This window comes from Hevea brasiliensis, chromosome 6, assembly GCF_030052815.1.
Source record: "Hevea brasiliensis isolate MT/VB/25A 57/8 chromosome 6, ASM3005281v1, whole genome shotgun sequence".
NCBI classification, from domain to species: domain Eukaryota; kingdom Viridiplantae; phylum Streptophyta; class Magnoliopsida; order Malpighiales; family Euphorbiaceae; genus Hevea; species Hevea brasiliensis.
In genome coordinates this window covers 33,792,616-33,936,794 of record NC_079498.1, presented here as the reverse complement: position 1 = coordinate 33,936,794, position 144,179 = coordinate 33,792,616, and the positions used below count along the sequence as shown (strand labels likewise).

Below are 144,179 nucleotides of genomic sequence, written 5' to 3'. Positions count from 1 at the left end.
ACCCATATTTCCCTATAAAGAGTTAATTAATTAAAACATGAAGAACAAAAATTATCATAATCATGCCATAGAATTAGCCTTTGTTTCCACTTTAACTAAAAATTTATGAAAATGGTTATCTTAAACAAGATTCACATTCTACTTCCCAGCAAAATCATGAATAAAAAATTAATTAGATATTATCCCTAATACCTAACAGCATTAAGAGCAAAAAAAACCATTAATTGTAAAGACAGAGAAAATAGATCAAAATAATAAGATGAAATTAATATCAAGTTACATCAAATCCCTAGCTAAGCAACTTAGCCACTCATGATATTAAAACCAAAACAAAATCAATGAAATTAAAACCAAAAATCAAATATTAAATGACATCTAACAAAAGTTAAAGAAAAGAAAGAACTCTAATATTACTATGACTCCTAATCTCCTCAAATTTGTTCTAGTTTCAAGAGAGAATTTTTAGTGTGTTTTGAATCTTCCATGTCACTTTTGGATGGGAATGGAAAGATTTTATGCAATTTTGGCCAATTTGAGCACTCTCTTTCTCTTTTCTCATGTGTCAAGTTTGTTACAAGGAGAAAAGCTACATTTTTAAAAAGTAAAACCTTGGGCGTGCATATTTTGCTTTTCCACACCCTGTACATGAGTTCTTCGTCTGGTTCATTCCCTAGCAACTTTTTAATTTTTTTATCACCTCATCTGCAAATATGTATAAAACATGGCTCAAAATTATTTTCTCATGTAAGATACATGTGGGAAGATAAAATCATGGCCCATGCATGTGTCCTCATATTTGTAAATTCATGGCCAAGAATTTGTAAAGCAAGATTGACAAATGGCATGAAGAATCAACTAAGAAAAAATTAAAATAAGAAAAACTATGAAATGGTAATAAAACTATGCCAAATGGCCATGGTAATTGAAAAAAAAATGGTAATAAAATTTGGCATAAAAGGTAAATAAGAAAAACTCATTAAAATCAATAAGAACAATTAATTAAAATAAAAAACTATGAAATTTATAAAATTTTCTATAATATTCCTAAAATATTTATGAAATCTTATTAATATTTGATGTGATTTTCACTCCATTAAGAGCCATGAATGACTGGAAATTGTTGGAGGCTGTTAGCAACTTTCTGTTTTATATACAAATTTTTTTACCATGAAAATAAAATATTCAAAATGAAAAACCAAGATTTGTAGTTTTTAAAAATGAGTTTTTCGTTTTAAAATATATATTCAAAAGAAGCGTAAAAAAGGAAAATAGTAACAAGTACTCCAAACATGTTACACATTTTTTTCTAAAGGGAAAAATAGAAAACTAAAACCAACAATGTCTTTGAATACACCCTGAAATTTTATCCACTACAATTATGATAACTAAACACCTTAAATAGATTTTATACTTTGATAATTAAACTAATTGGTTATTTTAAAAATTATGACCACATCAATTAAAATAATAAAATTAACTCATTCAAAACATATATGGATGAATATTTATACATATAAAAAATATATAAATGAATTTTTATAGATTTGGATAATAAAATTTAAAGTTTAGGGTATTTAATTATCATAATTTCGAATTTAGTAGACAAAATTTAAATTTCTTTACATCGATTATGGGCTTTGGTTATAATTCTTGATGTTATTCATGGATTTTTCCTACGAGTCTAGATCTGCAAGACAAGAGAAAAAATACTAGGTGGGTTGGCTTGGGCAGCCTCTTCGATGCTTAAGTTAGTATGGGTACTGAGTACAGTAAAAAATTGACTAGAGATAACAACATTACTAACTGTGAAGGCTTGAACTCCTTATGTAATTATCGGATAGACTCCTATTTGGCATAGGATTTAGTATTTAAAATATGGCTCTTATTTCAGAGAAAGTACATTTTGAGTGGTATTCAAAATCCCTAATAAAGTGAAATACTATCTTTAGTGGATAGTGTTTATATTGGATTAAGATTCTATTATTTTTGGAGTGATACTGTATCATTAGTCCACTCACTTGTCCGAATCTTTAGGTTTAGTTCCTTGTCTAACATTCTTCTTTTACTTAGACTAATGTCCATCTTTGCCTAAAGTATTTGGAAGCATGCTCTTATTTGAGCAAATAGTCCCATCAATCTGGTGGATAAATGCCTTTGTTATGTATGGGTAAGTGCAAGCCCTTAGGTAAGTAGGAAAATGCATTAGCCAATTCAGGCGAATAAGTGGATTGCCCATCGGGCTGGTGGATAGATGCCTTAAGTCAATCAAACAAGCGATCAACCCAATAGGTAATCAAATATATGTCTTAGTCTTTTTGGCAAATGGATATACACCTTAGGTTGGATGCAAGTGATCAGCCCCGTAGATAAGCAGATAAACTCCTTAGGTTGGCCGAGCAAGTGATCAAAGCAGGAGACAAGCAGATATATGCCTTGGGTTGGTTTAGCAAGTGATCAAGCTTGGGAAGTAGTAGATAAATGCCTTAAAATCTTTTTGGCAGGCAGATATATACCTTAGGATGGACAGACACTTTAAGTTGGGTAAACGAGTGGTTTGCCTATCGAGTAAGTAGATAAACACTTTAAGTTGGGTAGGCGAGTGATTCACTCATCGTGTAAGTGGATAGATGCTTTAAGTTGGGCAAGTGAATGATTCACCCATTGGGCAAGTGGATGCATACCTTAAGTTTTCTTGGCAAACGAATATACACCTTAGGTTGAGCATATATGTAATCAACCCGGCAAATAGGCAGATAAACACCTTAGTCTTCTTGGTAAGCAAATATACACCTTAAGCTGAGTGGGCAAGTAATTCGCCCGATAGGTAGACAGATAAATGCCTTAGTTTTCTTGGTTGGCAGATATACACTTTAAGTTGAACAGGTGAGTAATCAGCCCAGTAGGCAAGTAGATAAATGCCTTAGTCTTCTTAGCAAGCGAATAAACTCCTTAGTATTCTTGGCAAGTGGATATACGACTTAGATTGAGCAGGCGAGTAATCACCCCAGTAGGTAGGTGGATAAATGCCTTAGAAGTCTTCTTAGTTGGTGGATATACATCTTAGATTGAGCGGGCAAGTAATCAGCCTGATAGGCTAGCAAATAACACCTTAGTCTTCTTGGCAAGCGAATATATACCTTAAATTGAAAAGGCGAGTAACCAGCCCAGTAGGCAGAGTATTCGTAGCAGGTGGATATATGCCTTAAATTGAGAGGGCGAATAATCAGCTCGGTAAGCAGGCACATAAATGCCTTAGGCTTCTTGGCAGATGGATATACACCTTAATTTGAGTGGGCAAGCAATCAGACTAGTAGGCAAGCGAATAAATACCTTAAGTTGAGTGGGCATGTAATCAACCTAGTAGGCAAGCGGTTAAATGCCTTAGTCTTTTCAGCAGGCGGATATATGCCTTAGGTTGAGTGGGCAAGTAATCAGCTTAGTAAATAGGCAAATAAATGCCTTAGTCTTCTTGGCAGGTGGATATATGCCTTAAATTTAGCGGGCAGGTCATCAACCCGATAGGGAGGTGAATAAATACCTTAATTTCTTAAGGTTGTTGGCTATTTGGTGAGTATTGTAGCCTTTGAAGTTTTCTAAAAAATAATGCTTATACAAATATTTTTATAAAGATAATTCCATATTACGAGTAATAATATAATACATCAAGTGTGCATTTCATATTTTAAATAAGTCAAAATAGTTATCTTAACTGAAAACAAGGGTTAGAAAGATTTGGAAGTAAAATATTTATGCATGCATATGCATATGCATATGTGTGAATAAATTTAGTTTAGGGACTAAAGCTTGTAACATCGGAAAAAGCCAAATGCAAGCTCAAAGACAAAATTGAGATATGAAAATTATAGAGGTAAAGTCTTGAAGCTATTTCAGATGGCCCCACAATAAGCTTTTTCTAAAAACTAATATTAATTAACTTTGTACAATTGTACTTAATTAATTCTAGAAAGAATTTACTAGAATCAACATTGAATTTGGACTCTTTGAACTTAGGCCCATTCAAAATTATAATTCATAGATTTATATGTGTGGCAGGATTGTAAAATTATCAAAGGGTCTTCCCTTCTATGAAAATTGATGAAATCGATGAAAATTTCATAAACAATCTAAGATGGCCAATGTGACAATTGAGTTGGTGGGTGGCAATTTTGTTATTAATCAAGCTCACAGCGACCATAAGTTATGGCAATTTGCAATTATCACAAAGAATATATCAAAGGCATCCCTTGTAAGCGAGGCTAAAATGGAGACTCTCATTGCATGGGACTGACGTCAAAATTTGTAAACAAGAGCAAGACTCAAATGTGATGGCATTTATTAAAAATGAAAGAAATTCAAAGCACTCATATAGCTTATTGTAAATTGGCTTTTTTTGTGGCTATTTTCATGGTAATATCCAAATCAAGCCTTCTCCAATGGCATGATTGAAATAATGTCCAAACTCCAAAGTTTTTCTCCAAGCCTTTTGATTATGAGACTACTATACTCTTTTCGTTACTTACAAGATTGTGGTGTCAATCATAACTCCAATAGCAATCTAAAATCATTATCCTAGTGCAGAGAAAGTATCTTAATAAGATATGATAATTTTAAATTCAATTTTACAAAGAATATAAAAAAGTCAAAAGCTCATCAAAGTTTCATCCAGGGAAGACTACAATTTGTGATTTAAGAATAATCGCAATAGTGTATTTTAAAGCAAAATAAGGCACAATACAAGTGAAGGAAAATTTTTAATCTAAAAAACAAGCCACATATTATGATGGCACATCTACAAATAGAAAAAAAGAAAAAACACCATGCCCTTTCAATCGTCTAAAAGGAAAGTCACATTCTCCGGCTCAAAACCCAATGGCATAATTTATAATTATGTGAAAAATAAAAAAAAATAAATGGTTATGGCAGTGTTGTAATTACGAGTAAAAATATGACACTTTTTAGTCATTAAATCTAGGTAGCAAATTGTGAATAAATCAAGGACAATGCTATATTGTATTACAATTTTGATTATAAATTGTAAATTACTTCTACCATTAAAAATTAGAATAGGGGCATTTGATGATTGAAAAAAGAGAGCATTGACTTAAATTAATAATTAATTTTTTTGATAGTGTAATTATGAGAAAAGACATGCTCATAGCTTGGTTCGACCACTACATAAAATTATCTCAGCTCGGATCTATCTTAAGGTCCATGTGAAGAAAAACATGTCACACAATGCAATTTAGAGACCCCTTTCATTGAATTTTAATCACTAGTCTCTAATCAATATATTTTAATATTTTGAAAATTATTATTTTTCACAGCTTCAAAATTTATAATTAAGGTAAATCACCCAAAAATTTTATTTAGATCTCAATCCAACGAAATATGACAGAAAAGAAAATAAATCGATGATCCTCATATACTTTCAAGGAATTCTAGAATAACAAAATGGAGCTATAATTGTAAATTGCCACAAACTTTTGACATTTATGTGTAATTGACCCCAATTTTAGAATTTTACTTTAAATTTGGGTTCTAACTACACACATGGTTGAAATACTTGATTCAAAATTGAAATTTTTGGATAAAATTGTAAAATCACATAAACATTTAGTATTTTATGTCCAATTGGTACAATAAATAATTATTAATTAAATACTTAAACTATTTAAACCTAACTTTCAAGTAATTTATCAAACACTAAACTTCTTATTTTTATAATTAAATCATAAATTAAAAATATATTTAAAATTAAAATTAAAAATAGATAGTCGAATCAAATATTCTCATGGCTTGAACGTGTTGAGCTAATCCAGAATGGGAGTATAGGGGATAATCCTGTCCACCATAACCGTACGATAATCCTGTATCCAAACAGAAGCACGCAAAAACCCTAGGTTGGTGGCTGGATCCTATAAATTTATTTTTTCAGTTCGATCTAGGGTTTCTTTGCGAGGCGAGTGACACATTTGGCTTTTGTGGATTCTCTCGTAGAAAGGACCAGACCGTAACCATGGTGGCCGCCAAGAAGACCGTAAGTCCATCTAAGTCCTTCCCTGATTTTCAAGTTCTTGATTTCCTTCGAATCAGATTCAGAAATGGAGGATTGAAATTTAATTTGACAATACTCTGTGTTGCAGAAGAAGACTCATGAGAGTATCAACAGCAGGCTGGCTCTGGTTATGAAGAGTGGGAGGTATACTTTGGGTTACAAGACTGTACTCAAATCTCTCAGGAACTCTAAAGGTAAATTTTGTTTTCCTTCTACAGGAACTGTACTCTATGTTTTGCTTCTTTCTGTGTTGTTCTGTCATCTGGGTCTTGATTGTCTGTATTTGTGAGATGGGCATCAATTGTTCGTTGGTTTATTAGTTGGAAATTTTTTTAGTTTGTTGAATCTGGGCCTGTTTGCTATTCCTTGTTGTTTGTTACTTGAAGAACGCATGCAATTGGTGATTTCCTTTGTTTTTGTGATCGTTTTTTGTCTCTTTTTAATCTGATTGCTTTGTATTATCTTGTGTGTAGTCTTTCTTAGTTTGGGGGGGGGAGGGGGGGGGGGGGGGTGGGTTGGGGGGAAGGTAGAGGGGAAGAAGAGAAAACATATTCATGTTAGGGACAATGAAATGTTTTGTCTTATTGAATATCATTTTCTTTTTAATTTTCTGTCCTGCTTGAGGATGTAGGTTTAGAGGAAATGAATTTGTTGGTAGTCTTGAACAGTTAACAAACTTTTAGGTAAAGTTAGGTTCGTTTGCTCCGTTATAAATTCATACTTTTTATACTGTGCAAACATTTTCTGAGTGTAACATGAGTTATTCTAGTGTTATGAACTAGGTTATGTCAGTTTCTTAACAACCCATCAATTAAATATCTATGTTGATTTCTACAGGGAAGCTGGTCATAATTGCTAACAACTGTCCTCCCCTTAGGAAGTCCGAGATAGAGTACTATGCAATGTTGGCAAAGGTTGGAGTTCACCACTACAATGGCAGTAAGTATATTGGCACAACCTCCTTATTTCTTTTATTTCATGTCATATTTCATGATATAGACAGCCCTTAAGAATTAAGATCGCTTTCCTAATAGCCATGGAAGCTTTTTGAGTCATAGCTGTGCAATATTGAGCTCATTTCACGGTTCTCTCTAGGAATGTCCTATTGAGCTATTTCTTGTCCCACATTATTTTGTCCCCAAGGCATCTCTTTTTCTTTGGATCCAACTCTCCCTGCTTTTTAGATCCTTAGATTAGATAAGCTATTTTCAAAAGATATTTTTATCTTGGATTCCACAAGAAATGGGTATGTTTTAAAACAGCAATGTGTAGCATGCACTTGATTTATCAGTGATGATATCGAACTTCATAGGTTGGTTTGCAGAATTGCATAAAATTTGCCAAAATTTTCTTGTGCATTCTGTAGTAGTTTGTGTCAAAATTTATGCACTTTTCTTACACAAGTTCCCTTGTTAAACATTTCTGTTGCGCACAACTCATGACACACTGTAAATGGTTATGAATTTGAAGCAGCTTCTGTTATAAATGCAAAGGTGTTCGTGTCTAATGGACGTTTGATGGGATAGACTGAACACAAACATAACCTTCAAACTTTTGTATCCAAGTGGTTATGCTGATTAAGTAGTGATGATTCTAGTTCTGCTTATGTATAATTCTCAAATGTGCAATTGATTGCTCTTACTTCTTTTTCTTCTTCCTACCAATATAACAACAACATCTACTGTTGCAACTAGTGCTTGCTCTGACTTGGAGTGAGGAGGATTGAAATTGTCCATGCTCGATATGATTACTAAGGTTATTTATTTATTTATTTTAAATTCTTACTGATCTAGTGTCATCATTATTTCAGACAATGTAGACCTGGGTACTGCCTGTGGCAAATATTTCAGAGTGTGCTGCCTGAGCATTATGGATCCAGGTACTCTGGGAGGCTGCCATTTTCTTTTCTTATTTTTGGATGTCATCTTTATAGTTTTTCTGATTGTGGTATTTATTGATTTATTTTTCAGGTGATTCTGATATCATTAAGAGCATGCCTGGTGACCACTGATTAGGCCACAAGGAATAGCATTTCTCCATAGGTTTTGGTCATTTTTTTTTCCTTGCTGGGGTTGGGTTGTGATATGGGTTTTCAATTGCAAACTATGATACTGTTTAACAAGAACAATTTTGTGTGGAACTTGTGAGCTTCTATTGGTAGCCCTTTCAGTGATTTTTAATTAATCTGAAATGAAGACCAAAAATGAATTTTCTGGTACTGGATGTTGAGGAAACGTAATTTATTTTGTTAGCTGGCGCAATTTTATTTTACGACTTTCCTATTAGCATCTTCTGCACTTAGTGAAATGATAGTTACCGTATTTCAGAGTTTTTTTTTTATATAATATAATAATATTTTTAAAGTTAGTTAATAAATTTTAAAATAATTTATTATTGTATAAACTTGGATCACCGATAGTAATTTGTTAAATTTTTTATTTAGTTAATTTGAGGTGGATAAAATTTTTTACATTATGGATGCATATAACATAACTTTGTGGCATTCTAAAATTACTACTACTACAACAATAATAATAATAATAATAATAATAATAATAATAATAATAATAATAATAAAATTAACCAATCCTGTGCAAATTTTTATATTTGAAGATATTAAACTTGATGACTTGTCTAGTTGCTTTAAAGTCATAAAAAAGTACTAAGCCTTACTTCTATTAAGAAGGAAACTATTGTACAATCTTTCTTTTCATAATAGCTTTGAGCAATTAGAAGTCTTTTGTTTGACAAAAAAAAAAAAAAAAAGAAGTCTTTTGTATATTTGTTGAATTTAGCTTTTACTTTTTGGGATGTGATATTGAATTCTCTAGCTCATCCAAAGTATTTTATTTCCTTCTTGCTCCATTGTTTACATCTTGAATTCTCTGCATTATCATCTAGTAGCTCTATAATTTTAGATAATATGGAAATCTCATTCTAATTTTCAATTGCTATCATTTCCATATTTTATATTAAACGTGTATCAAATATCAACTAACTTTATATAAAAAATTTATATAAAATCAATTAAAATGTGTATAATAAATATGTAAATTTAAATACAAATATTTAATGATCGTGAAACTCATTCTCATATAAAATTTTAACTGATGATATCCTTATCCTAATTTTTAGTTACTTTGTTTTGATAGTCAAGTGCTTCAAGAAAAACCTTGAAATAAATTAACTTTTATAAGTGCAATGCGCTGCACGTGCACTCCTTTCCATTCCTAAGAATTTTAGCATGGTCCATGCACCATCTTTAATTGAGGCTTTCATTCATTCATACTTTTTAGTCCTTGCCTTTCTTGGAAGATTTTGGTATTATATAACATTTATAGTTAGCAAGAATTGGGATAAATTTTACTTCCGGTTACTGAATTTTATTAATTATTTTTTTTGTTATTATATTTTAATTTATTTTAATAAAATTACTCATTTTTTATTTTTTTTCATAGTAATCATTTACACTTTAATTTATAATAAAATTTCCAATAAAATTTCAATGTGATGTATTTTATATGGTTTTAAATCATAAAAAAATTATATCTTTACTAGATTTGATTGAAATTTATTTTTCTTTGGTTTTAAAATGCTACGTGACAGAGAAAAAAACTTTTTAAATTATAAAGAGAAAAGAATATTTGTTATTTTTAAAATTTCATGTGGAAGGGATAAATTTTTTTTTTTTATTATTTTTTTATCGAAAAGTGGTTTGCACGACTTTAAGTAATGTTATATTGAAATTAAAATATTTTTGTAATACAAGTTGAAATTCAAGGACAAAATAATCCTTAAAATTCAAGAATGGTAGATGAAATTCAATCGATATTTTTATTCAAAGAAAATGAAAATTGAAAAATTTTTTAGTAAAAGTTGAGCAACTTATGGTAAATATAATTATTATTCTCACCCTTTCTCTATTACTACATTCAGGTGAATCCAATCAAATCATCAATTCAATTACAAAACAAATAATCAAGACAATTTACAAAACCATCTCCAGGTTTCAAATTTTTTCAAATAAACCAAGTAAGATTAGATTCATTTTCCGTACACTTGGGACAACATATGAAATGCCTTACTAGATTATTGACACACCATGATGGGTAAAATCAGCTTGCAATCTGTGAATGAAGACCACTCTTTCTTGTGATGTTGCAGAAGGTTCATATGATGCATCAAACATTTCATCATTTTTTTTAGTCAACATTCTCTTTAATTCAATCACTGAAGGCTGCTTCTTCTTCTTCTTCTTCTTCTTCTTCTTCTTCTTTATTTTTTATTTTTTTAACGATTGCAATCCTCGTACTCCCCCAACTGTAACCTCTGTCGATGGATTTAAAAATGGCAAAGGTTAAGGATTTCTAAGATGGGAATAGGCGATTCTTGTATTTATAATTAATTAACAAATGACAAAATTAAAAATAAAAATTTTATTTAAAAACCTTTAGAATTTATAAATTTTAAAATATTTAAATTTTATTTTAGTTTATTTTCTTTATATATTTAATTATCAATATTAAATAATACTTAATTTAATAATTTTATTTTAAAATAAATAATTATTTAAATTTTAAATATAATTAAGATAAAATGAAAGGGAATATATTTAATATAAATTTAATTTCAGTTTATTTCAATCACACATTTATAAATTTAAGAATTATATCTTTTTTAAAAGAAATTAATAATTTATCTTATAGATAGTGCGTATAATAAATAATTAATATGAATAAAAATTATGTTTATTACATATTTCAAAAGTTTTGAATTATGACATTTTTTAATATATACAAATACATATAAAATACATGTTAATATAATATCAAATAAATATTAAATAAAAATATCTAACACAAATACTTCACTAAAAATAAAATAAGAGTACTTTATAAATATATACTACATGTAGACTTCTAAATTTTAGTTTTCTTTTTTTAAAAAAAAGAAAAAAAAATATACATAGCTAAAGATAAAAAAAACTATTAATCAAAATTTTATACTTATATCTATCATTAATTGACACTTAGCGTAACTAAAAATAATAATTTTATTTAAAAATTTCTTTTTAGCTTGTCTTTTTCTAATCATAAATTTAATTATTAGTGTTAGATATTGCTTAACTTAATAATTTTATCTAACTAAGTTTGAAATTTTATTTTAACTTATCTTTTTTAATTAAATTTATTTATTAGTATTAGATAATGCTTAACTTAATAATTTTATCTGAACTAAGTTTGAAATTTTATTTTAACTTATTTTTTTAATTTCAATTTATTTATTAGTATTAGATAATGCTCAACTTAATAATTTTATCTTAACCAAGTTTGAAATTTTATTTTAATTTAATTATTTTTTAATTATGAATTTAATTTTTGTCAGGCCTATTACTATAATTAAGGATAAATTTTAACAACCGTCCTTGAACTTATTTAGTTATAATATTACAGTCCCTAAACTTGAAAATGTAACATAAAACCCCATCAACTTTCACATTTTACACGGTAAAATCCCTCTAATATCTAATTGTCGATTTTTTAGTTATACACTAACTTAGACAGTTCCAGCATGGAACTTAGTCAGTATTTCTCTTTTTTCTCTCAAGTCATGTGTAAATTAAATCATTCTTCTTTCTATAGATAGAATAATTTTTCACATGTAAAGAGAATAATTTTACACTTTGCATAAGAGAGGAGAGAGAAATGTTGACAAAATACTATGTGGGAGCTGTTCACATCAGTTTTTAACTGAAAAATCAATAATTAAAAGTCAGAAAAATTTTATTGTGCAAAATTTAAAAATTTAGAGAGTTTTATGTTATATTTTAAAGTTGAAGAACTGTAATGTTACAACCATATAAGTTCAGGGATAGTTGTTAAAATTTATCCCTATAATTAACAATTGAAATTTTGATATATTAAGAGCTCCTTTTAAAATATTAAATTCATGTGACATCTTTAATGTTATTTTCATATGACTATTAAAAATAATTTATCAGGTATATTAGTAAATTATATTTTTTTATGTTAAAAATATTCAATCTCTAATCATATTTTTTATTTAATACTTTAACATTATTTTATACTATTAGGTATGATAAAATATTTTTTACTAACTAGCTTTTAAGCCAAGAATTATAGTTCTATATTTTAAAAATCTTTGTTTATAGAATTTCTCCTACCTTTATTTTAATTTGTTCAATTGTTTTAGTTTAAACCAAATGCTACTAAATATATGATGATATGGTGATACTTGTGTATCATGGATGGGCGACATGTGGATAGTGTCGTGATTGTATAGTAATAGTGCAAGTGCAGAGTTACCAGTACAGATGAGAGTATTCTTATATGGATGGTTATATGGACAATCCGACCAAATATGGGTGGTTGTGAAAGCTTGGTAATTGCTTCAACTGCAAGGCAAAGAAAAGTTAGAAGTCCAAAGGGGGTGTCAACTACCCATTGACACTTTGATAATTAAGTTAGTGACCATTGAGAGAGTTGACAGCAGAAGGAATAAGAAATAAAGATGAGTTCGAATGTTTTACTTGTTAGAGGTGTGGCCATATATACTAACCGTTAAGTAATGGGGGAGTGCCAAATGTAAAGTTCTGGTGCTGACTTGGTGGTAGCTTTCAGTTTTAGTGGTGTATTGCATAGGGTTTGTCTATAGTAGTAGATGTCTCGTTTCTCCTACTATGGTGGTTATTATGTCAGTAATGATGACCTTTTCTATAAGCAAGGTACCACTACTATTCAACTAATTAATGTGCTTGTCTCCTCGTTAATAAATGGCTCTTCATCTATTAACAAGGTTGCATTCTCCCGAGAGTTAGTCCATATGGTGATGCTCCAAGGCTCGGGGCTTCATTAAGGAGGCCCTAATAGCTTACCATACAAGTTGAATCACGCGACCTCCTCAAGCAATCATATAGTCTATCATTTGTATATACGCGTATTATTTCCCTATATGTGCAAGTACCTTGGTTTGTTGAGTTCTACGTGTCATCAATCCATTGGTCAAATATTTTTAAGTACTATAAAAAAATAACAATAAAATTATTAATAAAATTTAGCTATATTTCATAGATAATATGGATTACTGATAAATTTATTGACATAATTTTTGTCCACCAATTCATATGTAGGTAAATTTTACCAATGAAAAAGTGACTTGTAACTAATGTTACCAATGACAAAATTTGTAGGTAAATTAGTTTTTTTCTTTTTTTTGTTGGTAATTTTCACAGGAAAACATTGGTTAGTAGAATTACTGATCAATTTACTAATGAAATGTTTCGTCGCTAATTACTTATGACAAAATTTTGATTGGTAAAATAAATTTAGGGATGGAAAATTTAACAATTACTAACGATTGTTGTGTTCGATAATTATTTTTAATAATTTTAAAAAATGTTTACTTACTACTTTCTTTCGTAGGTAATTAGTTTTAATAATTTTTGAAATGTTTACCTACCATTTTAATTTGTAGGTAATTTTTTTAATAATTTCTAAAATACTTACCTGCAAATTTATTTTGTCGGTAATTTTTTTTTAATTTTTTTAAAAGTATTTACTTATCAAATGATGTCATTGGTAATTATTTTTATGATTTTTTAAAAAGGTTTTCCTACCAAATAGTTTGGTTAGTAATTTGTTTTAATAATTTTTTGAAAATAATTCTATATTTGAAAATTTAATTATTAATGGCTTAAAAAAGAATAATAACAACAAATACAATAATAATAATAATAATAATAATAATAATAAAATCTAATAATATTATTAATAATAATACTCCATACATACGATAAAATAACTATGAACTCCAGTAAAATAAAAATACTAAAGTATAATAAGTTAAAATTAAAATTCAAAACCATCAATCCTGATCAGGTGGAGATGGAGGCGAAGTTAGACATGGACGCATTGGCAAGCTTCTGACTAATCTCATCATATCCTCCATCATTGAGTGTCTCATGTCTTCCAAATATGTCTCAAATAGCTTTGTGATAATTTGCTTCTCTGCTTGCCACTATGGCCTCTCTTCTTCAAGATGCTTCTTCAACTATTCTAATTCTTGTTGTAAAACAGCAGACCAAGAATTGTGTAATGAATACGCCCTAAAAGAAGATGCTCCACATGGAGGGTAAAAGGTAGATGATTCTAATTCAAACCCATACACCATCTGTTTCTTCTGGCTGACCTTAACAACATCCAAATAAATTTTATTCTCATTAATGGTGTTAGGTGTAATTTGTTGGAACTCCTATCTTCTAGCCACTACTACTTTCTATACTTAAAAAATAAAAAAAATTTTATTAATTCATGATATGATAAAATAAAAAAAATTAATTTATTTAAAATAAATAATAGGGGATACTGTACATTTATTTGCCTAAACTTTTTGTCCACAAATCTCTCTTTGTTATGATCATGAGTATGAGTTTAGACAAAAAACTCATACCAATTGGCCTTTCGACCCAATTGTTTTCTCCTGAAATATAATCAATAATTATTAGAAATAAACAATAACAAATTTAAGAAATTTATTTTGAAATAAAAAAAAGATAGAGTTTCTCCTATATTTTTGATATTTTCTCCAATTAGAAATCAACAAAAATATAACAACTCAATCTTACAACAATCCAAACAATATATTTGATGACAATTCCATTAACAATCATATTTGCTTATTATATAATAATTAATGAACTAAATATATATAGGCAAATAAAGTTTAAATTTAGATGTAAAAGTAAATATCTGATGTCTATTTATGAAAAACTCGCCATTCTATTAGACCATTCTGTTGGATTATTTATTTATATCTAGATGTGGATTAACATTAATCAATTGTTAGGCTCATTAACATATTAAATAATGATATCAAGTAACAAGTTTAGTAATTGGCAATATCTAAATGGATTGGGTCATATAATTGGGCAAACCTAAAATGGGTCAAGCTGTCCATAAGCCCACTAAGGAAGAGGTTCCAACTTTCAGTTATATATATATATATATATTATGATAACCCCATTTAATATCAAATAAAATTCATATTGAATTTGAAGGCTGTAGATATTGAGAGTTGTGAACCTACCATTTTGCTTCCGTTCTTCATTGTTCATAGAAAATCATGAATACAAGCGTATTTCCAGGTACACATATTCTCTAATCATATAATCTATAACGATCTAATTTATGTTTCTAACAATTGGTATCAGAGCCATGGTTAGGGATTAAATTTTTTTTTTTTTGTTAATTTCATTATTGTATGTTTGAATATTAATCTCTGCAAACAAATATTGAATTTAATTACATGGTTTGATAAACAGTTTTTCTTTTATGTTAAATACTTATATATATATATATATATATATATATATATATATATATATATATATATATATATATATATACATATATTGAATTTCAAAATCCACATAATATGATGATTATGGAAATTTTGATTATGGTAAACACTTTTGTGATTATGAGCTCACCTATCGTGGGACTAGTCATAAAATTATTCTTTTAATTTGGTTAAAATTTATTCCATGGATTCCAAGAGTTATTTGGATTATATTAATGGTGGATATATCCATCGGTATAGTACTATTAATATAATAAGTTACTGTTGATTGTAATATTATTTGTTAATTATCTTTAATATTTTTAATACCCTATCGGTATAAAAGTGTTAAAGATGTTGGTTTACATATATATATTGATGCGTTCAATGAGTTTTCTTGATTTATTGTAATTCGGGACCCTTAGGTGGAATTATAATAAAATAACAGTTTTGTTCATAATTGCTTACTTAGCTGGATCTGAAAGGAAACTTTAGTTTTGTGATTATGTTATATACATAATTCAGGTTTCCTCTATTGTTTTATTTCAGTTGCTGTTTCTATGCAATTATCTGCTGTGAAAACTCTGAATGGCTCTAATTTTGATGATTGGAAATAGTCTCTGAGAATGTACCTAGCAATAGCCCAACTGGATTTAGCCTTAAGGGTTGATGCACCTATTAAAGTTACTAATGAATCCACTATTGCTAAAAAGACTTATCATGAGAAGTGATGAAATTCGAATAGGGTTTGCTTAATGGTGATGAAGTATACTATAGATAAGTCGATAAGACAGGGTATTTCTGATAAGGAGACTGCTAAGGAATTTCTGCAGGCTGTTGCTGAAAAGTTTAAAAAGTTTGACAAGGCTCAAAAGAGTCATTATCTTTCTTAGTTGGAGCACACCTAATATGATGGTGTTAGTGGTGTACGGGAACACATCATGACACTTATAAGTTATTTCAACAAGCTCAAGTCTTTTGATCTTGATTTAGGAGAAAGTTTTCTAGTCTGGCGCATTCTTGAATCTCTTCCTCCCTAATTCAAAATTCTTAAGACTTCTTACAACCCCCAACAAGGGGAGTGGACAATTGATCAGTTGATAGCCATTGTGTACCAAGAAGAGGAATCTATGAGGAAAGGGAATACTCATTCTATTAATTATGTTTTTAAAGGGTCTAGTAGCAAGACTAATGAGAAATTTTAGAAGGACAAGAAACCTAAAGCTAAATTTGAGAACAAGAATGGTGGTAAGCATGATCATAATTTAACAGTTAAGAAGAAGCCCTTCAAAGGCAAATGCAACTATTACAAGAAGCTTGGCCATAAGTTAGAGGACTGTTTTAAGCTTAAGAAGAAGCATGAGAAGGAAGGTAATAGGCTAGAACTTGCCCCTCTAGCTTTAGTATGTTTTGAATCAAATGTTGTTGATATTCCTTCAAATTCTTGGTGATTGGATTCTAGTGCTACCATTCATGTTTCAAATTCCTTGTAGGGGTTTAAAAATGTGAGGAAGCCAAGTGAAAAGGAGAAGAATGTTTTAGAAGTAAATGGAGTTGCAGTACTAGAACTCATAGGGACTGTTTCTTTGAATTTATCTTTTGGACATGTGTTAAAATTAAAGGATACTGTTTATGTTCCTTCTTCAAGGAGAAATTTAATTTTCAGTTCTATTTTAGATAAGTGTGGTTATGTGTTTCTTTAGGGCAATGGAAAAATTGTTATTTATTTTAAATCTGACATTGTTGGTTCCGTTGTTTTATGCAATGGTTTATACATGTTGGATTTAAATTCAGTTCCTTTTCAATCTGTTGATGTTCCTATCAATGTTGTTATTGGGCACAAACGTCAAAGAGTTAATGAGAACTCTTCAATGTTGTGGCACAGACGTTTGGGTCATATTTCTAGGGAAAGATTAGAAAGGATGGTTAAACAAGGTGTTTTGTATAGTCTGGATTTCTTTGACTTTAATACATATGTTGATTGCATTAAGGGAAAATTTCCTATTAGAGCTAGAAACAAAGGGGCAATTAGGAGTGAAGATGTGTTAAATTTAATTCATACAAATATCTGTGGACCCATTTCTCCTATTGCTATGGGAGGTTTTAAATACTACATCACTTTTATTGATGATTATTCTAGATATGGTTGGATTGATCTTCTTTATGAAAAGTCTAATTCCTTGGATGCTTTTAAAGCATTTAAGCCTGCAGTTGAACTGAAAACTGGGAAGAAGATTAAATGTGTAAGGTCAGATAAGGGTGGTGAGTATTATGGCAGGTATACTGAGACTGGTAGAAATCCTGGTCCTTTTGCTTTGTATTTACAAGAATGTGGGATTGAGGCACAGTACACCATGCATGGGACTCCATAAAAAAATGGAGTTATAGAGAGGCAAAATTGTACTTTGATGGACATGGTGAGATGTATGCTCAGTCATTCTTCTTTACCAGAATTTTTATGGGGTGATGCTTTGAAAACTGCTGTGTACATTCTTAATCAAGTTCCTAGTAAATCAGTGCCTAAGACTCCCTATGAGTTAATGTTTGGTAAGAAGCCCAGTTTGAGACATTTTCATGTATGGGGTTGTAAGGCAGAGGTGAGGCCATATAACCCTCAGATCAGAAAGCTAGATGCTAAATCTGTTAGTGGTTTCTTTATTGGCTATTGTACAAGTTCTAGAGGTAGTAGATTTTACTGTCCAACTCATTCTACTAGAGTGATTGAATCAGATCGTGCTGTTTATTTTGAGGATGAGATGGATAATGGGAGTCAAATACCTCGTGTTGTCAATCTTAGAGATGAGACTGTTGTCTTTCCTGTGCCTTTGCTGCCTTCCTCAGTAGATTTTAATGCTCCTGAGGGCAATGATGAAGTTCAGAATCCTATTGATGTCAATTTAGAACCACCGATTGTAGATGCTGAGGGGCCTGATACAGTTGATGAAGTTGTACCTTTGAGGAGATCTCAAAGGATTCATAGACCTGTAATATCAAATGATTATATGGTCTATTTACAGGAACACGAGTTTGATGGTGCTGATATTTCTGATCCTATTTCTTATTAGGAGGCTATATGTGGTCCTAATTCTTCAGAATGGATGAGAGCCATGCAGGATGAACTATCTTCTATGTATCACAATCAAGTTTGGGATCTTGTTGAATTACTAGATGGTTGTAAAGCTGTGGGTTGTAAATGGGTCTTTAAGACCAAATGTGGAGTCAAAGGTGAAATAGAAAGGTATAAGGCCAGACTAGTAGCAAAAGGTTATAATCAGAGGAAAGGTATAGATTATACAGAAACTTTTTCCTCAATGTCCACTAAAGATGCCTTTCATGTGGTTATGGCTTTAGTTTCTCATTATGACTTAAAACTCCACCAGATGGATTTTAAAATAGCTTTCTTAAATGGAGACTTGTATGAAGATGTGTATATGGTTCAACCTAATAGTTTTATAGAAGCTGGTAAAGAACACTTAGTGTGCAAGTTAAAAAGATCCATTTATGGGTTGAAACAGACTTCTAAACAATAGTATCTGAAGTTTGATAAAGTTTTGACTTCTCTTGGTTTTGAGGAGAATGCTTCAGATTAATGCATCTTTCAGAAGGTGAGTGGGAGCCATTTCATTATTCTAGTGTTGTATGTTGATGACATTCTTCTTGTTAGTAATAGCATCAATCTCTTAAATGAGAGAAAATACATGCTTTCTAGTCACTTTGACATGAAAGATCTTGGTGAGGTCACATATGTTCTGGGTATTTAGATTCACTGTGATAGGTCTCAAGGTATATTGGGTTTATCTTAAGGAACTTATATTGATCGAGTTCTAAAAGAGATTTAACGTGCATAATTGCTCATTTTCTATTGCACGTGAAAAACTCTCTAAAGCTCAGTGTCCTCAGGATGACAAGGAAAGGACTGAAATGGAAAAGATTCCATATAGTTCTACAGTTGGGAGCTTGATGTATGCTCAAGCATGCACTCGTCCTGATATAGCATTTGCTATTAGTGTCGTTGGTAGATACTTGAGTAATCCTGGATGGAGTCTCTGGAAAGTTGCAAAGAAAGTTATGAGATATTTGCTGGATACTAAAAATTATATGTTGACTTATAAAAGATCTGGCAATCTAGAAGTCATTGGGTATTCTGATTCTGACTTTACAAGCTGTGTAGATGATAGAAAATCTACTTCTGGTTACATCTTCATGATGTTTGGAGGAGTTATTTCTTGGAAAAGTGCCAAACAAACACTTACCGCTACCTCCATTATGGAAGTAGAGTATGTTGCTTGTTATGAGGCCACTTGTCAAGCTATTTGGTTAAAGAAATTGATTTCTGGTATGCTTGTTATTAAGAGTATCTCAAAGTCCTTGACCATTTATTGCGACAATGCTCTTGCTGTTTACTTCTCTCAAAATCACAGGAATTCTAGTCGAACTAAACATTTTGATGTCAAATTCCTATTTGTTTGAGAGAAGATTCGTGAATCACAGACTCGGATTGAACATATTACTACGAACCGAATGATTGTGGATCCGTTAACCAAAGCTTTGCCCATTGGTATTTTTTAAAAGCATATTGCGCATATGGGTGTAGTGAAAACTTTTGATGATGCTTTAGTTTAGTGAGAGTCTGTTTTATGTTACATTTGGATTAGCATTTGTATGAAATGCTTAGACCATTGTTTTGGACATATCTTATCACATATTCCATTTAAATTCAGTTTTTTTTTTGAGATTTTGTTGGCACACATATATATAATATTATTTTTCCTATCGGATTCAATGTTATTTTGTTTTCCATTATGTTAACTGAATTTTATAGGTTAAATTGCTTACTTATTATTGGATATTATTTTGTATTTTATTAATTTGTACTTTTAGTTTAATAAATTGATTACTGCTATCCAAGTGGGAGATTGTTGGATTATTTATTTATATCTGGATGTGGATTAGCATTAATCAATTGTTAGGATCATTGACAGATTAAATAATGATATCAAATAATAAGTTTAGTAATTGACGATATCTAAATGGATTGGGTCATATGATTGGGCAAGCCTGTAATGAGTCAGGCTGTCCATAAGCCCACTAAGGAAGAGGCCCCAACTCTCAGTCCTATATATATATATTCTGATAACCCCATTTAATATCAGATAGAATTCATATTGAATTTGAAGGCTGTGGATATTGAGAGTTGTGAACCTACCCTTTCGCTTCCGTTCTTTATTGTTCATAGAAAATTATGAATATAAGCGTATTTCCAAGTACAAATATTCTCTAATCATGTAATCTATAACGATCTAATTTATGTTTCTAACACATTCTTGAAATGATATAGATCCACCTGTGTGGGTGGACAACCCTAGACCATCTGTAGCACCACGGTGGTTTCTCGAATTAGTCTTAGATCATCGAATGACAGAAGGGTTCTCACAATGCTGCTCAAATCTACCCCACGCTTCTTCACTGACATATTGGGGCCTTTTTCTCTTTGCCCTAAAATCAAATATCATGTCCCTATACTATTTAGAAGCCTTTGATTGCTAGCAAGCCTTTAACCTAGTTCCTCCGTAATAGTCCATTTGTATTTTTCTTGCAATATACAATAATACATATTTTAAGTGATTTCTATATTTCAAAATATTGAAAAAAAAAAAACCTTTAAGTGAACGTGGTGTAAAATTTTGTGAATAAAAACCCCATCTTTAATAAAATATAAATCGATAAATATCAAACACATAACCAACAATTGGAACAATCGGCAAAATAGCCAAAAGGAACATAAAAGGAGCCAGCTTACCCTTAGTGCAACAAGAAATTTGGGATAATAATAGAAGGACATCATTGACATTGCTGAGTAGGAAGGAATCCAAGAGAGAATGTTTCGAGCAAGCAAAAGAGTTACATTATGGCTCTCTGGAAGTGATGGGTCTGCAAGTAGTGGATGTGGCGGTGCTTGAATCGAGGAAATGAGCTTAATCAAAAATGGATTTTTGTGTTGATAAATTAAGGCTTGCAGAGAGAGGGAGATGATGGTGAAACGTATTTAATAAGATGAAATGGTTGTATGAGTTGGGTTGTGTAATTCAACGAGAGACTCCAATTGGAGATGGATTCCATCTGTCAAGAAGGCATTGAAGGAGTGGAATAGAGCTTTGTGACGAGGGAAGGTCAGCTGGGTCTTGTTTCATTGTAGTGTTTTTGATGGAACTCTTATAGAGGAAAAACTCTAAAATGTAAACTTATAGGAATGGGTCTTATTGCCTTTGGCCTAGTAGTACATGGGACCCTTTAAAAAGCTAAAATGAATAATTAATTTTAATTTTTTTTACAAGTTGGAGTTGGTCCATTTATCTTATAATTTATATATAGTATTATATTTTATAATTTATAATTATACACCCATATTGAAAAAAAATGATAGTGGGATTTCCTATAATGCCCTGCTCCAACCACTAAAGAAATTGTCCGCTTTAGCTATAAGCCTCACGGTTTTGTCCCATAGGTGGAATGGAGAACTTCTCAGGAGGTCACCCATCCTAGGATTTCTCTCAAGCGAGCACGCTTAACCCTGGAGTTCTTCCAACTCTCCAGGCCATTCCACCAAAAGGCGTCTCTAGTGATTAGTTTCCTCCATTTCAATGCATGATTCGGTTCATTCCTGCCCCCCCCCCCCCATTTGAACAAGGGGATCAGCGAGCCTTGCCCTCCCAGAGGACTGCTCCAGCCGAAACCTTCTCTTTTCTGCACGAGATGTTACATTTCCATTTAATTTATAAGCTAAATTTCTATTTTTACAACATCAAATTGGGTTTATAAATGTAGTGACAATGATTTAACTTTTCATCCACCAAAGTAAATGTAGTGTAAAAATCACAATGTCACGTGAAAAGAGAGGTGTGCTACAGTTTTTGTCAAGAAAGGGAGTTAGGGTTATGATTAATATGTCTTTGGAAGGAGAAGTAATAAACTGTGTCATTTTTCCTATTTGAAGATTTTTCATATCTTCTTTGGTCTGTCTAAAAGGTTTTGCATTTTTTGTTGTTTTAAGAATCTTATTTTCCCCTTTCTCGCATTTGAGATAGAAGTTATGAATTTAAATTTACCGATGCATCATTGTCATAAATAAAAGTTTTGAGCTTTTTATAATTTTATTATTTATTTATTTTTTAATAATACCAATGAAATATAATACTATTAGTAATTACCTATGAAACCGTTTCATAGGTAAAATTGTTTAAGTTTGTAATTTTTTTAATTTGATTTTAATTTTACCAACGACTTAACATATCGTTGGTAATTACCTACAAAATAACATTATTTAAGTTTGATAAAATTTTATTTTTGATTTTCTTTTTTAAAATTACCAACGAAATACAATGTTGTTACTACAATATATTTTGTAGATAAAATTGTTTAAGTTTTTAAAATTTTGGTTTTATTTTCTATTTACTATTACCAACAAAATAAAATATCATCGGTAATTACCAACAATCTATTCTCGTAGGTAAGATATCCAAAATTTGTTAAAATTTTATTATTTATTTTCTTTTTAATATTACCAATGAATTAACATATCATTGGTAATTACTTACAATAGGTTTTCGTAGGTAAAATTATTTAAGTTTGTTAGAATTTTATTTATTATTTATTTTCATTTTAATTTTATTGACAACATAACATATCGTTGGTAATTTTCTATGAAACATTTCATAGGTAACATTATTTAAGTTTGATAAAATTTTATTTTTGATTTTCTTTTTAATATCACCGACAAATACAATATTGTTGGTAATTACCTACCATACATTTTCGCAAGTAATATTGTTTAAATTTTTAAAAATTTTTATTTTTTATTTTCTTTTTAATATTATCGATAAAATATAATAACTTGGTAATTACCTACAATACAATTTGTAGGTAAAATTGTTTAACTTTTTAATTTTTTTTTTGCATTTTTTTAATATGACCAATGAAATATACTATCGTTGGTAATTATCTCTAATACAATTTCATAGGTAAAATTATTAAAGTTATTTTTTTAATTTTATTTTTTTTAATATTACTAACCAAATAAAAGTTAGTATGTAATTACTAACAATTTGTTTCTCCAGTATATTTTATATTTGGTTGATAATTTTGCCGTCAGTATTTAGAGCCACATTTACTTATGAATACCTATGAAAATTTTTTATCGATAAGTGGTCAATAATTTCATCAATATAAATTAGTTTAAATTTTAGTTATCCAGGCTTCCATTTTTTGTTGGTAAACGTCAGTAAAGTGTCGGTGTTTACCAATAAACTTTTTTTGTCAATAAATTTCATAGCTGTTTTTCTAAGTTTTTGTAGTGAAGTGTATCAGATGCCCTTTACCTAGAGTAATGGTTATTTATGACTATTACTTTAGGGTAATAGATACTTACCAAAAGAGGTATTATCATGACTCCTTGTATTTATCATTAATGATTTGACTTCTAGTAATGAAAGGCATCTGCCTCACTAGTTTTCTGCATGTGTCCACTGATGGAATGGAAGCGTGAAAAACACAAATTTATACCATTGAATTCAAAAATTTTCACCTAGGGCCACATGCATCATGCAAGATTTATTTTTATCTATTTGATTTCAATGATAAACAACATATTAAAACTCTTTTAATATGTTTTTGGATCTATATTTGCCATTTAAGATTTTAAAATTAATTAGATTAATTTTAGAACCCTAGATTAAATCAAGAACGATTACACTAATCTCTTGATGCACTGCAGCATGTCTGCGCCTTTGAGATTTGTCTTCAGGACACCAAATATTGTCCTTCTAGCTTGTCCACATTAAGAACACCTATGACAGCCCTTGAACAGCTTCTAAAGCTTTTTCTATTAATTAGAAATTCAAGTTCTGCCTTTTAAGAGATTAGAGATGTAAACAGGACACTAGAAATAATTTCTAGTGTTCTTAATTCAAGAGATTGATGGCTAATCTCTTTGAATTGATGAGAGATGAAGAAGAATAGATGGAGAGCCTCAAAATGGCGTGACAAAGGAGAGGAGTGGCTGCTGGTTGTTTTTGTTTTTCATAACAACACTTATATAGCTAGGTTAACATATTAAACCCTTGCCACATGTCACCCTTTGATTAGCTCTAGGTTTAAGTGACCAAATCACATTGTGCCAAGTGTCAAACCTATATTTAATCTTGATTTTAATCATCTTACATGATTAAAAAACATTTGGCAAGCTTATGTGTAATCCCATGTGTCACCATCTCATTGTGCCATGTGTCACACTGTGAAATGACCAAAATGCCCCTGTGTCTTAATTTTGAGTTCTTAACCCAAAATAATTATTTTTATTCTTCTAATTTATATCAAATATAAATTAATCAATTAATCTCTATTAATTAATTTCTCATTAATTAAATTCATATTTAAACACTTTAAATATAAATTTAACTTATACTATACATCCAATAATCTAGATTTGGTTTCAAGTCATGCTAAGAACTTTGCAATTTAATTGCAAACCAAACCTATTTAATTAATCAATTAAACTCTTTAATTAATTAATTAAATCATATTTAAATAGGTGATAACTTGTGTATGTGTGTGACTTACTAGGCTCATCACTAATTGGTAATGAGACATGATATCAACTCTTAATATCATCAGAACTCTTTTTTACCATAAATGATTTCTCTAAATCATTTCATGAACCTCATAGACCATGGTTAACACCTAGCATAGCATGCCATGGCCACCCAATTAGTAATAAGGTTTACCTTAAATGAACCTATAATCATATGTTACCATGCACTAGAATCTCTCTGTTACAAAATTCCAACTCAAGCTAGAGTCATGGTTTATGTCAAACTCCATTTGCTATGAATATTATGTTCTCTTTTAATTCCAGTTCTTGATTAAAAAGATTTTTTCATCAGAAACTCTTTTCTGAATAAATCTATCTGTCCTGGCCAGGAACTTGAAACATCAAGAACAATTAAATGAACATAGGATTTTATCTCTATTTATTTAGAGGAACATATTCCATCTTGATCAACACCTACCTCCATATATAACTAGTAGGAGCCAACAGATGCCCATATACCCATACACAGTACAAGTATGAAAGCAGTATCAAACTCAAACTACCTATATACAAGATAACTGTGCTATCTCAGGTATAAAGATTATATGCACTGATATGATTTATGACAAAACATTGACAAGAGTAAACTCCATGTGCTTGTCATAAGTGTCACTGATTCGGCCTACTTATCATTTATAAGTGCTTATCATGTTTGTCATATGGCATGAGACTCACCATTCCATCTTATTTATATCTCATATAAATAACTTGGTAACAAACATAAATACAATCTTTCTGGATAAGTCATGTCCTTATTATGAAGTATCCTCGATTGTGAACCTATTTATGATATTTTTTGCTAGAAATATTGTCACTCATATTCTTAATAACTTAAGAATAATATTTCTAACAAAATATCAATGGACCTTTTCTATTACACATAAATATATTATGTAAACGGAAAAGTGGAAATGCCTTTTATTAATAAAAATATGTACAAGATACATACTAAATGATATGTTCTAGGGCATACTACTAACAATCTCCCGCTAGCACTAGAGCCATTCATTACAATATCTTAGACCTATCTTCTCAAGATGTCGGTCTAACTGAGTCTGTGACATAGGCTTAGTGAATGGATCAGCTGGATTTTCAGCTGATGCTATTTTCTGCATGGCTACATCGCCGCCCAACTATGTCTCACGATAATGTGGTAGCGCCTTTCTATGTGTTTGGATTTACGGTGAGACCTTGGTTCCTTAGCACGTATGATTGCTTCATTGTTGTCACGGTGTAGTGGAGCTGGCGACTCAATGGAAGGAACTATTGTAAGTTACATCACGAACTTCTTTATCCAAGCGACTTCCTTTGCGACATCGATGCGACAATATACTCGACCTCTGTAGTGGAATCTGCGATCGTGCTCTGTTTGGAACTCTTCCAGTGATGCACCTCCATTACAAATGAACACATATCCAGAGATAGACTTTCTATCATCGATATCTGATTGGAAATCAGAATCAGTATAACCATCCAATTGCAAGTCTCCATCTCCATAAATCAAGAATAAATCCTTAGTTCTTCTCAAGTACTTAAGGATATTCTTATGACTATCGATGTTCCAAACCTGGATTGGATTGATACCTGCTAGTCAAACTAACAGCATATGCGATATCCGGCCTAGTACACAACATTGCATACAATAAACTTCCAATAGCCGAAGCATATGGAATCCTGGCCATCTTATCTCTTTCTTCAGGTGTCTTTGGAGACATCTCTTTAGAAAGGTGGATACCATGTCTCACTGGTAACAATCCTCTCTTGGAATCAAGTATGTTAAACTTCTTTAACACCTTTTCCAAGTATAGACTTTGGGATAAACCAATTATTCTTTTCGCTCTATCTCTATAGATGCGAATCCGAAGAATATAAGTTGCCTCCCCTAAGTCTTTCATGGAGAATGTATTTGACAACCATACCTTTATAGTTGTCAACATACCTGTGTCATTACCCATCAACAGTATGTCATCCACATATAAGACAAGGAAAGTGATAGCATTGTCACTAACCTTCTTATATACACATGGCTCATCCTCATTTTTGATAAAACCAAAGGATTTAATGGCTTCATCAAAACGGATGTTCCAACTCCTCGAAGCTTGTTTCAACCCATAAATGGATCGCTTTAGCTTGCATACCTTGGAACCATATTGGGATTCAAAACCCCTAGGTTGTTCCATGAAAATGTTTTCTTCAATGTATCCATTGAGAAAAGCTGTTTTGACATCCATCTGCCAAATCTCATAATCATAGTATGCAGCTATTACTAATAAAATCCTAATTAATTTAAGCATGGCAACAGGCGAGAAAGTCTCCTCATAGTCGACTCCTTGCCTTTGTCGAAACCCTTTCGCTACTAGCCTTGCCTTATAGGTCTCTACCTTTCCATCAGAACCAATTTTCTTCTTGAAAACCCATTTGTTCCCTATAGGTACAATACCTTCAGGTGGGTCAACAAGATCCCAAACTTGATTCTTATACATGGAATCAATCTCGGATTTTATAGCATCAATCCATTTTGAAGAGTCTATATCTGATATAGCTTCTTCATAGGTAAGTGGATCATCTCCATGATCTACTTCTTCATGAGTAGACAACTCTTGTTCTTCTTCATGAAGGAAACCATATCTTACTGGTGGGTGAGATACCCTAGTTGTTATACAAGGAACAGCTGTAGGTGTTTCATCAACGGACATAGGTTGACTAGATGGATCCATATCCATTTGATCTGTTGGTTGGTCAGAATTCTCCAATTCTAACTCTATTTGCCTTCCTTTGCCTCCTTCTTGAACAAACTGTTGTTCAAGAAATGTGGCATCTCTACTTATCACAACCTTTTGTGAAGTAGGCAAATAAAAATAATATCCAAAACTATCTTTTGGATATCCAACAAATCGACCTTTTTCTGATCTGGTCTCCAATTTATCAGTGTTCAGCTTTTTTATATAAGCTGGACAACCCCAAATCTTAACATGCTTAAGACTTGGTTTTCTTTCATGCCATATCTCATAAGGTGTGGAAGAAACTGATTTTGATGGAATCCTATTCAGAATATACAAAGCTGATTCTAATGCAAATCCCCAAAAGAAGATTGGCATATCAGTATAGCTCATCATACTACGTACCATATCCAATAGGGTACGATTTCTCCTCTCAGATACACCATTCAGCTATGGCGTTCCTGGAGGAGTCAGTTGAGAAACAATGCCATGCTCTCTCAAGCATTCATCAAATTCAGTACTCAAATATTCACCTCCATGATCTGATCAAAGAGCTTTAATACTCTTTCCTGTTTGATTTTCTACTTCAGATTTAAATTCTTTAAACTTTTCAAAGGATTTATGTTTGTATTTCATCAAATACAAATACCCAAATCTTGATTTATCATCAGTAAAGGTAATAAAATAATGAAAGCCCCCTCTAGCCATTTCTTTAAATGGACCACATACATCACTATGTATTAGCTCCAAAATATTTTCAGCTCTTTGCCCTTGTCCAACAAAGAGTGATCTAGTCATTTTGCCCTGAAGGCAAGATTCAAAGTTGGAATAGGCTCAAAGCCCAATGAGGATAGAATCCCCATTTTCTCCAGTTTTGCAATCCTATTTTCTGCAACATGACATAACCTTAAGTGCCAAATATATTTTGAACTTGAGTTGGTTTTCACCATGGCATTGCATTCTTTTAGATCACTTGCATTCAATTTGTGTTTGTTACTATTATCCAAATAATAAAGACCATCATTCATATAACCCGAACCAACATATTTATTTCCAAAATAAATATTGCAAACATCATCTGTGAATTGAAATTCATAGCCATTTCTAGTCAAACTAGATATAGAAATGATGTTCTTAAAAGCATCAGGTACATATAAAATATTATCCAAACACAAAACATGTCCAAACATGTAAAAAGATTTAGATCCTATGGCTAAAGCTTTAATAGTTGAGCCATTGCCAATCCAAACTCTAATATCTTAAGAACGCAAGCTGCTACTATTTGCTAGTTCCTACATATCATTAGAAATGTGAAAACTAGCACCAATATCTAAAATCCAGCTGTAGATGAACTATGAGTATCATCAGAATCTAAATAACAAGATATGGACATACCTTCCAAAGGTGTATCCTTTTTGTCCTTCAGAGAAGGAAGATACTCTGGGCAGTTCCTTTTCCAGTGCCCATCCTTTTGGCAGTGGAAACACTTTCCTTTGCCTCCATCAGCTTTAGTCTTCCTTTTTTGTTTAGCTATTTTCTTGGAAGGACCAGGAATCTGAGGTTTCTTTTTCTTATTGCCCTTTTTCTTGTTGGACTTTCCAGCAGAAGAAGATGCAATCAAAGCTACCTCTTTTCCTTTATTGCTTGGCATATTCTTTTGGGCAATAACCAGCATGTTAAGTAAACCAGCTAAGGTGCATTCCTATTTAGTCATATGGAAATTTGTCATAAAATTCCCAAAAGACTCAGGAAGGGACTGAAGGATCAAAATCCGTCTGTAGTTGAAAATCCATGTTGAAGTCAAGATGTTCCAACTGCTCAATCAGCCAAATCATCTTGTGGATATGATCCCCAACATTCTGTCCCTCAGACATCCTCATACGGAATAGCTGTCTAGATATCTCATACCTAGCATTCCTGCTGTGCTCACCATACAACTCCTATAGGTGAAGGAGGATCTCACTCGCACTCAACATGTTCTCATGCTACTTTTGTAACTCATTACCCATGGAAGCAAGCATGTAACACTTAGCTCTCATATCATGCTCCTTCCACTTATCCAAAGTTTCATGAGAGCATATCCTATATGTTCAAGGTTCAGGACAAGTTTCAAATTTCTTAGCCAATCAGACAGATTAGGTCCTGTCAACCTATTGCGATCAAGTATGCTTGCAAGGATATTGGATGGTGGTGGTTGTTCTGTGCTCATTTTTATCAGAAAATTAACTGTAGAAAATAACCAGATTAATTAGTAAATGTATCATGTAATTAACCAAAATGATTATGGTCTTTTAATCAAATTGGTCCTCCCACTAACTTAGCGAATCCTACACTTCCAAAGTAGAAAATGGAAATCCTAGTTGGATGGATTTCTAGTAGGTGATTGAATTCTTATAATTCTATTGATCATCCTCAGGTACATCCATTATTGGAATTATAATAAACTATAAGTGAGCAACTCCTTGCCCATCACATCTCATGTGAGGTTCAATCCTTTACCTAGCCCCTAATGCTCAAAATCTCAGGTACATCCATTATTGACTTATCTTGCATTAGTTAAGTTGATCCCATTGAGCCAGTAATTATGTAAATAATTTTAATGTCCTCAGGTACATCCAATATTGGCCACCAAACCATTTACATATTTACAACATCTCATGCTTAATAATTATTTTTAAGAAAATCTCTTAAATTAATTGCATCTTATGCAACTATTTAAAATTTCTTAAAATAATTGCCCCAATGGAGGGCCTATGTTATAATTACTTTAATTATAGCATTTCCAACTTAATTAATTGTTTGGAAGATTTTATGGTCATTCTAATTACTATTAAGGTCTCACTTTGCACATTATCCAATTAGCATGCATATATCATATAATAGCATACATTCCCATACATCTCATGCATTCATGGATAAGCAGTAAATATGGTATGATCATGGACTTTCTAAGGGATTCAATTCTGAGCCACCAAGAATTGAATCAGGGCATTCCTAGGTGTATTTCATTCATTCGTTTTACAAGAGTTGCTGAAGGAGTACATAATCAACACTTGATCTTGAATTCCTCCCACTGGTCCCACCAATGCTCTTGACCTCCTTGAACTTCTTGCAATCCAATATTTACAAGAACTTAAATAAATGAAATTACAACCCAAAACTTATTACAAACTTAATAATATATACCCAAAATAAATTAAAATAAATAAATTAATTTACAATCCCAAAGAAACATAAAAGAAATAAATCCAATCACATTGATCTTTTATAGTCCATGATCATCCATCATGCATATCACTATTTAACAATTAAATAAAACATACATACTTAAATTAAATTGAAGATCTCATATTCAACTTAAAAATTCAAATTTGAATATGATTCAAATAAATTTAAAAATTCAGATTTGAATCTCATTCAAACAAATTTAAAAATTTAGATTTGAATCACATTCAAACAACTTTAAAAATTCATATTTGAATCACATTCAAACATTTTTTAAAAAATCAGATATGAATCACATTCAAACATTTTTTAAAAAATCAGATCTGAATTTTATTCAATCAATTTTAAAAAATCAGATTTAAATATGATTCAAACAACTTTAAAAATTCAGATTTGAATCACATTCAAACAACTTTTAAAATTCAGGTTTGAATCATATTCAAACAATTTTTAAAATTCTGATTTGAATCATAATTTAATTGTGTGATAAAAATTCTAATTAAACAATTTAATTAGATATAAAATGGATCTTAGATCAAACAACAATTGCACATTCGCCATCCATTTACCTTTGCACACCATTATGGTGCATCAACGATGTGCACTATGGTGTTCATCATTTGTGCCGCCACCTTGGCTTTGCAACCAGCAATGAAATTTTGATCTCATGATCAAACACACAATTAAATCATATAAACATCAATCTAAATGGCAAATATAGTGGCTCTGATACCAATTGATGGAATGGAAGCGTGAAAAACAAAAGTTTATACCATTGAATTCAAAAATTTTCACCTAGGGCCACATGCATCATGCAAGATTTATTTTTATCTATTTGATTTCAATGATAAACAACATATTAAAACTCTTTTAATATGTTTTGGATCTGTATTTACCATTTAAGATTTTACAATTAATCAAATTAATTTTAAAACCCTAGACTAAATCAAGAACGGTTACACTAATCTCTTGATGCACTGCAGCATGTCTGCGCCTTTAAGATTTGTCTTCAGGACACCAAACATTGTCCCTCTAGCTTATCCACATTAAGAACACCTATGACAGCCCTTGAACAGCTTCTAAAGCTTTTTCTATTAATTAGAAATTCAAGTTCTGCCTTTTAAGAGATTAAAGATGTAAATAGGACACTAGAAACAATTTATAGTGTTCTTAATTTAAGAGATTGATGGCTAATCTCTTTGAATTGATGAGAGATGAAGAAGAATAGATGGAGAGCCTCAAAATGGCGTGACAAAGGAGAGGAGTGGCTGCTAGTTGTTTTTCTTTTTCATAACAACACTTATATAGCTAGGTTAACACATTAAACCCTTGCCACATGTCAACCTTTGATTAGCTCTAGGTTTAAGTGACCCAATCATATTGTGCCAAGTGTCAAACCTATATTTAATCTTGATTTTAATCATCTTACATGATTAAAAAATATTTGGCAAGCTTATGTGTAATCCCATGTGTCACCATCTCATAGTGCCACGTGTCACACTGTGAAATGACAAAAATGCCCATGTGTCTTAATTTTGAGTTCTTAACCCAAAATAATTATTTTTCTTCTACTAATTTATATCAAATATAAATTAATTAATCTCTATCAATTAATTTCTCATTAATTAAATTCATATTTAAACACTTTAAATATAAATTTAACTTATACTAAACATCCAATAATCTAGATTTGGTTTCAAGTCATGCTAGGGACTTTGCAATTTAATTGCAAACCAAATCTATTTAATTAATCAATTAAACTCTTTAATTAATTAATTAAATCATATTTAAATAGGTGATAACTTGTGTATGTGTGTGACTTACTATGCTCATCACTAATTGGTAATGAGACATGATATCAACTCTTAATATCATCAGAACTCTTTCTTACCATAAATGATTTCTCTAAATCATTTCATGAACCTCATAGACCATGGTTAACACCTAGCATAGCATGCCATGGCCACCCAATTAGTAATAAGGTTTACCTTAAATGAACTTATAATCATATGTTACCATGCACTAGAATCTCTCTGTTACAAAATCCCAACTCAAGCTAGAGTCATGGTTTATGTCAAACTCCATTTGCTATGAATATTATGTTCTCTTTTAATTCCAGTTCTTGATTAAAAAGATTTTCTCATCAGAAACTCTTTTCTGAATAAATCTATCTGTCCTGACCAGGAACTTGAAACATTAAGAACAATTAAATGAACATAGGATTTTATCTCTATTTACTTAGAGGAACAGATTCCATCTTGATCAATACCTACCTCCATATATAACTAGTAGGAGCCAACAGATGCCCATATACCCATACACAGTACAAGTATGAAAGCAGTATCAAACTCAAACTACCTATATACAAGATAATTGTGCTATCTCAGGTATAAAGATTATATGCACTGATATGATTTATGACAAAACATTGACAAGAGTAAACTCCATGTGCTTGTCATAAGTGTCACTGGTTTAGCCTACTTATCATTTATAAGTGTCTATCATGTTTGTCATATGGCATGAGACTCACCATTCCATCTTATTTATATCTCATATAAATAACTTGGTAACAAACATGAATACAATCTTTCTGGATAAGTCATGTCCTTATTATGAAGTATCCTCGATTGTGAACCTATTTATGATACTTTGTGCTAGAAATATTGTCACTCATATTCTTAACAACTTAAGAATAATATTTCTAATAAAATATCAATAGACCTTTTCTATTACACATAAATATATTATGTAAACGAAAAAGTGGAAATGCCTTTTATTAATAAAAATATGTACAAGATACATACTAAATAATATGCTTTAGGGCATACTACTAACATCCACAAGGTATAAAAGATGGATGTTCTGTGCTTTATTCATTTCCACAAGTCAGTTTTTGTTTTAATCGCTCCCATTTACTTTTGAATTTGGTCCTATGTCTTATTTAATTCCACCATGTCTCCCCAATCTATCTCAAGTTTACAGTCGGATGTCATTGAAGCAAAACTGAGGTCAGTATAAGGGACTCCATGGATGACGAAGTATTCAGTGCGAGGATCCCTAATAAGGATGAGCGAATTGCTTTGTTTCATGCACGCTCAGGTTACGAGATGCTCAATGTGAACCTTAGTCTATGGTGATTTATTTGGTGGACTTGGAGTATAACTTAGTGCTTCCTCCCTCAGATTTCCTCGTTGCCTTCTTTAATCATTATCATCTCGCGCTGCAGATGATGGTCCCCAATGCAATTTTGATCCTTATGTACTTCGAGAATATTTGCAGGAAATGGTTTTTTTTTAACCTTTGGTGCCTCTCTTTCATTAGTTATTCACAAGTGAATGCCTTCATAACAACTTTTATAGTTTCTCCTACCGAGAGAGGATGCATTTATTGGAGGTTTCCCAATGCCACCCCTAGGTTAGGTAAGGAAGTTCGTGGTGGTGCAATTAAAGAGGAATGCACTTATTTTCGACTAGGGTTTTGACTTGTCTTAGCAAAGCTTATTTCAGGCCTGCAGTGACCTTCCCAAATTGTCTCCTTTGGAAAGGTTATTTTTCATATGGTTAGTTTCGGTGAGGGCAAGGTACAATGTGAATGTTTAAATGTTCATGAGTTCGAACACTCAATTTAGGGATATCAGTAAGTAATTTCCTTTTCCCTTTTGGTTGACATAATTGTCTTGTGAAGGATTATTTCTTTATGATGATCATCCTTGTTCATGTTTTCAACTATACGAGACAATAGGTTTACTGAGATCCTGACAAGTCTTTTTCATGAAAGGAACAGATCGCAGGCCATCCTACAATCATTTCTTGAGGGGAGATCAATTATTGAGGTGGCTCGAGATGTTTTGGGGATTCCTTCCGATCCTTTATTGATTGCTAGGGCAACTTCTTCCCAGTTGTGAGCTTCTACTAGGAGCATGATAATTCGAGATAAACCTACCAGTGATTCTTCCAAATGATAAGAGAGACCTTCTCGAAATCTTAGAGATTCTAGGAAATAAGTCATTGGTTCTTCCTCTCCTTCAAGGATTAGGTCCTCTAAGGAGCAATTTTTTTGAGGAAAACGAAGATGAGGCTGTAGTTCATCGATTGAGAAAGAAGGGATTTTTACCAAAAAGGTGTAATAAAAAAAAATTATACCAAAAAAAGGTGAGTTTGAAAGTAATTACTAAAAAGGGGTGAATTATGCTGAGTTGGACAAAGTGAGTATGGGATGCTAACTATAATAGCGTTTTTAAGGTCCGAATATTATTTATAATAGCGTGCGTATATAAAAATTTTAAAGGAAAGCTAAACGCTATTCATAACAGCGTCCAGCTATCCTTTAAATAATAAATAATTAATTAAAAAAAAGTTTAAAAGTTGGACGCAACTTATAGTAGCGTCCAACTATTTTTTAATTTTTTAATTATTTTATTTTATATTTTAAATAAAATATAAATATTATTTTAATAAATAATATAAATATTATTTTAATAAATAATATAAATATTATTTTAATAAATAAAGTCATAATATTTAATATTATATATTATAATATTTTTATTATAAATATTATTTTTTAATTTAAAATTAAATTAAAATTTAATAAAATAAAAAATTAAATTAAAATTTAATAAAATAAAAAATTAAAATTAAAAAAATAAATAATTAAAAAAATTTAAAAAAGTAACATCCAACTTTTCTTTTTTTAATTATTTTATTTTATATTTTAAATAAATTAAAAATATTATTTTAATAAATAAAATTATAATAATTAATTTTATATAAAATTAATTATTATAACTTTATTTATTAAAATAATATTTATATTTTATTTAAAATATAAAATAAAATAATTAAAAAAAATTAAACGATATAAATAGCATTCAACTTTTCTTAAACTTTTTTAATTATTTATTTTTTTAATTTTAATAAAAATATTATAATATATGATATTAAAATTATAACTTTATTTATTAAAATAATATAAATATTTTATTTAAAATATAAAATAAAATAATTAAAAATTTAAAGAAAAATTAGAAGCTAAGTAGCGTCAAATTTTTTTTAAATTTTTTAATTATTAATTTTTTTATTTTTAATTTTTATTTTATTAAATTTTAATTTATTTTTAAATAAAAAATAATATTTATAATAAAAATATTATAATATATAATATTAATTATTATGATTTTATTTATTAAAATAATATTTATATTTTATTTAAAATATAAAATAAAATAATTAAAAATTTAAAAAAAAATTAGCATCTAACTTTTATTTTTTTTTAATTATTTATTATTTAAAAAAAAACTGAATATTATAAATAGCGTATAATTTTCTTTTAAAATTAATATATGTGTACGCTGTTATAAATAGCAATGTTACTCTTAAACTCACTGTTTTTAGTATAATTTTTTTTTATTACACTATTTTGGTAAAAGTCCCGAGAAAGAAAGTTAAAGGAGCGCCCTCAAAGGCTTTGGGGCGGCCCCCAAAGGTTCCTTTTTGATGACCGTGTCATTCCTACTCCTCCTTGCGTGGTGGCTACGAGGACTTACTGGACATCAGTAGGAGAAGTAACCATAGATTTGCTGGACACGGGGCTTCAATGCTCAAACTGCTCCTCTTATGATGGCTGAGTCCTTAATCAATCATGCTTTTTCTAATGGTGCCTCGATTGACAATGATCGCTTCCAGGAAACACTTTGCACTCTTTTACAGGGGTCAGAGGAGGCCACTGAAATTCATAGGGAAAGTCAGCTAACAGTCTGTAAATTCATCAACTGAGCTTTTCTTAAGGTAATTGTAATTCTTCATATGCACGTTGTTTTTGTGGAGCATTTCTAAGTTACGTCATGTTTCAAGCCCTTTTCGCATCTTAGACATTCAACCTCGTGATGGGCTATTGATTGCCAGAGCTATTGCAGAGACACATCGTATGGTCAAGGAGAGTATAAGGAGGGAAGCTATTAAACAACAAGCTACTTTACTAAGAGAGGTGGAAGACCTTGAAGCAAGAGATGCTCATTTTATTGAGAGCCTCCAGGATTGTGATGCTCAACTAACTCTCTTGTCCGAACGAATGAGAGAGCTGGAGGTGGAAGCTCGTTTGCATTAAATTTTAAGTTTTTTTTTTTATTTTTTTTATTTTAAAATCAAAGTGGCGAAGTGGTTTTGTGTTAGTGAAATTTATTTATTTATTTATTTATTTTCTAGATATACAAATTCTCTCTGTGCTTTGTCAATAATAGTCTTCATGTTAGTGACTTATATTGCTATATTGACAAGAAAGTAATCTAAGAAAATAATTACAAAGAATTGAATAGTTTAGATGTAACATTGTTGAAATTATGAGCATAGAGTACTATTTTAAATTTTTTTTTAAGTGCTTTAGTTCAAATGTTTTGAAAATTTTGCATAATTCAAATTTAGAAACAAAATCACTTTCACTAAACAAAAAATTTTAATAAGATTATGCACAAAAGATGACTTTAAAAAATAGTTTTTGATTATATATGTAAGGGACGGGGGAGTTGAACGTGGATTTCTTAATTACAATATATATGTAGCTACTACTGAGTTATGCACATCACTACACTTTAAAAAGGGTTTATGAAAATAAAAGGGAAAAGTATATAAAAAAAATATTGTGTGATTTAAGGGAATGTTTTTTAATTTTTATTAATTTGGTATTAGTAAATGTGATTTAAATCGTCAGTTATTATTAAATAATGTTGACATAGTAAAAACAAGTGACACAATAGCACCACATCATTAATTTTAATGTCATTATTTATTTTATCATTTAAGCGTAAAAGGTTCAAAGTAAAGATCATAAATTAAAAAAAAAAAAAAAACCCCAAGTTAAAACAAAAAGCTTAGATGTTAAATTGAAAAAAAAAATCTAAGCTAAAATGTTTTCAAAAATTTTACATAATTAAATTTTAAATTACAAAATTACTTTTATTACATTAAAATTTTAAAAAAAGTTATGCATAAAAGACATTAAAAATAGTTTTTGATTATATATATATAGGATGGAGCCACTATGGCCCCTTGAAATTTTGAAAAAATTACTAGGATAATAATCTTTTAAATAAAAATAAAAGCTACATTACCCTAAACTTTTCTAATTTTTGATAAAATTAATATTTATATTTTTTTTAAGAAATATAGTACTCAATTAAAATATAACAATTTACTTATACAATTAAAATATTATATCATTAATCTTTAAGATTTTTCTTTACATAACATTTTAGTCTTTAAATTTTTATGTAAAATTAATTTTTAATTTCTAAGAAAATAAAAATAAGAGATAAAAACATTATTTTATCTTAAAAAATAGGTAATAAAAGTTATTCAATCGTAGAAAGTGAGATTAAAATATAATAAAAAAATCAAAATTTATATTTTTTAAAATAAGAATAATTTAATTTAATTCTTAAAAATTGAGTATATAAGTTTAAATTTCACTGATTATTAATATGTTTAACAATTTCCTCCAATATAAGAAAATTCAATCCATTTCTCTTTAGGTAAATAATGTGTTTAGAGTTTTAGTAAGAATTTCTAATATTTAAGAATTTTAAAGCTATTATTTTACTAAATATGTTCTAGAATAATACAGTTAAAAAATTCAATCTAATGCTTAGATTTCTTAATAAATTAATAATGAAAAATAAATTTTAGAGTATTATCTCTCTTTCTCTTATTTAATTATTCTAATGTTGTATTAAGTTTGGTGAATTTTCTTTAATAATAAAATTTAATGAATTGGTAGAAAATTTAGAGACTATGTAAAATTCTCTTTAATTTTTTAATTTTTTTAAAAATATAATAATTGAAAGAAATAGTTAAAGCTCAAAATTTTGGGACAATAAAAAAATTTATTAATATAGAGATGAGACATTTTTATCAAATTTTAAAAAGATTGTAATTTCAATTCGTGGAAATATATTTATTTTTTAAACAAAATTTAATCAATTTTTATTATTTTTGTTTTAAGAGGAAATATGTTATTTATTTTTATATATTTTTTAAAAATAAATCTAATTAAAATTTCTTCACTGTTTGCAGATATAGATTTTAAATTAAAAAGAGTTTATGAAAATGGAATGTGTATTTCTTTTAGCAGCAAAAATTGAAATGTATAAATTACATAGCATAAATACTATACATTTTATGCCTAGGGACACCAACCGGTATATCCATACATCTGGTAAGGGGCATAATCACAAACACCTTTTGGGGATCCAGCGTCTCTGATTTCTCAGACCATTTAAGCGATTCAAATTTGGCAATTTCTCCTCCCACAGCAGCAGATGCCGTAAATTTGATATAGGACTTGTGACATTTTGCTATCGATGATCTCTGCACAATCGATCTGAATTTCTTTTTCTGGGATATTATTATAGATTATATTATATAGATAGATTTATCGAGTGTTATAGCATAATGGACAAGAATTTCAGCGCCGAAGATCTGTCTACTATCGGAGGAATCGCTACCGTTTCGCTTCTTCATTCCTTCATCCCAACGCATTGGCTTCCCTTCTCCATTGTTGGCCGCGCCCAGAAATGGACTCTCTCCAGAACTCTCCTCGTCAGTATGTACCCACCTTTTCCTCTCTCCTTACAATTGTGCACTCGGCACTTCAGATCTGATTTGAAAAGATATAGTTAGTTTTGGGTTTTGTAGAATTTAAAAGTTAAGAGGAACTTGAAGCTTGTTTTGTTTAGCATGGTTGCGTTTAGGGGATAATAGTTTGCAAGTAATAGTGGAAAATTTGTTTTTGAGTCATTTTGTTCAATGCTTATTGTAATGGGTTCAATTGGTTTGCTAGTTTTTTTTTTTTTTTTTAATTTGATGGGTATTTCAGCCTTCATTATAGGCATTGCTTATGGTAAGTGGAATGCCATTAGTATTAAACCTTAGGATGCAATTTTAACTACTGAAAGAAACTTTGATGGTTGTGGGTTTTGGCCAGTTTTTGCTGTGGCATATGAGGAGAGGTATTAGCTTATGCCTTAGATATGGATGGCTCTGTGATGGATTGTAACACTAGGAAACTTGATTCACTGTGTCAAAACGTAGCATTTTCAACATTGATTAGTCTGGAAAAGTATATCCCTGCTCCGATTATGTGATATGTATATTCTATTTTTCTTCCACAATCTGGCGTGAAATGGAATTCGATCAGCATGTCTGAGTGTGTTTTGTATATGTATGTGGCAGATGCATGGAGTATAAATTTACTCGTTTATGAGAATGGAGTTAATATGGCTTGTTTAATTTTTCTAAGTTGATTGAATAGCTTGATCCCTAATATCTAAATTCAAATTGATGCTTCCAGTTGTGACTATAGGCAGATGCTCTTTGTTTTGAGTTCATTCAATTCTGATTGGATTGACACTAATCTGATCTAATAGTGCTGAAGTCAAACCATTAGGTCATGCTGTTGTTGGTGGATTAGCTCACCAGGTGAAAACTAGAACAGGAAGCTGAATTTTGATTTGCATTCTCTCTCTCAAATATTCATACTTAATGGGTAACGAATGTATCCTTCAGTCTTTTTTCTTTCCTTCATGCAGCGGCATTTGGGGCAGTTTTGCATGTAATATCCACTTCACTTCTTGGTATAACAGCAATAACCATGGCAAACACAATTGCTGGAGAAGAAACTGTGCACAAACTTGCTTCACTTTTGCTCGTAATTCTCGGTGGTAGTTATGTGTTACTGTTTTTCTCTGGAAAGGGTGGGCACAGTCATTCTCACAACCAACCCATGGAGAAAATGGCTGTTGCAGGACTGGTTCTTGTACCTGCATTATCCCCTTGTGCAACTACACTTCCAGTTTTTCTTGCTGTTGGGAATTCATCCTCCATGATGGTGCTTGCTATCATAGTGCTGCTATTTAGGTATAAATGATGCCATTTTGAATTTTGATTGTTATTTTTCTTTTTTATATAGTCATTTGTTCTTTTTTTTAAAATAAATAAATAAAACATTGCATTTGGAAGCAGAGCCACTCTGCATTTATTTGTGGGTGCCTCCTACAAAGCTTATCTTGGTAGGCCAATGAAAAGATGATGAGCTAAGTCTTTCTATCAGTCAGCATGTTCATATTATTATTATTATTATTTTTTTTTTTTTACTTTTGAGTGTGAACCTTAGTGCAAAGTAAGATTTTTGGTTCTGGAGTTAAAATAATGGAAACAACCTTCTTGTAATAAAAGGGAAGACTGCACTCATCTAATCCTCTCTGGAGTCAGCAGTGCAGGAAGCTACATGCACTAAGACACCCTTTTCACTTTTGCTTTTCTTGGTTGCCTATTGCAAATCATATCCAAGTGGCTTCTCAAGATTGCATCTATCTTATAAGAGCAGGGTTGGTTAAGTTAATGTTAGTCTAGTTCTGGATTTTTTTCAATTTGGTAAACCTTTTCTTGATTGTGTGGAAAACCTCAAATCAGCCTACATTTATTATGATATCAAAATGGCTTCTAAGGAAAAAAAAAAAAAAAAAAAAAAGGCTTCTCAATATCATCTCGTTTCTAAAATCCGGTTATTCTAGATCAATCAGTTGGCTATTTTCACTTTTCTTTGATTAGAAGAAGGTGCCTACCCTCATCATAGCAGGCTGGATTTTCCAGTTTACCAGACAACTTGTAGGGCTCACCATTTTGATAGTTCTTTACTTGATTCTGTTGTTAAAAGAAAAAATGTCAGTTCACTGTATGAAATTTGCTGTGTAAACAAGGTATGCTGCATAGATTTATTAATTTTCTTTTTCAGCAAATCACTATCTAATCTTACACAGATGTCAATCATGGGCATGGAATTTTAGGTTTTGGTGTTCTTTTACCTTTTTTTTTTCTGACATTACATTTTATTTGTTTTGCAGCACTATTACTGTAATGACCTCACTGGTGGCTCTATCATTCTATGGTGCCAGCCAGCTCAAGTTTCACTGGGTGGAGCGGTATGACAAACTTCTTGTGGGTTCTGTTTTATGTTTGGTAGGAGTCTTGACACTAATTTTCCATGATCATGATCATGATGGAGATGGAGGTTTCTCTGGAGAACATTTGCATAGAAAAATCATTGTTCTTTAAGTGCTCTTATTATCTTACAGTGTATTTTGATAACTTGGAGTTTGTAGAATACCTCTTCTGGTTCAACAAGGCATTGGCTGTAAGTGACTGTTGATTGTGCCCAAACGAGTATTAATATTGTTTTGTTGATCTTCATTCTTATCCATATAGTCCTTGTGTTAGCGAATGTCATTGCTTTCTTTGTAAATGAATAGTTTTTAATTTTGTGTCTTGAGTTCATTCATTCAGATACCAGTCCAAGGCGTTCTTTTCCAAAAGCAACTGGGTTGAGCCATTTAGGGGGCAGAGCAAATATTTTAATTTTGCTCTTTTGCTTGCACTTTGATCTTCCAAGTTGTCTGTATCACTTTAGGCTTCATTATTACAGCCATTATTTTACAGTTGTGAAATTGAATCATCTTATATGAGAATAAGCTTTAAGATATGATATCCATATTTCAGAAAAATAGCAATCCTGTATATTCACCGAGTTATTTACTGATTTTGAAGAGTGAGGTCTGGGTTCTCAATTGGAGAGTAGCAATGCAAGGAAATGTTATGTCAAATCCATTATTTAATAGTTGCAAGACAAAACCCTTCTAAGTGCTCCTTTGGCATTATTTTTGGAAGGCCAAATTTTTTTTTTAAAAAAAAAAAAAAAATCATTTTATTACTGTTGAAAAAAAAAGTTTTTTGGTAGCTTAAAATTTTGTTTAAAATTTTGTTTTTATTATTTTAATATTTTTATAATTAAAATTTATTAAATTTAATTTTAAATTATTTTTTAATATTTTTTAATTATTATATTTAAAAAATTAATTTTCTTAATAACAATTCAAACAATAATACAAAACAGTTCCGATAGTTTGAAAGCAATAAAGTGATTCAAGTACATAATGTAATCCACCTATAAAAGCGAACCAATAAAAGCGAACAAACTAAACTGTGAAACACCACACTGCAACACCAAAATGATTGCTTCTTTCGATAAAAAAAAGCTGTCAAAATTTTCATAAAATAAAGTATAAAATTTGGATGTTTTCCAACGGCGGATGCTGATTGTTTGTGATTGGCCCAATAAGAGATGATAAATTAGTGAATATTTCTGATAATTGGTGAATCCTTGAATGACCTCTGCGTGGATTGAACGATTACTTTATGGGCCCGCTGGCTTGGACTATCACTTAAGAAGTTGGGATGATCACTTGTTGGATTTGAGTGGCCGTTTGGTGGACTAGGACGATCACTGAGTGAGACTCGATGAATTTGCAAGACAACATTAAGGGGTCAAAGGGTCAAGGTTAATTTCCATTGTTCAAGTTAGTGGATAAAAGGGAGTGAATGATAGAAGTATGAAACATGAATAAGCTAAGACGTCTAAGATTGGTTGATAGTTGATACCACAAGGTATTATATGCCTGCATCCATTTAATGGGAAATTGTTAATTGGCTTCTCAATGCATGGGACTGATATATGTACTTGCGGATTGATGCATGTACTAAATACATGTTTTGTCTTCTGTCACACCTACTTTGCAGCTAAGCATTTACTGTCTCTCTTAACAGATTGTTTAGATGAAGGGATTTTGAGGGTAAAGGAAAGTAAGGTTTTAAGAGATTTTTAAGTTGTTTGGAATGAGGGTATATAAGAGGGATGGTTTTTTTGTCATTAACCTTCCAAATCCTTCTATTTTTTAACACACCGATTTGGTGGGTTGAGGGGGGTTAAAATTTTTATATTTCTATATTATCCTTCTTTAATTTTTGAAAATCCAAAATTACTCCTTCCTTGTTTTTATGTTTTTTTTTTCCCTTGACCATCTCATATCTCTGCTCAAACTACTAACTTAACCAAATTTGCTCTGCACCTACTGAAAACTACCTGCTCAGTTCAAAGCTCAAATCTTTTGCTGTAATGCTTTTTTTTTTCCTCTTATTTTATGTTATTGTATTTTATATGGGATGAGTTTTTGTTGTTATCTTGATTTACTTTAGGAATTTAATATGTTTATGCATGACGGCTTTACTTCAAAAGGGAAACCCAAAATCATTTTGTTTTTTTTGTTTGGTTTTAGTTGAAATCCTGATATCTAAAGACAATATTAGAAGACTAGTTGATATAATATAATATAATTATTGTCTGCATTGAAAAAAGTTGAATGCTTGCATAAAACCAATAGTTTAGAACATAAAATTACCGACATTTGGCATATAAACCAGATCTCTATTTAAGAAATGTCTCATGTTTTAGACAACATTTTTTCTTGGTGTGTGTGTTTTTGTTAGTTCTTAGATTGAAGCTTAAAGTTGAATTTTTCTACTATTCTGGCAAAATTATAAAAAGAGAGATGATATTTTCTTTAGTTTCTGATGATCTGGAAAAGTTGAGTACACCATATAATTGAATGATTTTACAGCATTTTTTTAGACAATATTTTGATCAATTGTATATATAATTATCAGCCATGATCTGCAATACCCCTTTTGAGCTCCCTAGACCCTCACCAGAAAGTCACATATCCACATCAACAAGTTTGATTCGAAACATATATATATATATATATATATATATATATATATATATGTATGGTTCTTGCCTATATCATATATGTTATCACATCCACTGCTTGATTTTTGTTTGATCCTGATAATTTTTTTTTCAGTCCTTTCATTTTCAATTTATTACATCATTAAAGATGTGTATAGGACTCACTTGTTGGGATTCTTTATACTTTGTGACTTTTTTTTCATTGAATATGCATTGATTAAAACTAAATTTCATCTTAGATGAGTGATCAATATACTGGAGTTAATGCTATCATGAAATTGCAAAAAATTCGAGATAATGCTATTGTGAATTTGCGATTCATGCATCGCTCAAAAATAGCACAAGCTGGTTGTATCACACTATGTTGGTATGCAAGACATAGGCATCAACTTAAACGTGTTAAGAGTCAGATCACACATGAAATAAGGCTTGAAGGAGAACAAGTAGGAGAAAAAATGATGATGCAACTGCTTTCAAGTGATCTTTGACAAAGTATAATAAGAATGCATCCTATAGCTTTCATGGAGTTATGTGATTTACTAGTTAGAGAGGGTGGTCTTAGACCAATAATGCGAGTAATAGTTGAAAAACAAGTTGCAAAATCACTTGGCTTGTTAGGACACAATGTTACCAATCGTGTCCTTTCTTTTTTTTTTTTTTTTTTCCTTTTTTCCATCATTCTGGTGAGACAACAAGTCGGCATTTTCACAATGTCTTACAAGCTATAGATTCCTTTAGAAATAGAAAGCGGCAATAGATTCTACCTGTATTTTAAGGGGACTAAATACCTATTTAATCAAACATTTAATATTAATGCTTGTTATTTGAGTATTACTTATATAACTTAATGTTAGGATTGTGTTGGTACTATTGATGGAACACATATTCGTGTAAAAGTGTCTAATAATGATGCTCCAAAGTACCATGAGAGGAAAGACACTATCCAACACAAAATGTGCTAGCTGCATGCACATTTGATTTGAAATTCACTTATGCATTACCTAGGTGAGAAGGGATGACATCTAATTCAAGAATTATTAAAGATGCATTAAGTAAATAATGTCCTCTCAAAATTCCAGAAGGTAATTTTAAAAAATCATAAATTTACTTAGGCATTGTGTATATTATGAACAGAGAATATGACAAAATTATTTATTTATAGGAAAATACTACCTTGTTGATGCTGGCTTCATATTGAGAAGTGAACTTATTACACCTTATAAGGGAGAACGATATCATTTGAAAAAGTATTTAAGAAATCCACCACAAAATGCACATGAATTATTTAATATTCAACATACATCTTTGCATAATGCAATTGAACGAGCCTTCGGAGTACTTAAGAAGCGATTCCCTATGATAGGAAGCTCAACTACTATGATATTGAAACTCAAGTTGATTTTAATTTCCTGTCATCAACCTCTGGTTCCTTGATCCAAGTTGATTTTAATTTCAGCATTTAAATTTTCTGTCATCAACCTCTGGTTCCTTGATCCAAGTTGATTTTAATTTTCAGCATTTAAATTTCTTATCATCAACCTCTGGTTCCTTGATCCAAGTTGCTTTTAATTTTCAGCATTTAAATTTCCTATCATCAACCTCTGGTTCCTTGATCCAAGTTGATTTTAATTTCTTGCTATCAACCTCTAGTTCCTTGATCCAAGTTGATTTTAATTTCAGCATTTAAATTTCCTGTCATCAACCTCTGGTTCCTTGATCTAAGTTGATTTTAATTTTTAGCATTTAAATTTCTTGCTATCAACCTCTGGTTCCTTGATCCAAGTTGATTTTAATTTTCGCATTTAAATTCCTGTCATCAACCTCTGGTTCCTTGATCCAAGTTGATTTTAATTTTCAGCATTTAAATTTCTTGCTATCAACCTGGTTCCTTATTTAAGGTGATCTTTTTTGGCATAGGAGGGACCAAGTGTTGCCAACTCTGTGGGATGCCCTCAAAGCCATTCCGAATCTTGCTCCTCAAAATGAAAAATCGATTCTTCCAATTTTCAATGAAGAAGGGAAATCGGTAAAGAAAGAACAATGGGGCTTAGCTTGGAAGAACCAGAACTCATCATCCTTTCTTCGGGCGAGCCTATGCAGCTCGGCAAAGACTTTGGCCGTGGGTTCCAGTCCCTTAGCTCGACAGAGGCCCCGGAAGGCTATTAGAGTCCGCCAGGAGTTCGGATGCGCTTGGGCTACCGAGACATGGTGGAATTTTAGGACGGCCTTGTAAAATTCGTCCAAGGGAAAACGGAGCCTAGCCTTCAGTTGCTCTTCATACACCATGATGAAATTGCCCTCATCAAAGAAATGGTCAGCCCGATGATCGCCATGGCATTTGATCAGTTCAAAGGAGTCGATCCGCAGATTGTATTCCTGGCTTATAGATTGGAGATCGATTTCTCTCAAGACTGAAGGCAACTCATCAATTGGCAAGTTGTCTCTCCTTAAATATGCCCCTCGCCTCGGTCTGGCAGCCGAACCAGTTACCGGGACGAGGGCTCTGCTGGCTTGACCACCCGATCTAATCACGTCGCCCTCTTCCGAGGTCCACGAAACGTGGACAGAAGATGGGCTCGCAGCTCTCTGACCCTCGGCATCGCTCATTTTCAAAGAAACCAAAGAAGTTTAGCTAAGAGAAGGATTAAAACCCTTACCGGAGTGTGATCGATGCCGGAAAAACTTGAAGAAACGAGAGAATTTTGAAGTCACTTGCAAAGTGCTGAAAATGACATAAGGGAGCAACTGACTGACCCTCCCCCTATTTATACTCGTCTGAGCATTCAATGCTCACGAAGTCCTAAGCGGCGCTTCGGTTAGCGGAATCAACCCGCTTTCTTGACACATCACTGGAAGGTTCCAGAAACGCAATAATAAAATCGAATAAAATGAGATCGGATAGCAGGGGTTATCAGATTGTGAGAATTTTTAGAGCCATAGATCGGCTAATAATGATTTAGTTAGAGATCAGATCGGATATGCACATCAGAGATCGAAAATTAACCAATGCAATAATTAAATAATGACCTTCAAATAAAATTTCATTTCATTTCCAAAAGGTCAGATTACATCATTTGGGCGATCTCAAGAGATCGGATTACATCATTAAGAGAACCTTTAAAAGGTCAGATTACATCATTTGGGCGATCTCTAAAGATCGGCACTGCATCCTACCTAGTAAAGACCTATGTCAAAGCCTAGTCTTGTGGCTGAATCAAAAGATGTGTTTGATCAGAAAGCCAGCCACAGGCATTGGATAGATGTGCAGCTCAGATGGAGTGACTATGACTCTCATGATGGTGAGTGGAGTCATCGTCAATGTCATCGACCAGAACCGAGCTGCAGTCGGGATGCCTGATGTTATGAGGAGCCAAATGAACTTCAAGAGGCGGTCACCGACATTAAGATGGAAATTAGCAGTACTGTTGCTCGAGATCAGCACACTAATTATACTGCTAGACCGATTCGAGATCGGCATGATCGCCATTTTCGATCTTGATTGGTAAATTAGTCTGGTTCCTTCACTATCATCAGGTATTGTTTTCATGTTTCTCCGATCGCCGGGATCGTAAATTTTTAGTTGAGGAGCAAAGAAAACAGTCGGAAAAAAAAATCAAAAGCAGTCACCATAATCGAAATTGTCACCGGAGAAGCTAGAACAGGAGAAATGGAGAAATGGAAGGAGGAGAAATGAAGTGTGGAGGAGTTTGCGTACAGAAACCAAAGCAGATGCATCGGTAACTAAAGAATTAATTGCTTTGACTAAGGCTGATCGGATAAAGAGGAAGGTTCTGGACTGGGAGAGATCGGGAAGCGATGAGGGGCCCGATATGAGGCAGATCAAAAAAGAAGAGGGTCATAATAGAGAGAGCAGAAGGAATAGAGATCAGAAAGCATGGAGAGGATGAGATGACTTCCAATAACTCTTTACATAATCAGAGCCGAGGTAGTTAAAGCATTGCAGGCGTGAGCAAATCTTCACCGCACGCCTCATTTGCAAAATCACCCACATTGCTGACAGACGCCAAAAACAGTTATGGCAATTCTATACATCACAATCTCCACCGTTGACCATACTTGTAAGGATGAACCCGGAGCCCTTGGATCATAAGGCAGATGACAGGTCCAGCGTCTTTTATTCCCAGCCTTTGGATCTGTCCTAACAGGCAAGATTCTGAGCCGTTGGATTGAGAAGAGAAAGGACAGATATTCTGAATAGGATCCCAGCCGTCCGTTTTGATTCCCTTTAATTTTCAAACGTCGGATTATGTCCTTTTAAATCTAAACCTTCCGTCTCCCTAAGGGGAGATCCTGACCCTTCATTAGTAGCACCCATTCCCTATAAATACCTGCATGCAATACTATAGAAGGGACGAAAAAAAAGGTGGTGGTGATTATAGTTGAAAGGCTCTGAAATTTAATTCAGTCTTGCTGCTTTGCCATTCTAAGCTTGCATAAAAATTGAGAAACTTCAGAAACTAGTTTTCTCGAGTATCTCCATTAATAGAGTTTTTGAACCCTGAAATCCTTCATTTTCAGTTTGTTCATCACTCTACCACACCATTTCCGTTCAGTCTCGTCTTCATCACCCCAACATCAACACATTATTCTCTCAGCTTGATTTCATTCTGACCCGGTTTCCGTCGCTTTGGCTAAACGGCACTTTAACCTGGTTTTTGGCAATCTCGAAGTAAGTACTGGTCCTTGTATCACCAGCTTTCAACTCCACAATACTTGTGATCTCCAGAGTCAGTTTGGTAGCCTCGACCTCACACAGGTAAGTGCCTAGACTTTCATTTTGCCGAACGCTCGCGTTTTACTTTCTTTGCTTTTATTCTCGAAATTTTCATTAAATCCAGTCATACTAAAGATCCCACGTAGATCCTTCAGGCCGATATTTATTCTCTTGAGTTTACTTTTTCCATTCATAAGTTCAAGCCATTTATTTGTTCTTAGTTTTATTTCCTTCGAATATAGGTGTTCCAGTTGCGGGTAACTTATAGGTAATTTAGTAGCAATATCCTAACGTGATAGTTTCTTTTGGATAAGTAAAAATAATCAAAGAATGAATAGGGAATCAGGAGAAAAGTCATGAGGTCGGGCTACTAAGCGAGTCTAGGAAATAGCATAATAGAGCGGGAATCGAGATAAGACCCCAGACTAGTAACCGAGAGAGATCGGATGTAGCCAGCCAAAGAGTTCGGACAAGGTAGTCATATACGAGATCGGTGAAAAGTTCGGTCTTATGTCACGAACACTTTAAGAGGTCGAGGGGAGGTGGGGGGGGGGGGGGGGGGGGGGGGTTGGTTGTTACATGATCCTCATTTAAACAAAAACACAGAGATCGGAGGAGAGATCTTATCAGAGATCCTTTATCAAATTTTTAACCGAACACTTTAAGAGGTCGGGGGAGAGTTCTTACCTGATCCTCATTCAAATAAAAACGCAGAGATCGGAGGAGAGTTCTTATCCGAGATCCTTCATTAAAACTTTAAGCCGAACACTTTAAGAGGTTAGGGGAGAGTTCTTACCTGATCCTCATTCAAACAAAATACGGAGATCATAGGAGAGTTCTTATCTGAGATCCTTCATTTAAAATTTTGAACCAAAAAGGTCGGGGGAGAGTTCTTACCTGATCCTCATTCAAATAAAAAACGCGGAGATCGGAGGAGAGTCCTTATCCGAGATCCTTCATCAAATTTTTAACCAAACACCCTAAGAGATCGGGGGAGAGTTCTTACCCGTTTCTCAACCAAAACCTCTATAAAATATGTGGAGATCGGAGGAGAGTTCTTATCCGAAATCTCTCGCCTAAAACTCTTGATAAAATATATCTAGAGATCGGTAGAAACTTCTTATCCGAGCTCTCTTAACGAAATCAAAATTAAAATAACACAACTCCAATATGCAAGATAACTTTATTTAACACCTATTCACTAAAGGGCCCTCTCACGAACTTGTGTTCCTGGGCACCCAAAATAAGTGAAATATCAAACATTCCTTTGTTTTGCATAAAGGATTAACATCATCACTATCCCAACCCCCTAATTATCCTTTTAATTTATGAAAGAGCATAACATTAAATCTGTTTACCTTCATTGAGGGACGAGGCGGGGTGCCTAACACCTTCCCCGCCCGTATATGGACCCCGAACCTAGAATCTCTGTTTTCGAAGTGGTTTCTTTTAAATTTATTTTCACAAATGATTTTCTTTAATTTCTCTCAAAATTAAAGTGGCGACTCCTCACTTTTCCCACTTCAGTGAAGAGCTTTCGTCCAGACGATCGCAAAATACCTTGCGACAAAGATCTGCTGCTAGAATCCAAATATGCTTTCAAGATGTTCAATCTTGCAAAACAAGAAGCAAGATTATATGAGTACCTCAAAAGATGTCATTGTATTTTAAGGAGTCTTCCTGAGCCTAGGTAATAGCACAACACTATGTATGCTCTATGAATAATAGAATCGTATTTTGGGACCTTAAAATTTATGAATGAATAGTGTAACTTTCGTGGAATTTATCCTCGTTAGAGCTATGCGAAAAGACGTATACGCCATATGAACAAGTATCATAGCCATGCATACGTCCCATCATTCACGGTTGGACTATCGAATGATACCATTATAAAGATTGACTCGATTCACCCTCGGCAGACGCCATTTTGGCAATTACTTACCGCAGTATCCTTTAATCAGTCAGGAAGTTAGTCTATTTTAAGAAATAAAACTGATAATACATTTTCTCTACAGGAAACCAATATTGGTCCCAACAAAGCAAATCCGATTGAGCAACCAGTTGTACCAAGAAGAGTTTACTTAACAAGATCTCAAATGAAGAAGATAATGGAAGAGCAAGAACAAGTACAAAACTTGCAAGGGCAGATCTCAAAATTAAAGGAATAAGTTTCAGAACCAATGAAAATGATGAGAGAAGCGTTCCAAAAAAAAAAAGCCATCAGACCCTCACAAGAACTAATTCTACCAATTATCACTCCACCAACAACAATAACTGACTCTCATGCCCAAAGGCTTCTTGATCAAGCCTTAACTTCCTTCACCTTCCAACCTGCTATTTCTAATCCAGCAATTACTTTCAGTCCAACTTTTCCAGTTAATGAGCCACCTGTCTCCTACCATCAGACTATCCTAAATGCAGAATTTCACCCATCAGTGCCAGTCCCTTCAGTTTACCCTACAGTTAATCTCTTGACTGGAGGAATAGTATATGCAGTAGGGGGAGAAAATAGAGAGAAAGAGAATGAGAAATTGTCTGCTCTAGAAGAAGACTAAGAGCCATCGAGGGACTAAACATGTATAGCTCAGTAGATGTGTCTTCGCTGAGACTGGTGCCAGATGTGGTGGTACCGCCAAAATTCAAAGTCCCAGAATTTGACAAGTACAGCAGCAATTCAGATCCCCGTATCCACTTGGCTACTTATATAGCCAAGATGTCCACTCTTACGAAAGACGACAGACTCTTAGTACATTTCTTTCATGAAAGCCTCTCAGAGGCAGCATTACGATGGTGCATACAGTTGGATAGGAGTAAATTGTGCTCCTGGAAAGATTTGTCGGATGCTTTCCTTAAGTAGTACAAATTTAACTATGATATCGCCCCTACACGGAGAGATCTCCAAAATCTAGTGCAAAAAGAAGGGGAGAGTTTCAAGGAATATGCACAGAGATGGAGAGAAAAAGCGGCTGAGGTTTATCCTCTGGTAACAGATGGGGAACTATGCTCCTTGTTTATTAAAACATTAAAAGCCCCGTATTTCAACTTGATGATTGGGAACACTTCTAATAGCTTCTCTGATATCATCCAGATGGGGGAAAGGATTAAAGCAAATCTCAGGTTGGGGAGGTTACAGGAAGTGGCAGGGGAAAGCTCTTTGAAAAAGACAACTAACTTTGGGAAAAAGAGAGAAGGGGATGTACACTCCTTTTCCAAGAAAACTCACTCATCACCCCAAAACAATTTTCACCCATACCCTCTGGTCCAAAGCCTAGTGGTGGCAAACATTCCTCCTCCATTCCCAAATTATCCTTGTCCTCTCCCACAATATCCACCCTAAGTTGCTTATAATCCTAAACCACCTGCCTAACTTGCTCCATTTAGACCACCTACTCCTAAACCTGGTCCAAGACCATCAAGGAATCCTAACTTGCCATTACCTCTCCTACTCGGTGAAATCTACCGTTACTTGTTGGGCATCAATCAAATTGTACCCATCCCACTAGACCTCATTCAACCACCATATCCAAGGTGGTATGATGCTAATACCAGATGTGAATATCATGGTGGGGCTGTGGGACATTCAACTGATAACTGTGGAGCACTTCGGGGAAGGGTGCAGTCCCTAATCAGGAATGGGTGGTTAAAAATTAAAGGAAATGGTTCTGCTCCTAATGTGACTTCAAACCCATTGCCCAACCATGACACCAGAAAGGAAAATGGCATAAATATGGTGGAACCTCTGGAAGGGAACCTGATTTTGGAAATGAATCAGTTGATCCCATATTTTAACGAAATTTTCATCATGGCAGTACTATAAGGGTATATAAGCCCACAAGGATCCAACTCTGAAACTGGCCGGCCCAGTCCAAGATGTCGACCATGAGCTAAAAAACTATAATGAATTCAAGAAAGAAATTCTGAGAATGCTATCACTCAGAATCTTGAGGTGTCAGGAAAAGTCAAAAATGGAAGATGAAGTAAATGCAGCCAGATTTGGTGAAAACACCTCAAGTTCTGCCCCAAGAATAGTTTTTTCTACAACTACCACACCAATACCGCCAGTACCACCCCTAACAGTCATATAAACCCCACCACAACTGCTCGTTACCAATACTCATACTGTACCTTGGAATTATAATTTCTAAATTTTCATATGAAGTGTGTTTGGCAACACTTCTACTCCTACCCCCAAACATACCTACACTCAACCCATCACAACCCCTAAACCATGTTTTCACCCCCCGTGCTCACTTCAAAATGACCTATACAGGTCCCTCTAATGATACTGCCCTCTAATTCACACCAAAACCTGTCCTAACAAATGACTCACCCCTACCAGATCAAGAAGTAGAATTTATCACTAGAAGTGGGAGGTGTTATGGCACTGATGAAAAGAAAAATTAAGGGAAAGTAGAGGCAGGAGAGTTGCCCGTGAATGAAGAAAAAAGGGGAAAAGTGGTAGAGAAAGGAGAGTCCAGTGAAAAGAAAGAGGAAGATGAACTGTTGTTACAAATCATGAAGCAGAGTGAGTATGATGTGATTGAATAGTTGAAAAAGATGCATGCTCGAATCTCCTTGCTGTCATTAATATTGAGCTCATAAGTGCATTGCCATACCTTACAGAGGGTTATAGATCAGGTCTTTGTAACCCTTGACATCACATCGGGGCAAATTGAAAAGATACTTGGACAAATCCAGGCATCCAATTTCATCACTCTCTCAGAAAAAAAAATAGACCCAGCCAGCTTAAAGCATACCAAAGCTCTGCACGTGACAGTCAAGTGTAAAGGATGTATGGTTGCTAAAGTCTTGATTGACAATGGCTCAGCACTCAATGTTTTGCCTAATGCAACCCTGGCAAGACTCCTAGTAGACCCATCTAGGGTGCGCCAAAGTGCCATGATTATGAGGGCATTTGATGGCACAAAGAGAGATGTACTGGGAGACATTGACTTGGCACTTCAAATTGGGGCATGTACTTTTAATGTTACATTCCAGGTAATAGATATTGAACCAGCATACACTATGCTGTTAGGAAGACCCTAGATCCATTCGGCAAATGTGGTGCTCTCAACTCTGCAACAGAGAATCAAATACGTCATGGATGGCAAAATCATCATGGTGAGAGGAGAAAAAGCTATTCTAGTCACTAAGCCCCAGTCAGTTCCTTATGTGGAAGCAACTGAACGATCCTTAGAGAGTTCATTCCAAGCATTAGAATTATAAGGAATGACCCTGGGAGATGGGGGAGCTGCAGCCATGGTTGCAAAGTTGATGCTGAGAAATGGCTATGAAGAGGGCAAGGGATTAGGCGCTACATTGTAAGGAATTGTCGAACCCGTATCAGCTACTCAGAAAAATGGTCGCTCTGGGTTGGGATATGAGGAGGATGCCTTGACTGACGGAAGGTTCTGTATAAGGAACATGCTCAGGAATCGGAGATTTGACAAATCACTCGAAATGATGAAAAACGTTCCAAAAATTGCAGATGTTTTTACCAGGCCAATCATTGAAAACATAGAAGAAGAAAATGGAGAATCTCCCTCAGAGCTATCTATCAATGTCCTACAACTAGATCCCACGTCCGAAATGCTGATCTCACCAACCGTTGAGGGGCAAGAACTAGATAATTGGGAGGCCGAGGATATCCCTATGCTTTATTTTGAGTAAAGTATATTTTATTACCAACACTTGATTACTCCATCCATGGTGACAAGTGTGATTCTGTAAATGGACCTTTTCTTATGATAAAATGATTAACAAATTAATAACACACTTTCCCAAGTTCTGTGTTTTCTTTTAAAAGTTCACTGTTAAAATCTATTCTTTAATACACTCCATTTTTTATTTCTCTAGAACCATTGACCAACCCAGTCATAATAATCCAATCAACTCAGAAATTCCTTATGGTAACTTTGAGAGTCCCATAATCGCCATTGACACGAGTGATTCCAAAAAAGAGTCTGTGAAAGAGCAGGTGGAAGCAAATGAACCCACTCTGGTACCCAGTGGAGATGAAATGAGTACCTTAAATTCTTTTCGTCAACCTCTGGGTTCAAGATCCAAGATAATTTTAATTTTCAGCATTTTAATTTCATGTCATCAACCTTTGGATTCAATATCCAAGTTGATTTTAATTCTCATATTCTAATTTCCTGTCATCAACCTCTAGGTTCAAGATCCAAGTTGATTTTAATTTCTTGCCATCAACCTTTGGATTCAAGATCCAAGTTAATTTTAATTTCTTGCCATCAACCTCTGGGTTCAAGATCCAAGTTGATTTTAATTTCCTGTTATCAACCTTTGGGTTTAAGACCCAAGTTGATTTTAATTTCCCAGCATTTTAATTTCCTGTCATCAACCTCTGGATTCAAAATCTAAGTTGATTTTAATTTTTAGTATTTTAATTTCCTCCCATCAACCTCTGGATTCAAGATCCAAGTTGATTTTAATTTTCAGCATTTTAATTTTTGTTACCAACCTCTAAATCCGAGATTCAAGTTGATTTTAATTTTTAACATTTTAATTTTCGTTATCAACCTCTGGATTCAAGATCCAAGTTGATTTTAATTTTTAGATTTAATTTCTTATCGTAAACATCCGGATTCAAGATCCAAGTTGATTTTAATTTTTAGCATTTTAATTTGTATTATCAACCTCTGGATTCAAGACCCAAGTTAATTTTAATTTGTAGCATTTAATTTCTTGTCATCAACCTCTAGATTCAAAATCCAAGTTGATTTTAATTTGCAGCATTTAATTTGAGATCCAAGTTGATTTTAATTTTCAGCATTTTAATTTCCTCCCATCAACCTCTGGATTCAAGATCCAAGTTGATTTTAATTTTCAGTATTTTAATTTTCGTTACCAACCTCTGGATCCAAGTTGATTTTAATTTTCAGGTTTAATTTCTTATCGTCAACCTCTGGATCCAAGATTCAAGTTGATTTTAATTTTCAGCATTTTAATTTTCGTTATCAACCTCAGGATTCGAGATCCAAGTTGATTTTAATTTGCAGCATTTAATTTCCTATTATCAACCTCTAGATTCAAAATCCAAGTTGATTTTAATTTGCAGCATTTAAATCCATACCGATAAGCCGATTGGAGACTGGCACGGTAGTCGTTTTGGACCCTGATCGGTAAATTAATCCGGTTCTCTCGCCATCATTGGATGACACTCTCATAATTCTCTGATCGCCGGAGTCGTCCATTTTCAGGTGATGGGGCAAAGAAAATGATCGAAAAAAGATCGAAGAGGTCGTCATGGTGAGAATTCTTGCCAAAAAAGTTAGAATCGGAGAAGCAGCGCATAGGGAAATTAGCCAGAGAGAGAAGAGTGTAAGTGTGAAAATGACAGGCTTCTCTCCCGCATATATATAGGGCCTTGACATTTAATGCCTACAGAACTCGAAGTGGCACATCGATAATTGAAGAATTTATTGCTTTGACCAATACAGGTCGGATGCAGAGGAGAGATGAGAAAGAATTGGGGAATAGGAGGTGATAGGGAAGCAAAAAAAGTTTGAATGCAAAAAAGTGGATAGAGATCGGAATAACAAGCCTCATATCAGTCAATCACAATGAGAGGTCGGGTAGATCGAGGAACGACTTATAGAGATCGGAGGGCTCGGGGAGTTGAATCACTTTTAATCATAACCCTTAATTCATAAGAATAATTCTCCTACCGTCAGATCCGAGTCAGTTAAAGCATTTTGGGTATGATTTAGTCCTCACCACCCATTTCATTTGTAAGAATGTACTCTTCGCCATCGGATTTCAAATGATTAAAGCAGCCCAGTACATCTCAACTTACACCGTTAATCATAATTGTAAGGATGGATTTGAGGCCCTTAGATCAAAAGTAAATAACAGATTCGGTACTTTTTGTTTTCAGCCCTTAGATCTATTTTGTAAGGCAAGACCCCTAATCGTTGGATTAAAGAATGAAAGGACAGAGATTCTGAACCAAATCTTGACCCTCAATCTTGATTCTCTTTAATTCTAAGACGTCGGATTACGTCCTTTTAAATCTGAGCCCTCCATCTCTTCCTGCTGGAATCCTGACCCTCTATTTTGAGTACCCATTTTCTATAAATACCTGCAAGCAATACTGTAGTGGGGGATAGCGATTATCGTCAGGAAACCTCTGAATTTCGATGTAGTTTTATTGCTCTACATTCTGAAGCTCTTGAAATTCCTAGAGACTTTAGAAACAAGTTTTCAAAAGGATCTTGTCACTAAAGCTATCGGTCTTGCAATCCATACCCTTAGCAATCATGCACCATCTTGAAAGCCTAATCGCAGTTCGTCATTAAGACCACATTGTCATCTCCTTTGGTAGCTTAAAGTCACCCTGTCATCTCAACTATAGCAGCTCTAGAGTTCACAGAGCATCGGTATTGATTCATCCATTGTTTTAGCTCTCTACAGGTAAGCGTTTAACTTATCACTCTCTAAATATCGCTAGTTTGTGTTCATGACGTAAGTATTTTTAAGGTGCCTTGCCACACCGAGTTTTCAGAATAGGGTCGTATCAAGTTTGACTTATATCATAAATGTTATCTTTGGCCTCCTATCATTCGCAAGTCTTATAGTTATCATTACTTTTAATTCTTTTTATTTCATATGAGAGTGAAAGTTCAGGTTGCTAACACTCCGTAAATACCGTAAGGAGTATGGAAAAAAGTGATGACTTGGAAATTTTCGATCCGAATAAATAAGGAAAATAATTAGGAAAATAGATGTATTCTAGATTGATGTAAAAGGTTCGGATGAGTTGTGAGGTCAGAAACCGAGATTAGCCCGGATAAGTAAATTATGAGATCAAAAATTGAAACAAGCTCAGACGATTAGCTATAAGATCGAAAAATCAAGACAAACTTGGATCATAAGACACGAAACTCGGAATAGAAAAGTTCAGACAATAAGCTATAGGGGTGGAAACAAAGGAGTTTAGATAGCATAGAGATCGAGGAATTACGAGGAAGATCGACGAAGAGTTCGAATCAACATTCGCAACTTTTAAATTCACTTTTCAAAATAAGGAGTTCAGGAGAGAGTCCTTTCCTGAAACCTCTATAGTTTTATATTTTACAAAGTGTTCGATGTCAAATCAGGGAATCGGGAGAGAGTCCTTTCCTATAATTCCTATTGTTTTATATTTTGCGAAGTGTTTAAATGGGGGAGATCGAGATAGACTTCTTTCTTGAAGTTTCCTGTGATTTTAAAAATTTTCTTTGATGTCAAATTAGAGGGATCGGAAGAGTCATTTCCTTAAACCCCGCAATCTAGAATTGTAACACCCCTCACCCGTCTACAGTGTAGCTGAGTAAGGCGTGCTACATTCGGTGCCGGAACACCCTATCCTGTCGTATCGTTTACAATATTAATTTAATATCCATTTAATTTTATTATCTCACTTGTAGAAAAAAAATTTTTTATCCCATTTCATTTTTATGGAGATCTAGACAGAGTCTCCTCTGTTCTATTAGTGCATGGTGGGTTTCATGTCACCTGTTAAAACAATTTATATCCATTTCATCTATTCATTCATCATATCACTTCTCATGCTCATATCAATTTTAAGAAAATAAATTACATTTCATTCATATAAAGTTTACATATACAATAATTTATAATTTATATACAATCCAAAATTATTTACATCATTTAATTACATACAATACCAAAACGCAAAATCTAATATGTACATGAGCCCTACCAAAATGACTGATGAGGTGACAACCCACACTGTAGCAGATCTGGTCCAAGTCCGGTCTAGGCCCTACTGCTGCTACTACTGCTGCTCTCCAGTACCTACGCGTGGAAAGAACCAACGTGCTAAGCATAACGCTTAGTTGTGCATAAATAAAGAAAAATAACTAAATAATTTAAAATAATTATTTCACGTATAACCTTATAAATAAATATCAATTTTCATGTATTTAAAATCTTTTACATGTTTTCTAGAACTTTGGAAGTAAATAAGCTAATAGGGATCTTTTCTGTGCATATACCTTATATTCAGTCTTATAAAATTCATATTAATGATTTTCTCATATACTTATTTATATTTAAGGCTTATTACTTTTATCTGTGCCCAAGTAGCCTATGACAGACTATAAAGGCTAGATACACGGGAGTATACTAGTCAGACATCCATATGTCTACCTAGTATACAACGGTCATGTCAGGCACTAGGCTAGCGAGCAAGCATAAGCCAGTAATAATGAAAATTGGCATTATGGCCATCGGGCTGGCATAAAGCCAGTAGAACAATCATCTTAGACATATGTTGTCTGTCAATGATTATTTCATACCTATAGTTTCATTAATTCATGTCATTTTTATGCTTAACAAAGTGTTCTATTTTATTTCATACCATATGCTAAGTTATTTTATGAACCTTTCTCAAGGTCCAGAATTTGGCAATTTCTAGAGTCTTTCTTTATCTAATTAATTGGTCATGTTATAGTCATTTTTAAGCCTAAGGTTCTTCATAGAAGTTATTACCCTATGTCTTATAGTCACTCAAAAATTTTTATTACAATTTTTCAAGTTTTGTAGAATTAATTATGGCCAAATCACTGTCCTGGACTCATGTACCCTGTTCTACCAGGATTCATGTTCAGGTCAGAAACTTTGACTCCCATTTTAGGGTTCTTATGTTCATAATTTGAGGACCAAGTCTAGAACAAAGTTGGAGCCCTGACTCTTAGGGTTCCAGATTAGTATGGCTTATCCTAATTAGAGCTTCCTAGTGGGAGATATGACTAAATGAGTGTTCTAGGGTCAAATGATCACTTAGGAAATTTCTAGAATTCATATACTGACTTAACCTAATAAATTGGCCTAGTTTCCTTAATATTTGGATTTTGGTCAAAATACCAATTTTGTAGATATATGTCTTATAGAAGTTTTGCCACTAGTTTTATTGAATTTAGATTTTTGTACACCAAGTTATGGCCATTGTGCCAAAACTGGTCAGGTGAGCTTTAGTCCAGGAAATTCTGGGCAGAATGGTGCAAGTCAGTTTGGTATCCTAACTTGAGTCAACAATTTCATTTGGTTAGATACATTCTTGGGCTTGGTGTTCTCAATGAAAGTTGTATTCCTATGTCTAATCTTTCCAATGGTATAAAATTCAGGTTATTTGGACCTGTCTAGAGAGAGTTATGGCCAAATGAACATGTACTGTTCATTTGGTCATTTTTCTGGGTTCAGTGTTTGAATACCCGAATTGGGACAATAAATTGACCAAGAATTGACAGAATTTGGGCAGGGGTTATTCATGAAAAGTGGGGTATTTTGAGTCTAGTTTCAACTCCAATTGGCCTCACACCAATTAGAGTCACACAACTTCAATTATAACTCAAACAAAACACTGGACTCATAGGTCCGAATTTTCTGCATAAGAGAAGCACTCCCAATATTCCATCCTCCTTACTCCCAACTACAATTTATCATTCATAACACTTCAAATGATCAACAAACAGTCTCAACAAGATCAATCTCAAGCCATATCACCAAGGTACCAAAATTAATTCAAACCCTAACTCAAAATTTCTCAAATATTCAAATCCTACTTCACACACATCAATTTATGTTCAAAGTCTCATAATCACCATCAAAGCCACCTATAAACATCTTTAATTACATCAAAACTCATCAAACACTTTCTTAATTCATGGCTTCCAAAAATGGAAGTGGCTCATACATGGATATTTTCTTTCAATTCTTTCAAATTCTAAGTCAATTCATGCTTCCAACATTACATCTAAAGAGAAATTAAAGAATAGTAGCACTAACCTTAGTGGCCAAAATTTTCTCTTTGCCAATCTTAAATTTTCCTTCACTTTATAACTCTTTCTTGGCTGCCAAACACTTCTCCTTGGTGTGGGTTCAAGTTTTAGTGAAGCTAACTAGGGATTTTGGTGTGAGATGAGGGAGAATTTCAAGCTAAAAAGCTTAAAAATTTCATGGGAGAGTCATCCATGGTGGATCGGCTGGTGAGAAAGGAATAGGCAGATTGCTTTTTCATTTTCCCTCATTTTATCTCTTTTTAATTAGTTTAAAAATGGCTTGTTGCAATTTGATTGGTTGAGGACTTTTTAATTGCTTCATGCTTACTCAAGCATGATGTAATAATTAAGCTTTTCTTCATTTTTCTTTTTCTTTCATTTCTACTCATTTTTAATTAAATTTTTAACAATATTTATTCATATTTTATGTCATTTAATTCACTTACTTAAATGGACAAGTTGGTCAAAAATCGTCTCTGAGGGCAAAATTACCAAAATGCCCTCCGTTTAGCTTAACGAGCTAAAATTATCTGTACTGATTGATAAAATTTTCTAAGCATTTTCTTGGCATTCTAATGCCATCGAAACCTCAATGACTCTTCTATGGAGTCTCAAAAATTATTTCTTAGGGCTTCTCATGGATCTGCGATTGGCAACTATCTTCACAATCGCTTCTTGTTAGGTCACCCATCGCTGTAACCCCGACTCCTTTAACTCATTTGAAATTCATTTCTTTTATTTTTCTTTTATTTTTCTTAGTCTTTACTTACCCTTCTTATGACTCCTCACTCTAGTTTAAGTGTAGTTCCAGTCATCCTAGCTGTCCGGACAGACATTAGTCGTCGGAACAGTAGAATGTACAGACTACCTAAAGTGAGGGCATTACAATTCTCCCCCTCTAATAAAAATTTCGTCCTCGAAATTTACTTGGTGTAAATAGTCGAGGAACTACTATCTCATTATTTCTCAACTTTTCTGTCTTATAATACTTTACTTTCTCCTTAGTCTATCTTACTTAATCTAGCTCCACGTATTTACCTTTAACCTTTTTCCTTTGCTCCCTTTGTCGTATGGTTTTTCCATAGTATTTTCAAACTCATTTCTAGTAATAGAACTCTGTTCTGGCATAGCTATACCAAAGCAGAGACCACATGCAAATATCCTCATCTCGATGTACTATCAGAAATATGTAGCTCTACACAATAGTCTCATGTTAGTACTGTAATCTGCAGCTTACAGCACAAACATCGAGAACAATGTGTAGTTACTATGGTATATCTCAATAGATCATATTTTTCCTATACTTATCCTTTTCGAATCTATGACTTCCTGTGGACTGGGATCCATACCTTAACTTAATATAACCAGAGAAAACAGATCTGCATTAGTGTCACCTCGACTCCTAAATAAGGGCTCATGCATGTTATGCACACTATATGTTTCTGTCTACCTATACCTAGGAATGCCTAAACCTTTGCTCTGATACCAATAAATGTAACACCCCCACCCGTCTACAGTGTAGCCGAGTAAGGCGTACTACATTCGGTACCGGAGCACCCTATCCTGTCTTATCGTTTACAATATTAATTTAATATCCATTTAATTTTATTATCTCACTTGTAGAAATTTTTTTTTATCCCATTTCATTTTTATGGAGATCCCGACAGAGTCCCCTCTGTTCTATTAGTGCATGGTGGGTTTCATGTTACCTGTTAAAACAATTTATATCCATTTCATCTATTCATTCTTCATATCACTTCTCATGCTCATATCAATTTCAAGAAAATAAATTACATTTCATTCATATAAAGTTTACATTTACAATAATTTACAATTTATATACAATCTAAAATTATTTACATCATTTAATTACATACAATACCAAAATGCAAAATTTAATATGTACATGAGCCCTACCAAAATGACTGATGAGGTGACAACCCACACTGTAGCAGATCTGGTCCAAGTCCAGTCTAGGCCCTACTGCTACTGCTGCTCTCCAGTACCTACGCGTGGTAAGAACCAACGCGCTAAGTATAACGCTTAGTGGTGCATAAATAAAGAAAAATAACTAAATAATTTAAAATAATTATTTCACGTATAACCTTATAAATAAATATCAATTTTCATGTATTTAAAGTCTTTTACATGTTTTCTAGAACTTTGGAAGTAAATAAGCTAATAGGGATCTTTTCTGTGCATATACCTTATATTCAGTCTTATAAAATTCATATTAATGATTTTCTCATGTACTTATTTATATTTAAGGCTTATTGCTTTTATCTGTGCCCAAGTAACCTATGACAGACTATAAAGACTGGATACATGGGAGTATACTAGTCAGACATCTGTATGTCTACCTAGTATACAATGATCATGTCAGGCACTAGGCCAATGGGCAGGCATAAGCCAGTAATAATGAAAATTAGCACTATGGCCATCGGGCAGGTATAAAGCCAGAAGAACAATCATCTTAGACATATATTGTCTGTCAATGATTATCCCTGTGAGCAATACTGCAATATGTAGTCTCTAGTTGGTATACCAATTGATCCAAGCTATATAAATGAGTCTAGGTGCACTTTGGGCAAAATAATGTTATTTCATACCTATGGTTTCATTAATTCAAGTCATTTTTATGCTTAACAAAGTATTCTATTTTATTTCATATCATATGCTAAGTTATTTCATGAACCTTTCTCAAGGTCCAGAATTTGGCCGTTTCTAGAGTCTTTCTTTGTCTAAATAATTGGTTATGTTATAGTCATTTTTAGGCCTAAGGTTCTTCATAGAAGTTGTTACCCTATATCTTATAATCACTAAAAAAATTTTATTATAATTTTTCAAGTTTTGTAGAATTAATTATGGCAAAATCACTGGCCTGGACTCATGTACCCTGTTCTACCAGGATTCATGTTCAGGTCAGAAATTTTGACTCCTATTTTAGGGTTCTTATGTTCATAATTTGAGAACCAAGTCTAAAACAAAGTTGGAGCCCTGACTCTTAGGGTTCTAGATTAGTATGGCTTTTCCTAATTAGAGCTTCCTAGTGGGAGATATGACTAAATGAGTGTTTTGGGGGTCAAATGATCACTTAGGAAATTTCCAAAATTCATATACTAAATTAACCTAATAAATTGGCCTAGTTCCCTTAATATCTGGATTCTGGTCAAAAGACCAATTTTGTAGATCTACGTTTTATAGAAGCTTTGCCACTGATTTTTATTGAATTTGGGTTTTTTTAGTCCAAGTTATGGCCATTTTGCCAAAACTGGTCAGGTGAGCTTTAGTCTAGGAAATTCTAGGCAGAATGGTGCAGGTCAGTTTGGTATCCTAACTTGAGTTAACAATTTCATTTGGTTAGAGACATTTCTGGGCTTGGTGTTCAATGAAAGTTGTAGTCCTATGTCTAATCTTTCCAATGGTATAAAATTCAGGTCATTTGGACCTGTCTAGAGAGAGTTATGGCCAAATGAACATGTACTGTTTATTTAGTCATTTTTCTGGGTTCAGTGTTTGAATACCTGGATTGAGACAGTAAATTGACCAAGATTTTGACTGAATTTAGGCAGGGTTTCTTCATGAAAAATGGGGTATTTTGAGTTTAGCTTCAACTCCAATTAGCCTCACACTAATTGGAGTCACACAACTTCAGTTATAACTTAAACAAGACACTTGACTCATAGGTCTGAATTTCCTGCATAAGAGAAGCATTCCAATATTCCATCCTCCTTACTCCCAACTACAATTTATCATTCAAAACACTTTAAATGATCAACAAACAGTCTCAACAAGATCAATCTCAAGCCATATCACTAAGGTACCAAAATTAATTCAAACCCTAACTCAAAATTTCTCAAATATTAAAATCTTACTTCACACACATCAATTTATGTTCAAAGTCTCATAATCACCATCAAAGCCACCCATAAACATCTTTAATTACATCAAAACTCATCAAACACTTTCCTAATTCATGGCTGCCAAAAATGGAAGTGGCTTATACATGGATATTTTCTTTCAATTCTTTCAAATTCTAAGTCAATTCATGCTTCCAACATGAAATCCAAAGAGAAATTAAAGAATGGTAGCACTAACCTTAGTGGGCAGAATTTTCTCTTTGCCAATTTTAAATTTTCCTTCACTTTCTAACTCTTTCTTGGCTGCCAAACACTTCTCCTTGGTGTGGGTTCAAGTTTTAGTGAAGCTAACTAGGGATTTTGGTGTGAGATGAGGGAGAATTTCAAGCTAAAAAGCTTGAAATTTCATGGGAGAGTCATCCATGGTGGATCGGCTGGTGAGGAAGGAATAGGCAGATTACTTTTTCATTTTCCCTCATTTTATCTCTTTTTAATTGGTTTAAAAATGGCTTGTTGCAATTTGATTGGTTGAGGACTTTTTAATTGCATCATGCTTACTCAAGCATGATGTAAGCCTTGTTTTGTATTGAGTTTCAGAGCCTTAAACTGCTTTTCTGAATAAAAGTACCATTTTAGATGTTGTTGAGAAAAGCAGTTTGAAAAAAGCTGTTTGTTATGTTAGTGTTCTTTTGACTAAAACTGATCAAATTTAATTTTTAATTATTTTTTAACACTCTCTAACTAATATATTTAAAAAAGTGATCTTCTCAATAGCATTTTCAACAGCAATGCCAAACAGGCCCGTAATAATTAAGTTTTTCTTCATTTTTCTTTTTCTTTCATTTCTACTCATTTTTTAATTAAATTTTTAGCAATATTTATTCATATTTTATGTCATTTAATTCACTTACTTAAATGGACAAGTTGGTCAAAAATTATCTCTGAAGGCGAAATGACCAAAATGCCCTTCGTTTAGTTTAATGAGCTAAAATTGTTTGTACCGATTGACAAAATTTTCTAAGTATTTTCTTGGCATTCTAATGCCATCGAAACCTCAATGACTATTTTCTGGAGGCCCAAAAATTATTTTTTAGGGCTTCTCACGGATCTGGAGCCGGCAACTGTCTTCACAGCCGCTTCCCGTTAGGTCACCCATCGCTGTGACCCCGGCTCATTTAACTCATTTAAAATTTATTTCTTTTATTTTTCCTTTATTTTTCTTAGTCTTTACTTACCCTTCTTATGACTCCTCACTCTAGTTTAAGTGTAGTTCCAGTCATCCTGGCTGTCCGGACAGACATTAGTCTTCGAAACAGTATAATATACGGACTACCTAAAGTGAGGGCGTTACAAGAATTCTAATAAAATCATTTTGTATGAAATTGGGGAGATCGGGAGAGAGTCCTTTCCTCATCAGCCCTTGTAAATTTTCACATGTTTTAATAAATAATTCACAGGAGAGCCCCTCTAAGAACCCCGAATCTTATATTAAGCCTCGGTGGAGAGTCCTTCTCGAGGTCCTCATACTTATATTATTAAAAGGGAACCATCCCTTCAATTCCGCTTAGTTAAATAAAATATCAAAAAATTTAATAGGAAATGATATAAGTAGAGATTTTATGGATAATTATTGCCGATGATGGGACCTTCCTCTATTAACTGAGAGTCCTCATTAATAAAGGGAATTCTCTAGGTTTTAATTAATACATCCCTTTTGAATTAGTGTCCTAATCAAAAGGAATGAAAATCTATACCCATATCAGTTCTCAAAGTATCCATTACACACACCGCACCCCCAGTTATTTGAATGCCAATGATAAGGTACATAATGTATGAGCCGAGAGTCCTCCTCACTCGTTATGAATCTTTAGGGACCAAATAACACCTCTTCAGAATTAGAGTGCTAATTCGACGAGGGAGGAACTTAACAAATACATAACAAATTAAACAAATATAATATCAATTAATTGTAGGGTCATCCCATATACTAGTGTTCTTGGTTAACCCAAAATAGTGAAATATCAAATGTTCCTTTTATCAATAATAGGGACCAACATCATAATACTAACCCCAAAATTATCGATCTTAAATTATAAAGAGCATATCGTTAAATCTGCTTGCCCTCATTAAGGGACGAGGTAGGGTGCCTAACACCTTTCCCACACGTACATGGATCCCGAGCCTAGAATCTCTGTTTTAGAAGTGGTTTTATAAATTTTTATTTTTACAAATAGTTTTATTTAATTTTTCTCAAAATTAAAGTGGCGACTCCTCACTTTTTCTACTTCAGTGAGAATCATCTGACAATCACAAAACCCTTACGACAGATGTAACAAGAGAGAAATTTGAATAACAGTGGAAGTGCTAATTAGAGTGGTCGAAAGACCAATTTTGAGTAGTACAAAGGTGAAGATGACTTAGCAGAGACACTGAAAAGTATAGTTATCTAACATAGCTATCAGGTCAAGAAGAAGAGTGAAGCTAAGGAATAAAGTAATCAAGGTTCTATTTTGGGTAAGATAAAAAGAGATGAATTAAATAGCGAATCGAATAGCCAAAAATAGGACAAAATTAGGAAGATCAAAGTGAAATATAAAGTACATGAAGTGCCATCCTGGGCAAGATAGATAGGATGAACTGAAAAGCAATATTAGAAAGCCCTCAATGAGATTACATGAGTGAGGCTAGTTGTTAAGATATAGGATCCAGAAGTGTAGGACTTAGAGCAGGTCATATTTCGGGCAGTGTCAGGAGCCAAAACATGGAGTTCAGAGTTGCAGGATATGGATCAAACTCTGTCTATTCTTACTCCCAAGATGGAGTAGGTAGCACTAGAATAAGATCCATTTAAACTTCTAACAGTGTGAGGAAAGTTAGTTGAGGAATGCAACCAAAGCAAGCAAAAACTATAGGATGTGCAATGGTGTCTTGAATTGTCCTATCAGGCAAAAAAGTGAATTAAAAAGTAGTAAGTTAAATAAATGTAAACCTAATGATTCAAATTGGCATGATGAGCAAAAGGTGTAGTGGAAAATGGCCCATAGGCTTAGGTCATGAGTAGAGATGGTGAGATAGCAGTTATAGGTCAACGATCAAGGGTTAGGTAAGCATTTTCAGTATGACCAATATGGTCACTTTATAAGAAAACATGAATAAAAATGAGGGATAAAACGACAGTAGGAGATAGAGCACGAAGAGATATGCATGAATGGACGTCACGAGTCACTGAGAAGTACAAAGACAAGAATTATAGCAGTAAGTATGATTGGAATCAATTCTAGAAGAGTCTATTAAGGAGAGGTATCTTCTAGAATACAGTAAGATATAAGGATTCAAAGGAGAAAGGATAGGCATAAAAGATGGAGTATAAGTGGAGATAGAAAATCTTAAGGTAATAGGTCAGGCAAATCAGTGGTACAACAAAAGGATTGTTGGATCTGAGATTTCATAGAAAGGGATGATGAAATTTCAAGGAAAAGATCAAGAGACATTGGTAAATTTGAGGCTAAAGTTTGGAGAGCCGTAGAGAGTATATGTGGTTATATTAAGGAGAATGAACACGTGAAGCATATTATCTAGAATCATAACATAACACACATTTTTCATAGCCATGTTAGTTCAAATGGAACTAATAGTTTCCAGGGTTCCTATCTAACCATGATGAGTAATTTTCTACAAAGTGTAGTAAGGAATGATGGTGCTCTGATGGTCAAGTTGGGAAAGGAGATAAAAGAAGAATTTTCTAAGGTCAATTACACATGTTACATAGGGTGAAAGATGTGCTGGTAAGAGCCAATCGTAAGATTAGAATTCCAGAAGTAATGGAACTAGTAATCAAGATAGGACTAGGAAATAAAAAGGAAGGTTAAAGAATATGTATAGTAGGTTGGAGGAATATCAACAATAGCAAAAACAGGAAAAAGAAAGTGGATAAGATCCAAAAGACAAGAGAAAAGCTCAGTAGAGTTCATTACAATGATAAGAATAAGAAGGAATAAATATGCTAGGGACATACTAAGGGATGTTTAAAACAAGTTATGGTGAGATGATAGATTAAAGGAGTAGTGGAGTCTTGATCTAAATGCCAATGTGTCAAAAATTACGTCACGTAGTAAGAAGCTTTAAGAAGAAATCAAGATACTTCCATTCCAGAGAAGGAGTGGAAATGATAAAGTCACATTAACTAGGTTGTCAGGGAGTACAAACACTTCAGTCATATAGGAGAAGAGACCCAGTTCACTTTCTAATGTTGATAGATAGTGTAAGGTACACTTGGCACTTGGATGGAGCTCTACATGACTAGTTACATAAGATAGATAGGAGTTAGTCTAAAGACCTTAGTAATGACACAACATAGATTGGAAATTCAAAGTATCATGGGAGTGAGAAGATGCATGGGTGTTGGCCATTGAGGTCATAGAACAAGTAAAGATTTTGAATAAAATGCCAATGATAGGTGCTACAGGAAAGCATTTCATAGGATACTATAGGATAAGGAATATAAGTCATGTCTATGGGGATTTAAATCACTAAGAGACACGTTAGGGCGCAAAAAAAGAGAGGTAAGCACTAAGTTATTAGAGTTATGAGATATCAAGTTAAGCACAGTGGAGGTATAGTAACGACTTGAGATGTCAAAAAGAAAAAAATGATCAATGAATAGTTAAGAGGGAAGAGTCTCTCTGGGAAAGAATGATAGTGGCTAGGACACTATAGAAGAGTCAGAGAGCAATAGAATATGATCGATAGTATGCGAAGAATTTGAAGAATAAAATGTTTTAACCATCTTTGCATAGCTGGAGGAGTAAATGCTTGCACCTATTCCAATAATCTTTTTTTCCATATCCCCTGTTCGTTTAAAAATTCGAGGATGAATTTTTCTTAAGGGGGAAGAATGCAATAGCCTTGTAACACCCCTATGTTCGGTAGTGCGTTCTACTATTCCGGTGACCAGTGTTGTCCAGACAGCTAGAATGCCTAGAACTAAACTTAGATATGGGTGAGGAGACATAAAATAATGAAATACAAGAAAATAAAATACAAGAAAAATAAAGGAAAAATAATTGCAATGAAATGTAACCAAGTTAAACGAGCCGAGAACCCTATCGATGGGTGACCGCACCGGGAAGTTGCGGCGTGGACCGTTGACTAGCCCTGGACCGCGAGAAACCCTGGAAAATATTTTTAAGACATAATTAAATACTTATTGAAGTATAAATATTATTAAAAATATCAAAGAAAAATTAATTAATTAGTACAAAGAAAAACGAGAAATCAAGAAAACTACAAAACTCGGTATTACCGAAAAATCGGGAATGCAACCCGAATAGGGGTATTGTGGTCATTTGACATCCCGAGTTTCCTTTTGACCTAAATGTCCATTAAAAATAAATGATATTACACTTTGAAAATGTCATGAAAAATTAGAAGGAGATACATTATGTAAATAGTAAAAGATTAGTGGCAAATGAGCAAAATTAAGGAAATTAAGATTAATGAATTATTTAACCAAGTTAGTGCTCCACTAGTGACATCTTAAGGGACCCATATTAAGCATTAGTGGACTGAAACTACCATCTTCAACCTCAAAGATAAGAACTAGCCAAATCCTTTTCTTCTCTCAAATTCATCCATGGCCGTCCATGGCCAAGCTCTCTCTCACCATGATCCAAGCCAATTTTCTTCCATTATCCTTCACTAAAGTTGGTCCATACACCTTGGGCAGCATACTAGGAGCAAGAAAGTTAAGTTTTGGTGAGGTTTTGAAGAACTTCAAAAGTGGTAAGTGAGTGTTTTCAATTCTTGTTTCATTAAAAGTGTAACCAAGGTTGTGGGTAGTTGATTTATGGAAGAATTTTTGAAGTTTGATGTTTTAATGGAGATGTGCATTTTGGTAGCCATGGAAATTCAGTATATGTAGCTTGTTGTTACTTGTTTATGGTTGTTTAAGATGTTGTTATTGATGGCAACATGGATATGTGTATAATGGTTTGGAATTGGGTATGTAAATGGTGTATGTACATGTGGTTAAATGTTGTAATTGGACTTGAAAAATTCTGTATTATAGTGTGTATATTGAGAGTTGTTACAAGCTGCCAAAATGACCAAAAATGTGTTGCTAAATGTGTTAATGTTATGGTACAAACCAGAATTGGCATGGAAGAGTGAACTTGGTAAGAATAGAATGTGTAATTGGTAAAGGATGAACAAATTGTAATAGGACAGTGTATATTTTGGCTTAGAACCTTAAGTGTGTGGCTCCAATTGATATGAGACCAATTGGAGATGAAACTAGGCACAAAATGTGCCAACTTTCATGAAGGAAGCTTACCAAAATTCTGCCTAGAAGGTGACTTGAAAAATGACCAAATCCGAATTAGTGCTTTGAAAGCCTGAAAATTAACCATTTGGGCAGTAGTTAGTATTTTGACCATAACTCACTCAAAACAGGTCCAATTGACCTGAAATTTTTACCATGAATAGTTAAGACATATATCTATAATTCTTATGAATACACCAAAACCCAAAAATGGCCAGAACCAAGCCAAATAGCTTGCACAAGTTCAGGTCCAAAAACTGGCCAAACCAAAAGTGACCTAAAAATGACCTAAAGTTACCATTTTGGTATATTCTGTCCAGCATTGGTAAATTAACCATAACTTGGTCTACACAACTCAGAATGACCTGAAATTTTGCCCCGCGTGCAATAAGACATAGACCTACAAGTTCGTAGTTTGGACCGAAATCCAAAAACCGAGGGAACTAGGTCATCCGGTTAGGTCAAATTAGTATACCGAAATTCAGCAAATTGCAATAAAATGCAACATACTTGGAAATGAATTTAGTAACATGTACCAACACTAAAAGGCTATAAATGTGACATATTGGTAACATTAAAACCTAATTCACCTAGAGTGCATCGAGGGTCAACATCTTAGGTTGACTAAGGAAATAATAGAATTCAATAAGTTAATTATTAAGCTTTATTCTTAGAGACAGTTTAAATGAGTACTGAAATACTTCAAATTGTGCATTTCAGTTAGCAAAGACTCAGAGAAAGAGAAGGAAACACTGAGTCAGGGCCAAGAGACATTTATCAGAGGTTTGTGCACAACAGTTATTTCTTTTGACTTTTCAATTGAAATAAATTATGAGAATTTTGTATGTTATTATTTTGAATTGTGAAAATTTGTTTGAATGGAAATTTGATGGATACTTATTGTTTGAAAATATTGCAATTGGTTTGAAACCACAACTATCATGTATATTGATTGAATTCCTCGCTAGCTTGTCTAGTGAGACGAATTGACTTTGAATTCCCTCTCTAGCTAAAGTGTTGAGGTGTGTGCATGTTGAGGACGAATAGAATGAGTACTCATATTATTGCTAGCTAGCTATATTATTCCTCACTAGCCATCGGCTCTTGGGACGAATTGACTTTGAATTCCCTCTCTGGCTAAAGTGTTGAGGTGTGTGCCTGTTGAGGACAAATAGAATGAGTACTCGTATTATTGCTAGCTAGCTATATTATTCCTCATTAGCCATCGGCATTTGGGATGAATTGAATTCCTCACTAGCCATCGGCTTTTGGGATGAATTGAACTTTGGAACATGATTAAGCTGTGTGTGTGATTTATTGATATTTATTGTGATATTATGAAATGGAGTTTAAATTCTTTATGACATTCACTGTCTTTGAATTTAACTATGATTTTAAGTATCCACTATTTATATGACTTATGATTTGTGATTTAAAATTGCATTGTGTTAATGTTGTGCACCACTGAGACATTGGCTCGTGATAGCTTTCATTCTTGTCATTTGGTAGATCGATCGATGAGCAGACTAGGCTGCTAGTGCTTCATTGAGAGTTCATCGGGTATATTGAGTATACCATATTTTGCATTTTGTATTGTAATGTATGTTCACTGTATGTATATAGTGTTCTTAGTTTTTAGCAGTTATAAATTAAAATTGTACATTGAAGTTGTAAAATAAATTGTAAACTATTTTGGCTTGTAAAATTTATGATATATTTCTTTTATCTTAGCTTTTGAAAATACTGAAAAATTATTATGGATTTGAGTTGGCAAATGTTGAGAAACATATTGTGTTGATTGAATATTGGAGTTTGGGGATTGAACAAAATATAGGAAGTGCTTTTTTACAGGTTTTTGAAGAATTGCTTTATTCAAAATACAAATGGCACTATGCCAAAATTTTTACAGAAATTATTATTTCTTCAAATGTGTTATTTGGTTTCACTTTAATTAAAAAAATTTTTAACACCTGTAAATAGTGCTCACCACTATAAAAAAAAGTAAGAAAAGTTTTAAAATCCCTTATAGTGTATTTAATGGGTTATCAGTAGACGAAGTTGGTAATTCATTAGATATACTACGGGATCATATTATGCCTTACGGAGGGGTAGGGTGTGACAAAACTTATATATATATATATATATATATATATATATATATATATATATATATTTGATTATAAGTTTATTCCTATTTTATTCAATGTAATAAACTAGTACTTTTATAATAATGATATTTTACTTTATGAATGTTATTTCTACGTGCATTATTATTACTATTATTTTAAATTGTCATTTGTAATATTGTCATAATCAAAAATAAACTAAAGTTAATTAAGATTAAATTAAAATATAAATTTTATATTTTTATATAGCATTTAAATATTATTTAGTTATTTTAATATGTTTTATAAAATTTTTATGAAGTTTTGGATTTAATCTTTTGGATTATGGAGTTTAGATCTATAGTTTTATGTTTTAATATTTTTAAATTTAGTATAACTACTACTATTATGATTAATAATATTATTATGTTTAATTAATTTATTAAGTAAGAGTTTATTTTAAATATTAATAATAGTTAAATGTAATTTTAAATTGGTGTTTAATAAAGTTATTTTAATAAAATATTATATTTTTTAAAAAGTTATATATATATATATATATATATAAAAGAGAAATTGATGGAAGTGACTTTTGCTACAGAGCAGCATGACTTTTGCAGGAAATTTGAAAAAAGAAAAAGAAAAAGAAGGAAACGTAGCAAACCATGTAAAAACCCTCCCTCCCTTTTACTTTCCTTTTCTCTTCCGTTCCCCATTTTTCCTCCCTATTTTTACTCCGGCCAACCACTATCATCGTCAGCCAAGGCTCCAGCCGCCTTCCCCAGCATGGGTTTCATCTGTTTTTCTGGCCAATTTTCTGGCAATCCGACCATTGGATCAGAAATCCGAGACCACCGATGGATTCAGAGTGACAAAACCTTCAAGATGGGACCAGCCCTACTCCGATCAGACGCCATTTGAAAAAGGCGATCATCAAGTGGTTCAGATTATTTGGCGAGAATTTTTTGAACTTTTTCAATTCTCAAAAATTAAAAATAATTTTATGATAATTATTAACAAATTTTGGGCTTAATTTAGGTGTGATCAGATTAATGATTGCTCACTGGCACCGAAACCGCATTTTTGGCCAAATCCAACTGCCCAGTGGCCTATCCTGGAACGTGGCAAATATTATAATCGATCCTAGTATTTTCAAATGCCCCAGATGAGTTCCAAGCATCGGAATCAGCATAGGTAAACTCGAACCCTAAGTTTCATTAATTACCTAGTATTGGATTTAGAATAAAAATTTATAAAACATTTATGGGTGATTAGAAAATTATACTTCTTTTTGCAATAACCTTATAATATTGTTAAGGACCGTGAGATAAGTTTATAGAATTTTTAAACTTAGTTTGGATGCTTTTTGGAAAATATTAGTTTGAAGCTTTATACTTGACCTGTCTGATTGAGCAAGTTTGGTCTAGTTTGGAGGGCCCAAGAGGGGCCACGTGATGTTGATGAGATGTGAATATGGAACTTGTGATTTTAGAAGTGTTATTTGAACTACTTTGTAAGTTGGGTAGGTGCTAGGTACAGAAAAAACTCTGTTGGATTTTCTGCATAAATTAGAGTGTCTTTGCCTCTTTAAAACTCTATATTTGAATTAGTATTGATAAATTTATAATATAATTATTTAGGTAATCAGGGTCAGCCCTCCTTCCCACTCAGCCGCCTCAGTAGCCTCCAATAATCTGTGTGTAAATATTGATTTTATTTATAATTTCAATATTATTATATATATTCAAGGTATGCTCATGCATCACTTATACATATATGTATGTAGTAAATATTAGGCACGCCTTATATTACATTTGTTCTTGATGATAATACTGTGATTATTGTTTTATGGCGATATGGAGCTGTGTGTGTGAGTTGGTGTGTATATGGATATGAGTAGGATGGGTAGACGCAGCTAGAGCTTGACTCACTGGGACTCGATCCATTATTATGGATAAGTTGGGGTAGGCACGGCTTTGAGTTGACCTCACTGGCCCCCACATTTAGATATTAAGAGAAAGTCCAGTTTTGAGTTGATCTCACTAGCAGAGGTTGAAATTAAAAGAGTTGTATAGGGGATCAACTCTCATATATGCATGTGTGGGTATGGATTTGATACACGGGTGCATGAGTGCTCCAAATTGCCTTTGGTGTGATTATAACTTGTTGAAATTTTGTGGAGATATTGCATTTCATTCTTAGGGATGCACTAGACTTAGATAGTTATAGAAATTGTAAAATCAATAACTTACTCTATGAGTAGAACGTTCACTCCTGCTCATCCTATTTTTTTAGGGTACAAGAGGAGTTCTATTTCAGAATAACCTGCTTTCTTCCTCACAGGTTTATTAGCAGTTAATTATTTATTATTATTATTTTCTAAAATTATAATTTAGAACTCCGCATGTGTTAACAATAGTAATAATCTTGTCAGGTGCTATGTAAATTTAAGTTTTGGTGTTTTTAATAAATTCAAAATTTTTATAATATTTAAATTGTTTGCAAATGACGGTATCAGAGTTGAGCTGAGCTCCCCTAACTTTAGTATCTGATAGTTATTATGTTGGTTTAGCCTCAACAAAAGTATAATATTTTAATTTTATTTTATTTGCATGTTAGGCATCAGATTTTGGCCCTGATTATGGACTTGGGGAACAGTGAGGCTTACTACGGGCCTCGGAGGTTTTATGCTAGCCCAGGTCCTAGTGTCGATCCGGCTCATGGGATCGAGTCGTGACAATTACCATTTGAAGGTTGGCTTCTGTGATTTAATATAGTTGGCTTCTATGATTTAAATTTTTCCAATTTTTTTCTTAAGTATACGCATGATAGTTGTGGGAGGAAAAGGGAGAAAATTATTTAAATTAAAACAAGATGTCTTTTATAAGGATATGGTTATTTAAAATTATTTAAAAAATGATAACGATGAATGGATGTGGTTATTAAAAAAAATTGATGAATGGATGTGTTGATCAAATTATACTTTATGATTTCTTTTTATGCTCATTTTTTTTTCTTAATGGCACCAGTACACATCACATTTACACATCTAATTTCAAAGCAAACTGTAACACCCTCATTGTAGTCATTTCGTACATTCTACTATTTCGGTGACCGATGTTGGTCCGGATAGCCAGAATGTTTGGAACTATATCTAGACTAGAGTGAGGAGTCATAAATAACTCAAATAATGGTAAGAAAAATATAGAAAAAAATTTTAGAAATAAATTATAATGAAGTTAAATGAGCCGGTACCCTAGTGATGGGTAATCTAGTGGGAAGTTGCTGTCCTCGCAGCTAGAAGCCCTAAACCCAGGGGAAAATTCATGAAATAATTCTTGGAACTCCAGAGAAGAGTCATTGAGGTTTCGATGGCACTAGAATGCCAAGAAAATGTTTAAAAAAATTTTTCAATAAGTACAGACGATTTTGGCTCAATAAGCCAAACGGAGGGCATTTTGATCATTTCGTCTTCGGAGATGATTTTTGACCGACTTGTCCAGTTAAGTAAGTAATTATTATGACATAAAATATGAATAAATATTGCTAAAAATTTAATTGAAAATGAGTAGAAAAGAAAAGGAAAGAAAATGAAGGAAATTTGGAATTATGACATCACATGATGTCATTAAAATGCCCCCACCCTATTATATTGTGACACCTATCTATAAATTTAATTAAAAGCATAAAATGGGTAGAAAAATTGAAGAAAACAATTTGCTTCTTCTCTTTCCCATTTCCAGCCGAACCCATCTCTCTCTTTCCCTCCATGGATGCTTATTCTTGTCACTAGATTTTTCTTGTAAATACACCATAAAACTTCTACCTTCCTTCATAAAAGCTTGATATTACATCTTGAGTAAGTGTTTTGCTGCCAAGAAAAGCCAAGAAAGTGAAGGAATTTAGAGTGGAAAAATTCTGCTCACAAGGTTAGTGACCAATCTCTCTTCTTTTTTTTCAATACATGTTTAAGGACTTGATTTATAATAGGAATTGCAAGAAATTGAAAAGGAAATCATAAGTTATGTACCCCTCTAATTTCGGCAGCCTTATGGTACCTTAGGGTATCAAGGATAAAATTGAATTATAGTTGTAAATGGAAGCAATTGAACATGAATTTGATGGACTAATGCATTGATTATGTGTGTATGAAGAATTGTAGTTGTTGGAGTTAGGGTTTGGGGCACAAAATTTGGATTTTTCTCATGTGTTGGTGAATGGAAGTTCAAATGGTCAATTAGTGACCATTTGGTTGAGTATAATGAGGAATTGAAGTGAATTGTATCTTTGGATTTGAGGTTGGGTGTGCTGCCTTGGGTGACTTGCAGGTCTGGATGGGAGTCCAGTAAGTTTGGGCAGCTATAACTTGAGTTGTGTAGGTTCAATTAGTACAAGGCCAGTTGAAAATGAAATTAGACACATAATGGCACAACTTTGATGAAGGAACTCTGTCCAGAAAACAAACTTATGATGCCCTAAAAATTGACCAAATCCGGGTAGCACCAATTCTGCCTGTGCAAAATGACCAAATGAGCAGTGTTCATTCATTTGGTCATAACTCAGTGTAGAAACTTCCAATTGACTTGAAATTTATATCAGTGGAAAGCTTAGGCAAATTAGAACAACTTTCATGTAGAACACAAACTCAAATTCTAGACTTAACTAAATGAAATTGCTAGCCAAAGTTGAACTACCAAATCTGGTAGAACCAAAAATTACTCAGAAATTTTGGGTAAAGGTAATCCGACCAGTTATGGTGAAATAGCCATAACTTGAGCTAGAAAACTCCAAATAGGGTGATTCAAAAAGTGAAATGTAACTAGATACAATAAGGAACAACTTTGATGAAGAACATTTGGCCAAATTCTCACTGTAGAATGGCCTAATGGAACAATGAACTCTAGCACCCAAAACTGAAAATTTTGATTTATTATCTATTGGTCAAAAGCAATGATTAGCAACTAATGCCAATACTTTTGGGAACCAAAATGTGGTAAATCTATGTGATTAGAACTCATGTAACTATTATGCATTGGATAGTTAATAATTTGGCTTAAATGACCAAATGAATAGTAACCTTACATGTTAAGTACAAATATTCAAGAAAAAACTTTGTAATGTGCCCTAGTACACCTAGTAAGATTAGTTTGGATAGGTTGGCATGTCAATAGGGTTCAGTTAGCAGTACTGCACATGGCATTATGTCATTCTGTGATTTTATGGCTTTTAGCCATTCTGATATCAGTGTGATACTTGGCCTTGTGCTCAATATTTATGACAGCTTATTAGCTGTTCTGTTGTACACCAGGAGGCACATTGTGACCGATGATGTGACGGCCCGAGGTACTTGGTACCCAGTGCCAGTTTACCCGTTTATCCAGTCCAGTCATCCAGTATAGGTTACTTGGGCAACCAAAATGGAAATGGATAAATTTAAGTAAATAACTAATATAAACAATGCCATATGAATAATATTACAAATAAATTGTCTGTATGAGAAATCAGCATATACACTGCATAGTTATTTTCTTTTTAGTTCTTTTTATTTTATTATTGGTACCACTAAGCTGTATTGCTTAGCGCATTGCTTTTTGCCACACATAGGTTCTGGAGAGACTAACAGAGAGCCCAGTGGATCACAGACTAGATGAGACTTGTACACAGATCTACATAGTATCCGTGTCACCTCATAGACTACAGTGCATTGGTAGGACTCTAGGTCCCATTTTGGTATTTTGTACTGTTTGTATTTTGTAATTAAACTTTTATTTTCTCATGTATAGTTGAAACTCATGTAATATGTTTTTGTATTAATGCAAATATTTGTAAATTGTGTTTATAAATGAAAATTTAGTATTTATTTATGATTTATACATGATTATCATGTGAAATGAATGAATGACAAATAAAAAAATTTTAAAAAAAATGGTTGAGAAATATTGAAATTATGTTGATATAATGGAGTTTGAGAATGATGGAAATGTATTAGAAGTGTTTTTCACAGGTTCCGAAGAACTGTTTTATCTATTTTTAGCCGGTACTCTGTCAGATTTTCTATAAAATTTTCGGAACCTCAAATGAATCTATAATTTCAATAAATGACTTAAATGAGTCAAATTTCACAAATTGCACTTCATAACCATAAAGAAATAAATTAAAGAAGAATAAAAATAATTGATAAAAAAATATAGTATTTCGGTACACTGTGTAGCATATCTTGATCAGCTATACTGTAGATGGGTAAGGGGTGTCACACAAACTCCACAGGTCAAGCTATTGTTGAAAAGAGCAATACTTAATGCAATTTGTGTTTGCTCCATAAATTGACTATAGAGATTCCCATACCCACAAGCTCTTCCTACAAATAAATAAAAGAATCCAATATTATTAAGTATAAGAAAATTTAAGTAGAATTATAGATAGAGATTTCTTTGTGGGTTTTTCTTAGCCATTGTGCCAGATGCATCACTCCCTCCATAGAAGGCACTGGCATCAGTCCATCCACTTCCTTAGCCCTTAACTGTTAAAATTATGAGAAGAGCTAGTAAGGCATATATAAGCAATTCCATGTCCTGCTAGCAAATTACAGAAGATCTATACTGATTAAATGACATATTATCAACTATCAACATATTTAACTTAAAAAAAAATGCATAGATATAGCTAAGAAGAGAGAGAGAGAGAGAGAGAGAGAGAGATTATTATGTGAGAGTTTGGGCTTACGGTGAGATTATTAGAGCAATTATATATTATAGTATTAGTAATGCAGAGTCAACTAATAAGAAACTTTTTTTACTTGCATCTTTTCGAAAACCAAACAAACCTTGGCAATCCTCCAATAGTATATGTTGTTTAGATTGTAAAGAGTGCTCACTATCTCACACTAGTAAAATTAGATGCAACCTTTAAAAATTATATAATTTTATTGGACATTATTTACTTTAATCAAATAATATATTATTTATTCAACTATAATGAAAAAATGGAAGCTAATAATTTTGATGTTCTTAACTCACATCAATATTAAAATAAAAGCAAGAAAAATGAATAAATTTAAAGAAATGAATTTAATTGTTTTATAAAAAAGGTATATTTGTGATATTCATAATTAACCTTACTTTCCAATACCTTCCCTTCAAACAAACAATGTTATTAAACCTTTTGTAACGACCCAAGCTAAGAGCTGTTATCGACACTAGGGATCGGGTCAGCTTAAGGTTGCCAGAACTCGTAGCAAGCCTAAACCCTGCAAACATATCTTTAACACCTATGCTATTAACACTCAAATATGTAACAAACTATTACACTTTAGTCTTTTTATCCATACATAAATATCTTTAATATAAAAGTGGTTCATAATTTGAACCTTAACATACATAAGCTCTAAAGTGTAATGGTTCAATATATATATATATATATATATATATATATATATATATATATATATATATATATATATATATATATACTCCCAAAAAAGTTAACATAATCATAAACATCATCATTCATACTTAAAATGTTACATAACTCCAATTTTCTATAATTACTAGCATAGTACTATCCATTCATGTTTTACATATCCATCTACCCATACATCATATATAAAGAAAAGCGTTAAAGCTACCTATGAGGCTCTCTCTCCAAAGAACTCTTCTAATTTTACAAACCTACACCTGAGGATGAGGGCAAAGGGTTAAGCTTACACAAGCTCAGTGAGTGAACTAACCAACATTAATTTATCTTTTTCATTTCATACATATGCTATGCATCATCTAAAATGGGTTTTCAAATCATAAACATTTTACATAGGATGGACTTATCATTAATGACTCTCTAAATCCAATGTACCTAGGCTCCTCAAGACTTTCACTTAATATATATATCCAATGTACCCAGCTCACACAAAGGCTCCTTAGAACTTTCGCTTAAAACATGATTTGTGTCATGCACTAAAGGCATTATAAAGATCTCCCCTTGGATTTTTATGGATCCATAACATACATAACATAACATAGTCATAACATGGGGGGAGTCAGTGGGTCATCCATAGTCTATCAAATGCACCAATAATAATTATGCAATTATGCAACCTATTCGTACTTTAGATGCATACATCCTAAATAAATATGACATGATATATGAAGATGATCATAAATTAAATTTAAGTAGTTTCCATTTTATTAAGGTTAGAGTTACTTACCTATTTTAGCCTGTCAAATTCCTATCTCGAATGGTAGCTATCCTCAGATTTTTAACTTTCTGAGTCCCTCAAGCCCAATCCTATAAAATCGAACCCTAAAGAATTATACAAGATTCTAAAACTCTATACACATATTTAACATCTCATTCTAGGCTCCTGGGAACTATAAAATCATGTTTTGGAACCTTAGAAAAGAATGGAGAAAAAGTTAGATAGAACTTACTTCGGCTGTCCAAGTCTCAGGCTTTGGATGGCCTTTTAGTTTAGTGCTGATTGCAACTGCCGAACCTAGAAATTTTTTAAGAAATTGCATACTTTGGCTATCAAAACTATGGTTTTTGATAGTCAAACTTGGGAATTTTCAAAATTCCCAAATCAAAAAGTTGCAGATTCAACTCCCCAAAAGCCCTAAACTCATTCCAAAGTTTCAAAACATAAGCCAAACACATATACACATTTCTAAGGCCTAAAACAACTTGGAATCATGCTTACTACCCACATATATTAACCAAAAACTCAAATCCTAGGTTTTCCTCAAAACTAATATAACATAAACAAGGATTCACTCAAATCCATTAATGGATTCTAGCCATTTAAGGCCCATAATACTTAAACATGACTAAACTAATAATAAACATGCAATTTCAATATAAAATCATAAAACCCTAGCCTTAACATGCATAAGCTACGCAAAACTCATCTTAAACACAACTTCACATGAAATTGAAGTTGTAAAATCTAATTTCTCATCAACATGCTTGGATCTACCTATTACATCAAGAAGAAAAGAAAGTTACCTCTTTTCTTGGAGCTTAGAGGTGAGAGAACTAAAGGTCCAAAACTTGAATCTATTCTCCCAAGCTTCCATATAAAGGAATTGACCTCCAGATCTTGAAAAAAACCCAAGGAAATCTCTTCAAAGAGCTCCTTCTATGCTTCAGTAATTGAGAGAGAGAGAGAAGAAGAGAAAAACCCAAGTGTTTTGACAAAAATACAAACTTTGCTCCCTTTTATACCCTCAATGTCGAGGGACTTTCGACTGTCAAAAGTTTAACTTTTGGCTGTCAGAGGCCACTCTATCCAAAAAGAGTATTTAAACAAGAAAAGGAACTTCGAATACCGAAAGTCCATCCTTCGGCTGTCGAAGTTCCTTTTGCCCAAAACACACGCTTAAAAACTTTTAGGAAAGAAAATTTTTAAAATATTTTTAATTTTAAATACATTTTGAATACATTATACATACATATACATAAACATATACTCCTTCCACCACCCTTCCCTTCATTCGCAAAATCTTCAAATTCGCCAGAATATTCTATTGATGACAAAAATTTTGACATTGAGAAATGGTGGGTGTTACACCTTCATTTAACTTACTTTACTTTACCTTCCTCCCAAATATAAAATAAACTATTACCTTATTTTATCATACTTTACCTTACCATTCCTTACTTTACTAAACCTTCCTTCACCCCATCAAAACAAAGTGTAAGGGGAGTCAATAACGATTTCTTGTCAAATTAAAGCCATGTCTTCTCAAACTCCCATTTACTTGATGTGACTAGATGATCTATAATTACTTTATATGCACGACACTTTAAGTTAGGAGTTCCTTGGCTTTCACAGAAATTGGTAGGTCTTATGATGGGGCTTGTTTGTACACATAGGGATGACTGGGTCTACCATGTGTGATCATGGTCTCGTGCAAGTGACTTCGGTCCCCTTGCAAGTATTTATCTTTCACGATCTTTGATCCTCTTAAATCCACTAATCATTCTCCATAAATCATAAAAGTAGACACATATTGTGATGTGTAGAAGGTTTATATTCTCTTCTTAAATCAATATTTTTATAACTTCCTCAAAAATAAATTATTTATAAGAAAAAAATTCAATTAAATTCTCATACAATTATATTTAATTTTTACTTTTTTAAATTATTTTTTAAATTAAAAAAATAAAATTTTTCATTCCAAATATTAAAAATTAAAAAAATAAATTAAAATTTTATAAAATTTTAGTTTTCAAGAGAGGTATATAATTTCCTTGCTGATTCATTGATTCTCCTCATTTCTATAAGTTTGTAAAAGGGAAACAATGATTTATAATTGCTTCAAAATTTTGTGTGTGTACGGGTGTATATATATAAAAAACATTTACTTAAAATAAATAAAATAGGAATAAGCAAAGAAAAAAAGATCATAACGTATAGGATTAGTTCTAATTAAGATTATGTAGTTAAAATTTTTATAATTTAAAGCCCAAAAATTTTTAATTTTTAAATTCAAGGCCTAATTTTTTTGTGACATCAAAGTAATAGTGAATTAGATTTTATGATTAATAATATGAAAATTTTCTAAAAATTTAAAATTCATTCTCAAACAAAATATTTAAATTAGAATTTCTTAAATTCCATTTTAAAAAAAATGGTGTAGAAATGTCTCTGCTGTATGTAAAAAAGCAATATTTTCCCGCCCTGCTCGCCAAGAAACCCTTCTCCGCCGAAAATATCCTCACTTTGCCCACCAAAATTCATACTTCCGATCAAATCTAGGGTTTTAAAGTCGAATACATGGCCGTGCTCAATTGGAAGCACCACACTCTTATTCAAGCGTTAATGACGCGCGGCCCACTCAAGGAGAACGAATTCCACAAGATCTTCGCTGCCGTCACCGGAAAAAACCCACGTATTTTGCCTCTCTTCTTCCTTCTTTTTTTTTTTTTTTCACTTTTTTGAATTATAGAAAAAATGGTCTGTTTGCTTGGTGAGAATCCGATAAAATTGAAGTAATTTATTGAAATTTTGAGCTCTTTTGCTACTGTAGATATTTTGAAGTGTTATATTGACGGTTCATTGAGGTTTTAGTGGTGCATATTGCGTTTTGATACAGGTTCTCATGAGCGGGATTTCAATGATTTCCTTCTGAAGATAAACAAGGAACTTTCATATGTTCAGATGGAGTTGCGTCGCTGCAGAAACCAGAATGATGGTCAAGTTTGCTATGGACTTGTCAATAATGTTTCTGATGAGCAATCCAAGTTTGGAACTAAATACTCTGTTCCGCAGATTACTTTTTATAAGGGTGTTGTAAGTGTTGCTACGAAATTATATTTATTGAAGTGAAACATGTTATATTTGTTAGCCTTCAGTATTGATTATCCATGTAGAGTTGAGAAAGCTCTGTTCTTTTTATTAGTGATAATTGGGAAGATGTGTTAAATACTAATATTGTTGTATGGATTAATTCTTTTAAGAACTATGTAATGGAGGCTTTGCAATTTGAATGCAAGTGTGGAAAAATGTAGAATATACTTATGACCATAGTGTTCAGAAGGAATCGAGAATTGGGCATGCTGCTTTCTTTGAAATGTGTTAAGCAGGCAATTTGAATTAACTTTGCCATGTACCAATAATTATATTTTTATAAGAGATCAATTTCCTCAAATACACCTTCAACAATTGAGGTAGCAACTGTGTGTGTTATCATGTTGCTATGAATTTAACTAGAATGTTTGAAGTAGCCCAGCATTAAATTTCTTTTTCTAGCAATGAAGAGAATATACAAATACCTCTGTTTATATCTTTTACATCATGACCCCACGACAGCAGAAATATTTGCCATGATGTTTGTTTGTAAATGTACAAGGCATCAATTTGTGTCCATCTTTTACAGTTCTTTGATTTCTTGAAAACTAGAAGCTATTGTTGGTTTTTCAACTTTTGGTGTGTGTTGATGTAATCTAATGTTAGCATTAGTATATGTTATAGATATTATTGACCATTGTATATAATTGTATAGATTTAGATTCTTAATTAGTTAGGGTAGCATAGTTATAGGAATTACATTCCTAAATAGGTAGATAGAATTGTATATATTTGTGACATTAATTCCTAATGAATAAAAGAAGAAAAAAATAGTTCATGTAACATCACATCAGAGCATTGCTGAATTTTTTTTTCCTTCTTTGCTTTGTTTTTTTGGGTGCTGAAGTTAATGCTACTTAGGTGACTCATCTCTAGTGGTCAGTTTGTCTCACCACCCGCCCAGGGAGGAAACCCAACTACTGGTGAGCCTCCCTCTAGAATCCAATCACCAGGAGACCAGTTCGTAGGCCTCATGTGTTGGAGATAAGTTCTAACAATGATCCCACGCATCGGCGCATGTGTTGTTTTCTGACATCGTCCAGCACCTGTTCTTCTCCGGGGTCACTTTGGTGTTTTTGTTGCAGTCCTGTGGTTTGTTTTGGGATCCAGTGCTTCTCTCTGTGTTGCCCTTTGTTTTGGGGTTCGACTTCTCTGTTTTTTGGGTTTAGCTATTCTTAAAACTTGTTACTCTGATATATTTGCTTTTCAGTACTTGAAAACGTTCTTTTGTTGATTGTAAGCTCTGACTTTTGGTGACTCTTTTGAGATTTTGGGTCAATTTTCTCTTGAGACTTTTGGTTGTTTCCGCTGCTGTTGCTGCATTACCTATTTCGTTGCATTCTTGTGAGCAGCTGGGTGGTTTGGGTCTTCCTTCTTTAGTGATTGAGAAGATTTAGTTACCGAGAATTTGTTTTTTGGAAAGGCTCTTCTTTTCTTTTTAAAAGCTCTTGGCATAAGGTAAGCTCTTATATGCCATTTAGTGACTAAGAATTGTGATCTTTTTTTTATTTGCCTCTAAAAGAGAATACTTGAGAATTAGTCTTGGTTAGTTTCTTAAGATGGCATAAAGTAAGACCATCCTAGTATCTACAGATGAATATGCCCAATTCTATCAGTATCGAACATCATTGAAGTTTGCTACTTCCTCTATTACTGCTATCACCAATTTGTCAAGTAAATCCTCTAAATGTCTTGTTTCCGCATCTTCTCATTGGATCATTGATTTTGGTGCTACAACATATGAAGGATAATTCGAGTCTATTTTCTACTTTCAATCCCATACAACGTCTTCTAATGTAACTTTAGAAGATGGGTCTACCTCTTGTGTTCGTGGTTTTGGAATTGTTGATCTATCTTCATCAATCTCTTTGTTGTTTGTGTTAAGCCTACCTAAGTTTTTTTTTTTCAATTTAATTTCCGTGAGTAAAATTATTCGAGCATTAAATTGTTCTGCTCATTCTTTTTTGATTATTGTCTATTTCAGGATCTTATGACAAAGCAGATTATTGATAGAGGACTTGAGTCTGGAGGTCTCTATATCCTTGACACATAGGTACCTAGGTCTCTTGTATGCTCCCCAGCCTCAACTCCTTTTGAAATTCATTGTAGATTAGGATACCCTTCCTTATCTACCTTAAAGAAATTATGTCCTTAGTTCCAGTCATTATCCATTTTAGAATGTGAGTCATGTCAATTTGCCAAATATCACCTGTTACCTTTAGTCCCCTAGGTCAATAAACGGGCTTTGTCCCTTGGGTTAATCATTTTGATATTTGGGGTCCATTTTCTATTGTTTCAAAATTTGGGTTACATTTTGTTATTTTTGTTGATGACTACTCTCATGTTACTTGGCACTATTTAATGAAAAATTGCTCATTGTTATTTTCTATCTTTTTTGCCTTTTGTACTGAAATAAAAACTCAGTTTTATGTCTCTATATGTATATTGTGAAGTGATAATTCCAAAGACTATTTTTTAGAAAGTTTTCACAATTATATGGCATAGAATTGTGTCCTTCATCAATCCTCATGTGTTAATACAACATCTCAAAATGGCGGTGTTGAAAGAAAAAACTGTCATCTTCTTAAAGTTTCTCAAGCACTTTTTTTTCAAATGAAGGTACCCAAAGAATTTTGGGCTGATGTAGTCTCTACGTCCTATTTTTTAATTAGTTGCGTGCCTTCTTCTGTTGTTTGTGATGATATTCCTTATACTTCTTTTGTTGTTTCCATCCAAATCCTTGTTCCTATTGAACAACATATATTTGGTAGTACTTGTTTTATGCGAGATGTCCGTCTATTTGTAACTAAATTGGATCCAAAGTCTCTTAAATATTTCTTTCTAGGGTATCTTGTCTTCAGAAAGGGTACTGGTGCTTTTCTCCAACTCTTAATTGTTACCTTGTGTTTACTAATGTTACATTCTTTGAGTCTACTCCTTTCTTTCCTTCCTTGTCTATTTATGAGAGGTAGAGAGAGGAGGATGATCTTTTAGTGTATACTGTTAAAATGTCCGGTCCTCAAAGTTCTCCCACTTCATCAGCCCCGACAAATGTTTGTCCTCCAATTGTTCATGTATATTCTCGAAGATCGGAGGATCTTGATTCATGTTCGTTATCAGTTTCTTCATTGCAAGATCCAATTACCACCACCATTGCATCTGATTCCAACCTGGACCTTCCCATTACCCTTCGCGAAGCAAACGTACATGTACTTATCTTATATCATCTTTTGTTTCTCATAACCATTTATCATCTTCATCTTCGTCTTACTATTTAATCACATCTTTAGATTTTACATTTGTTCCTAAAAATGTTGTTGAAGCCTTGTCACATCCTGATTGGCATGCTGCTATTATAAAGGAAGTGGAGGCTTTAGATGCTAATGGTACATACGATTTGGTGCCTTTTCCCACCTATAAAAAAACTATTGGTTGTAAGTGGATTTTTGCATTGAAAGTGAATCCAGATGATTCTATAGCTTGGTTAATGGCCTGCTTTATTACCAAAGGGTATGTTCAAACTTATGGAGTTGATTATTTTGATATATTCTCTCCTGTGGCCAAGCTTTCTTTTGTTCGTTTGTTTTTCTCTCTGTGAACCACACATGACTGGCCTCTTCATCAATATCAAGAATGTATTTCTTCATGGTGACCTTTAAGAAGTTTATATGGAGCAACCACTTGGATTTGTTGCTCATGGAGAGTTGGGTAAGGTTTGCAGACTTTGAAAGTCTCTTTATTGCTTGAAACAAAGTCTTCGGGCTTTGTTTAAGAGATTCAGTGAGGCAATATAACAGTTTAGTATGCAAAGAGCAAGTGTAATCTTTTAGTGTTGTATAAGTAATCAAAGTCTAGCCTAATTTTGCTAGTAGTTTATGTGGTGATTTTGTTATTACTAAAAGTGATTCAACAAGTATTTCATCTCTTAAATCTTTTTTACAAACACAATTTCAGACAAAAGACTTGGGCTTATTAAAGTATTTCTTGGAAATTGAAATTATGAGGAGTAAGAAAGACATTTTCATATCTCAAAGAAAGTATTTCCTTGATCTATTGATAGAAACAGGGAAATTAGGTTCTAAGTTTTGCAGTGCACAAATGACTCTGAATTTACAACTTATAGCTGGGGATGGTGAGTTGTTTGAAGATCCTAATATGTACAAGACACCGGTGGATAAATTGAATTATCTTACAGTAACTTGTCCTGACATTGTATATTTTGTCAGTGTAGCGAGTCAGTTTATGTCTTCCTAACTGTTGCTCATTGGGAAGCCTTGGGGTAAATTTTGTGTTATTTGAAAGGAACTCCAGGACGAGGCTTACTATAAAGTCATAATGGACATTTGAATGTTGAATTTTTTCAGATGCCAATTTGGTAGGATCTAAGGCTGACAAGAGGTCACCTACAAGATATTGTGTCTTTGTTAGAGGTAATTTGGTATCTTGGAGGAGTGAGAAGGAAAATGTTGTCTTTAATCTAGTGTTGAATCGGAATACAGAGCAATGTTACAATCAACTTATGAAATAACGTGAATACTTCAATAATTGGATGAGGCTAGTCTTAAGACATCTCTACTTGCTCAATTGTGGTGTGATAATCAAGTTGCTCTCCAGATTGCTTCTAATCTAGGATTTCATAAGCGAACTAAATACATAGAGATTGACTGTTATTTCGTTCGTAAAAAGATTCAGTAGAAGATTATCTAAACGATACATGTCAAGGCTAGGGAGTATTTAAGAGATATTTTTACAAAAGTTCTGAATGGAGCTCGGGTTTACTACATTTATAATAAGTGGACATGATTAATATCTTTGCTCCAACTTAAATGGGGAGTTTTATGGATATTGTTGATTTTTGTATATAATTGTATATATTTAGATTCCTAATTAGTTAGGAATTCCTAACCATTCCTATTTCCTAAACAAGTAGATAGATAGATAGATAGAATTGTATATATTTGGAACAATAATTCCTAATGAATTAAAAAAGAAAAAAAATCAGGTGACAGTATAGATACATTTCTTTATGTGCATTGATGTTCTGATTTCAATCACTATGGGATATAGTTTGTTTTGTTTACAATGTCCCTTTTTGTTTGTCTCATTTCTTCAATTTTATATGTCAGATAGAAGCAATAATGCAGGATGCCACAGCCCAGGGTAGCATTTCTACAATTGATGCTCTCAATATACGGCTAGAGAATCAGGTTTGGACTTTTGCACTGAATTTCATTCATTATTAATCTAATCCAGCAATTGGTGATGATAAATGATACTGCTGTTTGCACTGTGTTCAGTTGCAACTAATATGACCCAATTACATTTTTAGAAAAATTTTCTAAATCCCAACAAGCTTGTTCTTTGACTAAGTGGATGGGGAAAAGTCCTAGCAAATATGTAATTGGCAATCACAAGTTTCTTCTGTGATTTGATTTCATTAGTAGTAAATATGTAATTGGCAATCAAATGTTTCTTTTGGCAATCACAAGTAAATATGACGACAAAAGTAAACTTTGATGTTATATGTTTTTCAAGCTAGGGTTAAAGTAATCTTGTATTTATAATATTACATTGACAAAAGGATAAAGGCCCCACATATAAGTGCAATTCTATTGGTGACAGGATTATAATGAGGTTAATTAGCCGGGGACTTCAGCAATTGGGCTAATAGATGCTTTTAGTTACTGACTTACTACTGATTCTTCAACTTAACTCAACTCAACTAAACTTTTATCCTAAAAATTTGGGATCGGTTATATTAATTCTTTTTCTCCACTCTAAACGATTTTGGGTTAAATTCTTTGAAATGTGTAATGCTTTTAGGTCATGTTGTACTACTCTCCTCTGAGTCAGTTTAGGTCCACCCCTTCTTTTCTTTCTATCATCTAACCTAATGTGCTCTACTTGTCTGACTGGAGCCTCTGTATGTCTGCACTTCACATGACCAAACCACCTCAATCTCCCTTTTCTCAACTTATCCTCAATTGGCACCACTCCTACCTTTTCTCTAATACTCTCATTATGGACTTTATCTAATCTATTATGGCCATTTATCCACCTTAACATTCTTATTTCTGCAACTCTTATCTTAGACACATACGATTCTTTCAGTGCCCAACACTCACTATCATATAACATAGCCGGTTGTATGGCTATACGGTAAAATTTTCCTTTCAACTTATTGAGAATCTTGCGATCACATAAAATTTCCGTGGCACGTTTTCACTTCAACCATCCGGTTTTAATCCTATGACTAACATCCTCCTTACATCCCCTATCTACTTGAAAGATTGAGCCGAGTTATTTAAAGTGATTACTGCTGATTCTTCACTAAATATAAATTCCTTTGGAAGGCTAAATCTAGGGGTGAGCAAATTCGGTTTAAACCGAAAAATCAAACCGAACCGAGTTAATTCGGTTCAATCGGTTCGGTTCGGTTCGGTTTTATATTATAAAAATTTCAATTATTTCGGTTCGATTCGGTTTTGAAGAGAAAAAAATCAGTTAAACTGAACCGAACCAAATAGTAATTTTATATATTCAAATCGAACTGAATCGATTTTTGAATGGATTTATTTTTATGGGGAAGTTATGCATTATATTTAATTTTATATATATATAAATTGTTTAATTTCATTGATTAATGGTTATTAGGTTCAAATCAAAGTCAAAATTAGATTAAATAAATTAAGTCTAAATTAAAAAATCAATCAAAAATAAAAATCGATCGGTTTGAACCGAACCGAACTGAGCCAAAATAGAGCGGTTAAGTTCGATTCGGTTTTTCATCAATTTGGTTCGGTTCGGTTTCTAAAATATGTAATTCAGTTAGGTTCGGTTCGTTTCGAACTGAATGTTCACCCCTAGCTGAATCTGTCTAAGGAAGATGAAATCCTTGTTTAGTGTTTTAGGCTTGTCCGTTTTATGATTTCTGCCTCTAGATACCTGGATATAATGAATTTTTAAAATATTTTGATCTTTTCATGATTTGCATTGAGTTTGACAAATAGTAATTTTCATGTCTAGCTCGTCATTATTTCTGTGTTATTAAAAAAATAAATGTATCTATACCTAGCATGCATCTGTTCTTTCTGATTATTGGCGTTATACTTTCATTTACTTGGCAAGTAGCATCAGCTTTTAAATTGTGCACTGCACATCATTGTGGCTTGGTTTACAAATTAGCAACATGTTCTTCAAATGACTGTCATGTTGCGAATTGAATAAATTATCACAATAAATTGCTGAATAGGTAGACAAGTTTATGCTGATTTAGAAAAATTGTTTTCATAGGGCTAGAAACTTCCTTGAACATTGCTCTATTTTTCTTATATTAATTTTTTTTTCTCTCTAATTATATGCATGCACCCAGTGCTTAAGAAGTACTGTTCTGCTTTCAGGTTCATAGAGGGATGGGATCACAATCTCAAGGTGGTTTGTCTCAAGTCCCTCCTGCATTAAGGAATTTCTCTATGTCCCAGAAGGAAAAAACTCTTGATGAACTCGTGCATGACCAGTGGCTTTGTCACACCCCTGATGGTGACATTGGACTTGGTGTCAAATCGTACCTTGATTTGCGAAGTTGGTTTCATAATTCTGGCATTCCAACATGTGAAGTATGCAATGAAGCTGCAATAAAGGTTTTTTTGATTTGATACCCGTCCCTACATTGAAGCAAATTCAGGGACATTTAGTTGATTGTGCATGTAGTTATTCAGAATTTCAGCTCAGTTGAATGACATGAATTAGCCCATTAATTGGAATATTTTTGTGCATTGCTCCTTATGTTTTATGAGAAACCACAACTATTTTCAAATGGTGATTCTTAACAATATTCAGTTAGTACAGCTGTTAGAGGGGCTTGCTGAAACTTAAATACGCTTAAACATTCATATAGCTTCAAAGCAGGATATGTATGCGGACATGCATAGTTTTAGAAGTTGAATATCATTTTGCTTTCACTAGTAACCTCGAGGATTGAGATAATTTCAGTAGTGCTATCTTTATTAAACAGCCCACAACTGCCACATCAATTTGCAGTAATTAGGTCTGAATGATGGACCATTGTTTGTATTTCTAGCAAACCAGTGATTTGTTCTGTTTATTTCTGACAGGCAAAAGTATGCCAAAATGAAGGTTGTATGCTGCGAATTCATCATTACTGCCTGAAGAAAAAACTTTCCCAAAGCAGGGTACAAGTTTTGAATCTTTTGGTGAATTTATTTTATCTGGTATCAACCGTCAGATTTTCTTGCATCATAAATAACTGACACAAGGACATTGCAGGGTAAAATAGTTTGTCCAACTTGTGGCGTTCAGTGGGAATTTCAGATTCCCAAACCTGAAGCAATTGAGGTAGAGGACGAGCTGAATGAACCTACTGTGAGCCAGCCACCTGCAGGATCCAAAAGGAGAAAGCTTAAAGCCAACAGAAATGCTGATGCAGATATTGGTGCATGTGGCTCATCTCAAGTTTCATCTGCTACTAATCTGAAAAGAGTGACGCGATCATATACTCGAATGACGTAAAGCGTGTCTGTTAGTCATTGAATATTCCTGTATAGTTTGATACAGACTAACCCTTTTGGATGGATGTTAATATATTATCATGCAGTGCTGTGTAACTTAGAATGTTAATCACCAGAATTGTTATTACATTAACGTGTTGATTAAAGTTACTCTTGTTTTTCTGGGGACTTGGGTTTTTTTTTGTTGGAATTGGAATTTGCCAAAGTAAATATTAGCAAAAATAAGGGCAAATTAGGAAAGTCGTTTTTAAACCTTGGCAAAAACCTTTTTCCACTGTCGCAATAGAACCTTGGCATAGACCCGCCCAAAGGGCCGGTTTAGAACCTGAATTGGCTAAATCCGTCATTGACTTGAACTTAAATGAATTTTACTAAAATTAAATCAAGACTCGAACTGGATGGTTCTCGTTGAATTGCCTTTTTTTCATTTAAAAAAAATTTAAAAAAAATTAGATAATTGAATTTGAACCAGATTGAGCTAGAACCAAAATTTTGGAGGTTCATACTAGAACCAGCCTGGTGGCCAGGTTTTAAACTTAAAACTGTAAACGAATCGGATCAGAATTGAACTGAAATTCAAATTGGATGATTAGTAGTTGAATTGCTTTTTTTTATTTAAAAAATAAAAAAAAAATCTGAAAAAAATTAGACTGTTGAATTTAGACCACATCAAATTGAAATCGAAACTTCTGGGATTCATGATTCCGGTTCTTGTTAACAGGCCTGGAGGCCGAGTCTAGCTGTAGCATAATGCAGAAGTCAAAAAAGATATCGTGCACGATCAGTATTGCTCTTCGGCCTATAGAGCCGTAGGCCTTAACAATCTTTATTTTCACCTATGATAATCTGTATCGTGGATTGGCATTGTTGATTTAATTCTTGTCTCTAATTATTGAGCCCCTCACGGCTTTTTGTTTTTTTTTTTTTTTGTCACCCATTCAATGATTGCGAATTGATTTTTCTTTGCATAACTTCCATCACAAACTGACTTAATTACACGCATTTCTTCTCCCCAATAAATAATTTTTATTCAACTTTTCTTGAGCATTTTTCTTTTAGTTTAAAATTTTAAAAAATATATATTTTGAAAAACAATAACTCACTTTTTTTTTAGAACGAACAATAACTCACTTTTGTGATTATCATTCATTTTAGTAATATTTCTTCTATATTAAAAAAAAAGTAAAAAACTACATGTATGTCAATTGTGCCCATAATGTCAAATATAAGCTTTGGGGAAATCTTAAAAGAAGAAAAAAAAAAAAAGAAAAGAAAAACACAGCATTTATGAACAATCTTCTCTGCATCTGCTTTCTCATTAGCAGGCTACCCTTAATCTTGCAGCTGCCCAAGTTCAAGAATTTAATCAGAAAATTAGTTCAGATTTGAAAGTGACCATTGTTTTCTTGTTTAGCAAGCAATTTTGTTAAGTGTCACCTGCATTCATTTCATTCATGGCTCGTTTCACATGCTCATCCATCTATATCAACCATGATTGTCTGGACGATTTCATATCCATATGCAGACATTGCCTATAAAAAAATCATTAAAATTGCTGAATTTTAATCTGAAGTTGTATAAAAAAAACTCCAAAAGATCCTACTGTTTATTCTGTCACATTCTTACCTGCTGAAGCTCCTGTGCAACAGCTTTTGCTATAGTGCATTGCTGCTTCACCAATAAAAAGTGAAAACTTAGAAAATTTTGAAGAGCCGAAACTGTAACCAAGTTTGATATTTGGAACCTTACTTCTCCCAAAATATTCCTTCATCAGAAATGATATTTGGAAGATTTTATATTAATTCTCTCATAAATAGAAGAAATTTCTAGAAGAAAATGGGGGGAGATTGACCCACACCATTCCCACCTCTTCAAGGCTACTTTTGCCATTAAATTTGGTGGTCGCTGTGACTAAGAAGGTGTGTCTTAATTTATAAGCTAATCAAATTAGTGTATAAGCTCTAAAAATATATTGAATTTTTTTATTTATAATAATTTTTTAACTTATAAATTTATAAGCTAAAAATAACAAGTTGGAAATTAACTTTTCATTTTATTGTTGTAAACTAGTTTTATTTTCATTTAATTTTTTAAAATTTTATTATAAATCTCATTTAATATTATTTTTAGTCATTTTATTAATAAATGTACTTCTAAACTATTTTTATTAAATATATTAATTATTCATCAATCACTTATAAATATTTTAACAAAATAAATAATTACTTAAAATTTAAAATACTTATAAACTTAAATTAAATGATAATTACCAAATATTTATAAATTAATTTTTATAAATTGAATTAAACATCCTCTAAATTATTTTAATGCAACAAGCAAATTAAAGGTAAATTTTCTTGTCAATGTGCATTACTACACCTTTAGCAAATTAAAAATTTAGGAATTAAATTATTTATTTTAAAAATTTATCTAATTTTAAGGATTATATCATAAATTAACCTATCAAAAAATTATTTTAATAAATCGGAATGGTGGAAGAGGGTAATATAACAATCGAAAAAGTTATTTTTTATTTTTTATTTTTTTATTGAAGACAATGAAAAAGGTTGGCTAGTAGTAATTGTGTGGTAGCAATGTTTATATTCAGGCATGTTGGAGAAAATTGTCAAAATGGAATAATATTTAAAAAAAAAACAATTGACACGTATGAAAGTATGCCGGACACGTATCGGAGATGTGTGCATGTGTTGGACACCAGCAACCAACATTTCAATCGAAGTGCGTGTACTTTCTAGATCCTAATTTAAAGCAAATATGTAAACGTTTGAATGGATCTTAATTGACAGCAACAAGCCTTAAAGGAAAGGATAAGCATATCTCTAAATCATTATTATTATTATTATTATTATTATTATTATTATTATTGTTCAAGGAATGTTTAAGCACTATTCTCTTGAAAATTAATTATGGAGTTGTGCATTCATGGAAAATTAGAATAGTATTTTGAAAAATTATTTAAAAATTAAAAAAATAAAATTTTATATTCACATGTGCCAATTTTTTAAATGATATATAATGGTATTTTTTTTATAATTAAAATTATATTATAATTTTTTTATAATAATTATTTAAAATAATATTTATTTATAATGATAAAAATTAATTATATTATTATAAAATAAATAAATAATATATATTAAAATTTTAAAATAAACTATTTTTTAGATATATTTATTTATTTTTATTAGAAAATTATTTTTTTATTATTTACAGATGAATATATTTTCAAATTTTTTTATAAAAAGTAAAATTAAAAGACAAAAATTTGTTTGCCACAAGTAGATTCTAGTGCTTTGAGACAAAATTTTCACTAGTTTTAGAATTAGAGGAAGAAAAGAAAAGTGGGGAGAAGGATAGAAACCAAAAGAAGCTTAAAAAATAATAAAAATGTCACTTATTTATTAATAAATACTGATTGAATAATAATAAGAGAAAAAATATATATTTATTTATATATGAAAAATTGACCATACCATATGGGTCACCAAAATTTTAATTGACATAAAAGAAATCAAAGTTAGGCAATGTCACCACTCACCAGAATGACTGGGCTTTTAGATGTTGATCAATCAAAATAAGGTAGGCAACCTTTTTTTCTCAATCTTTTTGCCAACCCCCCAAGTAGTGTAAATCGTCAACATCCCATGCGTAAAGGCAACCGTAGATTCCTTACTTGTCGCCCACAAATCTATACTCTCTGTAGCCACTGAAATGGGGCCAAAATCTTTCTTGGCTGGATCCTCTGTCAAAAGATGAAAATCATAACCTCAGCTCTTTAGCAAAATTCTCTCTATTTCTTTCTAATTAATTTTATAGAAATTTAAATTCACCATTTCACAGTGAAAACGATTCAAGCATCACTAAATTAGTAAACTAATTGATTGATTTTCTCCTTCTTATTCTCTCTTATTTATGATTTTTATCAATTATGTATATATCAAAATCTAAGTCAATCTTATGTTTCTAAGAGAAGTCTAAATCGATAGTTTCTTTTTCCTCTAATTTTTATTTTACACCTTCATAGATTTATTTGGAGTAAATTATTTATAAAAAAAAATTAATTAAATTTTCACATAATTATTTTTTTAAAATAATTTAAAAATAAATATTTTATTTTGAATATAAAATTAAAAAACTAATTAAATTAAATTATTATAAAATTCTAAATCCTTAAAACAAAAATTAAATGAATTGATTGACGCTTCAATTCCTAACTCAAAACATCAATAAGTCGCGGGTCATATGGAGCGAAAGAATGTATTCAAAGCAATGAGAGCGGCTGCTGGCAGCTGTCCATGCTGATTGATTGAAGGATAAAAATTAATATATAATTATAATATTAAATGATTAACTTTTAAAAGTTAATTAAAATATTTTTTTTATCAAATATTTAGTCGAAATTTATTTTATTATGTGGACTCGTTTAATTTGTAAATTAAAAAAATGTATTCTTATTTTAAATTTCCAATCAACAATAATATTTGAAAATTATTAAAAGTGAAAGATAATTAATTTTATAAGACCTTGGTCGGAATAACTATATTAACTAGAGTGAATGTTGGGAATTTAAAATATAACATTTAAAATAAAACATATTTACAAGATGAGTATAATAAAAATATAAATATTAAAATAGATATCTAATAATATGATAATGGATAAAATTAAAAATTATCATATCAGTCAAAGTGCACATAGCACATATTGGAGATAAAATGGAAGAGAGCCTATTAATATGGTTTGATCATATCCAACATAGAATATTAAATGTCCTAGTATAAAAGTGTGTTAAATTAGTAGAAAAATAAATGAAAAGAAAAATGGGAGATCTAAGATAACAAGAGGAGAGTGATAGCAAAAGATTTATAAGTTTTGGATATCGATGTGTACTTAGTGTCTAATAGAGCTGAATAACGAAAATAGGGGCATATAGTTTACACTAAGGCTATGCATGATTCTCAAAGGTCTCAAATTGTACTAAACCGATAAGAACTGTACTGAATTAAAATTATTTTGATACTTTATTTCAGTTCTGATTTTTCACTAAAAACTATACCAGAACTGTATCAAAATTAAATTGAAAGCAAATCGAAAATCGAATTTATATATATTTATCTATATTTTTTTATATGCATTATATACTTTCAACATATATACGTGTGAACTAAATACAATCTAATATTATATTTTATTTATCTATACTTTTTTTATAATTTTAGTTATAAATATATTAAATTACCTTATAATTTTTAATTATAAATATACTATTATACTATATATATATATATATATATATTAATTTATAATTATATTTGTATCTTATAGTTAAATATTATATAATTAATAAATAGTTAAAATATATTTTATAATATACTTATATTATTATATTATTTAATACATTTAATCATAAATTACATATTCATGTTATAGATAAAGATTATATAATTTAGAAATAGCTAAAAGATATATTTAGATATGATTTTTTAAAGAAATAATTATATAAAATTATTTTAGGAAATGAGAACCGAACTGAAATCATACAGAACTGAACTGAAACAAAAAAATTGAGAATCATACCGAATCAAAATCAAAACAATATTGAACAAAATTAAAACCATACTGAAATTTTGATTCGATTTCAATTTTTAGGCAGACCTCAAATTGAACCGAAATCACACACTCTTAATTAGCACTAATTAGTTTGATATTAAGATTTATTTTTTGTTATTATTAACATATGAAAATTATTAAAGCTTTTAAGTCATAAGTATCAATGATGTGATCTCAAATAAATAGTAAATCTATTTTTTTTTTTTTGCAATTGCTTTTAATTGGAATTTATATTTGAGATCTCATATATTGGACACGATTCCAATACTATTAAATTAATGCTTATTGTTGTAAATCCATCTTTATTAGTACTACTTCTTGGACACAACCCCACTTCTTTAAGGATAGACATAAACAAGTTGTCATAGCAAGTAATGTGCTATGGAGTTTATTGATCTTCGTGCAAAACCATTGAGCATTGATGAAGCTCGTGCAAAAGAGATCGGAAAACAAAGACAACCGCCCCAAAATGGGAAGCATCCTCAATATTCCTTGTCAAACGCCTGAATTAAGATTAATGAGTCGGACTCAAAAATGATATTTTGGTACTTCCGAGCCTTAACCCAACTTCACTCAAACTCAATGCTTCTTCAACCTTTGGATCTATGAGAGTATAAGGACAATATAAAAAATTAAGCTTAAGATTAATTAAATTGATTTTTTTGTAAAAATAGTTTAATTAATTTTATTTTATTAATTTAATTAATTAAAAACCTCAAGATAAATTAATAAAAATCATATAAATATCATGAGAAGTTATCAAGTGTTAGTAGTTATCTAGATTTGTTAACGAAAGTTATGAGGAGTTTAAAAAAGTTACAAATAATGGACAAATAACTTTCATCAACTGCAAAATCTGAAGGTGAATCTCTCATACTCTTTTAAATACCTGCAATGAAAGCTTTATTTATCAGATAAACAGAAACGTAAAAAACCCTAATAACATAATTAAACTCTTTAAGTCCATTTATCATTCATTTTATCAATTTTTAATTTTTTAATTTACTTTTCAAGCCTTATTGAAGTTTATTTTTTTTAATTTTTAGTTCACTTGTTTTAATTCAAAATGAAATTAATGAAACTGCATTTAATTTAGTTTTTACAATTGTTTAATTTAAAAAGTTAGCCATAATTTAAGTGGTATATTTTATATTTAGAAACTCACAATTATAGGCTGTGAAGCAATCGAAATTATTTCTCGAAGGGAGCATGTACATTCCCAAACCATTAGTGGGTCTAAGCATATTCTCACGACAATCTTCCACAAAAAAAAAAAAATCCCTAACCAAGAATGGCAATAATATCTTCTCACGGCCAGTAAGTGTGAGTCCTATGTGAGGGAGCAACTTAAAAATATCTTTAATAAAATAAAGTGAAATCGAAGATAAAAATTAATAAAGAATATTTTATTTTAGAATTAATATAAATCGTTATTGATAAATACTTTGCAACTGCTTTTTAGAATCAACTTAATTTATCAAATATTTTAATTTAATTATTTAAATATATATCAATCTGCATCTAACAACTGAATTAAACATCTCCTCATTGCATCAGTGGACAATTAAAAAATGGCAGTTCTGCGCATATAATTAGGCAAATTAGCAGAACTTATCAGAAGCTGGTTGCAAGTTTGTCACCATCCATTCTCGAGCAGAGCCGGATTTAAATAAATTTACTTTGATGAAAATACTAAAAAATAAAATTTAAATTTGATAAATTATAAATTATAATAATTAATTAAAGTTATAATTTTATATTAGATTCATAAAACGGAGAACCTCTTACTTGAATATGGATTTAAATTGAAATTCACTTTAAAAGTGTTCTTAATAGATAAAATTGTGCTATTTAAAATTCATAATTACTAATAAATTATATATAAATCTAATATGTATTTACAGTGGTGAAATCAAATGCCTTGTACTCTAGAAAATGAGAAATGGACGAAATATATTAATAATTTACAATATGAAATAATCATAAATACAATTTTAAATAAATTTTAAAATTTATTAAATTAATATATTCACATACTCTTTAGTGTATCCATTCACAAACTATTATTTCATTATGAGTCTTATAGTCACATATATAATTAATTTAAGAAAAATTACCAAAAAAATAACACTTCTTAATTAGGATTATGCGATTTAGTTTATAATAAAAATTACTTGTGATTTAGCTCCATTTGTTTTATAAAAAATAAATTTTTAAAAATTATTTTTTTTACTTTTTTGGTATTTGAAGCACTCAAAAAAATTAATCTACCTGGGGCAATGACCAGACTATAACTATAAAAGCTTTAAAGAAAATAGCTCAGAATCCCCCTCCTCTAAAAATTCCAAGCACAAGGAAAAGGATTCTGCAGACTGACGCCACCCCCTCTTATGGCTGCGATAATTATCATTATCATCGTCATTATCATTATCCCATTGTAGATGACAATCACACCTTTAATCGCATATTTCTGATCTTGGAGCATCCCAAAATGAAATATCCATAGTTATAAAGTTTTAAAGAAAATAGTACAAAATCCGTCTCCTCTAATAATTCCAAGCACAAAAAAAGGATTTTTCAGACTGACGCCAATAATGAATATTGGGGTGCTATTTTACTTAAAGAACTCGATGGAAAATAACAAATTTATGGTCATACAAGTGGACAATATAAAGAAAAATAAAATCATTTTTAAGGGAAATGACTTTCATTTTTCAAAAGAGAAAGTCATTTTCTATTTTTTAAATTTTGATAATCTTATTAAAATGTGAATAAACTTATATATACATAAAATAAATACATATTATTAATTTAACATTACAATCAAACAATGAAAAATATTTTAATGAAAAATACTTTTTTTAAAAGTATTTTTTATATACAAGTTATTTTCTATAAAAAAAAAATGAAGGCTTAACACATTACCAAATTAAACTTTTTCACTAATATCATTTAATATTGTTGATGTGACATTAAATATTTAATTAAAAATATTTTTAATTATAATGACTAGTTCCACTTAAAATAAAATAAATCTAATTTTATTCTTCTCCATCATTTCTTCCCTTATTTTTCTCTCTCATAAATTCTATGAAAACTAAATGTTTATGTCTCACTACTATTTCACCATATCCATCTCATAACTCAATAACCATATTTAAATGTTGACAAATATTTTTAAATATAAAAAATATTTAATTATGATGATGGAGGTGCTCCACCATTACTAAGCTACTAAGGAACAATCACAAAAGCCAAAGCAAGAGAGCTTCAAAACCTGATCATGGACGCCTTGCATACATTCGGCCAAGGAGAGAACAATGGGCTGCCATGTGATTTGGAGAAGTCCAAGTGTGTGGTGATTTGCCAAGTGGACATGCCAAGTAGATGCCATGTGGAAGATTACCAAGCTGCCACATAGATGCTACATGGAAGACAACAAGCTGCCATATAAATGCCACATGGAAGATTACCCAGCTGCCACGTGGAAGACAACCATTCGGCCAAGTGTAAAAGAGGACACATGGGTGCAATCTGATTGGTGCATTTAAATTGGAGATATTCTGACATGTTTTGTAGTGCCATTAAATGCATGTGGTCCTTGTGGTCCCAAAGTATTGGCAGATTATATTTTATTCTGTATTGGTTTTGCCACATAAGTTTTGTCCTATCTATTTTAGGGTTTTTAGGGTTTTGAACACTTGTATATAAGGTTGAAGAGCCATATTTTTCCCTAATTTTTGTGTTGGCTGAAACCTCCTTCAAAGAGAGAGTCTGAAATTTTCTTCCATTGTTTCTTTGAAAGAACATGGATTTAGACAAACTAGCTACCTGTTTATTTTATCTTTGATAATCAAGTTGCCTTAGAGCAAGTTTCTATTATGATTTGATTCCTTGGCTTCCTTTTCATTTCTGGTTGATGCCTTTTCACTTGTTGGGATTGTATTAGCTTGAATGGAAAGATGACCTTGATGATGTATGATCCTTGGATGGCATTGTTGATGTTGTGTTCTAGTACATATCATTAGGGTGCCTCATCATATTTGGTATCAGAGCATTGGACATCATTCAAGGTATTTATCCTTAGTTTAAACTTTAACATTCTGTTTAGATCTTTTTCTTTCAAGTCATTGCATTTATTTTTGTTCACTAGGGCATTCGGCCATAGTGAATATTTCTAGGGTTTTTGGGTTAACTTCATCTAGCTTAGTTCCCTTGGGTTACTAAACAATATATTGCTTCTTAGAAATCATCTGTTTTTTATTATATTAGGTTTTCATATAGCTGAAATACATTTAGAGTCTTACTTTCAAAATCTATCTTTGATTTCTTGTTTTGTCAGCTTAAGTATCCTCTAATCAAGCTTAGCCTATTTCCTTTCTTCTAGCTTAAAAAAAAAAAAAAATCTCTTGCATGATATCAAGTTTTTACTCTGCCGCTGTTGCATCGAAGTGATTTTGTGTGCTGGAATTGTGAAGTTGCATTTGTTGTGCTATTGAAACCAAATCTGGAACATATAGTTAGAGTTGGAATTTTGACCTCAAACTTTTTAGATCTCACTTTGGGATATTCAGAACCTCTCACAAAAAATTTGGGGGGGTTAAATTCCATCTTTTGACTATTGAACCAAAATTGGAGTTAGAAATAGGTAAATTCAATTACCCTATCAAAAGCACCCAGAAAATTTTGAAATTTTATCACAAATCAGTCCTCATATAGAATAGTTTGACCCAAAAATTTTAGCCCAAAATTCATCCATTTGATAGGTGAACCAAAGGGGGGGGGGTATGTGACTGCTTAAATTTTATTAGACGAGCTTAACCCACCCAGAAATTGCTCAAATTTTACCCTCATTTCATTCATCATATAGTGCACTTTTCCATCAATTTTTAGGTTAAAATTCATTGATTAATTTGGTGATCCAAAATTTAAGTATATTGTGCTTATATTTGTTGTCAGGGTGCAATCTGTGCTATATGGTTGTGAATTGTGATTTTTAAGCTTGATATCATCATATTAGAGAGTCCTTAAATCAGTTTCCAAGAATTATTCCATTTATAATTTATTTGCCTCAAACTTGGAGTCATCATTTTATTGGTTTTAGAGTCTCCTTGAATATTTCTTGCAAACTCGTGTCTTCCTAGTCGTTATTGATTATCATTGATATCTTTTAAGTGTTTGGAGAGTTGTCACTTGACCTTGTTCTCAAAAAAGCATAGTGAAGAAAATTTTAAGAGGTAAAAGTCAAGGGGTTGAGGACAAAAGAGCGAAAAGCCATTTGTGTACTAGCATCTTTTCTTGCAGCTTGAAAAATGTCTAATGAACAAAAAACCTATATAAGTAATGTGGTAAAAGATGGAAGTAGTGGGGAAGGAAGGAATGTGGATAACCGTATGTTGCTTGAGGCATTGAGGCGAAAAGTGGAAAGAAATAATTTTGTGATGACAACTGTGTTGGACAGAATTGAAAGGTTGGAGGCAAGGGATAGAGAAGAAGTTAGGAATAGACCTAATGGGGAAAATAATGAGAGGATGAATGTGGGAGAAGTAAATAGAGGGGGAGTAAAGGTTGAGAACTTTGGTGGTGAAGATCATAATGAGGAAGATTGGGAAGATGATGATGTTGATGATAAGTTTGATTATGGCTACCACAACCAGGGTGGTAGAGGAAATCGTCCGCTAAGGGGTAGAGGAGCTAGGGCAAGAAGGAGTGGTAGAAATTATAAGAATTGGGATTATGGAGTGAGAGATGGAAATGAGGAGAGAGTGGATGCGAATGCAAGTAGCATTAAAATGAAGATTCCATCTTTTCATGGGAAGGAAAATCTAGATTTTTATATGGAATAGGAAAGGTAAGTGGAGCTTATTTTTGAGTGCCATAATTACTTCGAAGAGAAAAAAGTGAAGCTAGTAGCCATTGAATTCAAAGAATATGCCATAGTGTGGTAGGATCAGTTGATGGTTAGGAGGAGAACTCTTAGCCTTAGACCTATTGCTACATGGGAGGCCATGAAAGAAGCTATGAGGGAAAGATTTGTGCCTCAACACTATTTTAGGGAGCTGCATCAAAGGCTTTAAAGAATGACACAAGGGGGTAAAAGTGTGAAAGAATATTATAAGGCCATGGAGATTGCCTTAGCTAGAGCACAATTATAGGAACCTATGGGAGCTGCAATGGCAAGGTTTTTTGCTGGTTTAAACATGGAGATATTTCATGTAGTAGAGTTGGATTCTTACAACAATCTAATTGAATTGGTACACATTGCCATCAAGGTAGAGAAGTAATTAAAAATGAAGAAGACCTTGAACTATGGTAGTGGAGCATATTCGGCCACCACAAAACCAGCTTGGAAGCTGCTAGGGCTAGGAGGTGAAATGTTTCAAATGTTTAAGGCATGGACATTATGCAAATCAATGTCCAAATCAAAGGGCAATGTATATAAGATGGAGGTTTAGAAAGTGGAGATGAAGTGGAGGAAGAGGAAGAGCATCAACTGGCCGAATTGGATGATGAAGAAGATTTAGATGGGGGTGAGCAAGATCCCATGGTGGGGTTGTCCTATATAATGTTTACCATGAGGGCTTTGAGTGCACAAGTAAGTGTGGAAGATAGTGATGCAATTCAAATAGAAAACATATTCCATACAAGGTATGCCGTGAATGATACATTATGTAGCATGATAATTGATAGTGGAAGCTATTGTAATATGGTAAGTTCATATCTTGTGGAAAAATTAGGGCTGAATTGTATGAAGCATCCAAAACCTTATAGACTTCAATGGTTGAATGAATGCTACACATTGAATGTGACCAAATAGGTTGTAGTTCCATTCACCATAGGGAAATATAATGATGAGGTGTCATGTGATGTTGTTCCTATGGTTGTTATACATATCCTTTTAGGCCACCCATGATAATATGATAGGAGTGTCACTCATGATGGAAGGAAGAATAAGTACACTTTGATGAAGGATGGACGTACATACACATTGAATCCTTTGAGTCCTTCACAAGCTTGTGAAGATCAAGTGAGGATCATGAGAGCAATTGACAAGATAAAAAAAAGAGAGAAATGAGGCTGAATGTGAGATGAGGAAAAAGAATGAAGAGCAAGAGAGGAAAAACAAGAGAGAAGAGAGAAAAAGGGAAGAAGAAGGGAAAAAATGAGAGAGTGAAAAAAAAGAGAGCAATCTGGTTCAAAAGAAAAAGAGAAAAAAAGAATAACATTGTTCGTGGGAGAAAAAGAAATGAGAGGGGCATTGCATGACATGAGACCTTTATACCTTCTTATGTATAAAGAGTCTTTATTTTTAGATTCGGACCTTGATTCTAACCTCCTTACTTTTGCCATTTCTCTTTTGCAGGAACACAATGATGTTTTTTCGAAGGAAATGCCACTCGACTTATCACCATTTAGGGGAATTGAGCACTAAATTGATTTCGTTCTCGGGGCTCAAATTCCTAATAGACCAGCGTATAGGAGCAATCCTGAAGAGACCAAGGAGCTTCAAAAAGAACTGGAGGAATTGATGGAAAAGGGGTATGTGAGGGAGAGCATGAGTCCTTGTGCCGTGCTTGTACTTTTGCTGCCAAAGAAGGATGGGACATTTAGAATGTGTGTTGATTGTCATGCCATTAATAAGATTACGGTAAAATATTGATGCCCCATACCTCGACTTGATGACATGTTAAATGAGCTTCATGGTACATGCATATTTTTCAAAATTGATCTTAAGAGTAGTTATCACTAAATTAGATTGAAAATAGGGGATAAGTGGAAAATAACATTTAAGACTAAATATGGTCTTTATGAGTGGTTAGTGATGCCATTCGGGCTCACAAACACCCCTAGCACATTCATGCGATTGATGAACCATGTGTTGAGATCATTCATTGGGAAGTTTGTAGTTGTGTATTTTGATGATATTTTGGTTTATAGCAGAAGCATGCATGATCATTTGGAGAAATTAAGGCTTGTCTTTGATGTGTTGCAAAATGAGAAATTGTATGTTAATTTTAAAAAATGCTATTTTTGCATGGAAAAACTTGTGTTTCTTGGGTTTGTGGTGAGTGGCAACCGTATTGAGGTGGAAGAGGACAAGGTGAAAGCCATTAGGGAATGGCCGAAACCTACTAACGCGTCAGAGGTGCGGAGTTTTCATGGGCTAGCTAGTTTTTATCATAGGTTTGCTCTTAATTTTAGTAGCATAGCTGCACCTGTGAATGAATTAGTAAAGAAAAATGTTCCTTTTGTTTGGAGTGATGAGCATGAGCATGCATTTAATATGTTGAAAGATAAATTATATTCAGCACCTTTGCATGTGTTGCCTAATTTTTTAAAAGCATTTGAAATAGAATGTGATGCTTCTGGGAAAGGAACTGGTGTTGTTTTGATGCAGGAAAGGAAGCCCATTGCATATTTCAGTGAGAAATTAAATGGGGCATCCTTGAATTACTCCACATATGACAAGGAGTTATATGCATTGGTGAGGACTTTGGAAACATGGCAGCGCTACCTTTGGTCAAGAGAGTTCATCATACATACAGACCACCAATCCTTAAGGTATCTTAAGGGCCAAGGGAAGTTGAATAAAAGGCATGCAAGGTGGATTGAGTTCATTGAGTCCTTCACATATGTAGTGCAATACAAGCAAGGTAAAGAGAATGTTGTGGCTGATACATTATCACGAAGGTATAACTTCTTAAAACACTTGATTCTAAATTACTTGGTTTTGAGTATGTTAAGGAATTGTATAAACATGATTCTGATGATTGCACAAGTGTATGAATTATATGAACATGATTCTGATTTTGCATAAGTGTATACGGTATGTGAGCAAATTGCATTTCAAAAGTACTTTAGGCATAATAGATATTTATTTAGAGAAAATAAATTGTGTGTGCCCAAAAGTTCTTTACATGAATTGCTTGTGCAAGAAAGTCATTATGGAGGTCTTATGAGGCATTTCAGTGCTGCCAAGACTTTAGATATTCTTAAGGAGTATTTCTTTTGGTTGCATATGAAAAAGGATGTTGAGAAATTTTGTGCAAAGTGTGAGACTTGCAAAAGAGCTAAGTCTAAGGTGTTACCTCATGGGTTATATACACCATTACCCGTGCCTAAGCACCCTTGGGTTGATTTGTCCATGGACTTTGTTTTAGGATTGCCTAGGTTACAAAGGGGTTATGATTCTATATTGGTTGTTGTTGACAGGTTTTCTAAAATGGCTCATTTCATCCCATGTAGGAAAACTGATGATGCTACTTATATAGCCAATCTATTCTTTAGGGAGATTGTTAGATTGCATGGCATTCCTATAACTATTGTTACTGATAGGGATGTGAAATTTTTGAGTCATTTTTAGAGAGTACTTTGGGGAAAATTGGGAACAAAGTTGTTATTCTCTACTACTTGTCATTCCCAAACGGATGGACAAACTAAAGTGGTGAATAGAACTTTATCAACTCTTTTAAGGGCTTTTGTAAAGAAGAATTTGAAATCTTGAGAGGAATGCATACCATACATAGAGTTTGCATATAATAGGATTGTGTATTCATCTAGTGGATATTCACCTTTTGAGCTTGTATATGGTTTTAATCCACTTACTCCTTTAGATTTGTCACCATTACCTACTGAGCATATTGCATCTCTTGATGGAAAAAGCAAGGCCGAATTGGTGAAAAGAATATCATGAACAAGCTAGGTTGCATATTGAGAAGAAAAATGAGTCACATGCTAAGAAAGGCCAAAAGGCAATTATTTTTGAACCAGGTGATTTAGTTTGGGTTCATCTAAGGAAGGATAGGTTTCCTACACAAAGGGAATCTAAGTTGCAACCTAGAGGGGATGGACCATTCAATGTCTTGGAGTGCATTAATGACAATGCCTACAAGATCAAATTGCCAAGTGAGTATGGTGCGAGTAATACTTTTAATGTTGTTGATCTTTCTCCCTATTTTGGTGCAGGTTCGAATTCGAGGTCGAATTCTTTTCAAGAGGGAGGGGATGATGGAGGTGCTCCACCATTACCAAGCTACCAAGGACCAATCACAAGAGCCAAAGCAAGAGAGCTTTAAAACCTGATCATGGACGCCTTCCATACATTCGGCCAAGGAGAGAACAATGGGCTGCCATGTGATTTGGAGAAGTCCAAGTGTGTAGTGATTTGCCAAGTGGACATACTAAGTAGATGTCACGTGGAAGATTACCAAACTGCCACATAGATGCCACGTGGAAGACAACAAGCTACCACATAGAAGCCACGTGAAAGATTACCAAGCTATCACATTGATGCCACATGGAAGACAACCATTCGGCCAAGTGTAAAAGAGGACACATGGGTGCAATCTAAAAGGTGCATTTGAATTGGAGATATTTTGACTTGTTTTGTAGTGCCATTAAATGCATGTGGTCCTAGTGGTCCCAAGATATTCTGAATTGTTTTGTAGTGCTATTAAATGCATGTGGTCCTTGTGGTCCCAAAGTATTGGTAGATTATATTTTATTCTGTATTGGTTCTGCCACATGTTTTGTCCTATCTATTTTAGGGTTTTTAGGGTTTTGAACACTTGTATATAAGTTTGAAGAGCCATCTTCTTCCCTAATTTTTGGTATTGGCTGAAACCTCCTTCAAAGAGAGAGTTTGAAATTTTCTTCTATTGTTTCGTTGAAAGAACATGGACTTAGACAGACCAGCCACTTGTTTATTTTATCTTTGATAATCAAGTTGCCTTATAGCAAGTTTCTATTGTGATTTGATTCATTGGCTTCTATTGTGACTTGATTCCTTGGCTTCCTTTTCATTTCTGGTTGATGCCTTTTCACTTGTTGGGATTGTATTAGCTTGAATGGAAAGATGACCTTGATGATGTATGATCATTGGATGGCATTGTTGATGTTGTGTCCTAGTGCATATCATTAGGGTGCCTCATCATATGACTTAAATATGTTAAATTTAATATAAAAATAATTTTAATATTCAGGTTCTATTTGTTTTGTGAAAAATATTTTCCCTATCATCTGGGGCATTAAGCAAATAGGCTAACGGAAAACATTTTCCTAGTCAAATGGAAAACTATATCATTTTTAAGGAAAATGACTTATTCTTAAAAAAAAAAAGTTATTTTCTAAACTTTCACAATTTTATTAAATTATGAAAATATTTATATATTATACATGTATGACATAAAATACTTATTATTAATTTAATATTAAAATAATCAATCAAAAAATTGATCCAAGAATAATTTCCATGCAAAATATTTTTTATATATAAATTATTTTTTACAAAATAAATAGTCTTCAAATATTAATTTTCTCAACATGAATATAGACATAATTCCCTCTTGCATATATAGTATAATGTCATTAATTATGTGAATGAAAAAGAATATATTCCTGTACTATCTAATAAATTTTAAATTCTTACAATTTAGAATATATATATATTCCAAATAAAGGTGTGCAAAATTTGATGTAAGAGCTTCCTTAATCGTGCTTTTTGAAAGCTGGTGCAATAAAAATTGAAAAATGTAAAACAAGCAAGCTACACAGGCAGAAAATATACAAATAAGACCAACTCCATTTATTGAAAGGACCACGCAATTATATACAAGAAAGGAATGGAAGGCCACTCAAATGGAAACTTATTGTTAAGTCCTTAAATTTTTTATAACTTTTCTATGTAACCCTCCAATTTTTTTTTAATTTTTATACATTAAATATTTTTTTAGCATCTAGGTCAAAAAATTAATAAGTTGATTATAAGCAGTGTTAACTTTATTAAAATTTCATTTTTAAACTCTTCAATTTTTTTTTGCTTTTGCACATAAATTATTATTTCAAATTAAGTTCTTAAATTTTTATTTTTTAATAAATTAAATTTTTTATTAGACTTAAATAATAATAATAATAATAATAATAATAATAATAATAATAATAATAATAATAATAATAATAAATTCATTAGTAGTGCTAACTTAATTATAACAACTATTGTTAGTTAAACACTAACATATATATATATATATATATTGAAATGCAAGTGACAGTTGAACAGCATAATTAAGATTTAATGTGAAAATTTATTAAATATATTAAAATTTATTTTTAATTTTATTTTTACAAATTTAAATTTTAGGGAGTTGTTATGGTAAATAGTTATTTTATTGTTGGTCATCTTAATTAAATTCCCATGATGTCTTTTTTTTTTTTTTTTTTTTCTCTTTAATAGCAATTCCCATGGGACTCACCAATAATATCTTGATTTAGTGATAAAAGATTTAAAATTAGAGTTTTAATTTTTTTTTTAAATAAATACACACACATAACTCAAAAAAAAGATGTGCTTCGTAATAGATAAAAAAAAAAAATCCAAGGGATGAGCCGGTGTGCATATGTTAGTGGCAAAAAATCCGAGACAAAATCCATCTTTTAGTGTACTGGTCTTTAAATAATTATTTTTATCTAAATTTAATTAAAATATATATGTCAAATAAATATAATTATTATAAATAGTTATTTTATTCCTAACTTATTTTATTTCAGAAATCTAAATTTTATTCACATAATTCTTAAGCTATACCATTCACCCAGTGATTTTAAATTTACTATTCATTTAAATTTAATTTAATTAAAAAAAAAAAAACAATCAGTTCAAAACATCAATTAAGTTATTTAATAAAAAAAAAAAAAATAAATATACCTTATGAAACACAATGTCAGACCTTTATGAGTTGGTACGCATGATTTAAATTTACTATTCATTTAGAAATATTAAATTATTTCCAAAATTACAAAATTATGAGTTCAAACATCAATTGAATTTATTATATTTAAAAAAAAAATCTCATAATACCTTATGAAACACAATGTCAGACCTTTATGAGTTGGTACGCATGAGAGATTCTACTAATAGAAAATGGTTAGTACTAAAGGATGAAAAAAAACAAAGTAAAAAGGATCACATGCATGCAAAGTAATTCAATATTTAAGTCAGTTAATGGAACATATCACTGACATTCCCCTTTTGAGATTCTTTACTTTTTCTTATCAGTAATTTTGTTTGGGGAAGTTTTGAAAAGCATCATGCTGTTTTAATTATTTTTAAATAAAATTTAAAAATTTATAATTTAATTTTTAAATTTTATCTTATATTATACTTTAATCTTTAATTTTTTAAAAATTAATTTTTTTTTATCATTAAGGTACAGAGAAAGAGAGAGGGGAGCCTCGAACCTAGTTTGGCCAGATTTCGAGAAGTACCTTATGCCACCAAGTTATACGGAGCTAGATAAAAAAATTAATTATTTAATTACCATATTTTACATTATAGTATATTTTAGTTCCTGAATTATTATAAATTAATTATTTAATTTTTATATTTTACACTACATCACACTTTAATCCTTATAATATTAATACATACAACAATTTAATCATTTTATTAATCCATAAAATTATTGTAAATATTGAAATTATAGTTACTAAATTTTTTTATATATAAAAATTATAAGGGTTAGGTAATTCATTTTTTAAAATATATGAATTAAAGTGTAATATAGTATAAAATTTAGATATTAAATAATTAATTTTTTAAAATTTAAAATTTAAAATATAATATAGAATAAAATTTAATAGCCAAAATATAAATTTTCCTTTAAAGTTTTGATAAAATTAATAATTTATAGTTAAATATTAATAAAAAAAGTTTAAATACTATTTTAATTAAAAAAAAAAGTTTTAAATACTATTTTAATAATATTAATGACTGTTAATGTGGCGGACAGAAAAAATAAGACTATATTATATAGTTATTGACGGTATTATAATATTTGATTTTTTTTAATAAATTTATCATTGAATATTGATTTACTAAAATTTAAATTACAAAAATGATATAAATCATAGGATCCATACTTTGCCTTCCTTCAACGTCAAAGTGAAATTAAAGTTTAGGCTCTTAAAAGTCAAAAGGTCTTCTTTTCCCCTCACATGAGTTGCAACTTTCAAGAACAATTGTGAGATTTTCTTATACTTAATTATTAGTGAAACAGATTTAACAAAATTTACTTATTAGTGAAATCTATAAATTAATTTTTATATTTTTAAAGTCATAGAATTAATGGTGAATTAATCGTAATTTTAACGATAAAGAGTGATATGTAGGTTTCTTAAAATCTCAAAAACTAAATAGGTGAGTTTTAAAAATATAAAACTTATAGAACTTATTTATAAATTTTATCAAATTTTAGGGATTAAATTATAATTTATATAAAATAATTTGATGTATAAAATTATATTTATATTATATAATGTGAAAGTAATTTAAAAAAAAAAAGGAATAAATTTCACTTTAAAAAATTGACATATATAATTAAAAAACACATGATATTGTAATTTCAATTAAAAAAACCAATCAAAATTGACATATATAATCATTGCTTTTTATAATTGATAATTTAATTATTATTTTTGTTTTATTTAATTAAAATATAAATTTGCATTTTAAATTTTATTTTTTAAAAAATTAATAATATTAAATTAATTTTTTTACTAACTTAATTATTGCTATTGCATTAGTTGAGTAATTAAAAAAAAGTAATGTATGGTTTGTTATAAAAATGGAAATTGGAATATAATACTTAAAATATATGCAACTCCTTTGTCCATTGAGGTAAAATAATTATAAAAAGCTGTCACAATCTCAAAGCTAAACTATTTATTTATTTTTAATCCTCATGCAACCAACCAACCCTTTAATTAATTTTCAGAATTCATTACTTTATTATAATGGATGCTTTCAATATTCACCATCTCTTTACTTACACAGTGTATAAGTACTAACATTGAAATAGACAATGATGGAAGAACAACTATAGAAATGTGATTTCCAAGACTCAAGAGTCAATAATAATAATTTATATACAGGAGACAAAGCTTGATTTGGAAATTTTTAATTATTATTTATTTTATTAGATAAAATATGGCAGGTATTCCATTTGGTGAATAAAGCTAATATATATATTAACATCATGCATGAAAAGCCAATTTTTTATACTCATTTCTATTATAATATCATTAGCAATGTTTGGAATAAGTATTATATTCTTACACCATGTTTGGATGGCGGAAAAGGGAAAGGAAGAAAAACAAGTGGGAAAAAATAACTTTGAAAATATATTTTTTTTTATTGGTTTGGATAAAAAAAGGAAAATAAAGGGGGGAGAAAAATAAATTTTATTTTTCTTTAAATATTTTTTTCTAAAATTGAGACAAAATAAGAAATCAAAGAAAAAAAAATTAGACTTTAGTGTCAACTTTTACTTTCTCTCATTTATTTTCTACTCATCCAAATACAAAGAGAGAAAATAAAAAATATTTTTCTTCTTTTATTTTTCTTCATCTCCTAAAATTTATCTAAACATAGTGTTAAGAAAAAATTATTAATTTAACAAAATTAATTATTAGTCTATTTATTTAATAAAATATATTATTTACTTTTTTTAATATGTAAACTGTTTAATTCTTTTTATTATTTTAAAATAAAATTTTCTCAACTCAAATATTCAATTCCTATAATTTGAATAATATAATTCTTTTAGTCTCTGTCATTTTAAATTTATCAACTATTCAGTGTCTATAATTATTTTCTTTCCTTTAATTAACTTGATTAACAAAAAAATTAATTAAAAAAACTTAACAATTTACATACTAATAATAAAGAAACTAAATAATTTACTTTTTAAAATAATAATATTAAATAATTAATTTTATTAAAATATAGAACTAAATAATAATTTTTCATATTGTAAAGTATTCATGTGTGCCTATGCCAATTTTCCTACATGAATTTTGGGCATGTTTAATATTTTTTATTATTCTTTTCACATAAAAAAAAAATTCATTTTTTAAAGATAGTTATTTGAAAAATAATAGGGCTAAAGAAAGAAATAGCTAAAAACTTAGGTGGAAAAGTGGGCGTTCTTACAGTTAAGACCAGAAAAAGAGATGCTTTACACATCTTTGTCCCTTCGATTGTGTGTTGGGTTGTTTAGCAATTTGCTTTATTGCCTTTTAGCTAAGCCCACTTATTATTATTAAAAAAAAAAAAATTAAAAACCCACTTGGTGTTTCCTTTTCATTGACACTTTATCATTATACATAAAATTATAAGTTTTAATATTAATTTTAATAAAATTATAATAATTGAATAAATACATAAATATAAATAAAATCATACAAATCCAGTAATTATTTTCATATTTTTTTAAACTGAAACTTTTAATTATATAATATATATATTTTAGTTAATGTGCATTTAGTGATGTATTTAAATAATCAAAATTTAAACTTTGGCTTGATTATCATTTCAAAAACCTTATATTTTCAAACGAAGTTATTATGGGTTTTTTTAAGGGAAGATAGAAAAAAATCCCAACCTTTCATAATTTTTACAATTTTATACTGTCTATCTTTTTTTAATAATTTCATCACAACCTATGAAGAGTGATTTAATTACACCCTACTGAACTTAACAACGCTGCCAGCTCAGCACACTTAATTCCTTAATTAAACATAAATTAGAAAAATTTAACATAATTAAAAATTAATTAATCAAAAGTTCTAGTTGGCATTTCATCAAACACTTGTTATGCACGAGGAGTTAAGATTGAGAAGCAATTCTGTCAATGGGTGGTTCCCTTTTTTATTCAAACTGAGATTGGGAAGCAATTCTCTCAATAGAAGAGACTTTCAGATTGAGACTAATTAACCGACAATAACCAACTCTACCTGCAACTGGGTAATGCGTATCGATGGAAAACTTAGCTTCCATAGGTTGTTAAATTGTTGCATGGTATGTCTAGCCGAACCACCGCAAAGGTGCAGTGAATATTAGGTTGCTTGCACAGTTGGTGAATCGTCCGTAATTGCAGATAATGAGAGCCTTCATTGTCATGCTGATTCTTGAAAGGTTAAGAAACCATGACCTGCTGCACTAGCCATTTGCCTTTGGTTCATTTCAAATATATTTTCCTTGTTATCGCTGTTGATCAGCTTTATATATGTTCCATTTCCATTGCTTATACAAAAAAAAAAAAAAAAAAGATTCGATGAATGAAGATGGAAAACTAATGTCACTTTCTGCTGTTAACAGCTAAAATTAACAGCATGGTAGAATTAATTCATTCCCCATAGGAAATTGTTAAAAAAAAGTACAGAGAAAAATTGTGAAAAGTTATTCTTTATCATTTTCTCTATTTTTAATAATATTATTTAATTTTTAGTTTGAACTTTATGTTTGGATAAATTTTGTGAGAGAAAAAAAAATAAAAGAAGAAAAATATATTTTTTTTATTTTTTATTTTCCCTCTTTGTACTGAGTAAAAAAAAATAAAAATAAAAATTGACATTAAAAATAAAAGGTGAATATATAATTTTTTAGATATAAGTCTAATTTTTTACATTTGATTTCTTTTTTCTTTTTAATTTAGTGAGAAAATAACTTAAAAAAAAGACTTATTTATTTTCCCTTTCTTTTTTTTTTCTTATTCAAATAAGAGAAAATATATTTTTAAAGTTATTTTTTCTTATTTATTTTCATTCCTCTTTTTTTTTTTCACTTATCTATGTTAATGTGTTGAGTAAGTAAAAATAGTTATAAATCAATCACTTTAAGGTTTTGAATGAATTGATATGATGATCTAAAAGTTCATGACTCTGCTGCTTAAAAAAGATTATCTTTTAAGTGCTTTGAATTATCAAAGTTGATGATTTGATAAGGAGACAATGTTAGTGATTCTTGAATACATTAATGGAAGAGCAAGAAGACGCTGGATAAAGAAAACTCATCGGAGAGCATCGTGGCACTCATGAAATACTCTCTTGAAATAGTAAGGCAATTTTTGCAGCAGCGTTTGAGTGTTTCACTCTAGTTACTTAATTTTAATTCATTATTAAAAAATTAATTTAATGTAATACAAAGTTTTTTTCTATGAGAATTAAAAAAAAAAAAATGGATTCTTGGTGAGATGGAGCGTGGGCGTAACGCGACCTAGAGCCTTCTTAATGAAGTGAGAAGTGGAGGTGTGGTGGGGTCCAGAGTCTACGGTTATTGTTTGTGTATGTGTTTCCAAATTGCCTTTTGCATGGAAGCAAGCAGCCCACAGCCCTCTGTCCCTCTCCTCTCCCATCGCCTCCATCCGATTCTCTTCTCTAAATCACTTCCCTCACTCATCTCTCCCTCTATTTAGAGCTCCCTCTTTCTATCTCTAACTCTCCTTCTCTCTCTCTCTCTCTAAACTACTAGAAAAAAAGGGGGAATGATTCTGTTGATATGAGTCGTCCCTGAATTCCACGCGGTTTCTCTACTCATATTCACCTTTGATTCTTCACTAGCAATTTCTCAGGTGACCCAAAGCTCCACTTTCTTTTTTCCACTTCAATTGGTTTCTATTGAATTGTGTCTTTTTTTAATCGTTAATTCGTTCACGGGATAATTGATGAGTGTGATTTTTGATAGTTGGTGAACTTCTTTTATTGATTTAGTTAGTGGGTTTGAGATTTTTTGTTTGGTCGGTTTTGTGACTTTTTGCTTTAGATGTTTTGCTTGTTGTCTCTTTCTGGGTCTTATTTCGTCTTATTGTTTTGCTTTTTTATTTATTTTTTATTTTTTTAATTTTTATTTTCCATAGGTTTTGATTTGTTCTACTGAATTCTACGCCTTCTTTTTAATCCGTTTCTATGCAATTTTTCTTCACTTTACTGGGTTTTCTTCAATCTTGAAGTACTATACCTCATTTCATCTCTCCTTCCTCCTCTTGATCGTTTCTTTATTTTATTTTAAATTTTTTAGTTTATTCTGATTTTAATTAACATGGACGGCTATATAACATGCAAATGAACTCTTTTTTTTTTAATTTTTTTTATAGAAGTGGAAAAGGGTGGGGGTTAGGTGGATTTGGCGGTTGTGGCCAGGGGGCTTATAGGTTATGATATAATAGAAACTTATTATCTGGAGATTTTGTGTTTTGATGGCTATTTTGCAATACAGTTCTAGTGGTTTTTCGCTTGAAGCTTAGGCGCATGAATATTCATAGAGATTCCCTTCTTTTCTTTTTTGTTTTCTTCTTTTTATGCTTATGTTTCGAATTGAGCAACTTTTGAGTTATTTATTTCCATGGCCTTTTGGTTAAAGTTAAAGACTAAAGATGTCTAGAGATTTGTTGTGTGATTTCTTTAACGCAAGCAGAATTCTAGGTTTATGGATCTTCAAACGAAGCATGCTCTTTGAATCCAATGCTTAAATCTCACATCTCACAATTATGACAAGCTGGGTGTGCTGTCTTACTTCATCAGTTTGAACATAAGACTAATTAGTTACTGTAACATTGCTACTTTTTCATATCTGTTATTTTGGTTGGTTATTTACCTCCTAAATTAGGTATGCTAGGGAAGAATTGTAACTTGGTAGGATCTATATATGTCTATTTCTATATGGATTTTTAGAAGTTTCTTTGATTTTTTTATCTGAAACTGGTTAATTTTCAGGAAGAATCCCATTCCTTAATTGTTGAATTAGTGGGATATCGATACATCCAGAGTAGCTAAAATGGGGGTCACAAGTTCTAAAATAGAAGAAGATAAGGCTTTGCAGCTTTGTCGTGAAAGAAAGAAATTTGTAAGGCAGGCACTTGATGGCAGGTGCTCACTTGCTGCAGCTCATGTTACATATATCCAGTCACTGAAAAATACTGGAACTGCTCTAAGGAAGTTTATTGAATCTGAAGCTCCAACTGAATCTTCATTGTACACTTCCACTAATGCAACGCCAGAGCCTTTTGCTTTAGTAGAGAAGTCCCTTTCACATTTCTCAATCTCTTCTCCACCTTTATCACACCCTGTGGATGCAAACCTTTCTCCATCACCGTCTCCTCCCAGCTCCAGTCGGTTTCAGGCAAATCACATGAAATTTAGAGGGTTTTCTTCCAAAAAAGTTGAAGAGAAACCTCCTGTAGCTGTTACAGGGACAGTAACCTCATCTAGTACCCCACAGAATATTACACCTCTTTCCGCTGAAAAACCTGAAACATCACCATTTGAAGCTTCTTCAGTCCCACCAGGAACTCCGCCATGGGATTACTTTGGACTTTTTCATCCAGATGACCATCAGTTTTCTTTTCAAGAAGTGAAAGAAGAGAAGCCAGGGTTGGAGAATGTTGATGATTTAAGACGGCTTAGGGAAGAGGAGGGAATTCCTGAGTTGGAAGATGAACAAGAGAAACATTCATATCATGCAAGTGAAGAATCTGAAGATTCAGAATATGACTTTGATGACCCTCCTGCAGATACTTTGGTTCGAAGTTTTGAAAATCTTAATAGGGTACAAGATCATGTTGCGCCTAGTGCGTCACCTGCAATGCCTTCTACTGTTAGTGCAGCTTCCGAGACTGAGTTATTTAATGGGGAGAAAAGTAACTCTCCTGATTTGTCACCGTTGAGAACTCAATCCTCAGCCCTGGCTGTTTCATCTGAAACAAAGAAAACAAATGTAAGAGAAGATCGAACTGAAAATAAGATTTTCCCCAAGGACTTCTTTTCGAGCATAAAGGATGTTGAAAATCTGTTCATAAAAGCTTCTGATGCTGGGAAAGAAGTTCCAAGGATGCTTGAAGCAAATAAGTTGCATTTCCGTCCAATAGTTGCAGCAAAAGAAAGTATGGTTAATCTCTTAGCTTCTGCCATTAGTATATCTGCTTATGAGATTGGGCTTGTTTGATACTTGGAACAATAATATTTGATGCTTTTTCCTATTATAGTTGGGAATGTGCAAGTGTTGAATTCCCACATTGGAAGAAGATGAGATGAGTGGGAGATATATAAGTGGGAAAGTCTCATAGACCCATTGCCTTGAAGTTTTGGGTTGGATGTGGTTTCAAACCCATAAGTGTGTTCTTTAATAAGGTCAATTAAGAAAGATTCTGCCTCGGCACTTTGGGCTCCCCAAATTTCTAGCAAGACCTATGAACCATATTATTATATGAAAGACTAGATTGGCTTTCTTGCATTTAATCAAAAAAGAAATTTCTATTTCATCTCTTGCCATTGAAAAATTATATATTGAAGTTCCTTGTTCTAATATGAGTAAGTTGTAGCATTTACTTAGTATATTTTCACTGGCAGATGAATCAATGGTATCAACATTCCTCAAGGCTTGTTTCTCTTGTGGGGAAGACCCTAGTCAAGCTCAAGATGGTAAGCATCCTTATTTCTATGCTATACTTTTTTTCCCTCTTACATGTTACAAAACAATCATACCTCATATCTGGGTTACACTTATATGGGCAGTGAGTTGCTTTCAGAATGCCTATCTTTAAGATGCAATCGGCATGAACTTTGACTGTTTGGATGACTCACTGATGTTTCTCTAACTTATCCTTACAGTTTCAATCCCAAAAGTAAATGCCATCTAACTGTCCACAATTTATTGGACTGAAGTATTGAAATAATTTTTTTAACAATGTAAATTGTTTGTAATGAATGTAAATCATATATTTCCTTCTGCACCATGTCATTTGAACAAGCAACTGGCCTGCTACTGTTAGTCGTTTTATCCATAATCGGTATGAAATGAGTCTCAGTGTTGTGCTATTTGATTCTCTCATGAGCAACAAAGCGTTCTCCTGCATATTTATTTATTATGATGAAAGTAGGCATATAGGAGATATTGGTAGAATATTTCTTCTAATATTTATGTAAATTTTACTATTTTATTCAAGTAATTTTTCCAAGCTATGGTTGGATACATTATCTGTAAATAGAATTATGGAGTTAGTTGGAGATCAATATTGTAAGATAATTTATGCTTATGTTCTTTTCTTTTTTGGGGGTTACATTTCAGTCCTTGATGGTTGCCCATAATTACTAATTAGGACAACATTTTCTCAAAATTACAACCCCCTCCTATGTTTTGGTTAAATAATAACAACTAGGTCTAAGTTAATAATGTTTTGTATGCTAAAATTAGTGATATGCCTAAAATAACCTTATGATGTGCAATATTGTATTTAAGGGTTATTACATTATTTTTAATAAAAAATTACACTGGTTATTTTTTTTAATTTCTTTTTCTTTAAATTTTCACCATTTTTACAAAAATTTCTCTCAAATTACTTCCCCAAACTGATATTGCATTAGAGTCTTAGATGTTGTTTTACAACTAACATTGTTTTCTTTAATTTATGTAGGTTATTGTTTTAAACAATAATTTAGTGCTCTATATATACTTAAATTTATAACCTAATAAAAGTATTTTGATCACTATCACTATTTCTATTTTTGATTGGATGAGATTGTAATTATAGAAAACATTGTCTTGTTGTATAAATTATAGGCAACACTTGAGGACTAGAACATAATTTACTATTTTTATGGGCCAATTAAACATAGTTGTTATCCCACTTCCACCCCAAACCTTAAAAAAGGGTAAAATGGTAGCCTTTGTAAATGTCTATTCCTTTATCCAGGGGTGGCCAAGGGCTGGTTTTGGGCCAGTTGTGGGCTTGAATCAGAAGCTCAGGGGGGCCGGAGATGGTTCTCTAGGGTTTCCCTTGGTTTCAGTTCGGTTCCAGTTTTGACCAAATCCAGCAGTTGATTTTTTTTTTCAAATTTTTTTTTTTGTAAAAAAATGAAAATCTGGTTTGGCCCTGTAGAAAGAGATGATTCTCATTGATTTCAATTAATCTGTACATGGGTATATATATACAATTGATTCCTATAATTGTGTTCTACTAATTAGGAAGAAATCCTAAATAAGAAATCCTAAATAGGAATACAGAATACAAAATATACAGAGAAATAATATAGTGATTGACTTTCCATAACATAGTGATTGACTTTCCATAACACTCCCCCTCAAGTTGGAGCATAAATGTTAATCATGCTCAACTTGTTACAAATGTAGTCAATCCTAGCTCCATTCAGAGCTTTTGTGAAAATATTTCCTAACTGCTCTCCAGTTTTAATATGTCCTGTTGAGATGATCTGGTGTTGAATCTTTTCACGAATAAAGTGACAATCAATCTCAATATGTTTGGTCCGCTCATGAAACATCGGATTAGAAGCAATATGAAGAGCAGCTTGATTATCACACCACAATTTCGTAGGCATGGAGGTCTTAAAACCTGTTTCATCTAGTAATTGAAGTATCTACATTACCTCACATACTGATTGTGCCATGGCTCTGTATTCGGATTCAGCACTAGATCGAGAAACTACACTCTGCTTCTTGCTTCTCCAAGACACCAAATTTCCTCCAATAAAAATGCAATATCCAGTGGTTGACCTCCTGTCAACCTTAGATCCAGCCCAGTCGGCATCTGAAAAACATTCAACATTCAAATGCCCATGATTACCATATAGCAAACCTCTTCCTGGAGCGCCATTCAGATAACACAAGATTTGTTCCAAGGCTTCCCAATGTTCAACAGTTGGGGAAGACATAAACTGACTTACCACACTAACGGCATAAACAATGTCAGGACGAGTGACTGTAAGGTAGTTCAATTTTCCTACCAATCTCCTGTATCTCTTTGGATCTTCAAACAACTCACTATCCCCTGCTAACAATTGTAAAGTTGGAGTCATTGGTGCGCTACAAGGCTTAGCACCTAATTTTCCTGTCTCTGTCAATAGATTGAGGATATATTTTCTTTGAGACAAGAAAATACCCTTCTTACTTCTCATAACTTCGATACCCAAGAAATACTTTAACAATCCCAAGTCTTTGGTCTGAAATTGAGTTTGGAGGAAGGTTTTAAGAGATGAAATACCTGCAGAGTCACTCCCAGTGATCACAATATCATCCACATAGACTACCAAGAGAATTAGACCAGTCTCAGATTGCCTATAAATTACTGAGTGATCACACTTACTCTTTTGCATACCAAATTCTGTCTTGCTTCTGAATCTCCCAAACCATGCCCTAGGACTTTTTTTCAAGCCATAAAGAGACTTCCGAAGCCTACAAACTTTACCCAACTCCCCCTGAGCAACAAACCCAGGTGGTTGCTCCATATACACCTCCTCCTGAAGATCACCATGAAGGAAAGCATTCTTGATATCCAATTGATGCAGGGGCCAATCATATGTAGCTGCTAAAGAGATAAACAAGCGAATAGAAGTAAGTTTAGCTACAGGAGAAAAAGTATCAGAGTAATTAACCCCATATGTCTGAGCATATCCTTTTGCTACAAGGCGTGCTTTTAACCTAGTCACAGAACCATCAGGATTTACCTTTACTGTATATACCCATTTGCAACCAATAGCTTTCTTCCCAGTGGGCAAAGGCAATAGTTCCCATGTACCATTAGCATCTAAAGCCTCAACTTCCTCTTTCATAGCATAACACCAGCCAGGATGAGACAGTGCCTCATCAACAGTATTAGGGATAGGAACAGAGTCTAAAGAAGTAACAAAACACGAGAACAAGAAGACAATTGATTATAAGAAACAAAAGAAGAGATAGGGTAAGTATATGAACGTTTACCTTTACGAAGAGCAATGGGTAAGTCTAGATCAGAATCATGATCAGTATGAGGTACAGGATCTCCCAACGAAGTAGCTGGTGGAGGATCTGAGTCAGGAATCTCCAATCTCCTGGAATAAACATGAACAACGGGAGGTTGAGTAGGTCTAGAGACAGAAGGAACAGGCTGTGGGAGAGTACTAGACATTGGTTGGACAGTATATATTAAGAGATCATCCTTCTCCCCCTGACTCTCATACACAGATGATGGAGGAAAAAATGGAGTGGACTCAAAAAATGTGACATCTGCAGAAACAAGATAACGATTAAGAGTAGGAGAGAAACAACGATACCCTTTTTGGAGTCGGGAGTACCCAAGGAAGACACATTTGAGAGATTTTGGATTCAATTTAGTAACCTGTGGACGAAGATCACGCACAAAACAGGTACAACAAAAAATACGGGGTTCAATAGGGAACAAAGATTTTGTAGGAAACAAAGTAGTATAAGGAATATCCCCATTAAGGACAGAAGATGGCATACGATTGATAAAAAAACATGCCGTAGAAACTGCATCCGTCCAAAAATGTTTAGGTACTTTCATCTGAAAAAGAAGAGCACGAGTTACCTCAAGAAGATGACGATTTTTTCTTTCGGCCACGCCATTTTGGGATGGGGTATCTACACAGAAAGACTGATGAAGAATGCTATTTTGTGTCATATAAGGCTGAAATTGTGCTGAAAAGTATTCTTTGGCATTGTTACTTCTTAATATGCGCACAGAAATATTAAATTGAGTTTTGATTTCATTACAAAAGGCACAAAAGATAGAAAACAACTCAGAACGATTCTTCATTAAATATAACCAGGTAACACGAGAGTAATCATCAACAAAAGTAACAAAATAACGAAATCCAGTTTTAGATGTAACAGAACAAGGACCCCAAACATCAGAATGAACTAACTCAAAAGGAGATAAAGCCCGTTTATTGACTCTAGACACAGAAGGCAAACGATGATGTTTTGCAAACTGACACGACTCACATTCTAGTACTGATAAAGACTGAAATTGAGGACACAGCTTCTTCATGGTAGACAAAGAAGGATGACCCAATCTACAATGAGCTTCAAGAGGTGTTAAGGTACTGGAGCAAACAAGCGATCGCGGTACATGATTTTCCAGAATGTAGAGACCACCTGACTCGCGTCCTCTACCAATAATCTGCTTGGTCGTAAGATCCTGAAACAAACACTGGTCAGGAAATGTTATGGAAAGTCAATCACTATATTATTTCTCTGTATATTCTGTATTCTGTATTCCTATTTAGGATTTCTTATTTAGGATTTCTTTCTAATTAGTAGAACACAATTATAGGAATCAATTGTATATATATATACCCATGTACAGATTAATTGAAATCAATGAGAATCATCTCTTTCTACATGGTATCAGAGCAGGTCATCAATCTAGGGTGACTATTTGTTCTCACTACCCAGCTCAGGAGAGACCTTGGCGGCCGATCGGCCGTTTCAACCCCGATCAACATCGCCGGCATCGTCTCAACCCCCTCATTCCACCACTTGTGTCTTTGTTGCACGATCGATTACACCATTAAAGGACTTACGAGGTTTGGCTCTCGGATCCTATTTGAGTATTTGCTTGATTTGTGATTTTGGATTATTTTGCTGCTATAAGCACTTTGGATTAAGCGTTTGGTTAGTTTTCTTTGTCTCAACAAATGGCGGACAATAAGAATGTTATTTACGATGTGATTAGGTGATGACTAAGATCACGGAACACAAACTTAATGGTTCGAATTACTTGGAGTGGAGTAAGATGTTAGGGTCTATTTATGTAGCATTGATAAGGATGATCACCTTACTAAAGATCCACCCGATGATACACGACAAACTTGGCTAAGGAGGATGCTCGGTTGTTTTTGCGGCTTGAACTCGATTCATAGTGAGGTAATTAGTTTAATTAATCCTTTGTGAATTTGTTAAGGAATTGATGGATTACTTAGATTTTACGTATTACAGTAAAGGAATATCTCCGTATTTATGATGTTTGTAAGGCATTCTATCGTCTTTGAGAAGAGGATAAGTCTCTCAAGGCTTATTTTATGGATTTTAAGCGGGTATATGAGGAACTTAATGTATTGTTGCCTTTTAGTCACGATGTGAAAGTTCAATGAGCCCAGCAGAACAGCGGCTATTATGAGTTTTCTTGCAGGCCTTCCTTGAGTATGAGGCGCTAAATCTCGATTCTCTCGATTACGAGATTTCCTCTTTGCATGAAACGTTCACGAGTCCTTCGTGCAGAGTACTCAATCTTCACGACTGCCGGTAGTGCTCTTATTAGCCGTAATCCAAATGGACAACAGGTAATAGAAGAGGAAGTAGAGGAGGAATTACGAAGCAATGTCAGCGTAATGGAGAGGCTAGTTCTAATCGGGACTCAAGAGGAGTCATTTGTTATTATTGCCATGAGCACAGCCATACAAAATATAATTGTCCGCAACCGGAAGAAAAATCGGCGATCACAGATGGCAAATATGGCGTGAGAGAATTCTCTGATATCTTCCTCGAGAAAATTATTTTGGTATCTGCAGATGATTTTGCACAAATTTCCCGATGTCGTGCATCTCTAAAGCCTACGGTTCCCACATCGCTGCGATTCTTTGAGTCGGGTAAATCCACTACATGCCTTGTGTCTTCCTCATCCAAATGGGTTATTGATTCAAAGTGCGATGGATCACATGATAGGTAATTCTAGTCTTCTATCCGCTTTGGTCTAATCTCACTTCCAACACTTTGTTACTTTAGTGATGGTTCTACTTCTTGTGTCATGGGTTCGGCTGCGAACCCGTCACCAATTTCTTTGTCTTACATTTTGTGTCTACCAAAATTCTCTTTTAATCTACTTTCTGTTAGTAAACTTACTCGTACCTTAAATTGTTCTGTTTCCTTTTTCTGACGGTGTTTGTTTGAGGATCTTACGACAAGCATTATTGGTAGAGGACGCGAGTCAGTGGTCTCTACATTCGGAAAATCATGTACATGTCGCTTGTTTGCTCCAGATCTTAACACCTCTTGAAGCTCATTGTAGATTGGGTCATCCTTCTTTGTCTACCATGAAGAAGGCGTGTCCTCAATTTGATCTTTATCAGTACTAGAATGTGAGTCGTGTCAGTTTGCAAAACATCATCGTTTGCCTTCTGTGTCTAGAGTCAATAAACGGGCTTCATCCCCTTTTGAGTTAGTTCATTCTGATGTTTGGGGTCCTTGTTCTGTTACTTCTAAAACTGGATTTCGTTATTTTGTTACTTTTGTTGATGATTACTCTCGTGTTACCTGGTTATATTTAATGAAGAATCGTTCTGAGTTGTTTTCTATCTTTTGTGCCTTTTGTAATGAAATCAAAACTCAATTTAATATTTCTGTGCGCATATTAAGAAGTGACAATGCCAAAGAATACTTTTCAGCACAATTTCAGTCTTATATGACACAAAATGGCATTCTTCATCAGTCTTCCTGTGTGGATACCCCATCCCAAAATGGTGTGGCCGAAAGAAAAAATCGGCATCTTCTTGAGGTAACTCGTGCTCTTCTTTTTCATATGAAAGTACCTAAATACTTTTGGGCGGATGCAGTTTCTACGGCATGTTTTTTGATCAATCGTATGCCGTCTTCTGTCCTTAATGGGGATATTCCTTATACTGCTTTGTTTCCTACAAAATCTTTGTTCCCTATTGAACCCCGTATTTTTGGTTGTACATGTTTTGTGCGTGATGTTCGTCCACAGGTTACTAAATTGGATCCAAAATCTCTCAAATGTGTCTTCCTTGGGTACTCCCGGCTCCAAAAAGGGTACCGTTGTTTCTCTCCTACTCTTAATCGTTATCTAGTTTACAGATGTCACATTTTTGAGTCCACTCCATTTTTCCTCCATCATCCGTGAATGAGAGTCGGGGAGGAGGATGATCTCTTAATATATCTTGTCCAACCAATGTCTAGTCCTCTCCTGACTGTTCCTACGTCTCTAGACCGACTCGACCTCTTGTTGTTCATGTTTATTCCAGGAGATTGGAGATTCCTGACTCAGATCCTCCACCAGCTACTTCGTTGGGAGATCCTGTACCTCATACTGATCATGATTCTGATCTAGACTTACCCATTGCTCTTCGTAAAGGCAAACGTTCATGTACTTATCCTATCTCTTCTTTTGTTTCTTATAATCAATTGTCTTCTTGTTCTCGATGTTTTGTTACTTCTTTAGACTCTGTTCCTATCCCTAATACTGTTGGTGAGGCCTTTGTCTCATCTGGGCCGGTGTGATGCTATGAAAGAGGAAATGGAGGCTTTAGATGCTAATGGTACATGGGAACTATTGCCTTTGCCCTTGGTAAGAAAGCTATTGGTTGCAAATGGGTATTCTGAAAGGTAAATCACGATGGTTCTGTGGCTAGGTTAAAAGCACGCCTTGTAGCAAAAGGATATGCTCAGACATATGGGGTTGATTACTCTGATACTTTTTCTCCTGTAGCTAAACTTACTTCTATTCGCTTATTTATCTCTTTAGCAGCTACATATGATTGGCCCCTGCATCAATTGGATATCAAGAATGCTTTCCTTCATGGTGATCTTCAGGAGGAGGTGTATATGGAGCAACCACCTGGGTTTGTTGCTCAGGGGGAGTTGGGTAAAGTTTGTAGGCTTCGGAAGTCTCTTTATGGCGTGAAACAAAGTCCTAGGGCATGGTTTGGGAGATTCAGTGAAGCAGTACAGGAATTTGGTATGCAAAAGAGTAAGTGTGATCACTCAGTATTTTATAGGCAATCTGAGGCTGGTCTAATTCTCTTGGTAGTCTATGTGGATGACATTGTCATCACTGGGAGTGACTCTGCAGGTATTTCATCTCTTAAAACCTTCCTCCAAACTCAGTTTTAGACCAAAGACTTGGGATTGTTAAAGTATTTCTTGGGTATCGAAGTTATAAGAAGTAAGAAGGGTATTTTCTTGTCTCAAAGAAAATATGTCCTCGATCTATTGACAGACAGGAAAATTAGGTGCTAAGCCTTGTAGCGCACCAATGACTCCAACTTTACAATTGTTAGCAGGGGATAGTGAGTTGTTTGAAGATCCAGAGAGATACAGGAGATTGGTAGGAAAATTAAACTACCTTACAGTTACTCGTCCTGACATTGCTTATTCCGTTAGTGTGGTAAGTCAGTTTATGTCTTCCCCAACTGCTGCTCATTGGGAAGCCTTGGAACATATCTTATGTTATCTGAAGGGCGCTCCAGGAAGAGGTTTGCTATATGGTAATCATGGGCATTTGAATATTGAATGTTTTTCAGATCTGGTTGGATCTAAGGTTGTGGAAGGTCAACTCTTTGGATATTGAGTTTTTATTGGAGGAAATTTAGTGTCTTGGAGAATCAAGAAGCAGAGTGTATTTTCTCGATCTAGTGCTGAATCCGAATCTGAGCCATGGCACAATCAGTATGTGAGGTAATGTGGATACTTCAATTACTAGATGAGACAGGTTTTAAGACCTCCTTGCCTGCGAAATTGTGGTGTGATAATCAAGCTGCTCTTCATATTGCTTCTAATCCGGTGTTTCATGAGCGGACCAAACATATTGAGATTGATTGTCATTTTATTCGTGAAAAGATTCAACAACAGATCATCTCAACAGGACACATCAAAACTGGAGAGCAGTTAGGAGATATTTTCACAAAAGCTCTAAATGGAGCTAGGATTGACTACATTTGTAACAAGTTGGGCATGATTAACATCTATGCTCCAACTTGAGGGGGAGTGTTATGGAAAGTCAATCACTATATTATTTCTCTGTATATTCTGTATTCTGTATTCCTATTTAGGATTTCTTATTTAGGATTTCTTCCTAATTAGTAGAACACAATTATAGGAATCAATTGTATATATATACCCATGTACAGATTAATTGAAATAAATGAGAATCATCTCTTTCTACAGGAAAAAAGGAAACAGAACAATTTAAGGTACGAGTAAGTTTTCTAACAGAAAGTAGATTAAAAGAGAATTTTGGTAGACACAAAACCGAAGACAAAGAAATTGTGTGAAGTCGGGTTCTGATTCAGAACCCATGACACAAGAAGTAGAACCATCAGCTAAAGTAACAGTAGAGGAAGTGAGATTAGACTGAAAAGCAGATAGAAGACTAGAATTACCTGTCATGTGATCTGTCGCACCAGAATCAATAATCCATTTGGATGAAGAAGACACAAGGCATGTAGTGGATTTACCTGACTTAGTGATCGCAGTGACAGGGGAACTGGTAGGCTTTAGAGATGCCTGATACTGAGAAAATTGTGCAAAATCCTCTGCAGATACCAAAATAGTTTTCTCAGAGGAAGATACTGTAGAATTCTCTGCTGCCATATTTGCCATCTGTGATCGCTGATTTTTTCTCTGAAGTTGCGGACAATTATATTTTGTATGGCCAGGCTCATGGCAATAATAACAAATGACTCCTCTTGAGTCCTGATTAGAACTAGCCTCTCCATTACGCTGATTACTTCTGTTGCCTGTAATTCCTCCTCTACTTCCTCTTCTATTACCCTGTTGTCCATTTGGATTACGGCTAATAAGAGCACTACTGGCAGGCTGTGAAGATTGAGTACTCTCTGTACGAAGGACCCGTGTGAACGTTTCATGCAAAGAGGAAATCTCAGAACTGGAGAGGATCTGAGATTTAGCAGTCTCATACTCTGAAGGAAGGCCTGCAAGAAAACTCATAACAGCCAGTTGCTCCCGTTGGGCCTGTTGAACTTTCACATCAGGACTAAAAGGCAACAATACATTAAGTTCCTCATATACCCGTTTAAAATCCATAAAATAAGCCGTGAGAGACTTATCCTCTTTCTCAGCACGGTAGAATGCCTTACAAACATCATAAATACGGGAGATATTCCCTTTACCAGAATACAGAAAATCTAAGTAATCCATCAATTCCTTAACAAATTCACAGTGATTAATTAAACTAATTACCTCACTATGAATCGAGTTCCGAAGCTGCAAAAACAACCGAGCATCCTCCCTTAGCTAAGTTTGTCTTGTATCATCAGTTGGTGGATCTTTAGTAAGGTGATCATCCTTATCAATGCTACGCAAATAGACCCTAACAGTCTTACTCCACTCCAGGTAATTCGAACCATTAAGTTTGTGTTCCGTGATCTTAGTCATCACCGGAATCACATCAGAAATAACATTCTTATTGTCTGCCATTTGTTGAGACAAAGAAAACTAACCGAAACGCTAATCCAAAGTGCTTATAGCAGCAAAATAACCCAAAATCACAAATCAAGCAAATACCAAAATAGGATCTGAGAGCCAAACCTCAGAAGTCCTTTAATGGTTATACTGGATCAGGCAACAGCACACAGTGGTGGAATGAGGGGGTTGAGACGACGCCGGCGATGTTGATCGGGGTTGAAACGGCCGGTCGGCGGCCAAGGTCTCTCCTGAGCTGGGTAGTGAGAACAAATAGTCACCCTAGATTGATGACCTGCTCTGATACCATGTAGAAAGAGATGATTCTCATTGATTTCAATTAATCTGTACATGGGTATATATATACAATTGATTCCTATAATTGTGTTCTACTAATTAGGAAGAAATCCTAAATAAGAAATCCTAAATAGGAATACAGAATACAAAATATACAGAGAAATAATATAGTGATTGACTTTCCATAACATAGTGATTGACTTTCCATAACAGGCCCGGAATTGGACTGGCTGGTTTGGTTTGGTTTGGTTCAATACTGATTTTGGTTATTCTGGTTTTGCTGGTGGTTCTGAACTGTGAATAAAATGTCTCATGACAGTACACATCATAGTGCACACAAGGTTGAACTCCAAATATACCCATTTACATGGGAAATAGCACCACTTGAACACAAATGTTGGTAGTCATAGCAATGAAATATCAGTGAATAATGCCATCCACTTTATTGTTTGAAGTTTTCCTACTTGTCTTTCTTCAGATGTTGAACTTTTTATTTGTACTTTTCTTTGCCGTATTCAATAAAATCTTCCCCTTTTTTTTTGTTTTTTCAAAAGAATAGCTCATTTTCTCAGTAAGAGCACACTACTCATGCATGTTTTGTAATTTTAGCTATAGCAAACTTGCTGTTTTGCTACAACAATAATGTATGGATGGATTTATATTCTCTAGAAAACACATTTCAAGAGTAGTTTGTGTAATTATTCTTACTAGAGGAGTGGTTCCATGAAAGTTGTTTGTTTGATATACTTTTGTAATTTGTATTGATGTTTATTCCTTAAGGGCTTTGTTGAGAAAGTCCAGTTGAATCAAGTCACATAGTTGTGAAGAGTATATTATATTCATTGCATGGGAGGGGCTGATGCAGCTTGAAGCTCACAAAGAACAAACACTCACACAGAGTGAAAATTGAGAGAAAATTCTCTGCTGCAATTTTTATCAAGAGAAACCTGAACTGAAATTACATAGAATTTAGGGATATTCATAGGGATTTTGAACTCCTAAACCTAATAGGAAAACAAATCTACAAACTAAGAAGTTTAGATAAACTAAATTACAATAGGAAATCCTAAATAAAATAGGAAAGAAATCTAAATCTTACTTAAAATAGGAAAATTAAATAAATCCTAGATGAAATAGGAAATAAAAATAAAATCCTAATTGAAATAGGAAAATAAAATAAGCTAATTTTAACAAGCTAAAACTCTCCCAAGACAAGTAGGATCGTGTTAGGATTGCTTAGGTCTGCTGAAAAATACACTTGGAAACATGTTTGGACTGAAAAACACATCTTCACAATCTGCCATGGAGGGAAACACGAACGTCTGCCTCTGTTGTGCCCTGTGGAACACACACTGGTTGTGTTTTGGACTGCTGGAACACATCAGAGGTGTGCTCTTTGCTGTTTGGAACTCCAAGCCCCGCGTCATACTCCTCGCTTGGGAAAAACTCTTTCTTGGGTTGCAGTGAAACAAGATAACTCCCGGATCATTCCCCCCTACTTGGAATAAACTCTTCCTCATATTTTGAATGGAAAGAGAATAAAAATCTTCATAGGGGAAGCAAAGCACATTGCCTTCTTTGATGAGGTAAGCAATGGAGATTTGAACAAGAATGAATTGAACTTCACCCTTGCCTTTGTCTCTAGAAAAACAACTGAACAAATAAAATTAACGAAAACAATAGAGGCTAAAGAGTTTGGGCAGATTTTCAATATCTATCATCCCTTTGACTTGATTTTTCCCGATGTCCAACATTGTCTACATGGATTGTTTTCCTTCAACTTCCATCGAAGTCTCCATGGCGAGATATTCTTCATTCCCTAGGACCAATGTTTTGAAATCCGGCCTAGTCAAAACCAGTAAAGGCTGAGGGTCAAAGGTTTAAAAATTCAACTGAGGTCGAATCAAGATTTATCTAGTATATCATTAAATAAATATTATAAAATTAATAATAATGTTTTATTATAATTAATAATTTTATATATTTTTTATGAATAATTATTAAAATAAAAATATATAAATTTTCTTTTAAAAATAATAAAATTGTAAATTATAATATTTAATTATTTATAATAAAGAAATACTGAAGATTAAAATTTTTATGATAATAAAATTATTCATATTAATGAAAAATAAATGTTGATAAGAGAAAATTTTATATACTTTTATTGTAAAAGGTTGATAAAATAGAAAATAATTTAATAATTTAAATTAACATATTAGTAAAATAAGTTATTTGCATCATTAATTATTATGTTGTAATGGGTAAAGTTGAGAATTTTTTATTTTTCTTGCCATACATTAATAGTTATAAATTATTTTTCTTGCCATACATTAATAGTTATAAATTATTTTTCATTAATATAATATAGTTTAAGTTAATAAAACAATAATTTTGTGTGTGTGTGTGTGTGTGTGTGTGTGTGTGTATACATATGAGTTGAGTCAACAACAAAGATATAATTGATGTGGTTCATGGCTATTAAATATCTAAAGATGGTCTCAGGTTCGAGACTTGTAGCCATCATTTCAATTTTTTTTTTTTGAAGGAACTAGAATACTCGTTCTAGTCCTAGCTGGGTTATTGATTCATCGTTTACTCATCTAGTTATGGTTTCAAGTCACGGTCGCGGATAACGGAAACAAGCCTATAACAGTCGCAACGTAACGGTAAAGGTTTGATGCTACACAAATTTTTTTGAAAATTTGCCAAGTTTATAAAATGACTATATATTGGTAGATATAAATAAAACTAAGATACACAATTATATAATAATACAAATACATCAAATAAACCTATAGATTGGATAAACTAACCTGTCTAACTATAAACTTAACAACAAATTTAACATCAACAATAAATTTTTCTTAACAAATATGCAAAAAAAGTGAAAAAAAAAAAGAAAAAAGAGAGGAGATAGATAATGAAAAGAAATAAAAAAAAAAACAGCAAATAACACACCTTTTTGCAAGAAGTAGTTTTGTAGAATAGAGTGGAATTGATGATCATAGGTTAGCAAACAATAAGGAAGAGATTTTGTAGAAGAAGAAAAGAGCAAGTTGGGTGAAAATGAGAGAACAAGAAATATATATAGTAATGCCAGAGAAGTATATGCATACAGAGTTCAAAATTGGTGTAACGGATATTACGACCGTTATCTAACAGTAAATAACGGGTGTTACCATTACATAACAGTTGTAATGGCTGTTACACCTATAACTGAAAACTTACTTGTAAATAACAGTGTATCGCGTAATGAGCACTTTCAAAACTATAATAACGGTCATTATTTAAAACCATGTATCCGGTTCATACCAGTTTTCATAAAATGTGAGTGTAATAGTTAAACTAACCAAATCAGAGTCTAGTTCTCGGTTAAACCGGTCTGACTGACTAGTATGGTCCGGGTTTAACCGCAATGCTTAGAACACATTTTGAAGCTCTTCATCTTTAACCATAGCGAAAGGCAGTTCAATTATAGTTTCTAATTTAGATTATTCAAACTTCGGCTCCTCGAATTCAAGCTGCATTGTTGAATCCCGAAGCTCCCTTTGTTCTTCACTTTTTCGTATTTCAAGAACTATTGGCTTTGGTTGGACTTGTTGGCAAAGTTGCTCACAATCTAGAGGCAAAAATTCTTGTTTCAACAAATACTTCATTATAAATCATGTAGGATTGGTCTGTTTCCTTCTCTCTCCTAGATTGCAATCGCTCCTACCATGCAGAAGAACCACCCTTTAATCGACGAGTTATCAATTTGACTCGTTTTTTCAGGTGCTATGTCCATATAGTTGAAGAATCTATCCACATTCACGATCCAATATAAGAATTCTTGTATATTGAGATTTTCATAGAAATTAGAAATAGTTCTAATTGATTAATTTGTGCTTCTTTTCCTATCTTTATTATGCTGCTAATGCCTATTAGCCTAATTGGCTGATATTTATCTTCCTTTTCCAAATCTTCATCATAGATATATTGCCCATGTACTGGCTTTCTTTTGTCAATCCAATTCTTGTTTGTTTTATTGTTTAAGCACCAAGACAATATGTAATTTCTTTGAAGTGTCTCTAGATATGCTCGAATCTGAAATACATCTGTTGCTCCAAACATTGCTCCCGCCGTTGCAATGTTTTGTCTCTATGGTTAAGGGCTCTAGTTCCCTGATCATCATCACGAGAATCACCGTAACCGCCACCTCCATCAAGGTAAGTCATCTCGATTGTGGTGATTTCCTGGTTCCGATAGCTAGGGGTGTGCACAGTTTTAGGGGTCTCAAATTGAGCCGAAGATTTGCATCAAACTAAACCGGAACCGAAAAAGAATTGTTACTATAGGAACCAAATCTTACTGAACCGAACTTACTTTATTGTTTTGGTTTGGTTTTGATTCTTCATCAAGAATCTAACCGGAACCGAATCGAAGAATCGATTACACACACACACACACACTCTTATATATATATATATATATATATATATATATATCATAATTTATTCTTATATAAGTACACATATATATAGCCTAATATTAACTTTTATTCTGTTTAATTATCAATGTATTTAATCACCTTATAATCATTAATTATATGACTAAATACGTTTTAGTCATATAATATACTTTCTTATCCTTAATTATATATGTATCTTATAATTAAATACTATATAGTTTAGAAATAAGTAAAAATAATATAATATACTTAATATCATATATATAATATATTTTTTTATATTAGTATTGTTATTTAAATGTTAGTATTATTATTTTTATTGGTATTTTAGTAATACTTTTTCTTTCAACTTTCTTTGTCATGTAATGAAATTAATTGTGTGAAAATAAATGTGCCATCATATCGGAGGAAGGTTTGGAACTTGGAAGATGATTAGAGTTTTTTAAAGTGGAAAATATGATAATAAAGCTTGACTTTATGTTATACTTGTTGATTTGGTATTTTATATTTGAGATGAGAATATTACATGACTTATTATTTTGGTGCTAACTTATTTTCTTTATATGAGAGTTCTTAGTTTGATTTTAGTATTTTTCTTGAATAAGTATTTATTTTTATGCTTCTTTGTTGATATTTTATGTTGATATTAGTATTGTTATTTAAATGTTAGCACTATTATTATTATTGGTATTTTAATGTTAAAAATTTATAATTATTTTTATTCTTTTAAAAGGAACACAATGATATTATAATTTTCAGTGTAGGAACCGAGAGCTGAATTGAAATCAGAATCGAAATTGGAACTGAAACTAGAATCAGAACTTAATAAAAAATACTCAGAACTGAATTGGAACCGAACCGAAATTCGTTTCTGGTTTGGTTCCAAGAAAATGAAAGAACCGAAGTTCGGTTCTAGTTCTTGCAAAAAAAAAAAAACGAATTGGAACCACACACCCTTATTGATATCCCCCTAACGCAGTGTGAAGCTCATAAAGAAAGCACACTCACACAGAGTGAAAATTGACAGAAAGTTCTGCAATTTTTATTAATAGAAACCTGAACTGAAATTACCTAGAATATAGGGATATTTATATGGATATAGGACTCCTAAACCTAATAGGAAAATAACTCTACTAACTTGGAAGTTGAGATAAACTAAATTACAACAGGAAATCATAATTAAAAGAGGAAGAAATTTAATTCCTACTTAAAAAGGAAAATTAAATAAATCCTAGATGAAATAGGAAATCAAAAATAAAATTCTAAATTGAAATAGGAAAATAAAGTAATTGAATTTTGACAAGCTAAAACTCTCCCAAAACAAGAAAAAACTTTCCTAAAACAAGTAGGATCATGTTAGGATTGCTTAGGACTGTTAAAAATACACTTGGAAATGTGTTTGGACTGAAAAACACATCCTCACAAGCTGCCAGAGGGAAACACGAATTTCTGCCTCTGTTGTGCCTTGTGGAACAAACCCTGGGTGTGTTCTGGACTGCTGGAACACACCAGAGTGTGTTCTTTGCTGTTTGGGACTTCGAGCCCCGCGTCAGGGGCTGCAGTTCAGAGTGTTTGAAGCACTTGCTTTCCAACTTTCAGGGTATGTTTGGTAGTGCTATTGCATATAGCTATCAAACGTGCATGATAATTCTTCGTTTTAGAGAATGAATGGCTATCTGCAAAAGTTTCAAATATGAAAATTTTTCTCAAAATTAGCTTTTGGCATATGAAATAAAAATCTATAGTCCATTACCAAAGAGAATTCCTTCTAACGTTTTGTCTAAAAGTTGCTATTAGCAACAACAATGCTAAACATGCTTTAAGAAGAGCTTTATGCATATTGATTGATTAAATTGTTCAGTGAAATTTCCTATTTATGATGTTTATACTTAGGGATATGTACATTACAAGTATCATACCATGACAGCAATAAGAACATGATAGTCATGAATATTTGAGAAGCTGAGTTTCTCTACTTGTTTAACTAGCATACTCTTAATGGTCATTTTGTTACCTTCTTTGCACTTACTATGCTTCATTTCTTTGCCAGAACAACTCCGCTAATTCTTTTTTATGTTTTCTCAGAGCCTGCTCAAAATTCTGTGAAATACTTAACTTGGCATAGGACAACATCGTCGCGATCATATTCATCCAGGAATCCTCTTGGACCACATGCAGGGGATGACACTGAAGATCTCAATGGTAATATTTTTGAAAATTCTTGCATGATCTCAGGCAGTCATGCTTCGACATTGGATAGGTTATATGCTTGGGAGAAGAAACTTTATGATGAAGTAAAGGTATTTGGGTTTCTTGATAGTTACAGGACTGTTATTAAACATGTTTTTCAATTGATATGCAGAGTTATTTACTTGTTTGCCTAATTCATTTGATAGGAGAAATCAATAAATCTGGTGGAAATGGTTAGGCATGACCTTTTAGTTTTATAGTGCTTGCATCTTTTTATTATTCAATAAGAACATTAACTATTTGCATTTTCCTTGCTTCCTATCCCTATTAGATTATTAGCTATTTCACTGGTCAAACTGTGGTCAAATTGTCTATGTTCCTTTTCTATTTATTTAGCAGCTGTGATTAATATATTGCTTCATAGGTTAGTTTTTCCTTCCAGGGGTTGTGTGATGCATTGCTTGTTGGTTATTTTGACATGGCATAACTCAAAATTGAAAATTAGTAACAATCAATATTTATTAAGACTAGAAAAGGAGGTAGACGTAAGATAACTTGGCTGAAGAAGTGAAAAAGAATTCACCAATCCTAGACAAAGCTGCAGATATACCCTGAAACCCAGTAGAATTAAGAAAAAAAAAAACCATATAGTTATACTCAATAGGATTGGGTTTAAAGCTTATATTTTCAAGTAAGAAATGCTATGATGCCATCTGTTCATGTTCAATAAACTGTTTGCACAATATCAAAATGTCGAAGAAATATAATTATTAAATTTGCCCATTATGCTGTACTGTTGATATCTAATACTATATATAAAAGGAGAATTTAAGTGGCACTCACCTCGACTTAAATGCCTGTTATCAACTAATAAAATGGTAATTATATTTGGTGATAAAATTACTAAAATATCTATAAAAAATTGACTACTTTTTTAAAAAGTATCAGAAAAGAGAGCAATGTAGAAGAAGCATTGGCTGGCCGCCTGAAGGGAAACATCTCTAACTTTTGAATCACCCATAATATTGCTGCCTCCTTACAAATACATGATGGGTTTGCTTGTCTTGATGATAATTTCTGGTAGTTCTTATTGTTTGTCCTTGATTCTTAAATGGGTTTAAGGAGGATGGACCTGTGCTGGAGAAAGTGATTCAAATTGATTCTGGCCTAGTTCAGTAGCAGGTTTTGATTGGTTTTGCATGGTAATGTAATGGTGCAGCAGAGTTTAAGAAGATAATCAATATGTGGTGATGGTTGAGATTGCATTACCAGATTTGGGAGAGAGAACAAAATTTTGGGGTGAGAATGGATGTTTTGGTCATGCGGACAATCTATCCTTGAATGAAAATAGCTAACATCCAGATTAAAAAAAAAAATGTAAACTTGATCTTGAATGATATAACATCGTTTTTTTTTTTAATTAACTCAACAACTGCAATTACTCTTAATTTTCGTATTGCTTATATATGTATATAATATGTTGGACCTTTAATAGTTTATAATAAATTTTATAATTTATTTAATTGATGCTATAATGCAACTGGTAGCTTAATTATGTATTCAATGTTTAATTTATTGGGATCTTGAGATAGTATGTCAATTGAGATGCACTAAATGGCATTACCACGTAGCATATCTAGCAGCATATAACATTTAGTAATGTGGTTGGCTTTAATGACTAACCAACGTAACTCATTTCAAATTTTGAATTAAAAAAAAATCCCAAATTCATGATGACACTCAAAATTTCTTGAAAGTTGAATTCTGTATAACGTATGTATTTCCTTCAATTGCAAATATATTTACATATCTTCTCTTTCAGGCTAGTTGGATGGTCAGAAGAGAGTATGATGCCAAGCGCACAATCCTTAGGCAACTGGAATCTAAAGGAGAAAACAACAACAAAAAAATTGATAAAACTCGTGCTGTTGTTAAGGATCTACACTCAAGAATTAGAGTTGCAATTCACAGAATCGATTCCATATCTAAGACGATTGAGGAATTGCGGGACAAAGAACTTCAGCCACAACTTGAGGAATTAATTGATGGGTATGTGCTTCCTTGTCATGTTTCTTTAATTCAAGCTGCCACTTTGATTTGCTCATGACAATTTTCAGCCTCAAATCCTGGATGCTCGGATGCTCTTCATGCAAGTCAGTACTCAGTAGACAGTAGTGTTAAGAGACTTTTTAAGTTCAACTCCATATGTTGATGAAAGCAACAATATATTATAACTGCTATAGATAAAATGATTTATTTGGATGTCTGGCCTAAGTATGAAAATATCAGGTAGTGTGATTGGTTCACCTGTCCACCAGTTTATCACCCAAAAAATAACCATTTAGTTAAATGAGAATGAAATAGGTATCAGTATGGTAGAATTGGATTATCCCAAAACTCTGTGAATGTCACTAACTAAATCATGATTCATTTTTTCAAAATTATGGTTAACTGAATTAATTTCTCATTTAGGAAAAAAATTAAGGCTTATTTATGACAGGTTTCTTTCATATTAAAAGTTGTGTTATCTATGATAGTGGAGTAGTTATTTTGGTGGAGTTGGATTCCATGGGGCCATCGCTTTGTTTGAAGACTTGTTATATTGTAACTAGTAAGCCTGGATTAACATCCCTTTACCATATGCCATGTGGTTTTGCCACAAGCAAACTGTTAATTTGGATAGGTCCTCAGATTTTGGGCAAGGATTTTTCATTCAGGTTGAGCCTTTTTGATTCTCAGTCTTGAAGCTAGCTGCTGTTGGCAGCAAATGGTTTTCCCATCCCTTCATGTGTGAATGTGAGTTGTAGTTGTATTTACTTGTGATAGAACACTGTATCTTGTCAGTCTCATTAGGATATGGTAGCCTCCATAAAAAATCACATATGACAAAAAAGTTGGTTTCTAGCTGTGATATGTATAGCCCTCAAGTTCTGAGAGATCGGTGGAATCTGTTCTCTTACAAAAGAAAAATTATCTCAAGTTTTAGTCAGCGTATTATTCTAATTTCTGACTCTGCTGTTCAATGCTAGTGGTTATACTAATTGGATTTGCAGTGTCATATGTGTATGTATCCAGTGCATCATTTGTGTGATGGGATTTCTCCAGCCTGTTGTTTCCAGCTAAGTGTATCCAATTTTCATGTCATCAATTACATGGTTTCCATGCTTTGGCCTACTGCTAACTGTATGCTGAGATCTTAACCAACTTTTGTGATAATCATTCTTCTGTAGAATGAATAAGAAGTAAGGAGCATTTACAATTTGAACATTTCTGGTGAGCACTTTTAACTTCTCACCCCTGTTGACAATGGCAGGCTAAGCCGGATGTGGCAGGTGATGTTTGATTGCCACAAGCTTCAGTTCCACATTATATCAATAGCATACAACAATGGGAGCGCTAAAATCTCTATACAGTCAGAGTCACATCGGCAGATTACCATCCTTCTAGAAAATGAACTTGATTCTCTGTCATCATGTTTTACAAAGTGGATTGGTGCTCAGAAGTCCTATCTGCAGGCTATAAATGATTGGCTTTTCAAATGTGTCTTTCTTCCACAAAAACCTACAAAGAAGAAAAGGAAACAACCATCCCCTTCATTAACTTTGAGAAGAAGTGGCCCTCCAATATATGTCACCTGTGGAGTCTGGTTGGAGAAGCTTGAGGACTTGCCCGCAAAGGCAGTTGTGGAGGCTATAAAGGGTTTGGCAGGAGAAACTGCTAACCTTTTACCCCGCCAAGAAAAAAACCAAGGGAAGAGTGCAAACCTAGGAAATGGCAGCGATTTAGGAATTAATTTGTTGAGAGATGAAGCTTCAGAAGACTGTATATCAGGTTTTGAGCGTTTCCGATTGAGCTTGGAGGGATTTCTTGGTCAGTTGAATAACTTTGCAGAGTGTTCTGTGAAAATGTATGCAGAGCTCCATAAGTCCATCCAGGATGCTAAGAATCCCCCCACACAACCTCCATTCCAACAAGAAGTTGTTTAATTGAAAAAAGAATTTGGTTGCAGCGAAAGGTTCAGAATTTCATTTGTGCAGCAGTGTTCAAAATTCTGATAAATGAAGATCTTTGCACAGAGTTAAGTTGGATGTGGTCATTTGTACATGAGGAAAGTAATAAAAGAGTACGTGGAAGCCATTTGTGGTACAAAAATGAAATAAAGAAGCTGATAGTAATTTGTAAGAGTGGGTATAAAGGGAGGGGTGAGTTTGTAGTTTAAAAAAATGTTATCGCCTGGTTGCTGATGGTGATAAATAGAGTAATTTTTCAATGTAAAAGGACCTGTATAGTTTTCCTTAGTCGTCACCAATTTTTCTCAGCAACTATAAGAACTCAGATCAAATTACACCCCAGTTAAATATTTTGATTAAGCATTGCATTTTAATATTAACATTTCCCTGTATACATTTATCATGTGCTTGGGTTTATATTCTGGAATTGATCCCAGTAACAACACTTCATTTTGTCTTCCGGTTTTGAACTAGATTTCAAGTAAATGAATTCAGGTACCTATCCTGTTTGGATCTCTGCTTTTTGTTTGTAAATATTAAGAGGGGATTTTCTAGCTGTGGAGTATTCCTTCTAAGGTGATTTTGAGCTTCTATTTGAGTTTCTTGTGCTTTTGCCTCTCAAAGTGTGGAGCTCGGCTTTGATTTGAAGCTATGAGCTCCATTTAAGGCCACAGAATTTCTAATCTAGCCTCTGATGAGGGCAAGGGCAGAGGCATTTATTCTTCTCATTATTATGCTTTCCTCCTCTCTTTATTCAGAGTCCTAATTTATGGATTGAAAAAGTGAGGTAAACCTCATCTTCATTAAAAAAAAAAAAAAAAAAAGAACTCTTTTCAATCAAGTTTATTAGTTTAAAAAACCTTATCTTTCCAATAAAGTTTATTAGTTTAAATTACCTCTAAAATCTCTTCCCAAGCATAGTATTAGGAATAATGGTCAATTTGTATAATTAAACAGAAAAGATAAAATTCGAGTCGATTATACTTTGAGACTGATAAATTTAGTCTCCATTTTTAGCTTTGCTGAAAAATAATATTTTGGTGTTTAATATTTTATTAAATATTAAATTAGTCTTTATATTGTTTTAATTTTTTAAAATAATATTTTCTAAAGATAATGGTTAAAAAGAAATACATGTAATGTTGGAATTGTTAAATATTTGGTTTTGATTTGTAATTTTGAAGTAAAAAAAAAAATGAAAGGATGGTATTTATTATTATTATTATTATTATTATTATTATTATTATTATTATTATTATTATGTTTTTTAAGGTAAAGTATAAAGAAAGAGGAGATAAAGGATGAAAGAGTGCAAAAATAAAGAGCAAATAATATGATTAAATTGTAACTTTTTATGAATTTCATGAATTAAATTATAAATTATTAAAATTTCTATTGAATCTTTGAATAGGCAAGACAGTAAAAGAAAAAATATATATTAAATTAACTTAATTTATCAATACAATTTTAAAATTTAATTGACTCAATTTTTAATTTTACATTTAATTAAATATTACTACTAATTTGAAAGAATCTCATTTGCTATCAACGCATATTTTTAATCTCTCAAACGGGTTAATTGTACTTGTATAATTTTTTTCATGAAATATACAATTTGTATTAAAAAGCTTACGATTTATTTAAATTGCGCAATCAATTTTGCAATTTGTCCTTAGCATATATCATTATGTATTAAAACTAATGAAGTTAAAATATTTATGAAGATATAAATAATCTAATTAACATATAATTTTTATTTAATTTTTTATTGAACTTCGATACATTTAATTCTTTTTTAGGTTGAGTATATAAATTTACCCTTAATCTTTAATAAAAGTCTAGCGGTACCCTTATATTTTCTTTGGTCCCGTCACACGCTTAAATTTTTAGTTTTTGGCATTATTAAACCCCTGTTATCCTAGTTAGTAATGTGCGTGAAGTTAGACAAATAAGTGTGAGCTCCGTCTCCCTTATAAGTGCGAGAAACCCATTTATCTCATCGTCAATCACCCTAGTTTCGTCTGATCAGTGGTCATTCCCCAGACCTTAGGGGTTGGGGATGCACTTTCCCAGTCGGGAAGATGGATTTACACTCTCCTCTTCCTAGATTTGGGTGTTAATGTTAGAAAATTAATTCAGCAAACTTTGAAAAAAACGCAATGCAACAAACTTGGATATGTTCATAATTTTAAATCAAATCCCAACAGTTAATAGTTTTGGATCGTTTGTTTGGTTGTGAGCTTGCAGATTAGGAATGCTTTTCTTTGTGAGGGTTTTTAAAGATCTGATATGGGTTATGTAGGGTTTTTTACCGTACCAGTATATTACAGGATGAAAAATATGAAAAAAAAGGTTCGAAATAGTTAAATTATCAAAAGGGTGTGAATTTTCCACGTTGGAACACCGGGACGCTACTCATATTAGAGTCCAGTGTCAGGACGCTATCCATAATAGCGTGCAGGGTGTGTTTTGTAGAGATTTTCTGCAG

General features: G+C 32.5%; 4 protein-coding genes across 5 annotated transcripts; all 4 read left to right on the top strand.

Annotated features, from left to right (window-relative positions):
* The first annotated feature begins 5,877 nt into the window (after nucleotides 1–5,877).
* LOC110655155 (60S ribosomal protein L30) lies at nucleotides 5,878–8,273 on the top strand. The gene is made up of 5 exons (XM_021811359.2): nucleotides 5,878–6,037; nucleotides 6,144–6,249; nucleotides 6,893–6,994; nucleotides 7,866–7,934; nucleotides 8,026–8,273. The coding sequence occupies exons 1-5, from the start codon at nucleotides 6,017–6,019 to the stop codon at nucleotides 8,064–8,066; spliced, it is 339 nt and encodes a 112-aa protein (XP_021667051.1). The 5' UTR covers nucleotides 5,878–6,016; the 3' UTR covers nucleotides 8,067–8,273.
* A 30,912-nt stretch (nucleotides 8,274–39,185) lies between these two features.
* Nucleotides 39,186–42,243, top strand: LOC110655156 (uncharacterized). Its single transcript, XM_021811360.2, has 3 exons — nucleotides 39,186–39,598; nucleotides 40,584–40,911; nucleotides 41,898–42,243. The coding sequence occupies exons 1-3, from the start codon at nucleotides 39,448–39,450 to the stop codon at nucleotides 42,106–42,108; spliced, it is 690 nt and encodes a 229-aa protein (XP_021667052.1). The 5' UTR covers nucleotides 39,186–39,447; the 3' UTR covers nucleotides 42,109–42,243.
* A 41,780-nt stretch (nucleotides 42,244–84,023) lies between these two features.
* Nucleotides 84,024–93,500, top strand: LOC131180812 (uncharacterized). The gene is made up of 6 exons (XM_058148540.1): nucleotides 84,024–84,344; nucleotides 84,549–84,745; nucleotides 89,929–90,009; nucleotides 92,203–92,442; nucleotides 92,917–92,994; nucleotides 93,089–93,500. The coding sequence occupies exons 1-6, from the start codon at nucleotides 84,230–84,232 to the stop codon at nucleotides 93,329–93,331; spliced, it is 954 nt and encodes a 317-aa protein (XP_058004523.1). The 5' UTR covers nucleotides 84,024–84,229; the 3' UTR covers nucleotides 93,332–93,500.
* A 23,597-nt stretch (nucleotides 93,501–117,097) lies between these two features.
* On the top strand, nucleotides 117,098–142,051 carry LOC110659220 (protein ROLLING AND ERECT LEAF 2). Of its 2 annotated transcripts, none has more exons than XM_021817079.2 (6): nucleotides 117,098–117,368; nucleotides 118,510–119,675; nucleotides 120,142–120,213; nucleotides 137,577–137,791; nucleotides 139,504–139,730; nucleotides 140,995–142,051. In XM_021817079.2, the coding sequence occupies exons 2-6, from the start codon at nucleotides 118,571–118,573 to the stop codon at nucleotides 141,665–141,667; spliced, it is 2,292 nt and encodes a 763-aa protein (XP_021672771.2). In that variant the 5' UTR covers nucleotides 117,098–117,368; nucleotides 118,510–118,570; the 3' UTR covers nucleotides 141,668–142,051. The 2 variants fall into 2 exon arrangements, with proteins under 2 accessions (XP_021672771.2, XP_021672772.2); XM_021817080.2 differs by lacking the exon at nucleotides 117,098–117,368 and adding an exon at nucleotides 117,605–117,745.
* The last annotated feature ends 2,128 nt before the right edge of the window (nucleotides 142,052–144,179 follow it).

Bases quoted from the DNA above. Each gene is read 5' to 3' on its own strand.
- LOC110655156 (XM_021811360.2), top strand. From the start codon at position 39,448: ATGGACAAGAATTTCAGCGCCGAAGATCTGTCTACTATCGGAGGAATC. The intron at 39,599-40,583 runs GTATGTACCCAC...TCCTTCATGCAG, and splicing joins CTCCAGAACTCTCCTCGTCA to CGGCATTTGGGGCAGTTTTG. The intron at 40,912-41,897 runs GTATAAATGATG...TTTGTTTTGCAG, and splicing joins ATCATAGTGCTGCTATTTAG to CACTATTACTGTAATGACCT.
- LOC110659220 (XM_021817079.2), top strand. From the start codon at position 118,571: ATGGGGGTCACAAGTTCTAAAATAGAAGAAGATAAGGCTTTGCAGCTT. The intron at 119,676-120,141 runs GTATGGTTAATC...TTTCACTGGCAG, and splicing joins AATAGTTGCAGCAAAAGAAA to ATGAATCAATGGTATCAACA. The intron at 137,792-139,503 runs GTATTTGGGTTT...CTTCTCTTTCAG, and splicing joins AACTTTATGATGAAGTAAAG to GCTAGTTGGATGGTCAGAAG.
- LOC131180812 (XM_058148540.1), top strand. From the start codon at position 84,230: ATGGCCGTGCTCAATTGGAAGCACCACACTCTTATTCAAGCGTTAATG. The intron at 90,010-92,202 runs GTTTGGACTTTT...TTCTGCTTTCAG, and splicing joins ATATACGGCTAGAGAATCAG to GTTCATAGAGGGATGGGATC. The intron at 92,443-92,916 runs GTTTTTTTGATT...TATTTCTGACAG, and splicing joins GCAATGAAGCTGCAATAAAG to GCAAAAGTATGCCAAAATGA.
- LOC110655155 (XM_021811359.2), top strand. From the start codon at position 6,017: ATGGTGGCCGCCAAGAAGACC. The intron at 6,038-6,143 runs GTAAGTCCATCT...TCTGTGTTGCAG, and splicing joins TGGTGGCCGCCAAGAAGACC to AAGAAGACTCATGAGAGTAT. The intron at 6,995-7,865 runs GTAAGTATATTG...TCATTATTTCAG, and splicing joins AGTTCACCACTACAATGGCA to ACAATGTAGACCTGGGTACT.